The sequence below is a fragment of the Pristis pectinata genome, chromosome 29, assembly GCF_009764475.1.
Source record: "Pristis pectinata isolate sPriPec2 chromosome 29, sPriPec2.1.pri, whole genome shotgun sequence".
In the NCBI taxonomy this organism is placed as follows: domain Eukaryota; kingdom Metazoa; phylum Chordata; class Chondrichthyes; order Rhinopristiformes; family Pristidae; genus Pristis; species Pristis pectinata.
The window spans coordinates 16,906,229-17,050,407 of NC_067433.1; the positions used below are offsets into that span (position 1 = coordinate 16,906,229).

At 42.7% G+C, this 144,179-nt stretch overlaps 1 protein-coding gene across 1 annotated transcript; it reads right to left on the reverse strand.

Annotated features, from left to right (window-relative positions):
• Positions 1-31,815: 31,815 nt before the first annotated feature.
• golga7 (golgin A7) lies at positions 31,816-69,510 on the reverse strand. Its single transcript, XM_052041091.1, has 6 exons — positions 69,374-69,510; positions 57,578-57,703; positions 54,279-54,431; positions 51,994-52,095; positions 41,379-41,441; positions 31,816-35,763 (listed from the first exon to the last, which is right to left on the reverse strand). The coding sequence occupies exons 1-5, from the start codon at positions 69,380-69,382 to the stop codon at positions 41,394-41,396; spliced, it is 438 nt and encodes a 145-aa protein (XP_051897051.1). The 5' UTR covers positions 69,383-69,510; the 3' UTR covers positions 31,816-35,763; positions 41,379-41,393.
• Between the last annotated feature and the right edge of the window lie 74,669 nt (positions 69,511-144,179).

Below are 144,179 nucleotides of genomic sequence, written 5' to 3' on the forward strand. Positions count from 1 at the left end.
TTTCTGCAGAGTGAGGAACCTGGTAGCTGTGAAGAATTCCCTCATCTGCATTTCATTTTTTTAATTATTCAGTTTTATTTGGAGGTTTTGGTTCCTTTTATTTCAATGGAATGAAATTATAATTTAATGTAAGTTCACTTCAAGAAAGATAAATCTTTGTTCCAAACCATGTACACCAGCACCTTGAGGTCTGTATTCACGGTCCACATCTGCCCTCAAGTTGTCAACAATGGAACAGCATTTGGATTCCCAAGGCCGAGACCATTACTGTCGAGAACTGTCAATTTCCCAAAAGAGACAATTTGGGTAAAAATTAAAATAACTCCAGATGCCTATAAAAGGGCAAAGGAATAATGAGTGGGATTGTTTACATCCATCAGAGACTCCTCAGTTTATCATCCTGGGCAATTGTGCATATTTGTGAGTTGCAGAGGGGAGGTAACTCATGTCCCCTCACGTTCTTCATGAATGATGTATTGAGGGTGAAAATGACACCTTCCTTCACAAACAGACAAGTACTAACTTGTAAAGCTGCAATAATTTGGATATTTTGATGGGGTAATATTTCATAATCGACCTGCACAATTACCAGAAGCTTCAATGCTGATATATTTCTCATCCTGTCATTATTTTGCAGCTACTTATCTGTAATCACTGTCCTTTGTTTACTGATCCTGGTGCAGTGGGAAAAATTATTCTCATCTATGCCATGAAAGAGGAAGTTAATTCTCCCCTTTGCTTCCTGTGCTCTTATCAGAACAACCGGTCTTGTCTCGGGGTCATTCTTTGGAATCCCCTCTGCACACTTTCCAAAGCCTCCACACAACAACAGTGAAATAAAATGCCAGCATTTCTATTCAATAAATTTGTAACTGATTTTTCCTTAACACCACTTTCTTGTACTAACTCCTTCTCCCTTTAATTCATTAATATCACAAATCTGTCACATTCTTCCTGACACATTAAGTCCCTCCTCACATGTCGCATTCCCAATGCTACACAAACACCCACATCAGTTTTGCAATCGCACCAGCTGTGGCTCAATAATTTAAAATACCACTTTCCATTTTCCCAGAATAACCACATTGACAGTTAAATACATTAAGACAAGTGACTGAGTTGTCAGTGGGGGAGCACTTTGGGATCAGTAGCCATAGTTCTATTAGGTTTAAATTAGTTATGGAAATGGGCAGATCTGGTCCACAAGTCAAAGTTCTAAATCAGAACATGGCAAATCTTGATGGTATTAGACAGGAACTTTCAAAGTTGATTGGAATTGGATGTTTTCACGCAAACGAATGTCTGGCAAGTGGGTGGCCTTAAAAGTGAGATATCAACAGTTCAAGATCTGCATGTTCCTGGTCAAGTGAAGGGCAAGGCTGGCAGGAGTATGAAATTTGGATGAGGTGGGATATGGAGGGGTCTGTCAGGAAAAAGAAGGAAGCATGGGTCAGCTACGGGCAGCTTGGATCACGTGAATCCTTAAAGGGGTATAAAGGGTGCAGGAGTATACTCAAGCAGGAAATCAGAAAGGCAAAAATGGGGATCCAGATAGCTTTGGCAGAGAAAATCTATAGATATTTTAAGTATATTAAGGGGAACAAAGTAAGTACGGATAGAATAAGGCCCTTCAAAGACCAAAGTGGACAACTTTGTGTGGAGCCATAAACATGGTTGAGGTCCTCAATGTGTATTCTTCTTTGGTTGAGACAGTGGAGAAAGAAATGAAGAAGTCGGACCTTGAGATAGTTAATGTGGAGGTCTTGGGTATTGTCCACTTTACTGCATTGAGATGTCTGAAAGTGTCGGAAGTTAGATAAATCTCCAGGGCCTGATCAGGTATATCCAAGAAAACTGTGGAAGCGAGAGTAGAAATTGAGGGAACCCTGGCTGAGATATATGCATTACCCTTAGCGATAGTTGATGTGCCAATAGACTCGAAAGAGGCTAATGTTGTGTGTTCATGTTGAAAGGGTTGCAAAGAAAAACCTGGGAATTGTAGACTGGATTCTAAGGGATAGAATATACAAGCATTTGGTAAGAGTGGGGTAGATTAGGGATAGTCAGCGTAGCTTTGTGTGTGGAAGATCATGTCTCACGAGTTTGATCAAGTTTTTTGAAGAAGTAACCAAGAAGGTTGCTGAGGGCAGGGCAGTAGAGATTGTCGATATGGACTTCAGCAGGGCCTTCTATAAGGTTCCACATGGTAGGCTGCTATGTAATGTTCGATCGCAGGAGAACCAGGGAGAGTTTGTTCATTGGATATGGATTGGTTTGATGACAGAAAGCAGAGGGTGATGGTGGAAGGTTATTTTTCGGGCTGGAAGCTTGTAACCAGTGGTGTTCCAAAGGGCTTGGTGCTGGGCCCATTGCTATTTGTCATCCATATCAATGATTTGGATGAGAATGTACAAGGCATGGTAGTAAGTTTGCAGGTGCCACTGAAATAGGTGATGTCATTGACAGTGAAGGTGGTTATCAGGATTTCCAGATGGATCTTGATCAGCTGGGTAAGTGGGCCAAGGAATGGCAAATAGAGTTTAATTTGGATAAGTGAGAACTGTTGCATTTTGGGAAGACACATCAGTGTAAGAAATGACAGTGAATGGTTGGGCCCTGGGGAGTGTTATAGAACAGAGTGACCAAGGAGTACAACTACATGGTTGCCTGAAAGTTGAGTCATAGCTAGACAGGGTGGTGAAGAAGGCTTTTGGCAGACTGGCCTTCATCAGCCAGGGCACTGAGTATATAAGTTATGCAAGATGTTGTGGAGGCCACACTTGGAATATTTTTCTGAGTTTTGGTCACCCTGCTCCAGGAAAGATATCATTAAGCCCGAAAGAGTGAAGAGGAGCTTTACGAGGTTGTCGCTGGGACTCGAGGGACTGAGTTATGGAGAGAGGTTGAGCAGGTTGGGGCCTTTTTCATTGGAGCAGAGGAAAATGAAAGGTGATCTTGTAGAGGTGTATAAAATCAAGAGTGGCACAGATAGGGTGAATGCGCAAGTCTGTTTAAACTTTGAATATCTTAGCACGACCCTGAGAAAAGACAAGGTATCCCTGTTTAGTTTTATTTACAACAAATCATTGCTGTAAATGGACTGCATGTTGCTTTTGCTACATAAGAAGGATGTCTACACCACTTCAACAGCCATAAAACTTTGAGTTGTCCTGAGTTGTGTCAGATACTGTGTAAACACAAGACTTCATTGTGTTGTTGTACAGCTCTTCTAATCACAGATTCTGATTAACCTACTTCCATCATTTTGGCCACCGCCATAGACCACTGTTGGAATTCCCACTGGACTAATGTGTTTCGCTGTCTAGATAGCTATTCTGGGAAAATGGAGAGTGGTATTTTAAATTGTTGAGCACAGTGGTATGTGAATCAAACTGCTATACTACAATTGCCCAGTTGAGGGAACGTTCAGTCTGTCAGGACAGAGCACGGAAGCAGCTGATATCAAGCTTCAGATAAACAGAATTCTCCTTGTTGCAGACACATTAAATTGGATTAGAACTGCAATGATTGAAATGAAAAGAAATATAAACTCAGTCTTCTTCTGAATATGTACAAACATGTAGTGGAGATTATATTTTCATTTCTTCTTCTTTTCTGGATCGCGGCAGAGCATGCAAGACGAGCATTTATTCCTCAAACCTAAATGCACTTCAGTAGGTGGAGGTGAACCAGCTTCTTCAAACACTTTATCCTTTGGGTGAAGGTGCGCACACAAAGCTCTTACGTGAGGAGTTCCAGCGAAATTTAAGTACTAGCAAAAATCTTTGCAAATCAATTTGATGTGTGGCTCAGTGTAGGAAACTAAATTGTGCTGCTGTTCCCCTGCAGTTGCTGCGATTTCGCTTCTCGATATTAGAACTCATGGGTTTGGGAGGTGTGGTTGGACAGATAACTGTAACCACAGAGTGCTGGAGCAGGAAATGGATTGGCTGCCAATCAACTGAAATAATTTGACATGGTTGATGTTGCATTTCTTGATTAATGGGGAAACTTCACTCATTCAGGCAAGTGGAAAACATTCCATCCTGATGCTCACCTGCGCCACCTGGATCTTTCAAAGATTTTGCTGCATCACGAAATGAGATACCCACTGCAGGATACACAGCCTCTCATCTGCCCTTATCGTACTTATGTGGCTGGCGCAGTTGAGTTACTGCTCAGTGGAATCCACAGGATAGTGACGATGGTGCCCAGGGTAATCCTGTTGAATATCAGCAGGATGTACTCATACCCTTTCTTTCTGGAGACAGTCAATGCCTAGAATGTTGATGGTGCACATGTTAATTGCAACTCATCATGATTTCACCAAATGATGGCCGGACACCCTTTCATGCAGGAATAGGCTGCTTCATTTACTTAAGAATCGTAAATGTAATAGAACAATGAACAAATTGCAACTCGGAGGGAGAAAAGGAAGGAGGGCAGAAGGGAGGGAGAGAGGAAGGGAAGAAGGGAGGGAGCATCTACTTCAGTATTGTCTTTTGATCAGAGGATTAACCTTCAACAACCACAATCATCTTCCTTTGTGCAAAATATGACACCAAACATTGGATTGCTTTCCCTTTGATGCTCAGTGATTTCAGTTTTGTAAAACACCTTGATGCAATTTTTCATCAAAATGCTTCCTTGTTCTCAAGGGCAGTCACTCTCCATACAGCTCTGGAACTCAACTGTTGGCTGCATGTGGGACAAAGTCTGTGATAAGATCTGGAGCAGAATAATCTCGTATTGTGATTGTTGTCTGTGAAATGTCTCTGTATCCTTCTTATTTACACCGAATTTGTGTCCAGGATTTATTGCAATTTCCACCTTTTCATTTACATTGACAGGATGAGACTTGGCTGAACTAAAGTGCTTTGGCATCATGAAGTCTCCAACTACATCCAAGACCACTACTGAGGGTAACTCCATCGAGGACAGTACACTTAGTGAGTCACATTTTTCATTCTGCATCAGAAGAAAATGGGTTCAAAATGCACTGCAGAGATTACAACACCAATATTCGGGATGACATTTCAATGTGGGATTGAGGGAGTGTCGTGTGCTCCAGTTGGATTTTGGACATGATACTCAACAGGAGCTGGAGCTGACATTTAAAGTCCAGGGGTTCAGTGACTGCATGTTTCTTGTAGAGGCCTGAACAAAATGGAACAACTGAATTCTTCCATGGGATATTGCAAATATCATTCCATTAAGAAAAAGAAAATGTTTCAAATAAAGTCTCTGTTAATTTATTGTGAGAAAATGCTTTTTTTTTTACTAATTATTAATAATAATTAGTGTCATTGCTCCAGTCTGCCTTGTAGTTCAATGATTCCCAACCTGAGCTCTGTTGCTGCCTTGTCATAGAAATTAGTGTTTGGACAATGAAAGACAGAAAGCCTCACATATCATGAATACCATATTTAGAAACACAGAATTTCAGAGCAACTGGAGGACCAACATTCAGAGACTGTCACAGTACCAGAATAAGGTCCTGATGTTTAAGTTTATAAAGGATTTATTTCCCCTGGTCACTGCAGTACATATGCTGTGAGGAAGCTGTCTGGTCTGCTTCACACACTCACATTAGAAGGGTTCAATTTAGTGAAACCTCGAGGAGGTGCCCTTATTTTCACCAGAAGTTCCATGTATAAAACACTCAAATCAAATGTCTTGAAGTCCATGGTAAATACCCATGGTTTTCCTTGTCCAAAGTCTCTCCAGAACTTTCAAAACAAAAATAGCTAGATTTCTTTAGACATGGCAAACTTCGAAAATCCATGTTAATCAGACTCTTGGACAGTTCCTCGTCACTCTGCAAATTTCATTAACTTCCCCACAATTGTTGTTAAACTGTGATATCTCTGTTTCCCCACACTCCACCATTCCTTAAATAAATGAGTAATGTTTGAACTTTTCCCTTTCCAAGGTACCATTTCCAATATCAGAATCCATCAGCACAACAACTTACTCAACTGAACAATGTCATAACTGGAGCAGAAACCATCCAGGTACTGAAGAACACCTGACATCGGCTCATCTTATGTCACATTATTTTCTCCATTGCAATGAGTTAATTTTCTATTTTTTTGTTATTTCTTCAAAATAATTGGTGAAACTTTTTGATCTGTTCTGCCTCACCAGTGTCAATGTCTTGTATTAGCAGCAGACTGATTTCCATGTAATCTGCATTTGTTTCCCCCTCCTCAATACATCTATTATCAAAATCAATACAACTAATATTCGTGCATCTGGAGAACATTTCTACCAGAGTCTTGCATCATTTGCTCCTCCTTGTGTCAATCCACAGTTCCATACTGTTATTATTGTAATCCGAATCTCTTTGTATCATGTGTAGAATTACTATTGTTATGTTTATTAATTTGAAATTTAATAAAAAGATTGAAAGAGAAAGAACAAAGTTCCATGTTAATGTCACTTTTGTTTCGACTGATCGTGTTGTCGGATAATGTTTATTCTGCATCCTTTGAGTGATTCCTGCAGAAGTATCTTACTTCTAAGCTGCTGAAATGGAGCCCAGTGATATCTCTCAAATCCACTTGTGTTTGATGCTCCTCAGTTTCTTTGAATACAATCTTTTAAGACAACTTTTAAGAACTTGTCATATATTGTCGCATTGTTGTCTCCAGCACCCCAGAGGTAATGCTGTCCCTTAACTACACTCGCTTGCTGCGACCCCTATATAGACTCCATGGAAATTGACCATCAGTTTCCAGCTATTCACCACAATGCACAGCCAGAAGGTGGCGCACCATGTCTTTCAAATGTTTTGCACTGAGCTGCAAAGTGGATTATGTTGAGCACATTGAAAAAACTATTGATCATTTATCAATGACTTCTTTACATTTTATGGACTTCTATGTTTCCTATGATTGCTTCTGTTTGAACAGATTGTTTAGGGGTATGAGAACTGTATTGCTGAAGATTGATGGCCAGTTCATGGGGATCTTCTTGTCAATGGCAACACATGTGTCAGCTTGTTCTCACCCACTGTAAGGGAGCAGAATATGCATCAGAACCAAGGCGAGAGAGGTGCCTGTTACCTCCATGATGGTGGGTAGATGCTGTATTCATCCACATTATGTGCCATGCTGTGCCTGAGACTGAACCAATCCCAACGACCCATGGGAAGCAAGCTTTGCTTCAGTGCCCATGGATCCTACCAACCTGCACTAACTTTGTCCAGATGTTGGGGTTCAGTCCGGTTTATCCTCCAGCCTTGGTTGACATCTAGCGATGTGTAGTGAGGGCTCAGTGACGAGCTGCACTCAGGCCGCGCCCCAGAACACGCAGACGACATTTGACCGGAGGTAAAGTTTGATGAGCAGAGCTTCACCTCTAGTCAAACTCTGTAAGCGTTAGTTTCTCCAGCATTTAAATGACTCGGAAATTCAGCGCCACTGAAAAATGACTAAAATTGTTTTAAATTTTTTAAATAGATTTTGTAAAAGGTTTAACCACCAAGAAATAGAACACTTCAGCACTTGAAGAAATAACTAAAATCATTCAAACAAAGAAGTGAATAAACCTCTTTCCGTCCTGCTCTGCAAGCTGGAGTCCATTCAAATTAAAGAGGTGTCCAATTCTATGCCAGGCTTGGCTGACACAAGATCGGAAATGGGGTTTCCCTCCAGTAACAGCAGAGTGAGAGAGATACCGGCATCAGTCACTCAGGCAGCCCCAGATGTGCGGTGGATCTGTGCATGTCCAGGAATGCTTCCCTGGTAGCACCAGAATTCTGATGATTTTGCTGGCTGCAGTCAGTAGGATCCGGCCCAACAGCTCCCCAAAACTCCTCAAGCTTTGCACAAGAGCAAATGTCATTGGAGTTACATACAAGAGAGCTGCGTGTGCACAGACTTGGCTTCAGCAAGACACAGTGATCGCAGAAGGTGAGATACCTGTGAGAAGATGTTGAAAATTATCAGGGCTATTCATAAAGATAAGGATAAATTGTTCCCAGTCAGAGGTTCATAAACAGAGAACACAGATTTAAGGTGATTGCCAAAAGAAGCAGAGGGTGGATGAGACTTCTTTCACACACAGTAAATGTTACGATCTGGAATTCACTCTCTGAAAGGGCTGTGGATGGAGATATAATAATGACTCTCAAAAGGGAATTGTCCATATATTTCTAATGAAAGAATTTGAAGGGCTATGGGGGAAGGAGCAGGGTTATGGGATTAATTGGACAGCTCTATCAAAGAGCTGGCACAAGACCAAAGGGCTGAATGGATTTGTGCTGTGAGATTCAATGATTCCAAAATCTACTCAGTACAAAAGGAACGACTAAACATTTATTTCAGCTGCACTAATCATGCCATCTCTATGCAGCTAACGTCAGCCAAACTACCAATTCTTTTTTCCTTCTTAAATATTTTACTTGCACTGATTTTTTTTTATTCAATTAGAGTATCTGGGCATCACTGACAAGGCCTGCATTTATTGCCTCTCCCTCATTGCCTCTGAATTGAGCAGACAGTTATGAATGAAGCTTGCTGTTGGATCTGCAGTTGCAGAAAGGGTAAAGACAACAATTATTTCGCCCATTTAGGACATTAGGGAACCAGACGGATTTTACGACATCCCAGAGATTCATTGTTAGTGTTACTGAGATGAGAGTTTCATTTTGAAGTTTATTTAATTATTCAAATTCAAATTCCACAGTTTTCATGATGGGATTCAAGCTCCTCTCTCTGGATCAGTTGTCCAGGATTCTAGCTGCATGTCCAGTCACAGAACCCCTACAGTAACACATAAAATGACAATGTTTGCAGAGAGCTGAACCAACTACCATCTTCAAGATATACTCACAAAGAGTGGATTTGTGAGTGTCCAGCTCAGGTTAAATGGCATTGAAACAAGCCTTCACTTTCGGAATAAGCCAGCAAAGAAATATTTCAGTATTTTTTGAAGTAATGGGTTGAAGTGAATCACATTGGATGAGCGAATTGAAGATTTTTGATGTGGCAAAACAAGGAAATTGTATCATTTGGATAAATAGGTGGAGACCAAATATTTCTCATAGTCACCAACTGTTTCGCACATCAGTCCATCCCATTCCCACCATGCACACTTTCAGGTAACACCTGGTGTTATTTCCCCATTCCCTCAATTCAGTGAGCTCGCAGTTAGCGTCCAGCTGAAGCAAGAGGAACACAAATCATCTCTTTGAGTTGCTGGCTGTGGTGTAATTTCTGAGGATTTTTCTTCCCCTGATCATCATTGATTTAATGCAGGAGTCAATTTGCAGACAGTCATCCCTTCTTGAAGGCCACAGCAACCACACTTAATCAGGGAAGTGAGTTCAAACACACACATTACGGGGAAAAGTGCTGGGTAAAAGATCTTCAGCTCTATCTTCCATTCTTCCCAAGTTTATCCTCTGCTTCTGGTGCTGCTTCCAATGAAAATCCACAAGCAAGCCTGCGAGAATAGAAAGCCCCGCATTTCTATGTTATGCTTTTACCCTTGATTTTCTTCCCGGAATTCTTAGATTTCTTGGCAAATGTAAATCAGTTTTCCTCAGACTAAAATATTTCCGACTGCATGTTCTTCAACTTAAACTGATGCCTGACAGAAACTCTCATGGTCATACACCCAATAACTGTTGTATGAAATTTTATATCTGGCAGTGCACTACTTTAATATTAAAGGGATTTTGTTTCTCTTTCAAGTGCTGACTGCCCTGAAATATATTGCCATCAATCCTTTTAAACATTTTTGAAGTACACTCACTGTGAGCAAACTGCCAGCAGAATATTTACACAAGACACGGTTCCATAAGCAGCATGATGAATGACCAGTTAATTTGTTTCAGTGGTTGAATGCTGGCCAGGACACCAGAAGAGAACTCCTGCTCTTCTTATAGAATATGTCAGCTCTGGTTTCATCTGTAGCTTCACTTCGTGGAAAAACTTAACAATAGGTGGAGTATTTTAAATGACGAGAGATTGAAGAGTGTTGGTGTTCGTGGTATCTGGGTATCCTTGTACAAATATCAGAGAAAGTTAGCGTGCATGTGCAGCAAACAGTTAGCCCTTCATTGCAAGACTATTTGAGTACTGGAGTAAAAATGTTGTGCTCTATTATAATGGTCCTGGTGAGACCACATCTGGAATACTGTGCCCAGGTCTGGTCTCCCCAACTAAAGGATATACTTGTGATTGAGGGAATGCAATGAAGATTCACCAGATTGTTTCCAGTGATCGTGGGATTGTTGTACGAGTAGAACTGAAGCTCACTGAACTCTCACCCGCTTCAGTTTAGAAGAATGAGAAGTGATCTCATTGAAACACTGAAAATGCTTATGCAGAACTTGACAGGATAGATACAGAGAAGATATTTCCTATTTCTGGGATGCCAAGAACCAGGTTTACTCAATTGCGTGTTAAAGAACTCATGGAGCTAGTTGGGGGCAAAATATTGGGAAGTTACTTCTGGTGTCATGGTATGTATTAATGATTCATTAAAGGAACAATTGGTTATCATTTTCTTTGTGACTCTACTAAAAAAAATTATCATTATCCGGTTGTTGCTTCTGTGTGCAGGTTGTCTCCCACATAACAACAATTACGATACTTCATGATTACCTAATTAGCAGTAAAAGACTTTGGGAAAGGCAATGCATGAAGTGTCCCTTTAAAGGTACTATGAAATCTTCAACAAGCAACAAACAAGATGCTGAAGGGACTCAGCGGGTCAGGCAGCATCTGTGGAGGAAAATGGACTGCCTACATTTTGGCTCAAGACTGGAAATTCCTGCTTTAACATAATATCCAAGTTATACCTCTCGTTGCCATATCTTCATGCAGAGAGTGGTGATTATCTGGAATTCCCCAAGTGGGAGCATTGTGGAGGCTAAGTTATTGGGAGTATTTGAAGAGGAAGTATATAACATCTTGAACAATCAGGGAGTTCAGGGCAGTGGGATTTGGCACAAATATAGAGATCAGGTCTGTGACAGATTCGCCATAATCAAACTGAATGAAGGGACAGGCTTGAGGCGGCTTTGTCTTCTTCCTTTGTGTGCTCTTATGTGAATCTGAATCTTCATTGTTGCTTGGTGTAAATTCTGTAACTTCCAACGTACGTCACAGCTCCAGTGTGACTTCCGGTCTTTTCTGTGTGGAGTTTGCATGTTCTCCCTGTGACTGCGTGGGTTTCCCCTGGTTGCTCCGTTTTTCCCATGTTCCAAGTGTATATCAGTGGGTTAATTAGCTGCTTTAAACTTCCCCTAGTGTGTAGCTGCGGGGTAGAATCTGGGGAAAGTTCATGGTAATGTGTGGGGTGGGTAGTGAATAAAATGGAATAACGGAAGATGAACGGGTGCTTGGTGATCAGCACGGACATGGTGGACCGAAGGGCCTGATTCCATGCTTTGTAACTCTATGACTCTGCTGTCATCCAAGAGAACTGCTCACCACCACATTTAGAAGGGCAGCTTGAGGTGGTCATTGAATGTTGCCTTGACATTGATGTCTCCATGTCTCAAAGAATATCCAGGCCTGTGCAGTACCAGCAGAGCCAACGGCCACTATTGCATTTGATGCAGAAGCAACATGGAATCCAACTTTATTCAGATTGTTTTTTTTAATGAAATAACTTCAGGCGAAAATACAGGATGCTCCTGTCCTACTGCCAGAGCAAGTAATTCACCTTTTTTGGACAACCTCTTAAAAATCCCTCAGAACATTGCTTCAGCTGCATGGAGATGGAGATTTTGCAAAAGTGCTAGGTTTTCTATGTGATCAAATGCCAGTTTTTGAATAAGTCTGTGTGAGCTATCACATAATTTTTAGAAAGCTTTTCTGCTGATCTTTTGAAATGGTTTAATAATCAAGATGAGTAAATCTTGGAAAATTACTGTATCCCACTGTGAGATCAGTTCCAACTTCACTGGATGAAAGAAATGGATGTATGTTATCGTACCAGTCGTAGCATTAAGACATTGCAAAACATTTGTTCAGAGCAAGCTCCCACAAACAGCTGTGTGTTAATAAGGAGATACTCTGTTTCAGTGATGTTGGTTCAGGGATTGGGTCGGGACACAGGGAAAAATTCCCATCGACCTCTGTGATTTTATAACTGAAATTAGATGGCTAATGAAGCCTTAATTTAACAACTGATCTGAAAAACAGAAATGACATGGATGTGTCACCCTGGATCTTCTTTCTGAGTTGTGGGCAACAGTGTCATGGCCAAGATTTAATGACCAGCCCTAACTGTACTCAGTACCCTAGAACAACTGCAGAGTTTCTGCTGAAGGTGCTTTTGATAATTCTGTTCGGTAACAATTCCAGAATTTAGACCCAGCCACAATGAAGAATAGAGTCCCATGTCAGTACATACAACAACTTGAACACAATGCTATTGGTGCCTGCTACTTCTGTTATTCCAGGTGGGAGAGGTTGCAGGTTTTGAATGTGACATCAAACAAGCCTTGACCTGTTTCTGCTTGTAATTGGTACTGACCAAGAACATGACCTGCCAGTGGTAAAGTGAGTGGATGGCGAGAGTACCAATCAAGTGGACTGTTTCAGTCCTGTTTCTACAAGCCATTTGGTTGCTGTGGGAGCTGTGATTATCCAGGTATGGATATTTCCTGCTCAAATCTCTGCTGTGGAACCTGAATTCACAATTGTCTCAGATGGAAAGGTTGGACCAAAGGAACCACAGCTGAAGCAGATCTTCATCTATTTTCATCGTTAATCATGAACAATTGTTGTAGATAAAATATTACCTTTGCTTTCTCATATCTAAAGGGCAGCACAGGATATCCTTGATTTTCAAAGTTCTCCACTTACGATTCCAATGTCCTGCTGGCTTCCTCATTTGCTTTTTGCTCCATGTCTCATGATCTTAGACAATAACATGATTTATAAGAGGACTCTTGTGTCAGGATGACTTCATTGCATACAGACAATAACGGTGTTAAAGCTGCTAATCAGCATCAGGTTACAATAATACCTTGTCAAGACTTTCTCCACACTTGACATGACACTAATTATATGACTGCACTTTGTGTTAATTCAAGGACAACTAAAATATATATATCAGTTTTTATTGTTTCTCTGATCATTTAATTGTCATAATTTCTCCTCCTAAGCTTTATGTGTTGTCCTACAAATGGGCCTACTCTCTGAATGAAAAGGCCGACATTTACAAGCCCTGCTGTTGGATATGAGCATGTGATTCAGCATAAGCTCATACTGCAGTATAAAAGTAGTGCCCCACTGCCTGAGGTAGTACAAACCAATCGAGAAGTTAAGTTGATGTCTCAGCTTTTCTTGGTGAATGGAATTAAAATTCCTCAGTACTGTTCAAAGAAGGACGTCAAGCTTCCTCCCTCAATAATAGCACTCCAGGCCAGCATGGAGCAAATGACCTCCTTCTCTGGTGAAAAACTGTTATCATTTAATGAACATCATTAACAGATTATCTGATCAATATTTTGCTGTTTTTAAGACATTGCTCAATGCAGATTAATTATTGACTAATCAGAAATGAATGCAGTTCAAGGGTTGGAAGTGCTTCTGCACATCCTGAGGATGGTAACCTGGAACATTAACTCAATTTATTTCTCAACAAATCTGCTGAGTATCTCCAGCATTGTCTGTTTTTATTTACTCTTATCTCATCTCTGCATTCAGCTATGTGGTCCACGATTCCACTGAGGTTGTGATAACTTCTGAGGCCGAGTGCTCCTGGTAAAACCCAAACTGTGAGCAGGTTAGTGACACTGTTCACGAGTTCATGACACCTTTTCTCACTGTGATGACTGACTGATTGGGCAGTCATTAGTGGATTGGATTTGTCTTGCATTTTTATGACGGCACGTACCTGGGCCATTTCCCATGTCACCAGGTTGTAACTGCACTGGAACTGAGGCACAGCTGATTCCAGAGCAAAGGTTTATGATTCTACATCCAAGATGTGTCTAATCCCCTCACCTTTGATGTAACCAGCGCTGTCAACAATTCTTGATATCATATGTGAATTGTATTATATGGTGGCATCCACTCAGCAGTTTGGACTGAACAAAGTTGCAAATGCTTCACTCTTGTACTTTGGTACTTCTGCTTGCATCCGGCCATCATTAGGATGGGTTTGCTCTTGGAGCCTCCTCTTCCTCCTCCCGTTGGCTCGTTAAATATCCAGCACCATTCACAACCACATGTGACACAGCTGCAGTGTTTTAATCTGATCCATTGGGTGTACAATTGTTTAGCTCTGTCCATTGCAAGCTGTTCCTGCTGTTAAGTATACTTGCAGCCTTGACTAAGGATGCATGTCTGGCGCTTCTCCCAGCGTGCCCTTCTGTATTCCCCATTGGACCAGGGTTAATCTTCTGGCTTGACGGTACTACTGTGGACCGGAATTGGTCTGACAAGAGGTCATGGATTGCAGTGGACAACATACTGCTGCTGCTTGGGGTCAACAGTACTTCATGGATGCTCAGATTTCAGCTGCCAGATCTGTTCTGAACATATTCTATTTGGCACATTTTAATGTTACACAATGAGAGGGATGAAATCCTCCGTGTAAGAATAGGGGTTTTCAGTGTGTCGGGCAATCACAGTGGCTGCTTCTCAGTTCTTGTGGCTCCGGTTTGATCGTGACCTCTGGTGCTGCCTGTGTGGAGTTTGCATGTTCTCCCTGTGACTGTGTGGGTTTTATCCCACATCCCAAAGACATGAAGGGTGTTAGGCTTTAATGGAATGCATGAAGGATAAAGTAAAACAATAGGATTAGTATGAAAGTGTGTTTGATGGTTGGTGCAGACTCAGTGGCCTGAACAGGCAAATTCTGTGCTCTATGACTCTGCAACACAATGACTATAAGGACTTTATTCACACAAGGACTGTGTGATGATCAGTCCTATCACTGCTGCCAAGACGCTGATGTTGATGCTGATGCATCTCTGGCAGCCCACCTCCAGGAATTGTGATGGAAAAGACTGGCTCGTTGTCCATAGAGTATGACCATGCCAAGTTGACAGCTCTTCCAATTGGGAAATTGTTCCTCAGATTGCCAACTCTCTTCTCTCAGCTGAGGAATCAGTGAGCTCCATGTTAATAACTCTTGGAAGAAACACTGAAAGTAGAAAGGGCCCAGAATGTCTCCTGGGTGAGGGACCTCAATGTCCATCACAAGGAGTGTCTTGGAAGACCAGATGGCTCTGTTCCGAAAGATACACTCATACTTGGTCTGAGGCAGGTAATGAGTTAATGCTATTACCACATCCGAACTCAGGAACTTGGTTAATTTAATGCACTCTGTTCTGTTTTACACTTCTGTATTATAAGTTTGATGAAACTGTGGTTTGTTAGCCCCTTTCAGAGAATAGTTAATAGGGTACCACTTAACTGCTGCTGCTTTTAACAATCTGCTTGAGCAGATTCCAAGGACATCTTGAATAATCTTCTGATGTCAATTTGCGGCACACTGTTCAAGAAAGACATTGGCACTCATTGGCACAGTATGCTATGATATTGTCAGAGGACAATACTGAATTCAATTACAAAATCAGCAGAGGCACTCTTCTCTACTACCTCTACAGGTGATGCTTTTTTTGAAGAACATTCTTTGGTAACAGGAGAAAACAAATAAGGTGACACTGTTTCTTCTCCCTGTGACACCATAGGATCTCCAACAGACAGTGAAAGCAGTTGGTTATGAAGCAACACATTAAATGCTCAGGGTTTTGAAATGACCATCTGATGAGTCATAGAAGCAACAGTTTGAAGCGCCAGTACTTAAATCATATGGTTGGCATTTAGAAAACAGGGAGGAGGGCTCTGGGGGATTTGCCATCGAGGAACAATGATGCATGTAGCAGAAATAAATCACTTCAATCTGAATGAACTTCTGTGAAAGGGAACAAAATGATTAAATCCTGATTTGCGTCCTACGGCCTGGGAAGAGTCCACACTGGAGGACTCTCAGCCATGTGAAATGTGAATATTGCGTATGTTTGTGTGGAACTTTGATTTTGTTACTCTTGGCAAATGATAAATATTGATGGATCTATCTCCACACCTAACCTTTACATAAAGCAGGATAAAAAATGGAGCTTCAGAAAATTTCCCACATTTCTGTGGTGAGTGCATGTCATCTGTATTTTATTAGGGAAGGAAACTTCGGGAGAAAATCAAAACACTGGCATACTGGTAACTATTCAGAATATGTGACAGCAAGCAGCGATTTATTCATCTTTTGGACATGAGATGAAAGGTTTGGTCTCTGTCTTACTGTCGAAAAGCCTCGAACCAGTTGGATATGGAACACACATGATTATCACTGGAACATCTTAAATTGTACACACGCACACACATCTTTGTGGTGGTCTCAACGTTTAGTTCAGAGTTCTGCAGGAATTAAAGGCAACTGCTCTGCCCAAGATCACAAGAAGCTGCAGAGAGTTGTGGACATAGCCCAGTGCATCACGGACACCAGCCTCCCCTTCTTGGACTCTGTCTTTACCTCTCGTTGTCTCGGTGTAGCAGCTAGCATAATCAAAGACCCCACCCACCCGGGACATTCTCTCTTCTCTCCTCTTCCATCGGGTAGGAGATACAGGAGCCTGAGGGCACGTACCTCCAGACTTAAGGACAGCTTCTACCCCACTGTGATAAGACTATTGAACGGTTCCCTTATACAATGAGATAGACTATGACCTCACGATCTACCTTGTTGTGACCTTGCACCTTAATGCACTGCACTTTCTCTGTTGCCGTGACACTTTACTCTGTACTGTAATTGTTTTTACCTGAACTACATCAATGCACTCTGTATTAACTCAATGTAACTGCACTGTGTAATGAATTGACCTGTACGATCGGTTTGTAAGACAGGTTTTCTCCGAAGCTTGGTACAAGTGACAATAATAAACCAATACCAATACCAATAACTTTGTGCTGATCTAGGGACCCTGCTCAAGGCAGATAGGATCCTTCGAGTGGCCTTGGTTCCGTGGCTGCCAGGGTTAAATCTCAGCCTTCTTAATTTCTCGCCAGACTTCAGGGTTTGCCGTTGTGATGCTCAGCGGGACCTGTACAACCACTGCAGGTGGTCGGATATCATTTTTAGCTGAGAAACCAGGGTGACATGTCAAGCAGTGTGCAGGATAACACCAAGGTTGGAAGCAGATTAAGATGCATCGGGAATGAACGCCATCAAAGAAACAGCATGCTCTGCAGGAGGAGTGGACGACAGAAATGAGATGTACATCGATGAAGTCTGAAGAACAGAATAATTGTGAATATCATACTGATTCTAACAGTGTGATGGGAACAAGGAACAGTAAGATTCTGAGATTACTGGTAATTATTGTATGATGTATATTGTATGAAAGTAGAAAACAGAAACTGTCTAGGTCACTGAACCAACATTGCAGCCTCCCACCAACTTTGCCTTACTTTAAAACAAGAACAGTTGTAAGCGCAACTTGGGTCTCCAATGGTTAACTTATACTACAGTCCAATCACTGCACCTCATGCCCTTCAGCCTCCATGGTCAAACATAACTAGATTTCTGTCATGAAAATGCGCTCACTTGCAACAAAGAGTGATCTGTAGATGAAGCCATTAGTTATTTCTCCTCTCAACTTTTCTCCCATCTTCTTTGATGAATTTAAATATCCATCCCTTCGGCCTCTATAGTCCATGACTTTGGAGGTTAGTCCCTGCGCTTCCTCACCTAAATTCTCACCTACCTCCTCACATCCGTTGTTTCACACCTTATATCTAATTATCCTTAAGTCGGAAAGTAATGTGACAACCTGATTATTTGAACACATAATCATATTTCACTCAGTGAAATTGAAAACCACCCATCCTTCCCGCCAGCATTCATTCCCCAAGTTGACTATTCTGCAGCCTTCTTTCAAAGTCCATGATTTGCCGTCTTGTTCCATGATCTCTGAGCTGCGCGATGCAGCTCAATGCCGGGCAAGTACCTAAAATAAAGAAACACTGCGCCGTAACAGTTCTGTGGAACTTTTCTATATATATAAAAAAAAAATCAAATATAATGCGCAACGGTGAAAGCAAAGGTTAACAGCATGGTTGGTATATTCTGTATTTAGCAATCGCACAGGAATTAGTTGTCTGTTGCAGGATTATCTCTTATGGTTAAAATCTCAAAAGAAATTCTGTCCAAATGGCACAAGACTTAAACATAGGTTAACACTTGTCTCAGACACATCACAAAATGAATATAAGATTCCTGAACTGGGACTTTTAAACCTTTATAAGTCACCACAACATTTACCCAAGCAACTGATGGGTTAAACAAGTTCTTTTCAACCAATACAACACTCCACTTTTTAGCTTGTGTAATAAAAGTTCTTGGGATTAACACAATTAAAAAGAGAATGGAAAACGCTGGCAGAACCTTAAGTAAACCCAGAATAACAAATTATTAACTCAGTATAAAGGTCACAATACACAATCCTATCTACTTCATGGATTGGCCCACACTGCATATCAGATCAAGTGGGCCATTCTCATCCAGCCTATCAATCTTACAAGCTTCAGTTGTGCACTTGATACCCTGGAGAACAGTTGACTGAAGGCACATAACGTGCAATAACAGTTTGCTGGAAGGCAGGAAAGCATGTGCAGAGATTAGTTACTGATTCGGCAAGAAGCTAAACACACTGAAGATCTACTGCGGATGGTCAATGAATGTGCTCTGAATTTCTTAATGCACCATCTCCACAAACAAACCATTTGGAGCTCTTGAGTCATGTGCCCTTTGCCCCACCAACTCCGTGCCAACCAGCAAGCACCCATATCCTACACTAATCCCATTTTATTTCTTCCCACATTCTTATCCACTGCCCAATTTACAGTGGACAATTAACCTACCAACCCACACATCTTTGGTGGACTTGGTGGGGCAAAGGGCATAATTTGATGGCATGCGACTCTATGATTAAATGGTCTGTTAGTGGAGACAGTGCATTAAGGAATTCAGAGCACATTTATTGACCAGCTGCAGTAGCTCTGCAGTGTGTTCATCTTCTTGCTGAATCAGTAACTGAAATCTGAACATGTGGAGGGAAACCAGAGAACTCGGGGGAAATCTACGAGTTGACAGGGAGAATATGCAAGCTACACAGTCTACACCAAGGGTCAGGATCGAACTAGGATGACTGGAGATGTGAAGCTGTGCCTCTGTGTGAAACAGATTTCCAGAAGACTTCAGGACAGCTAATGGTTAGAAATGATAACCTTTTTAAGCACATCTTTTAGTCTTAAGGTTATTTTGAGATTGACTTTAAAATCTCAAAATAAAAAGTTGAATTTTTCATATGCACAAGTCCATGTGTGCACAGGTGCAATGAAAAACTTACTTGCTGCTGCATCACAGGCACATAGCATCAGATACACAACATTTACAAGAAAAACAAATTATACAGTAAAGAACACATTGAAAAAAATGATTGCAGTGCAAAGTGGTCAAAATGTTGCTATACTGAGGTAATGATTAGAGTTGTGCAGGTTGGTTCAAGAACTGAATGGTTGTAGGGAAGTAACTGTTCCTGAACCTGGTGGTGTGGGACCTTCAGGCTTCTGTCACTCCTACCCAATGGTAGCTGTGAGAAGATGGCATAACCTTCCTTGTGATTGCATCTATCTGATAGATCCAGGGCAGGTCATCCGATATGTTAACAGTCGGGAATTTAAATCTGCTGACCCTCTCCGCCATCGATCCACCAATGCAAACTGTCAAATGTTCACCCTTCTTCCCCTACCTGAAGTCAACAATCAGTTCTTTAGCTTTACTGACATCGAGAGAGAGGTTGTTGTTGCGGCACCACTCAACCAGGTGTCCCATCTCGCTCCTTTCAGAGCATTTACCATTTTTTCCACCAGGCATAAAGTATTGAGAGATCTGGTGGCAATCTGTTTCTGGAGGATATCATAATACAAGCAACTGCAAAATACCTTTGCAATTGTTAACATCTTCAATGATGTTTCTTGCTAATACTCTCTGACCAAAAATAACACAAAGCTAAAGGACAGATGACCCACATCTTGACAAAAGGTTTGAAGGAAATGCAAAAAAAAAACAAAGAGATTGCAGTGGCCACCTAATGGTTTCTAAATTGCAACACAACCCCGTCTTGGGGTAGAGTCCCAATTTGGCTTTGAGGTAACTCAGACACTTGGCTGAAGGAACAACTTTTTCGCAAAATTATAATATGTGTTCCAGGAAACTGATATGCTTGCCTTCACAATGGAACATTCCTGGAAATATGGTCCAAGTTAGTGTAGTGATGAACTTAGCCACAGGATTAGAATGTCATTCCAGATGTGGTTCCACAGAAGGTGACAAGCTAAAATTCTGTTTATGACTAAACCTTAATGAGGGAAATGGCATGCCAGATGTCTAGTGTGTTGCACACGCAAAATGAAGTAATTTTATACATCATTGCTCCCAATTATGCCTGTACACACAGATTGACTTACTTAAGTACTTTGATGAATTAAGTTGAAAGTATGAATTGTTCCAGTAAATTCGGTTGATGAATGAAGCACCTTCTAAAAACTTGGCTCTAATTTTGACTTGCTTCAGCAACATCATTATGTTCTGCCCTGAATTTAAGGAGAGCTGGAAATTTAAGAAAGGATAGGGCACTACACACTATTCAAAGCTCACTGCAGGTTGAAAACTTTTTTTCTGAAGCAAACAAAATGCTATTCAAGGGTTTACAAGAAGAAAAAGGGATTGTAATAGGAAAATTTGTAAACGGTTTGAGAGCTCAAGATGCATCATGGACACATGATGTGAACCAATTTGAAGATTACTTGACCTCAAATCAGTGATAAAATACAGAGAACATTTTTGGAAATAGACATTCTCCTCTGAATATAACTGCCTCTCCAAAATGAACTTAAAAATCTTGTGTCTGCCATTGGCCATTCTAGGGCTGAAATCAAGAATTACTTCACTCAAGAGTTCAGATTTTGGGAAATGGTCTATGGTAACTGCAATGCACTAGTTTCAAAGCTTTTGTCAGAACTATTTAGTCCTACAATCAGAGATCAGATTGCATTCAATGTTGTACACAGGTTTTCCCACACAATATAAAAACTTGCATCAAATTTTCTCTTAAGATAACGCAGACTGAATTTCTCAAATTTAAACTTCTCAGATTTTGTTCCTTCCAACTCGGTCTAAATACCAAGGTCACCTTCTGCTGGCACCAGAGCTTTTCTCCTCAATGGCTAGACTTTGCACCAGGATTCCAGTCGAGATCCATCAGCCACAGAAAAACTGAGCTAAATGCTTTCCCTGTTAGATAAAGGGACATAATTATGCTGCACTAAAGTAATTTAACTAAAGCCTCCCAAATAGAAATCTTTAAACTTCATTCAAAAACAGTAAGTCTGGAATTCAGCAATGCTCATGAAAATATCCCTGCAATGGATTGGACCATGAACACTCAGGATAAGATTTTATCCTTTTAAGAAAAAGTTTTATCTATTTAGGAAACAGGAGAAGGGGTTAAAATGGCCTCTGGAGCTCGTTCAATGAAATCATGGCCATTCTTTAGCATTTATCTGTCCAATCCCATATCCTGTGATTCTCTCAGAATCTAAGGATTGAGCATGTATGGGACAAGAGATCCTGCAGATGCTGGAATCTGGAGCAACACATAAAATGCTGGAGGAACTCAGCAGGCCAGGCAACATCTATGGAGGTAATTAAACAGGAGGTAATTTTGGGTCGAGGCCCTTCATCAGAACCGACCTCCAGAGGAGAACATTCCCAAAAATCCAAACTCCTAGACTAAAGTAATTCCTGATCTCAGCATGGAATGGACAACCCTTTGTCCTGACACAATGCCCCTAGTTCTACCAAGCTAATCAACCACTCAGTCTCCACATTTGCATGTCCCTTTTGGAGGTTAAATATCATCTCTCATTCTACGAAATTCCAGCAAATAAAGGCCCATTCCAATCAATCCTTCTTCCTAGGCCAGCCAATTCACTTTGAGAATCAATGTGGTAAAACTTCTGACAAATTTTATGATTAAGAGGGAAATCAGGTGCTCAAAGGGAGGGTATGAGATGGTTCTGACAGGTAATTTTAAGGAAAATCCCAAGAGGTTCTATAGCTACATAAAGAGTGAAAGGGTGGCTTGAGAGAGAGTAGGTCCCCTTAGAGGTCAGCAAGGCTGTCTAGGTCTCGAGCCGCAGGAGATGGGTGGGATTTTTAACAAATGTTTCTCCTTGGTGTTTACTGAGGAGAAAATCATGGCTGCTCAAGAGATAAGGAAACAAGTGAAGGTTTTTTGGAGGAAATTCATTATCAGGGAGGAGGTATTTGCAGCCTTATGGCACATTAAGGTGGATAAATCCCTAGGGACTGACCAAGTGCATAGTCAGACTTTGCGGGAGGCTAGAGAAGAAATTGCAGAGGCCATCTCAGAGACACTTGCTTCATTGCTAGTTACTGATGAAATTCCCGAAGACTGGAAGGTGGCTAATGTCGTTCCATTGTTTAAGAAAGGCAGCAAGGACAAGCCAGGGAACGACAAGCCAGTCAGCCTGACATCAGCAGTGGGGAAGTTACTGGAGGGAATTCTGAGGGAGAGGATCTAGTAGCATTTGGATAGACCAAATTTGATGAGGAGGAGTCAGCATGGCTTTGTGCATGAAAAGTCATGCTTGATGAACCTTTTAGTTTTTGTTTTAAAAAGAATTACCAAAAAAGATGAGAGTAGTGCAGGGAATGATGTCTGTTTGAACTTTAGCAAGGTTTTTGACAAGGTCCTGCATGGTAGGTCAGTCTGAAAGTTAGGTCCCATGGAATACAGGGAGAACTAGTTAGGTGGATTCAAAATTGGCACAGAGGTAGGCAGCAGAGGATGGTAGTTGAAGGTTGTTTCTCGGAATGAAGGCTGTGACCAGTGGTGTGCCGCAGGGGTCAGTGTTGGGACTCTTGTTATTCGTTATTCATATGAATGATTTGGATGTGAATGCACAAGATGTGTTCAGCAAGTTTGCAGATAACACAAAATTGGGATGTGTGGTCGATAGTGAAGGTTATCGTAGATTACATGGGGATCTCGATCAGTTAGGGAAGTGGGCCGAGGAGTGGTAAATGGATTTCAATACAGATAAATGTAAGGTGATGCATTTTGGAAAGTCAAACCAGAGTTGGACTTATACTATGAATGGTTGGGGACTAGGGAGTATTATGGAACAGAGGGACCTAGGAGTACAAGTGCATAGTTCATTGAAAGCGGTGTCGTGGGTAGACAGAGTGGTGAAAAAGGTGTTTTGCAATGCTGGCCTTCATCAGTCAGGGCATTATGACATTATGTTGCAGTTGTACAAGTTTTTGGCGAGGCCATACAGAGTACTGTGTAAAGTTGTTGTCACCCTGTTATAGGAAAAACATGACTAAACTGGAAAGCGTACTGAAAAGATTTCTGAAGATGTCGCCAGGCCTCGAGGAGCTGAGTTACATGGAAAGGTTGGCTAGCTAGGTCTTTATTCCTTGGAACATGGGAGAATTAGGGACAACCTTATAGAAATGTTTAAAATTATGAGATGCAGAGATAAGGTGGACGGTAACAGTCTTTTCCCCAGGGTAGGGAAGTCCAAAATTAGGTGGCAGAGATTCAGGGTGAGAAGTGAAAGATTTAAAAGGGACTCGAGGGGCAATTTTTTCCACACAGAGAGTGGTGAGTTTATGGAATGAGCTGCCAGAGTAAGTGGTTGAGGCAGGTACAATAGTATAATTTAAGAAGCAATTGGAATAGGTCCATGGAGGGGAAGGGTTTAGAAGGATATGGGCAGAACGCAGTAAATTGGGACTAGCTGGGTGGGCACTGTGATCAGCGTGGTCTCGTTGGACTCAAGGACCTGTATCTGTGCTTTATTGCTCTTTGACTCTAAATATCTTCCACCTGAATCATTAACACTGTCTCTCTCTCCACACGCTGCCCGACCTGCTGAGTGGTTCCAGCATTTTCTATTTTATTTCAGATTTCCAACATTTGTAGTCCTTTGATTTTCATTTATTGGTAATTCTTTGCCAGTTTGCCTCCAAATCCATCCTTCCTGGGATAACACAACCACTGGTATATACAGTATTTCAGATGTAGCTGTACTACCCACATGGTGATAAACTTCCTTACTTCTGCACTCCAGCTCCATGCAGTAGAGTTCAACAAGCCATTTTACTTCTTTATTGCATGCTATACCTGTGTAATTATTTTACTGTTCATATTCAAAGACACCCACATCTTCCAAAATACTGAATGCTATTTGTATCCAAAAAGGAGACAGCAGTTGCTGGAATCTGGAGCGACCGATGACTTTGGTGTTTTTGATCAGGAGCGAGAGCCCAGCGCACGGAAACAGCCGAGGAGTTCTGAGGAGATACGTGTATTTTTTTCTCTCTTTCTTCTAACAATTTCAGAGATAGTAGGGAGTAAGTGCGCAGGTGCGTGACATCAGTCGTTAGCGCACGCACAGTTTAAAAAGACTGCCATATCCAGCGGCAGCGTCAGAGCGGGCAGCGGAGTGATTTGGGCTTTGGCTTAAGGGGGTGAGGCAGGTGAGTAGCTGGTAAGTAAAGGTAAGGTTTACCTGTTATCTGTTCCAAATTTTTAAGTAGGGAAAAACTAGGTGGGGGGGGGGGGTGTGGGTGGAAAAATGAATTAGTTCAGATGGAGAACATGGTGGTGTGCTGCAGCTGCTTGATGTGGGAGCTCGTGGACCTTGCTGCGGTCCAAGACGGCCACATCTGCAGTAAGTGCTTGAGGCTGGAGGAACTTCGGCTCAAAATTGATGAGCTGGAATTGCAGCTTCAAACACTGCGGAGCATCAGAGAGGGGGAAGAGTTATGTAGATACTGTACATCAGGAGACCGTCACCCCCCTTAGAGCAGGTACTTCTGGAGTCCAGGAAGTAGAAGGGTGACTGTCAGAGGAGGGAAAAGGAAAAAGAAAAACAAATAGGCAGATAGTGGAGAGGACCCCAGAGGCCGTTCCCCTCAATAACAGGTTTTCCACTTTGGAAGCTGTTGTGGGGGGGTGGGGGGGGGGGGGGGGGGTGGAGATGTGAAATGACCTGCAGGGGCCTAGCAGCAGTAGCCAGGTCTCTGGCACTGGGACTGGTCCTGCAGCTCAGAAGGGAAGGGAGGAGAAGAGGAGGGCAATAGTGATAGGGGACTCGATAGTCAGGGAAACAGATAGGAGGTTCTGTGGTAGGGAGCATGAATCCCAGATGGTATGTTGCCTCCCAAGTGCCACGGTCTGGGATGTCTCTGATCGGGTCCACAGGATTCTTGAGTGGGAGGGAGAACAGCCAGAAGTCATGGTTCATGTTGGTACCAATGACATAGGTGGGAAGAAGGATGAAATGTGAGTTTAGGGAGCTAGGCAGAAGGCTGAAGAACAGGACCTCAAGGGTAGCAATCTTGGGATTGCTGCCAGTGCCATGTGATAGTGAAGGTAGGAATAGGAAGAGATGGCAAATAAATGTGTGGCTGAGAAGTTGGTGCAGGAAGGAGGGTTTTAGATTTTTGGATCATTGGGATCTCTTCTGGGGAAGGTGGGACCTGTACAGAGAGGACGGGTTACACCCGAACCCGAGAGGGGCCAATATCCTTGCAGCCAGGTTTGCTAGGGTGGTTCGGGAGGGTTTAAACTAGTTTGCAAGGGGGATGGGAACCAGAGGAGTAGGTCAGAGGAAGAAGGGGATGGGGAAAAGTCAGATCCAACAGGTAGAGAGGCTTTGAGGAAGGAGAAGCAGAGTACAGGCTACAAAAGTAGTAAGGCGGATGGGCTAAAGTGCATTTACTTAAATGCAAGAAGCATCAGGAATAAGGGAGATGAACTGAGAGCTTGGATAAGTACATGAGACTACAATATTGTGGCTATTACAGAGACATGGCTGACATCAGGGCAGGAATATTCCTGGTTTTCAGTGTTTTAATAGGGATGGGGGGGGGGGGGGGAAGAGAAGAGGAGGGGTGGTATTACTGGTCAGGGACACTATTACAGCGACAGAAAGGGTGGATAATGTAGAAGGATCCTCTCTAGAGTCAGTATGGGTGGAAGTTAGGAAGAAGAAAGGAGCAGTTACTCTACAGGGAGTATTCTATAGGCCCCCTGGTAGCAGTAGGGATACTGAGGAGCAGATTGGGAGGGAGATTTTGGAGAGATGCGAAAACAACAGGGTTATTATAGTGGGAAACTTCGACTTCCCAAATATTGATTGGCACCTGCTTAGTGCCAAAGGTTTAGATGGGCCGGAGTTTGTTAAGTGTGTACAGGATGGATTCCTGTCACAGTATGTTGACAGGCTGACTAGAAGGAATGCCATTAGATCTAGTTTTAGGTAATGAACCGGGTCAGGTGACAGATTTCTTGGTGGGTGAGCATTTGGGGGACAGTGACCACTGCTCCATAACCTTTAGAATTGTCATGGACAGGGATAGGAGCAAAGAGGATGGGAAGATATTTAATTGGGGAAAGGTGAATTATGGGGCTATAAGACGAGAACTTGAGAGTGTAAATTGGGGTGATATTTTTGAGGGGAAAATGTACTAGAGAGATGTGGTCGATGTTCAGGGATCTCTTGCAGGATGTTAGGGATAAATTTGTCCCCGTGAGGCCGAGAAGGAATGGCAGGGTGAAGGAACCATGGGTGATAAGGGAGGTGGAACAACTAGTTAGGAAGAAGGTGGCAGCATACATAAGTGTAAGCAGCAAGGATCAGACAGGACTCATGAGGAATATAGAGTAGCAAGGAAGGAACTTAAGAAGGGGCTGAGGACAGCGAGAGGGGGACATCAAAAGGCTTTGGCAAGCAGGGTTAAGGAGAATCCCAAGGCTTTTTACTCGTACGTGAAGAGCAGAAGGATGGCTAGAGTAAAGGTGAGTCCAATTAAAGACAAAGGTGGGAAGATGTGCCTGGAAGCTGTGGAAGTGGGTGAGGTTCTCAATGAATACTTCTCTTCAGTATTCACCAAGAAGAGGGATCTTGATGACGCTGAGGACAGTGTTGGTAAGGGTAATGTTCTAGAGTATGTAGATATCAAGAGAGAGGATATGTTGGAGCTGTTAGAAAATATTAGGACAGATAAGTGCCCAGGGCCTGACAGAATATTCCCCAGGTTGCTTTGTGAGGCGAGGGAGGAGATTGCTGAACTGTTGGCTAGGACCTTTGAGTCCTCGTCCACGGGGATGGTACCGGAGGATTGGAGGGTGGCAAATGTTGTCCCTTTATTCAAAAAAGGTAGTAGGGATAGTCCAGGGAATTACAGACCAGTGAGCCTTACTTCTGTGGTGGGCAAGCTGTTGGAAAGGATTCTTGGATAGGATTATGAGCATTTAGAGAATCATGGACTGATTAGGGACAGCCAGCATGGATTTGTGAAGGGAAGATCTTGCCTCACTAGCCTGCCAGGGTTCTTTGAGGTGGTGACCAGGAAGATTGATGAGGGTAGTGCAGTAGATGTGGTCTACATGGATTTTAGTAAGGCGTTTGACAAGGTTCCGCATGGTAGGCTTCTTCAGAAGGTCAAGAGGCCAAGGGATCCAGGGAAGCTTGGCCCTGTGGATTCAGAATTGGTTTGCTTGTAGAAAGCAGAGGGTTGTGGTGGAGGGAGTGCATTCGGATCAGAGGTCTGTGACTAGTGGTGTCCCACAGGGATTGGTTCTGGGACCTCTACTTTTTGTGATATTTATTAATGACTTCGATGAGGGGGTGGAAGGGTGGGTTAGCAAGTTTACAGATGACACAAAGATCGGTGGTGCCGTGGATAGTGTGGAGGGCTGGTTGAAGCTTACAGAGGGATATTGATAGGATGCAGAGCTGGGCTGACAAGTGGCAGATGGAGTTCAATCCAGAGAAGTGCGAGGCGGTACACTTTGGAAGGACAAACTCCAAGGCGGAGTACAAGGTAAATGGCAGGATTCTTGGCAGTGTAGAGGAGCACAGCGATCTGGGGGTTCATATCCACAGATCACTGAAAGTTGCGACACAGGTGGATAGGGTAGTTAAAAAAGCTTATGGGATGTTAGCTTTCATAAGTCCTGGGATCGAGTTTAAGAGCCACGAAGTAATGATGCAGCTTTACAAAACTCTGGTTAGACCACACTTAAGAGCACTGTGTCCAGTTCTGGTCACCTCATTATAGGAAGGATGTGGAGGCATTGGAAAGGGTGCAGAGGAGATTTACCTGGATGCTGCCTGGATTAGGGAGTATGGATTATGAGGAGAGACTAAAGGAGCTAGGGCTTTACTCATTGGAGAGGAGGAGGATGAGGGGAGACATGATAAAGGTATACAAAATATTAAGAGGAATAGATAGAGTGGACAGCCAGCGCCTTTCCCAGGGCACCAATACACAATACAAGAGTGCATGGCTTTAATGTAATGGGTGGGAAGTTCAAGGGAGATGTCAGAGGGAGGTTTCTCACCCAGAGCGCGGTTGGTGCATGGAATGCACTGCCTGGGGTGGTGCTGGAGGCTGATACGTTGGGCAAGTTCAAGGGATTGTTAGATAAGCATATTGGAGGAACTTAAGATAGAGGGATATATGGGAGGAAGGGGTTACATAGTCTTAGGAGTGGTTTGAAGGTCGGCACAATATGGTGGGCCGAAGGGCCTGTATTGTTCTATGGTTCTATAACCTGCTGAGGTCTCCCAACAGATTATAGGTTGCATGATAAGTTGCAGTGTGGTTACAACCTGTGGATATTTCTCTGCTTTCACCTGCATGCTACATATATCAGCAAACCTAAAGATAAGCGAGGCAGTCACATCATAGGCCAGAAGGCATTGATTTGCAAGCGTTAGCTTACACACAAGCTTTGACTGGCTCTGGAACCTACAACCTGGCTGTTCAAGCAACTGAACTGAACCTCTGCTAACTTTGTCACATTGATCTGATGATGCTAAACCAGGATTGGGAAAACTTGATTTCCATTGACAGCTTACAGAGGGCAAGCTCTTTCACAAGCACCTAGCACTTGCTTTTTTCAGATCACATACATTTTGTTCCTTTTGGGAGCGTGAAAATAACAACTTTAAGATGGGATGGCACTCACCAAGTTCTGGTCACTTTAAATATTGTCCATCTACAAAAGGCAAGAGGGTACTTAATGGATGGGTACTAATCAACTCTCATGCACTTAGAGAATGGAAACAAACACAATTAGTAAAATCCTTCTCCAAACCTTACCACCCTCTCCACATTCTCCTGCATGGACCCTTCCTTCTGCACAAATACAGGATTGTTCTATTCGTTCCAATTAATTTTACCTGAGTAGACAGGAGGGGACAAACATCTAAACAAAAGGGAAAAGTATTACAGATTTCAAGAGGTGGGCACCTCTGGGCGGCAATCACCAGGAAAGTCAAAAAAAACTAGAGGTTCCAGAAGTTTTGCTCTGTCTGTAAAGAATGACTTCAGAGGAATCCAAGTAAAAATTGAACAATGTTGCTGGAGAGGTGGTACAGAAGGGAGGGTTTTAGACTTCTGAGACTTTGGGACTATTTTGGGGGAAAGATAGGAGTTGGAAGGATTACACTTCAAAGTACTGAAACCAAAATCCTCCTGGGATTTGTCATTGTTTTTTTTAGAAAGAGCTTGGCAGAGAGGAAGAAGAACTGGGCATTAGAAGTATTGCAGGCAAAATAAACAGGCAGGGGAAACAAGGACAATAAATCAGGTCAGAGCATGAAAAATTATTATAAGGCCAAATATAAAGGCACTATGTCTAAACACACGGTAGTAAAACAAGGTGGTCCATTCATGTCATAGTTGCAAATGGAAAAGAACTAAGTGTTGTTACAGAAACCTAGCCAAACTTAAAAATCCAGAGTATTTGACATTTAAAGACAATCAAAAATTTAAAAAAAAGATGCAGTTCACTGCTCATTAGGCATAACATCTGTAGAGTATTTAGAAATGATCTTGGATGAACAGATTCTGGTCTAGAATTGGAACTAGTTTAGGTGGAGCTCGATAGCAGTGGGGGACAGGAAACATTGGTGAAAATGGTTTAAAATGCCTGTAATGTTGGACACAGTAGAAGTAAATTAGAGATAAAAGTACTTTAATCAGTTGAGGAAATAAAAATATATTAGTATATAGACAAATACTAGAGAAGTTAACGAGCCTGAAAACTGATAAATCTGAAGGACCTAATGATCTATATCTGTTTTGAAAGAGCTGCCTGAAAGAGTGCTGGTTGCTTTTGTTACCACCTGACAAAATTCCACACAATCTGAGGTTGTTCCTACAGATTAGAGGGGAGAAAACATAACCTTTCAATTTAAGAAAGATGTGGAAGTACTGACCAGTTTGCTCAACATCAGTAATGAGGAAGATACTGGTATTTGTAATTAAGAATATCACTTGGCCAGTACAGTGGTGCACCTGGTACAGCTGCTATCTCACAGTGGTAGAGACCAGGTTCAATCCCGACCTCAGATACCGCTGCATGGAACTTACAATCTCCATAACTGTGTGGGTTGGTAGGTTATTTGCCCAGTGTAAATTGTCCTTTGTTTAGGTGAGTGGTAGAATCTGGGTGGGAACATTGACAAAAACATCAGGAGAATAAAAATGAGATTAATGTAGAATTAGTGTAAATGGGCAATTGATAATTGGCAGACTGAGGGGCCTGGTGGGACCACAGCTGGACCATGATGTACAATTTGGGTCATCATTATCAAAAGCCTGGTTTTCACTGTAGAGGTTTCCCAGACAGGCTCCTGGGATGATGGCATGTTATTAAAAGGAATGATCGAGTAAGCCAGGCTTCTCTCAAGTTTAGAATGTGATGCGGCTTCACTGAGATGCACAAAATAATCAGAGGGCTCAACAGGGTAAAAGCAGGGCAGCACGGTAGCATAGCGGTTAGCGCGACACTATTACAGCGCCAGCGATCGGGGTTTGATTCCCGTCGTTGTAAGGAGTTTGTACATTCTCCCGTGTCAGCGTGGGTTTCCTCTGGGAGCTCCGGTTTCCTCCCACATTCCAAAGACATAAGGGTAGGTTAATTTGGGTTTAAGAAATGCGTGGCACAGACTCGTTGGGCTGGAAGGGCCTGTTACCATGCTGTAAATAAAAAAATTTTTTTTTTAAATATTTAAATTTAATTTAAAAATTTAAATTTAATTTCTCTTGGGTAAGGAGTTGAGAAGTAGTGGTCACGGAGTCAAACCAAAGGGTTAGGCCATTTTGGGTGGAAACATGTTTCCTCTCTAAGGATAGTGATTCTTTAGAATTTTCCACACAAGGCTCAGTCATTGATTGCGTTCAAGATCAATAGATTTCTAGATCATCTCAAATGACTCCTGGGAACCTCTGGCCTGTGACTACTCAAAGTGGAAATTAGAGCATTCAGGTTGATTGAGAATCTCAAGATCATACATCAGGACCACTCAGAAGCTAAGTGGTGGAAGGAGCACATTACTTCACAAACTATCCACTTCCACTCCCCTGCTCTGTCCGGTGTCTCTTGCCCTATCTATGCAGTCTGCAGTTCCCACATTGGCCTTATTAGCCACCTCAGAATCCACAAAATTCAGTCGAAGCAAGCCATTCTCAATCCTGACGGACTGCCTATGGAGAAGGACATGGAATAATTGGAGGATATACAGATCAGGTAGGAAAATAGTGTTTGAGGTAGAATATAAGCCATAATCTTATTGAATGAAACAGGCTCAATCAGCAAATGGCCTGCTCCTGTTTCTACTTATCTTCATATGTCACACACCATCGGGAACAGCAACTTCTGTGGAAGCGTTTTATTTTTAAAATCAGCAAAGATAGAAAACAGAAACTAATATATTCACAAGTGAATTTGTATCAAAGGACAGGTCTTTAAAAAAAAAACGTGCAACAAGCATACAGTAATAAAATAGAATCAAAAGCATCTTAAGAGATAGGCACACCATATAAACAATGTTATGAATTTTACAAGGTCTCAGAGGCTGCTGCACTAATTTCACCTGTCAGAATAATTGTCAAAAGACCTGAGCAGTGGTTTTCATTCACAAATCATTCTAAACTCTTAATTGGGGTGGTATTAATGATTGGTTTGTATTAACAGGTAGATTTTTTTTTGATGGAGGCATCCTTTTTTTGTTGCAAAAAAGAGAAAAGGACCCTTTATCTTGTCTTAGTACTACCACATCAACACTAACTCAGACCCACAAAAGTTATCCCCCTACTTCAAAACCAGTTTTTGTAACAACTCTAGAAATCTAGGCACATTGACTGGCAGGTCATGGGTATAAAAATAGACAATTTGCACACCCAACTTGGCTGTATAACTGAAATCAGGTCACAGTAAGTTTTAAAGCCAATTAAAAAAATACAGTTTTGAAGGAACAAGAACAGTACCAAGAATTAAGGGAGTTTTAAAATTAAACCCACTACTCAATTAGGAAAGAGAAATTGCTACCCCACACCTAGTTCGACCCAATATTCTCCATAATGTCAACTTATCAGATAGAATGAAACTACTTGCATAACTTAATGTCACTACATTGTTTGCACCCAACTTCACTGCAGAATGATTTGCAAGCCCTCTGGATATCTGTGTTCCTATCTGCCTTTACCTTTGATAAACTCTGCTCCTTGGGAGAAACTCATACTAGAAATCTGAAATTATTTATTCAGTGGGTTCCACGTCAGCACTGGCATGCACTGCATGTTTTATTGGAAGACCCAAGCATATCAGAGGTGCAATAAAAAAAAGTTCCACATTATTTGGTCTCACACATCTCAACTGTGCCATTTCATCCTTCCAGGAGATTTAGCAACAAAAATTAGCCTTATGCACATGGGTTTCCGAACATGCATCTTAGTTTAAAAACTGCCATCTCATACAGCACCATCTCAAAATGCTAAATGTGTCACATGATAATTATTCTCTCATTTTCAAATGACAAGGTATCAAGATTACTTCCGGGAACATATCAGATCACCAGAGGCTCCCAGTGTAAAGGAAGGTACAGCAGTCTGATGCACCTGCAAAAGAAACTCGCACCGTTTCTCCAGAGAGAGAGCATCTTCCCAGACCACCTCCATTCAGAGTCAGCTGCAAGACAAATACACCACACAGCTCAGACTCCCAGAGAATCCCTTTCCTTCCTGCAACAGGCACGTTAAAAAATTTTCAATTTGCCAAACCAAAACCCAGATTAGTACCATTTCTGACATCTTGGATACTGCCAACTTCAGTGACAAAATGTCAGGGTTGAGGGAAGTCATCGGTCACCTCACACCTAAAATTTCACTGGAATCAAAACCAAATTCATAACCTGGATTTAACCATTTTAAGACAGACCATTGTGGAAAAGTGAAGTTTTAATTCTTTAATCTTTTTAGAGGTTGTAACGTTTCTAGAAATAAAATGAATGTGGAAAACCATGCACGGCAAGAGTTAAACTGAACTGCAAAAATCTCCTGTTGATTTCTACTGACCCTGTCACTGGCCCCTCAGAGTGAGATTGCCCAATTAGTGCCAGTCATACTACAGGCAGTTTTGTGTTATGGACGTGTCCACTGGGAACTTACTTGACACCATCCCCCTACTCTCCACCTTACTCAGACTCCCCTTCACAGTTGTGAAGGGGCTCTCAGTCCACCAGTCTGAGCTGGATTGAAACCCAGGTTTGGGAAACTGAAAAGGTCAATGTTCTGCTCGTTCTACTCCACTGCACAACTCAAAATGCCTTCCCTTTTGCGTTCTGCAGGTCAGACAAGGTCAGATTTAGTGTCAGACATGATTGACACCCAATTGTCTTGGACTCTGTTCAAATTATTTTCCCGGGATCAAGGTCAGGCTTTGTGTTTTTTTTCTTCAGACTTTTCAAAAAGGCAAAAACAGTCTAAGCAACAGTGAACACAGTTAAAATGTTTGATATGTGATATTTTCTTCAAAAACTGTAAGACTAAAAAAAGGTTTACAAATATCAAAGGTATTTAGAAACTCTGCAGATTAGTGTCACAAATTACACTTCTATATTGCAAGTTACAAGAGGACCACAACTAAGCAAAAATTTACTTCAGCTAACTAACTGAGCCACAAGACTCCCCTAGGGAATAAGCTCAAGTAGCCAAAAGCTAAGTGGTGACAGAGCACTGGTAAGTTATTAACCACTAAGAGTACTCAATGCTCCTTCGAAGACCTTTAAAATGCACTAACGTAGTTGTGCAGATTAACTTTCTATTACAAGAATGCAGCCAATGGATGCCACAACCCATTTTGTTTTGGGCGTTTTCAGATTCTGGTTTCCAGTCTGTACATGGTAAATGTTTTCTGGGAGACAGGTCTGGGGGGAGGGGTTGCAGGGGGAGGTGAAGAGGAAGAAAAAGCAAATGGAAAAAGAATAGCAACAAGAGACCAGTTTAGCACCACTCTCCCCATATCGGTTTCAGTGTAAAAAATGTACAACGCAATGTTTCAGGTGAATAAATACAATTATAAAAGATTCTGCTTGCTACAGAAACATTCAACCTTTAATTACATGTGCAAAAACCTTAAAACACTTCTTTGTAAAACCATCCTTTCCTTTCATTGTATCTCTAATCAGCTATCCAACGAGGTAATAAAATGGCCTCTTGCAGTCATATCTACAGTAACTGGGGAGTGTCGGGGCTGGATATGCCAATAGTGAAACTTTTATTGAGAGGCTTCCCAGAAGTTAAAAAAGTCTGAGTCACCTGCATTTCGAACAAAAGCCACTCCTGAAGTCACATTCTCAGAGTACAACCACCAAAGAATTCATGGCAGAGATATCCCATGAAGGCTTCCACCAGCCATTAAAGCACTCCTAACCACATCATTTCCTATTTAAACCATTCCAACAAATCTCCCGGTTTTCTAGTCACCATTGCATTAGAAGCATTCTACCATATCCAGGTAGTCTGTCTTTATATCGTTCATGACCCTCATTTTTCCCCTCCCCTACTCTCCTTTCTTAAAGGATTTAATGTGCTTGACGACAGAATCACTGACAGGAGCTCAGTAGTAATTGCTGGCAGGAGATACAATGCCTGATTCACTCCCAAGCTTCTACACACAGATTGGACAGGAATTTTGCTGGACGTGGAGCAAGAACCCTAGTCAGTTTTAACCTCACAGTTTAGTATCACTGCATAAGTTTAGCAGTGCATCTGCTGCAATTAGTCATCGTATTGTGGGACTTCCTCATTAGATAGTACTGTCCTATACCTGGAAGCAAGCTTCCCACTAACCTAAATGGAAGCGGCTTCTCAGAAGCCAGCATAACCTACTGTTAGTTTTAACTGAGGTTTTGTAAGCTGTGAGTACTCTTAGGGTTAACAACATTACGTGCAAGCACACCAGCAAAGAACGTCTTCAATTAGCGTTACAGAAAATTCAGAGGCTTCAGAGAGCCAGGAGGTTACACCACCAGACAGCATCACCATCATACGAACACCTCATTTGTTTCTCTTTAGTATATCTGGAAGTTAATTTTAAATTTTTACTAAAAGATCAATGAAGAAAAGTATTAATCAATATAGCTATTTGCTTCCCCCCTCCCGCTATTGTGGTATATATCGAGGTTAAAGCACATCACAATCAACTTTCAGGTGGAACCAGGGTCCTCAAGAGTTTGTGGAATGGTAGCCCAGAGATGAGGTAGGGTAAATGCTCGGTGCAGTATTGATACCCAGGAGAAATGGTCCATAGCCTTCGCTGCCTTGGTCCCACTGGAAAAGAAAATACATGAAATAAATGAGCATTGTGCCTTCTCTATCCAGGTGCAAGCTAAAGCATCCTTGGTATTCATTAGAGTAAAAGACATACATTTCAGTAAATGCAACTGCTTTCTGTCTGTCAATATTAAGCAAGAACAACAAGGCTATGTCAATGCTGCTCTATAGACATTAGCCCAACCTCGTTGAACAGAAGCCCAAATGCCACGAATCTTATTTTTGGACCATGAGAGATGAAGTACAGCAATGCAGTGTGTTCCAGAGAGCACAAGACAGCAGATTCTGGAAATCTGACTCCAGGAGCATGAGCAGTTCAGATATTTCTGCTTACAAGTCCCCTTCCTTGTCTTTTCTCCCGTTTGTGGGTCTGGAAGTTTGGAGGGAATGGTTATTTTTCAGACTAGTAACCATCAGGACAACAACCCGTTACTTTCAGCAACTTGAGATGTGCACAAATCAATACAAAATATTTAAGTTTATCCATATAGCCCATGTCACTTAGTGATACAACTCAAAGGGAAAAGCTTAGATGTCCTTGTTTGATCACACCAGTGAGGCAATTCCACCCACATCATTGCAGTTAAGAACAGGCACAAAGATAAAAATGTTCCAGTAACATCCAAAATAAATTCGAGCCAAGGTCCAAGGTGAAAGACAACACCAATGACTCCCTGGCTCAGCTAGTCCCACAGTCACCATTATAAAGGTAAAATGCCACAAAACAGAAAGGAAAGCAAACCAAACTTCTTTTAATATGGTCGTTAAGATCTGAGGAAAACCCTAATTTAGACTGCTATGACTGCTCACAGCTGTGAACAAACTGTAGCCTATTGTATGCTTGAGGAGCTTTCTCGATGGGACAGGATTGATTTGGTGTTATCTCAGCACTTCACATCATATACATGATGCAGACTGTATGACTGTCCCAAAAGGCTCACAAACTAAGCCTACCTGCTTGCTTTCCATGGGAACTGCATACTCAAATGTGACAACTACAGGTTAGCTTTCATACTTTTTTATTCCAATCCTCAGTTTGGATACAACAGAAACTGCAATGTCAGCCCATTAAACAGAAAACATTACCCAAGAAGCAGAGAAGAGCCTTCAAAAAGCTTTGCATCCAAATAAAGTCAAACACCCAGTGCTATACTTGCAACAGCATCAGAACAATTTGTTTTTAAAATTTTTTAGTCTAAAATTCAACACAAATCAGAATATTCTCAAGGGGCTGTATGGCCAATTCTGAAGTTCCTCACACTAGCTGATCTATAGTTAGGAACAACTTCAATTCTCATAGGATGCACATGAACTGTTGCCATAAAAGGGATGTCAGGAACCAGAAGAGCAAGTTAAAGTCAAAGCTAATGACTAGCACAAGTTGATGTCTGGAACTTCTTTTGCAACCAAATAATAAATATATAAAATGGAGTTGCAGAAGGGGTAGGTTCACGTGGAGCTTACATACTGGTATAGGCCTGCTGAGCTGAGCTGATTAGCCTGTTACCATGCTGTAAATACCATGCAAACCAATGAAAACTGTACCCAGGTACCAGTTGGAGACACAATGGAGTCTTTCTGAATAGACGTTTTGTTCAAAAAAAGCTTTTGGAAACAAAATTACGTCAGGGGAGTGAACCTCAAGGTACAACTGAACAGAACTGCTAACACCAGTCACAAGGATACAAATCATGTCAGTTAAGGAACGGGCAAATTCATGCATATACATTTTTGAATCAATCTTGACATTTTAATTAGTGGGCTAAATTTGTTTAAAAATTCAAAATAGACAGCATAAACACAGGCATGGAAAAATGAGAAACAAAATAGTGGTGGTGGGAGTGAGTCACTGTAGCATATTGTATGAAATACTGAACAACCAGCTGCAACTGAAACCAAATCCAAAGGCAGCATGTAAAGAAATTAATGTCCTGCAGGTGTGGTAATTACTTGTAAATTGTATTTCCTGTCCATGTGTTGAAAGGCAAGAAAACAATTTGATATACCTTGACAAAAGTAACTTTTTAACTAAAAAGTATAGTTCTCATTTTTCCCTCCTTATACAAGCTCCCTGCACGCTACCAAAGGCACATTTATCACCACCTCCAAACTACAGCACACATTGGTTCTCAGTCTGAGTGTGCTACAGTGTGTGTACATGAGGAACAGAGAGAGACACACACAGACAGCGAGGCATGATCAGAGAGAAAAGCAATGAGATGGAGGAAGGCCTTCTCTGTCCTAAAAATAATCTTTCACCTCTATAGGATGATACTGAAGATGGCAAGAACTTTGCAATTGGTTTAAGAATGGAATGGTGATGTTATACATGCTGCTTATTTTATTAACTCTTTGTGATATGTGCAACTAATGTTAACCAATACCATACTAGTGGTTTTTAATGTGTTAAACAGCATAATTAGAACTGGTTTGCAAGTAATTTATCATATGATAGGAAGGACTTGTCACATGACAGGAAGTTGTTTGATCATGCGTATAAAAAGATTTTCCACTGACGGACGGAACTTCACCTTTGGACTCTGATTGTGAACAGTGCCTAGGGCTATATAAAGAAATATGCTGTTACATTTGCAGTTGCCAGGAGTCCAGAGCAGCAGCAGGAATGCAAGAGCACTTTTGCTTCAGAATTGTTTTTTTTCCCCCCTGGATCAACTAAGTGGACTTCCCTGTTGAGTCAAGGTCACAAGTGGTATTAAGGGTTAGTGACAGCTCTTACATTTGCTGTTGCAAGGGTAGGGCTACAAGAGTTGTGTTTACTTTAATAGGGCAAACCGTTTTCTCCTCGTTATAAATTGCTTAATAAAATAATTTAAGCATATTGACTGGATCAGAATTATATTGTATTAAACCAGCATCTTGAAGTAATATCAATTATCTGTACACTACTGATTGATGGGGTGAAACTCACTTGAATAATGATACAGTAGCAGCAAAATGCTCACAACAAACTGCTGCACAGTCAAAGTAATGATGAGTAGGAATCAAGTACGACAATGGAGAAATTGGCAGCTTAGGAACATCACTGGGAAGAGAAGGTGGTGATTGAGACTGAATAAAGGGAGAGCATGCTGAATTCACAGCAAATGCCCGAGTTAGGGATGGAGTCTAGCACTGGCATCACTCATCTTAAATCAACACCAGAGATCAAAAATAGAAGCAGAAAATACTAGATTCACTTAGTAATTGCAGCTTCTATGGAAGAGAAAGAGTTAATATTTCAGAAAATGACCTTCAGCAAAACTAGGAAAAATTAGAAAGCAAATCAAGTTGCAGAGATGAGCAGCAATAACGGCGCAGCAGTGGTGCCTCAGTGTTAGAAACCAGGTTCAATCCTGTCTTCAGGGACGATGTGAAGTGTGCATATTCTCCCTGTGAACGTGTGGGTTTCTTCTTGGTGCTCCAGTTCCCTCCCACATCCCAAAAGTCATGGCTGGCACGTTACTTGGCCATTGTAAGTCGCCCCTAGTGTGTAGGTGAGTGATAGAATCTGGGGGGAGTTGATAAGAATATGGGGAGAATAAAAGAATGGGATTAATGTAAGAGTGGTGTAAATGGGCCGGCATGCACTCAGTGGGCCAAAGGCCAATTTCTGTGTTGTATCATTACGACTGTGTGATTTGAAGAGGGAAGAGTGGAGAAAGTACCAGGGAATGTCTGTGATGGGGTGGAGCTTGAAAGATATTGAATGATCAAAAGATGATGGTTCTGACCGAGAGAAGATGGTGAAGATGTGCAAATCATAACAGATCTTTCTCGAGATGCAAATAAATGAAGTGAACAAGGACAGGACAGAGAAAGAAAAACAATGCTGGAACTGTGAGATACAACTGCAATGTCTTGTTGGAAATCTTAAAAGAAAAAACACCAGCAGCTCAGACATCTGTGGAAAGAAAAACTGAGTTAACAGTACTAGCTGATGACCTTTCACCAGAACCGGCCAACACTGACAAACTTGGAAGGATAGTTATAGATTACAGTGGAATAAGTGAAGGGCTGCAATGTGCTTAGTCAGAAGATGACATGCTGTTCCCTTGAGCTTATGACGAACTTCAATGGTACTGTGTACAAAGCCAATGACAGAGTGGGAGTGGTATGGTGAATTAAAGTCACAGGTAACTGGAAGCTCAGGGTCATCCTTGTAGACTGAACAGAGGGGAACTATGCAGCCTCTAAATTTCAGAAGTAACTGTTCTGTAAAACAAGCTGCAATTAGTGTCCCCAGTGTGGATGAGACCACATGGCGAGTACTGGCTGCAAATAAACTAAATTTGGAAGTAACAGTGAGTTGCTGCTTTAGTTGGAAGGAGTGTTTAGGTCCATGATAGGAAGAGAATGTGTAGAAGGGCAAGTACTGCATTCGAGTGAGAGGCTCTATGAGAAGGGCAGCGCCCATTAGAGATGGAAGAATGAGCAAGGGAGCAGTTCTTTCAGAATGCTGAAAGGGGTTTGGGGGGAGTGGGGGAAGAAACACTGTCTGCCGGTGGCATCACGCTGAAAAGGGACTGAAATTATGAAGGATGACACGTTGAATGTGGAGGCTTGTGAAATGGAAATGAGGACAATAGGAACCCTATTCTTCCCAAGGGCTGGAAAAGGAGGTTGCAACAGCAAAACGTGCAGGAAATAGCCAATTCTAATGAAGTGTCAACCTACAATATTAACTCAGTTTTCATCTCTCCACCGATGCTACCTGACCTGCTGGATATTGCCAGCATTCTCTTATTTCAGATCACCAGTTGCTGGTGTAATTCCTGTTGTGTTGCTGTTTTCTTCCCTATCTCTTTTCATCCCCAATTAACATTTCCTCCAGACAAATCATGTGATTCAGAGCTTTCATCACCTTCAGCCAGCACCATCATCTTGTTTCTCAGTCACTCTTGGTCTCTGCTCTTCATTCTCCACCTCATCCTCTTCAACAACACATTTCAAAATTTTCAGAACTAGGAAACGCTAGAAGTGTCAGTCACTTCTCTCCCCATTTGCTGCCCAACCTACTGAGCATTTCCAGCAATTTGGTTTATGTCTAAAAATCAGGATATGTGTATTCCAAATCCCTGCTCACACAAATTTTGTACTGGGTATATCTGCTGCTTTTGAAGTCAAAGTAAACACCTATTGCAACGTTAGCTTTTCAAATAAATTGCTTGCCTCCAATTCTGAACAGATTTCACACTGGTATAAAGCTGGTACGAGACTAGTACATAAGCACTTTTGAAAAATGCTGATTTTTGCTCATTTGTGCACTGCGGCTGCAAGTCATCTCCCAGCTATGTTCCTGTGTCCACAGGAAGTCTGCACGATGCCATAAGTTGTTCACTCTACTGCCTAGAGGCACATGGGAAGAGAATTTACTCTACATACTAACTAAAATAACTAAAATCATTCTTGGATGAAATCCTATTCATTCAATTGAAGCACAGCAACCTCAGTGCATCAAAATGCCCTTTCAGAATCATGTCGACAATGCATGGCATTACAAGACGCAATGATGATGATAACAAAAGCTGACGGTTCTTCCACACGTTTAATGAGAGCATTTGACTGTGCATTTCTGCTCAAGATGTGCTGTAACCAGTCCTGTAAATTCATACCTCACTCAATCCAGTTCATCTTCCACTACTAAAACTTCGATCTTCATAAATGGAGATCTCGATCTGCAAATGCCTGGGTTAAGGAAACAAATGGATACTAGAAGCATTGTTGACATATTCAATGTGATAGATTTCCTCTGAGGTCATTTGCAAACAACTAGTGTGTGAAACAGTACAATTGTACTGATACAGTCCCTGAAAACATTTCTTCATTTTGCATGAATTTTCTGTGAATAGGTAAACTGTGCCAATAACCCTGCCAGCATTCAAAAAGATAATAGCCAGGACAGTCCACAACTATACCTGCTTTACTCTCGGATCAAAACAAATACAGGGGAGGAATTAAATACAGTCACCATCGCTACAGAATTACTACAAGGCTAATTAATTGGGTAAAGCTGATGAGTCCTCTGGACCTGAAGGTTTATGTGGATGCAGCAGTTGGAATCATGGACCGCTTCCCAAATTGGGATCCACCTCTTGGCAAAGGAAGACATCGAAGGGAGTGGTGAATTTCACCAATGTACCAGTACAACCCCTGGTCGACTGAGGGAAAGGGTATTTGAAGATCAAGACCTCTGACATGGCACAAAACTCTCAGTCTACCAGGCAGCAGTGATCCCTGCCCTCCTTTCACTTCCTACATCTACACTACCTAAAAGCACTGGAAAAATACCACAAATGCCAAGTATAATCCTCCAATTCACTGGATGGATAAGCATACCAATGTCAGTGACATTTCCCAGACCAACATCCCCAGCACTGAGTTACTCTCAGTTGCTTATGATGGGCAGGCTAGGTCGATCACATGCCTGAAACTGAAGCACTCTATTCCAAGCAACAATATCTGCTGGAGGAACTCAGCAGGTCGAGCAGCATTTGTGGAAGGAAAGGAATTGTCAATGTTTCAGGTCAAACCCCTGCATCAGAAACATCAACAATTCCTTTCCTCTCACAAATGCTGCTCAACCTGCTGAGTTGCTCCAGCAGACTGCTTGTTGCTCCAGATTGCAGCATCTGCAGTCTCTTGTATCTACACTCTATTCCAAGCTGTGTCAAGGAAGGAGATTACTAGGCAGACAGAAAAGATTCAAGGATTTGCTCAGTTTCCTTGAAGGGTAACATTTCCACTGATTTCTAGGAACCTCTGGCCCACAACCAAAATGGGAAGCAGCATTCGGATAGTAATGAAAACCTTGAGGCCTGTGTCAGGAACACACAGAGGCCTTTGTGTAAGCAGCAGGAGAGCACCACTTCACAAACTACCTGTTTGCGTGCTTCATCAGCCAGTCCCTGCCTATTGCGGAAGAGTCTGCAGTCCCCACCTCATTAACTAATCACAGAAGTCACAAAACAGGGAGAGGGAGATAGAACAGCAGAGGGGGAGAAAGAAGAATCTTTCAAAAATCCTTGGACTCTGGAGAGGTACTGAAGGTTTGGAAAACTGGTGATACGAGACCCTGCTTCTAAAGGCGTAGGAAGCAAATAACAAGTAACAACAGCCTAATAGCTGCTGCTGGGACAACATTAGAGTAAATTAATGGTGAGGTAATAGCAGAACATATGGAAAGTTACAATCTCCTCAGAGTCAGCATAGCTTCATTAAGCTACAAATTTATTCAAGTTCTTTGAAGTACCAGCTAGAGTAGAGGGAGGGGAACCAGAAGATGTAATATATTTGGATTTTCAGAAAGGTGTTTGACAAGCTGCCAGACAAAAAGGTTACTTTGCAAGGCAGAATCTCATGGTATGAGAGGCAGTATATTACCATGGGTGGAGGAACACTAACTAGCAGGAAACAGCAAGTGGGGGCAAGGGAGTCATTGGCAATTTTTAACCAGTGGGGTGCCTCAGTGCTGGGACTGCAGCTGTTTACAATATATAGTAATGGTATAGAGGAAGGAAGTGAATGTACTGTAGCCAAATTTGCTGATAGTACAAACGTAGGGGAAGGCAGCAAGCTGCGAGGAGGATACAGACGGATTAGAGAGAGATATTAATCATTTAAGCAAGTGTGCAAAACGATGGAAACTGGAATGTAATGTGAGAAATGTGAAGTTCTTTTTTCCGATGTGAACAATGAAAGCACATTATGTAAATAGAGAATGACTGCAGAAAGCTGCAGCACAAAGATTTGGGGGCTCCTCGTACAAGAAATTAAATGCCAGCACATTGGTGCAGAATGTAAGTGGGCAAGCTAATGGAATGTTAGCTTTAATTTCTGGGAGGGTGGGAGGTGAAAAGAGGGGGTATAAAGGGAAGTCTTACAACAACCATACAAGGCACTGGGAAGATTTCATTGAGAGTACTGTGTAAAATTCTGGTCCCCTTTATTATTCAAGGTAGAATATATCATTTGAGGCAGTCCACAGAAGACTCACCAGGATGATCCCAGGTATGGACAGAATGCCTCACGAAGAAAGATTAAACAAATTCGGTCTGCACTCAATAGAGTTTAAAAAGAAAGCTGAGAGGCTATGTAACTGAAACCAACAAGATCCTTCGGGGTAAGCACCAGGAGGCTGTTCCCCTCATGGGAATCTCAGAGTGCAATGGCACCCATTTAAGACCGAGATAAGGAAGAATTTCTTCTCTCAAAGGCTTGAGACTCTGTAGAATTTCTTGGCTCAGAAGGTTGTGGAGGCAGATTCCTTGAATACATTCAAAGCTGAGACTGACTTTAAAAATTAAAATCAGTAAGAGAATCAAGGGTTATGGGAAGAGGCCAAGAAAATAGACTTGAGGGAATCTGTACTAATCTTACTCTCTGGCAGACAAGACTCGAGGTGACAAATGGTTTATTATTTCTTTTAACACTCAAGGCAAATGCACCACTTAGGTCATTTAGAAATGAAAGTGGACAGATCCCACATTAAATGCCCACTATGGTGAGTGTTCAGCTCAGGTTAGGCAGTTACATTACAACCTGGGCCTCGCAAGGATAAGACCTCTGATCAAAGGATAAAGACTTAAGATGCTTGCAGAGAAAGTGCACACCTGTGGTCATCAGGTAAGAAAAACTCAATGCATTGTGAAGACAGCAGAATTATCCATTGGTACACACAACAAAAAGTGGTGAATAAAATATCAAAGGGCTGCAGATGCCAGAGGAACAACATCCCTACTCAGTCAGCAAGTCGAGAGAAAGGATAATATTAAAGGATGCCACATTTACAATTGTAAGAGTGATACAATGTGCTCTGTCTAGTCCTCTTCTGACCCAGAAACATTCACAGAATTATTCCTTCTATCAGCAAATGTTCAAATACTGATGGACAACATCTACCTGGAAAACAAGTCACATTGCCAAGGAAATCATGGTTGATCCAATCAGGCCTTGCTTATGCTGGGAAAGAGCTTTTCATTTTGCTCCAAATCCAACCAGGTCAGATCTAATTCCAAAATATCTTTCCCCCATTTGCATGGTTAAAACTGGCAGCTGTGGACAAGTCTGTAAACCATTTAGTTAGTCAGAAGTAATTGATTAACTATCATGCCCTTCATTACACAGAAAAGAAGCCAATAAATTCACTATTGTGTAGCATTAAAGGAGTGCAATGTGCAGCAAAAATGAAAAATTAACAAGTGTGATTAATTTGGAAGTGTTTTTCCCTTCTGTCTTTAACTTTCAATAATCATCAGCCAAAGGGGGCAGAAGTTGGTGGCAGCCAAAATCTCTGAAGCAGCAAAGTCACGAAATTCAACTGCGGCATCTACTGCAACTGAAGCATCAAGCAAGGCAAGCAATTAAAAGTGTATAATCTCTACCCATGCCATATAAATAGGAAACTAGAACAGATTTTTTCTTGGATGAGAGTACAAAGACCAGGTGAGTGGCAGAGTGATGCAAAATTGAGTTCAGGATGGGAAACCGTGTGATCATTTACTCTGAATGGCAAGAAACAGACTAGCAGCACAGTGACACAGCTAGAGCCACTGCCTCACAACTCCAGTGACCCAGGTTCAATCCCAATTTCCAGTACTCTCTGCGTAGAGTCTGCACTTTTCCCTGGGACATGAGAATAAAATGTGATTAAACTAAATGGGTCCTTGACATTCAGTGCAAACTTGGTGAGCAGAAGGGCCTGATTCTGTGCTATGTAACAATATGACAGAGCATTTCAGCAATTTTTATTTCCATCCCACAAAAGCATGTTATTGAACCTATAAAACTAGGCCACAAAGTACACCGTGGAAATAAAAAGCCCAGTATTAAAGTCTCCAATCTAGGAAAGAACTTGTGTGATATGCAGAACCTATACCCACCTTGGGATCTGAGCCAAGTCTGAAGAGCACAGGGATATTCCAATATAGCCAGGGCAAAAGGATTCTAAATCCTGCTTTAGGTCCATTACATCTGTGTCACATACATCCTCTCCAATCATAAACCAACAACTCTAGATCACCATTTTGGAGTCTAAATTCAGACCTATTAAGACTGCAGAATTCTAAAGACTCCTCGGATACCCAGTGGCGAGATCATCCTTTCAACCTACTTTGATTATATAGACTGGTTTGGCAATCACCAGCAGATCACAGGCCCTGCCTGCATTAGTCATCAGATGACCAGATTATGGAAGATGACAGTCAATACATCAGCAGGAAAATTACTAACATCACTATTACAAAAGTGAAGCTGCAACAGGGCATTTCAAAAATATTAATAGATTTGAGAAAGCCAATATAGAATTGTGAAAAGGAAACCTGATTTGATAAGTAATTAAACACAAGTTACAAAGCAGGTGCAGCAAGCAATTAGGAAGGCAAATTGTATGTTGGCTTTATTACAAGAGGATTTGAGTACAAGAGTAATGACATCCTATGGAAGTCATGCAATGCCCTGGTGAGATTGCACACAGGGTACAGCTTCAGTTTCCATATACAAGTGAGAGAGATTAGACAGGGTAGTTGCAGGGATGAGGCTTGCTTTGGCTAGGGGTACGAGAACCAGGGATCACAGTCACAAAATAAGGGATTGGTCATTGAGGCCTGAGATGAAGAGAAATTTTTGAACATCAAGGGATTTAAGAGATATGGTGTTTGTACAGGCAAGTTTTACTGAGATAAAAGATCAGTCATGACACTAGGAAGAAGCACAAAGGGCCAAATGGTCTACTTCCTGTTCGTTCACTTAAAGATTCCCAACCAATCTGGGGAAAAGGTGTGCCTTTATGCATTAAACTAGTTTTGATGTCAGAATGCTCCAATGTACTTTAAGAGCAATAAATCAGTTCTGAATTAAGTTATTGTTTGGAAACACTGCAACTAACTTGCACACAGCAAGCTCCCAAAAACCTCACTTGATAACGATCAATACCTCGAGGTTTCAGCAGGGATAAATGCTGGCAGGATGCCGAGAATTATTTGACTCTTCTTTGAAATAGTGTGTCAGGATCTCATCTCTAACTGAAGGAAAAGACAGAGTCTTGGTCTTTCTCATTCAGACCAATGGTAGTATTGTAATTCTTTGAAACCCTAGTCCCTAAAGGTAGGACCCAAACTCTCAAACTCCTGATGGAAGTGTACCAACTGAGCCACAATCCTCAAGAAAGATAATCAATGTAAAAGATGCAATAGTTTTCACTATCTGTGACAGCTGTTCATAATTCAGGGAAATTGGGTCCTGGATGACTGAGGAGCAGTGATATTCCTCTTTTATATTTAGTGTACTTATCGCCAGCATCAATAAGATGTCAGTAACAATAAAACCAGCCTTCTGTGCTCAGAGGCTCTTTTCCCATAAGTTTTTTTGCTAGTCTTCCTCATATCCTTCCTGCATGCCTTGCTGTACACACCTATAACTCAAACCATACTATGTGAAAGAGCAGAGACCGTGAAATTGCTGTGGTATTTTTGTTAAATATTAAATAAATACAATGTGTTGAACACATCCCAAGCATCAATTGGTCTGTGACAACATCTGTGTCACATACACACATACACTCTCAAGACCTATTCATATAGTAACAACACAAGGCCACCATTTTGGAGTCTAAAACATAAGATGATCCAATTGCTTCAGTCACTTTCCTAACCGTGTCTAATTTAGGCTGAAGAAAATAAAAATGAATCCCCGTAGTTATAGGCACATTGCCATAGGTAATTGGCATATCTCGCCAAGACCAGCAAAGGTTTGCAGAAATAACTAACCATACTAAATTCAGCAAGTCAATTCCACTGGCAATATTTAGAACCATTTGCAAAAATCTGCCATTTATTAAAATAATTAATTTTAACCTCTGGGGGCAAGTGCACGTATTGTGCATTCCTGAACCACAGATCAGAAAAGTTCCACTGCTCTGCTTAGTTAGCTGATTGTATCTGGGGCTTCAGGGCACAAGCCTTAGGCCAGGAGAGTTAAAAAGAAACTGCTACTTAGTTCCAGGACTGCTACCTGGTGACTTCTGCCAGAAAGTCAATGCCTAAGGACATTGTTGGAGGCCAGAAACGGGCTTGGCAGTGCTGCATATCGTAGTTCAAAACCACTTATTCACAAAAGCGGTTATGTGGCCGAGGTCCTGTAGCCCTTCTGGTGAATGCAAAAATGTAAAAAAAAGAGTTTAAGTCACCATTTTCAGATGAAGGAGAGAAAGTGAGAACCATGCAAAGTAGTGTTTACTTAGATAGGGAGGCAAAAAGTGCAAGGATTGTTTACACCCAAGAATTGTAGCTCAAGAAATCTACGAGCAACGCCATTGATCCTACACTCCAGCATTCTACTCCCACATCCTTGTACTTCACTACCCCCTCTCCTTCATGAGGCCCCGTTTCAAAACTCATTTAACAGTCCCTCTCATATACCACTAATTTCTCCCTGATTCTTGTTGTGGCTCATCCTTGCCCCATATTGAAATGAAGAGATCGTTAGTAAAAGCAAGTAACTGGGCCAATCAATATTTTTGCAACATTATTAAATTATACATTGTAAATTAAATTCTGCAACATTCCCAGGATAAGTAAATTTATATATAGAAGTATAAATAAATGAAACCATACAACTTAAAAGACAGCCTTCAGATGGAGGCTTAATGAAATGATGCTGCTGATGCCAAAGGAAGCTGTAGCTCTCTGAGACAACTATACTCAAGGGAGGGAGGAAGTGGTAATGGAAAGGGCAGATTTGGAACAGAGTATTCAAAATTTAGCACTGAGGGCAGTCTTTACAGTGAAAATGTTCATGCTGTGTGCTTTAATTAAGTGACACAAATGAGAATGTGCTCTGGTAAAATGTGACTTTGCTTTCATTAAAATCTCAATTACCATAAAAGAGGGTAATTGAATCTGAGCAATTCTCTCTAGATTTTGTTCTTCGTCGTAGTTGCCTTTCACTGAATTTTAAAACATTTTTCTATACACAAGTGATTGTACAGTTGTTCCCTCGTTCTGGAGGTCATGAACTTATTCCACATTGTTTGGTCTGACAGTAGCAAACCCATCCCATCATAATTTCATAATCTGTAGCCTAAGGCTGCAAAGGATCCAAAGATACATCTCCATTCGTGAAAGATCAAAAGCCACTCTTAATTAACAGCCTCTAACAATAATGACAAGCCCTTCAGAGAAGTGATCCATTTCCAAATCAATTATCCACCACAGATTTTTCAGTTTATCAACTGATGGCGAACAAGTTAACATGGATGTTACACCAACTGAGACCTCCAATATTTCACATCAGCAATGATGTGTAGATTAGATTGCGGGCCTATCAACAGAAGTGGTAGATTCAAGAAAAGAAAATTTAAATAAATGGAGTAATTTCAGACACCACTGCTTTAGATTTTACTTGCAAGAGCAGGGCAAGATTGAACTCCAGGTGCCACTCAGTTGACTTCAAATAGGGAGATACCCCAGCCACCCAGGTAACTTAAAATCAGAAAAGGACCTTCCCATTTTATATTCCCCACTTGTGCATGAATCGCAAGAGGTTGGTTTGCAGGTGCAAAGGGTTATCAAGGCGGCAAATGGGATGCTGGCCTTCATTGCTAGAGGGATTGAACTTAAGAGCAGGGAGGTTATGCTGCAACTGTACAGGGTACTGGTGAGGCTTCACCTGGAGTATTGCGTGCAGTCCTGGTATCCTTACTTGAGGAAAAATACACTGGTTTTGGAGGCAGTGCAGAGGAGGTTCACCAGGTTGATTCTGGAAATGAGGGGGTTAGCCTATGAGGAGAGCTTGAGTCGTCTGAGACTATAATCACTAGAATTCAGAAGAATGAGAGGGGAACTTATAGAAACATAAAATTATGGAAGGGATAGATACGATAGAGGCAGGAAGGTTGTTTCCACTAGTAGGTGAGACTAGAACTAGGGGTCATAGCCTCAAGATTTGGGGGAGTAGATTTAGGACAGATGAGGAGAAACTGCTTTTCCCAGAGAGTAGTGAATCTGTGGAATTCTCTGCCCAGGGAAGCAGTGGAGGCTACCTCATTAAATATATTTAAGACACAGTGAGATAGATTTTTTGCATAGTAGGGGAATTAAAGGTTATGGGAAAAAGGCAGGTAGGTGGATCTGAGTCCACAGATCAGTTATGATCTTATTGAATAGTGGAGCAGGCTCGATGGGCCAGATCGCCTCCTCCTGCTCCTATTTCCTATGTTCTTATGTTCATGCTTCTGACCAAATGCACAGCAGTTTCACTGCTCAAGTAAACAAATAGGACAAGTGCACAAATAGAATTTCTGACCACCTATCAAACCAAAGTTACTCATGAAACAAGCATGTGGGCTCACAGCAAGTTTTGGCTCATAAAGGGTCACGGTATTCAAGCACATTGAAAGGAATTTGATAATTTGTTTAAAGGTTGCCAAGAAAGTAATCTACTTTGATTCTCCAATTAAAGTTACCCAAGACTTCCAGAAACCAAAACTTAAGCAGTCTGAGAGTTTCACACGCAATTCCTTCAGCATAAGCCAAGTTTTTAGAGCAGAGCTTTATCACTACACTGAACTGTCCAGATACACCAAAGGAAGCAGATTCAATCGGGATCTGTACACTATTCTTTGGTATTGGGAAAACAAATAGAAAGGGATCCCAGTTTATAGCAAAAGACAAGTCTCACCATGTCCAAAACTTCAAACGTTGTTCTGTGTTTAATGAAGCAAAAGAAAAACTATTTTCTTAAAGTACTTAACAAGAACATAAACAGAGTACTTCTACACAAGGGATTTGGGATATCACAAAATGACAGAGTCCAAACCCAAATATTTCCACTCTTCTTCACTGAAGATGTGATATCTTTAGCATCCTTTCAAATTACATCTTACTCTAACTCGTTCAGAATGTAGCTACTTGCATCAACCCTGCACTAAGTTCATCCTGTAATGAATTCATGAAACACTTGTCCTTCAGTGTCTCCTCCATTTACATTTTCAAATTAATCATTCTCGTCTAATTGCTCAGAAGGGCTGTTCTATTCATGGCTTCCCTCCAACAATGAAAAATTTTCCATATTATCATCAGTCTTCCACTTTTGCCAAATGTGAATTCAACTATCCCTTCCTTCTACTCAGATGCTCACAGCAAAACCTTAAGCTACCACACTTTAAACATTGTTCTAGATTCCTCCACTTCACCTCTTCCTACCTGGACAACCAATCTATTTAACTGTTTTAACCGTGACAATTAATGAATTTCTCACTCCATGCTCACCTTGCTTTGATCCCTTGTGAAGTGCCTCATTGAGTTTATCACCTCCAGTTGTTTCCAAATCATTTTACTCAAGAAGCAGGAAGTTATATTAAAAACCCCTGTATCTTACTGCCAAGAAAGAATTCCATAATATCCAAAATGCAGCTCAAAAGAAAATTGTTTAGGACTTCTGCATTTGGTAGAAAGTCCTTTTTAAAAAAAAATACACTTGGAGCAGGTGTGTCCACCAAGCCGACTCCCCCTTCGCTATTATATGATCACTTAGCTAAACTCCATTTTTCCATCCTATTCCCACATTCCACAATTCCTTCAGTGCACAAATTTCTATCGATATTGGTCTTGAACTTACTGAATGACCAAGCACCTTCAGCCTTCTGACATACAAACCACGAGATTCACACCCCATTGATTGAAGGGATTTCTAATACTCTCCCTTCTAAGGCCATGCTTCTAATCTGTCCAGCCAAGTGAAACCACCTCACATTATATCAAGCCCTCCAAGAATACTACATGTTCCAATAAGAGGAAAAGGGATTTTTTGGCAATAAAAATGAGAATGTCAAGAATCTAGCAAGGATGCCGAACTGCCCTCTCAGATACAGTAGAATGCGATGCAGCAGAGCCTTGGTTGGAGAGACTGGGGCTAATAAATTTATGTTTCACTGCCAGTATTTCATTAGATTTTCAACTTGCCAGTTTCCTCTTTAAAAACAGAGACTTATGGCATTATTTAAGGGGATTCTAGAGTTATTAAAAAAAAATCTCAGTTTCATGCAAAAGAGGGAGTGCTTTTGTCAAAGTTTAATCAGAGTAGGAAATGCAATTATTTCTCTGCTTAATACTGCTGGAGGCAGCATTGGAACAACATTACAAAACTGCCCAGCTATGTGGCTATATAAACAGCATTCAAAGAGACCGATGTTTTAATAAATAGCAGAAGCAATCCAATAAAACTAAAGGATACAACTCTCAACCCTCTTTCAATTGGATCGACTATGACAAGACCTCGTGGTGCATAGATCTTCTCATTCTGTTCCTGGATGTATTTAGCGATCTTTTTCAACACCTGCAAACAAAGAATGCAGCAATAATGCACAAAATTACTTAAAATTCTAGACATAATCCATATTACTAATAATACCAAAAGGTTTACACAAAACAAAGGATATGGATATAATTTTGCATCCACCTTCATTTAAGTACACAAGCCTAAAAAGGTAAAGTCTCTCGCTAAGTCTTAAAGACTGGGAGAAGGACATGGGATCAGGTTATCAGCCCATCTTTTGATGTGGAGTGGCATAATATTAAGTAGAAAGTCAAAGTTAAATTTAAATTCAGCTAACTGAAGTTGTATTTCAAGAATTTTTTCTTCCCCTTCAAAAACATATTAATGGACTGCACACATTACATCTCAATTTTAATCTGGCTCAATGCATCTGGGAGGAAAGGATTATTTCAGGATGGTGGTTGATGGTGGGAGGTGTGGCAGAGGGGCGCTGGTTTCTTTATGCACAAGCATAAAGCAGGCCCTCGCCAAACTGAAACATGCATTATCTGCTCATCAATGTCTGGGTGACTGACGGCAACAATGAATGACAGAAAAGCAGCCAAGCTGGAGTCTTGAGTCACTTCAGTCCTACATTCCCCAAAACCCTCGATGAGCCAGAGCTGAAATGGTAGAAGCTGGATCATTTTCCACAATCAATAATATGTGACAGATATCCTCACTGGGAAGATTGTGTGACCAGTACTCTTTGCCTTGCTTATAAAAGGAGCCCTTCATAGTTTAATTAAGTCCCGCATACTTCAAGTCACAAGAAACCCACAAAACGACCAAATCAGTGCACAGTCAGATCTGATTCAGGTTGGTCAGTTTCTGTAATCTGAATCCAAGTTTTAGTAACAATCTGTGAAAGGTTGACAATTTGCATATATTTCATTAGATTTCTTTTTATTTAAAAAAAAACTTTTTCCATTCACCTCCCATCTTGAAGATGTCAGAAATATTTCAATTAGGTAATTTCAGCTAAATAAATTTATATTCCCTAAAATGATTTTCATTCAAAATTCATCATAACAAGGAAGCTTACAACAAGCAAGCTGGTGCACAAAGCAGATTTACAGCAAGTGTGAGGTTTCACCTCCCTCAAAATAACCGAGCATATTTGAAAACCATCCAAAATGAGGTGGAATAAAAACAATAAATGTTGCAAATGCTCAGTGCATCAGGCAGCATCTGTGATACAAAGTGTTAATAATGTTTCAGGTTAGATCATGAAATGGCTTTATTCAGATCAAGGACCAAAGTTATGGGTCACTAAACAGCTCTGCATACAGCTAGAGCATTTCACCAACTCATTTCATTCTTGTTAGTCCATTCAATAAAAAAATTCAACACAACCAACAATGCAGTATATGCCGTGACTTTGCCAATGGGCTCCGCACACACTGATTAAACACAAATGAAAGTGCAGATTTGGGAAATTGGGTGGGTGGGGGAGAAAACAAAAAGATGTGAATTTGAAGAGGCAAGTTGACATTTATGATCCATGTTCAAGTATTAACCTGTCCATTTCCTACTCAATGCCAATGAACACGGTATGCTGGTGAAATTTTCTATTTTTATTCCACATGCACTCATTCAAGAATCAAGTAATATGTTTAATAACAGATTAGCAAATAATAATAATAATAATATAGAATAACCTGCAAAAAATGTTACATTTTGGACTAGATTAACTAGACCGCTGAAAATAGCTCTGCTCCAATCAACTTATTAGAAATTATAACAATGTACATTCTTAAAATATCCAGGGAAATTATATTAACTCCATCTATAATCTATATCTTGATCATCAAGGACAACTCATATGCAAGCAGATTTGCTAGATGCAGTTTTGAATGGAAAAGCAAACCATTGAAAAATATTAAATTAAATTGATACTCCACTATTTCTCAAGTGTCTTACTGCCAGAATATTACCTGCATAATGATAACCACTGCTAAATAAAATGTGATCAGATTCAAACCACAAATCATTAAACCCCTTCTACCAACCAAGCATTCTATGGATCAGTAAAATTTTTAAAAGCATTTACAACAGGTTTCGAATGCTTGAGTGGTGAATAGGTCAGGGTCATAACTATCCTATTGCCGCTCGAATTGCTGGAGTAGCACAGTGTAGTAATTGACTTGCAGTAGTCCTATCCATTGACATAACTTGATAGGCACAGTGAAAACTTAACTCACCTTTTCATAATGAGTTTCCATGCACAAGAAGATGGTGTATGCAGTCAAGCATGCCAAGCAGCCCTCTAAGTAGGACTGTCCCCCCACCTTCTCAGCCTCCGCATAAAGATTGTTTAGTACTCTGATAGTTTCTTCAAATTGCTGTCTGTCAATCTGTGGAAAGTACATTACTCACACAGGAAAGGAATTCAGAAAAGGCACCTTTTATCCCAAACAAACTGATTATTGTTCCCCGAGAATTGAATAAACCAACATTCACGTTTAAACTTACCTCCCAAGAACAAATGGAAAGAAATACCCTGGAGTTCTGATGCAAAAAGAAAATTAGAACCTGCTATGTCACCAGATTGCCACCCTAGAAGCTTGGGGATGAGAAAAAGATCTCTTGCTAGCTCACCAGTTTACAGTTACCAATGCCTTGGCAAATGCACCCATACAGAACTACTGCAGCTGTGACCAGGGAGCCAGAAAGCCATGGCAGTACCAGTGACACACAACTCAAGGGCTGCAAGTGGATAGAACTCTTAACTGGAAGTTCTTTCTGATTTAACAATCATTGTTCAGACTGCAGGACAGAGAGATTAATAAAGCAGTTCATCATGCCATGTTGTCAAAGCAAGTTCCTGCTGAGTGCTGTGAACTTAAAGCCAAGGATTATTGTGCTATGAGAACCAGTTCCAATATGAATATGAGGCAGTGTACTGTTACTCTGAATGAGCCAAATTACCCAGATAATGTACAAAAGTGAGGAGTCTTCTTAACAAACTATTTGCTCCAATTTTCCCATCATTCATTCTACTCGCTGCAGGGAAACCATAGAGAGAATGCCTGAAACCACAGCTCTCAGACGGGGAACTAAAGCAGCATGATGCCTGCATTGAACAGAAAAACTGAGGGTGCTACAGATGTTGGTGAATCTAATATTTACCACTGAACTAAACACGGTAAGTTTGCTTTCTTCACATCAGTGGAAAGCAAGTGGTCATGGCGAGATGCAAGTTGACTCCTTTGGGGAGATTTGAAAGCTGAAGTCGACCATCACCGCTACTGGGTGAGACTGTCAACTCAGCACTAAACCAAAACAATGCAACTAAACGTATGCTGTTACCATTGATTGTAACAACATGTAGACTTTAAGCCAAAAGTAAGAGAGTCTGAAGTTTAAAAAAACCCTACATATTAGATTTTAATACCTACAACATCTATACATTGTATTGTGTACATTTGACCATCTACCTCTCTAATGATAACTTTTAAATTAACAATATAGAGGAGGGAGTGAGAAAACAAGGAACTACCAACCTGAGGCACTGCCTGCAGAATGACAAGCAGCTCCCAGAAGCAAGCATTAGCTATACTTGTCTGAGGAATTTGCCCGTCTATTACTGGGACCTTTTCATAGTCTGGACCAAGGTCACCCTTTAGTTCGGGTGTACCCCTCAATCTCAGCCAGCGGAGGGAGTTGCTGACTGTCAGGTAGTTGGACGTGGAGAAGGTAGCCATGAGCCATTAAGACTCATTGCAATCCCATCACAGTGGCTATATAGGGGGCTCAAGAGCAGGGGGCAAACCTGGCCAAGTCAATCCCCACTTGGCCAGATTGCTCATCGGACCCAGGAGCAGAAATCCTCCTCAGGAGCCAGTCCTACATAATATCAGCTGCCTCTCAGAAATGTCCTCACAGAAGGGCATCCTGTATGACCTGCTCCTGCTACCACCCATTTCCTCACCCTGGTCAGGTGCCTGGACACACCATGGTGGGCTGTCAGAAATCCTCTATGCAGGAATCCACCATCTTTACAATGCATATGTGGAGTGGAGAGCGCTGCTCAGAGTAGTCTCATGTAACAGGTTTTTAAGCCGGTACATGGGCTCCCTGACCACCTGCCATTACCAAGTTCTCGACAAGTCTATGAACCGTGTATATTTGGAATGTGTTAAGTTGCAGCCCATGTTTGAGTATTTGAAGCAGCTGCTCCTAAAATTCTGGTTAAATTTCAGCCCCAGGCTCTTTAGCTTTGGTCACCTGTGCACATAGCAGCATCAGCTGGGGTACCTCCAAGTTGTGGCCTAGCCAAGGTAGCCATTCATAACCATCAAGGGAATCATTTAAGCCGATGGAAAGTATGGACATAAATAGGTCTTTCTTAGGTTGGCAATCTGTGACTAGCGAGGGACCACAGCAATCAGTGCTTGGGTTACAGCTATTAAAGATCTACAGTAACTTGACTGAGAAAAACAGATGATGCAAAGCGAGGTGGGAATGCGAGGAGGAGGGTGTAGAGACTTCAAGGACACAGACAAGCTTATTGAGTGGACAACTAACATGGCAGAAGTAACATAATGTGGTGCAGAAAACATAAAAGCAGAATTTTGCTTTAAAATAACAAGAGATTGGGTAATGCTGATATTGATAAGGAACGAGGCTTCCCTGCAGATGAATCACTCAATGCCAAAATGCGGGTGAAACCTGTGGGTAGGAAAACAAATGGAATGTTGGCCTTTACGATGAAAGAATGTGCATACGGATGGCTTATGGCAATTGCATATGGCCTTGGTATACTGCGTAGAGAATTGGTCTTCTTACCCAAGGTCAGGCAGCATTGGTAGAAAAAGAAATGGAATCAGCATTTCAGGTCAAAGACTCTCCATAAGACTGGAAGAACAAGAAACTATCAAGATGCAAGAAGGGGGAGGAAAAGGTGATTAGGACAAAGGAAATCGCCCTATCCATCCCTCCCCACACTTGAAACAGACTTGTTTTCTCTCCTCCCTGGTTCTTACGAAGCGTTTTCAACTTCAAAACGTTAATTCTGTTTCTCTTTCCATAGGTGTTGCCTGACCTACTAAGTGTTCCCAGTGTTCCTTTTTTCATTTCTGGATTCCAAGCATGCTGTTTTTTGACTTTCTGAAAAAGACTTGCTACAGAAGGACAGAACAAGTAAATTGGTGTTGAGGGAGATCAGCCATTACCTTGACGAATGGCAAAGCAGGTCCTACTCTTATATCATTATGATGAAATAAATGAATGTAACACAATGAGGGAATATTTATTACCAAGCAAGTTAGATTAAAGTGATATTTAGGAAAAAAATTGCTTTCATAAGCAACATCTGTAGTAAGTTAGTAGGAAACACAAGTACACAAAGTAAAAGGAATCCTCGAGATAAACAAGACTTCAGGAAAAACACAGATATAAAATATTAACAGGTTGATGAGTGGGATTTGATGTGGCCAAAGGCTGCTACATTCTGCTAAAAATTCTTGTATCCTCATACACTCTCGTAGTTCCATCTTACCCTGGATTCCAGTTCACAAGGGAATTTAGTTTGAAACTGGCACACTGTCCCACTGGAGTAATCCCTTTGAATGAAGACTTTGGATGCCAATGCTGTGTTCTGCCTCAGGTCCTGCAAGCAGTGAGTCTACAAAATAGCAAACATGAAATTAAAAGTTAACAAAAAACTAAAATGCCTAAACATTAGAACATTTAACAGACATCGCACTTTTCAAATAAAATGGCTGAAGAGAAGGGGGAAAATGCACTGAAAAGCCAGGAACTTTCACTGGTTCAAACACCAAGTGACAGATAAATCATATTGTGTGAAAGGAGTCAAAAAAACATTTTTAGATGCTTCAAGACTACAGAGTAGAACAACAGAAGTTGGTCAGGGATGCACTGTAAGAGTTTATTAGCAGATGAGCTGAGGCAAGAGCAGAGTCGAGCAATGTTACAGTGGAGGAACAGGCCTGTCCTCCAAAACTCACTTTAGTCAGATACAGCCCCACAATGCGAACGGATTGGTTTGGATTTTGACATATGGCAAGGAGAGGGATGGAACTGGTAGCAATCTTCAGAACATTGACGATTCTGCTTTCCTCATAATGAGTGAGATACAAGTAGCTTGATAATTTAGTCAAGGGTGTCAAGATTGGAGCTGCATACCATGAAGGTATGTACGGAAAATGACACCGAGCTTTTGCATAAATTTTGCCGAGTGCAGCTTTTGGATGAAGAACAAAAGGTGGCCCAGGATAGGTTCTTTGGTGACATCAGAAGACTGCAGTCATGACAGAATTAATTACAGGCAGTTCTCCAGCAATGACTGAATTAAACCAGAGGAGTGTGGTCCCACACAGCAGGGCAGTGGTGGAGGACAGAGAAGGAAGAAATGGTGAACAATGTCAAAGAGTGGAAGATAAATAATAAGTATGTGTCATACAATCACATAGGAATGTCATTAGTTACTTTAATAAGAATCACTTCAGTATTGTGGCAGGGCAGAAACCTGTTTGAAGTGACAAATTCTGGGAAAGAGGACATAAATTTAGGAACTATAGAATATTCAAGGACTCACGAGATTTGAAACAGCACAGGTTTTCTTGTTTGAGCAAAAGGGGTGAAAGTCAATTTGAAAGAGAGGAGGACAGCACTCAGTAAGAAAAATGGTATCAGGGCCAGGAAGGGAAGATGGTGTTCAGTGGTTCACCGGATACTGGATCAGGTGGAGCTTGAAATGGGCATGGGAGGAGATGGGAGAAAAATTAAAAATTGTTCAGGAAAAGTACCGAAAGCTTGATCTGCTCGGCTGAGGAAAATTCAAGGAGTAGCTGATTGAATGGTCTAATTTAAGTCAATGAGATACATATATATGTTTCCGAGTGAGAAGTCAGAGGAGCTGATGCACTGTAATTCTGGTTTAAGTACATCCACATCAATCCAGATAACGTATGAATTTTATACAAAAGGTTGCAAATCTCATCACTTTTCAGTTTGCTCCAGAAAATCAAAACATACATGAACCCACTGCATCAACCAGATCATGAGGCACCATGAATACTTATCGTTCCTTTACTAAATGATAGCGTAAACATTTACAATCAAAATAAATTGTGAAGTAGTAGAAACACTTTTGAACCTAAACCCTCACGTGCAATGTTATGAACCATCTAAGGACGTAAAGGTAACTTAAAGATGTGCATGATCATCATGAGAAACCTCACTCTTGAAAATTGGGACCTGTAGATCTGTATTATTTGCTCTTTTTTGGGCCACTTCACTATGGAGGTAGCAAAAGCTACAGGAAGGATGGCTTTTGTGCTATAATCAGCTTTAACACCCAAAGCCACTACAATTTTACATGGTCTGACCCAATTACAACTACATCAGAGAAGGTGGTTACCGAAATCTAATTAGAATATTAGCTGACATGAAGTTTGAAAATACTGAAAAAAAAACAGCAGTTCACAGGACATGAAACCTTTGTTAAAATCCTTTCCAAATGACTGCGCCTGTTCAATGTTTAAGCCAATTCAGGTAAAGTAAATGAATGGGAAGCACAAAACATTTATTGAAGTATTTATCAGTGGCCAAGTTTTCGGAAATTGAGTTAGCATTTCATGGAAGTGAAATCAGAAAGTGACGCTGGAGAATACACTTTTCTTTAAAGCAATATACCACCGACTACCTATACTCAAGGACTATCATCCAACCAGAAGGGGTGACAGAGTGCAGCAGTTAGTAAAGCTGCTGCCTCAGCTCCAGCAACCAAGGTTCAGTCTGTGTGGAGTTTGCACATTCTCCCCATGACCACGTGGGTTTCCTCCTGCATCCCAAAAATGTGCGGGTTGGTAGGTAATTTAGCCACTAAAGTGCCTTTTAGTGCGAGTGAGGGGCAGAACCTGGGAGAAGGAAGTTGATGAAAATGTGGGGAGAGTGGGTTAGGGCAGGATTAGTACTAAACAAATGCCTGATGGTCGGCACCGACTTGGTGGATTGAAGAGCCTGTTTCCATGCTGCCTCTATCACTCTTCAGAATCAATATCCTTGGGCAAGCAGTACAATATAATGCATTCCTTTATATGCTGTATTGTTTTGCAATAGGAAACTTAGTATACAGTCTCAGAGGATTTGTTGGTTATTCTCAAATGGAAAACCAGTTTCAAAGCAGTGCCTGATTATAAACACGTTGGAAATATTGACGTCTGTGAATAAAGGAGGCAATCTATAAGTGATCAGGACATTTTCCCATGATGTGTGACAAGTGAGATATTAATCAAATTCCCAGATCACATAAATAAGTCTTAGTGCTTCAGCATGTCTACATTCTTCAAAAATCTCAGTGTGATGTCAGATTCAAATACTATACTGAAAAACATTGCAGATTCAGCGCCATCTTCTTCAATACCTCTTTCGTTACAACCACCTCCATAAAGAGAAAAACAAAGTGGTGGCATTTTGATTTGTATTCAAGATGGACTTAACTGCTGACACTTGGGACTGAATCCCAACTTCCAAAACAGGCTTCCTGCTGTCAGGTTAAGTTGAAACATCCAACATTGCCAGTCTGCTCACTTGTGTTTTTAACAGAGGCAGACTGAGGGAAGGTGACAGATCCACTCGTAGGAAGTAGTTTGACATTCAAGTATAATGAGATTGGTTGCTTCCATTTTTACGGTTATTGTATTTTAACTCAAGCCAGCCAAGTTTCCCAGGGCTCAATGCTGGCAGGTATAACATTACGGGAACAATGCTGAAAAATCATTTCTGATGTTATGCACACATTTTAATAGGCTGCACAATTCTGATGCCAAAACAACAGGCCAGAGCAGTGCTATTTCTTTCCCAGCCCTGCATAGATCTAAAACATGCTGAGGAGCAATTGTACATGCCTTCAGTTAGCAAGCAGGCTGAGAGTCCACGGTGGAGGTGAAGGGTGAACTGTAGACAATACGATCTACCCTTGCACAAGTCATTCTGATCAAGAATCCCATCACCAGCTTACCTTCAACTCTCTTTGTACTGTCTTGTGCCAGTTGAACACATAACCAAAAGATAAGAATCAACTCTTCATCCAAGTTTGTATGGCTCCACTGTACAACTTTGTTGCCTCTTTCAATATCTCCAGTGCTGAAACCACTATAGATTTTTTTTTAAAAAGCAAACATGATAATTGGTTCCACTCAGCATTTTCCGTCTCTCCACCAAATCAAAGTGCTCATCATCAATGAAGTGATGATGGAGTGATATGCAAATTACATTGAGGTGCATTACCCTTTATTCTGTGGCATGCACTCCAGTGGGAGGAATTAAGGCATTTCCTCAACCAGAAGACAGAACCAAAGGAAAAATTCTTTCAATAGAGAGCTTCCCCAATCATCTATTGTTTAAGGGAATCAATGAGACTGGGGGAGAAAAGAACTTTCAACATGCCAAACTCAAAGACCACCATAAAATATTTGAAACTAGCAATTCAAAAAGTAGTAACTATGCATTATTTTCCTCTGACAAAGGTCTTTTAAATTTGTTTTATGCCATCTTCAGCAGTTCATAGATGCCTTATGCAGAACTTGCACGTTTTGGTCTCAACATATTCTTTACCCCTAATCAACAGAAAGTCGATATGCTCAATTTCCTCCTCCAACTACCATCAAAATCTATTTCCAATGTTCTGATAAATCTGACAAGTTTCACTGACAGAAGCGAGTTTACTTTCAGGAACAACAACTTTGGTCTCTGTTCAACTTGACAAATAACAGGCTGGCTTCTCTTGTATACTCCATTATCCCCTTCACACAACTGCTTCATCATTGACAGTTTCCAGTTCCTCATCCTGGAAGGACAGGGCTGCTGCACATGAAAAGGTGGTCAGTAATGTCACTGGTCGTCCATCATATCAATCGTGTACAGTGTGGCATGAAAGCATGTTATTTTGAATAAGTCCTGTTTAGCTTAATCCATTAAGTTACACACAGATCATACACAGGTGGAATACTGTGTCAGTCGCTCATGGAGTGCTTGAGACAAGAAATACCCATTTCCATTTCTGGGGTGTTATGTGCAACAACCAGAAAATAATTGGGTCGAACAATCAGACATGTTCAACTTTTTGCCATTAGCTGACTTGACTGGGAACCATTCCTCCAGAACCATCTACTAGACAGATCAATTCTGTGACAGGAATTCCTCTTTCAAGTAAAAGATTGTGGATTCAAAATCCATTGCAGTTCTTCATCACAATCTAGATGGATACTTCAGAACAACCTTTAAAATTCTACATTTATCCAACATTTCTCCCTCATCCAATTCTAAAAGCAGATCAGTTGTCTTTTTAAATGCTTGAGAGACTGTGCAAGTTGACCAAAGTCTTTTCCAGAAAAACCATAACTACACCAGAGTCACACAACACAGCAATAAGACCTTTGGTTCACCATGTCCATGCTAATTGTAAAGCATCCATTTTACACCAGTTCTGTACTATTCTATATTATTCTCCCCATATTACCATCAATTCTCCCCAAATTCTACCATTCACCTACACACTGGGGGCAATTTACATGGGCCAATTAACCTACCAACCCACACATCTTTGGGACGTGGGAGGAAACTGGGGCACGCAGAGGAAACTCAAGCGGTCACATGGAAAATGTACAAACTTCATACAGCCACCACCACAGGTTAGGACTAAATCAGGGTTGCTGGAGCTGTAAGGCAATGGCTCTACTAGCTGCACCACTGTGCTGCCATAAATTAACTGACTGTAAAGTAATTAACTGACTGTGAAGTGCTTTGGGTTATCCCTCTTTCTCCATGCCAAAAAGGTACCATACATTTCCAATAAAGTATGACCCAGCTGCATGGCTGTTAAATTACACACAAGTGGTAAACATGAGAAAACAGAAATTACCCCAAAGACATATTTTCATCACTAACAAAAAGATTTAATTTTAACAAGTGGTTACAAGCCTTCGTGCCAGTCAGATAACAGCACTGAATTCAACAGCAAAACGAGCAGCTTGAGAGTATTTACGAAACAACAGTCTAACTCACTCTCTTCAACTTGATGTTCTGTACTCGACTAGCTGCGGAGTGCAAAGAAAGTAAAGCAGCTGTGGGCAAACTGGAAAGATGATAAAAAGGCAAACATAATGACAGCACATCCATTGGACTGCTCTGGATTTGACAGTCAGTCAAGATGGCATAAGACAGAAGTTTCAACACAAATGATTTCAAATCATTGTGACATTAAAATACGTTGATCTGTTTATTCAAAATAATTATGATGGAATTTGAGGAACAAAATGACTGGGTATGATAATTTGAAGCTCTACCAGATTTTATTAGGTTAAGAAAGATGCAACAGAGCACGAATGTGTACTCAACTATTATCTGAAGCTGCCCCATGTAATAGTCAAGCAAGTTTGACATAGTTGTACTGAGAATGATACCCTACAAGTAATATCCCAGACTCCAACAGCAAAATTCTGTCCCGCTGGCAGAGAAGCTGGGAGGAAATAACCCTTGGAGAACATGAAAGTACTTCACAAAAGCATTTGATGTTAAGCCACACAAGATATTAGGAAGCAATTAAGATGATACAGCAGGGGCATATGGAACTAGTTGGAGGGTCGTCATCTGAAAATGTATTTGATAAAGTATTTAACAACCCTGCAGTTCGTGATGCCAACTGAACCACTTTCACTCCAGCCTGTAACTCAATCTCCCACAAACAAAAATCGACTGATTACCACAAATGATCGAGTATTCATGAGTAGGGTGGTAGCAAAGCATAAATTACCAGAAAAATAATCCAAAGATCTGAGTTCAAATCCTACAACAGCTGCTGTGCAATTTAGAAAAACAATGACTATACATTAACGATGACCATGAAAAACAATAGATTGTTGAAATAAAAACATCTGGCTCACTCATTTCCCATTCTTATTCAATCTGGCCGACACATGACTCAGACCCATCCCATGTGGTTGACTCTAAAATCTCCTTGGAAGAGAGCTTGTGCAGGCCACTCAGTTGTATCATTTCTGCTACATTCAAGCCCAAGAAATAAAATTGAACAGATCACAGTTCTGTCAACTAGGCACTCCCAGCACAACTGACCTTGCAAAGTCTTCTTCACAAACTTATAGGGGATTAGTTTCTAAATCGGGACAGCTGTCCCACCAAGAAGGCAAACAAGAGGAGGCACAAGAGACTGCAGATGCTGAATCTGGAAGAAAAAAATGCTGGAAGGACTGAGCAAGTCAAGCAGCATCTGAGGAGGAAAAGGAACTGTCGATGTTTTGGGTTGAGATCCAGCTTAACTGAGACTGAAGAGAGAAGATAGCTGGTACTAATGGTGGGGGGAGGGTGGGAAGACAGGTGAACAGGATGGTCGATAGACCGAGGAAAGCTGAGGGATGATGATGAGCAGAAGGAGCCAGGTAGGCAGAGGGGAAGCAGTGGACACAAGGTGCCCAGTTTGCAGAGAACCTGCAGTCTGTTTGCAATGCCCATCCCGAGCTCCTGGTTACGTGCCACTTCAAACCCAGAGAGACGAGAGACTGCAGATGCTGGAGATCTGGAGCAACACACACAAAATACTGGAGGAACTTTACCGGTCAGGCAGCAGCATCCATGGATGGAAATGAACAGCCAACGATTCAGGCCAAGACCCTTCATCTCCCAGTCCTGATGAAGGGTCTCTATCCAAAACAATGACTGTTCATTTCCGTCCACAGATGCTGCCTGATCTGCTGAGTCCCTCCAGCATTTTGCCTGTTGCTCCATTTCAAACCCCATTCCAATTCCTACACTGACCCGTCCATCCTCAGCCTTCTCCGCTGCCAGGGTGAGACTCAATGCAAACTCGAGTAACACCAGCTCACATTCCCCTGGGTAGTCTACAACCCAATGATACGAACGTGGAATTTTTCAATTTCAGGTAACCCTGGTATCCAATATTTCCCACCCACCCCCCCAAACAACACCCCCCATCTGATCCATATCAGGTCCTCCCATTTTTGCTCCTTTTCCCATACGTCCCCATCACCCATTTTCATCCACTGCCCATCCTGATTCCATCCACCTACTACCCACACACTTCACCCACCAGATCCTCTCCCCCATCTGTCCTTCACCTATCCCAAAATGGTTCCCATTATCACTTTCCTTACTTGTCAGAGTCCAGCACTGGTAGCACTCATTTCCCCACATCACCGTCCAGTCTGTCTCCACCTTCATCATCCCCTCTCTCTACCCACCCCCACTCTATCGGTTTTTTTTTGCCTTTTCTGTTTCCACTATTTACCCACCTGCCTCGGTCATCATCCTTTACCTATCACCTACTGGTCCGTCTCATTTCCTCTCGCACCATCTTCCCTCCCCACTCAGTCCCGATGCAGGGTCTTGACCCGAGACATCCACAGTTCTTTCTTTCCCTCTCTCCCGCCCCACAGATGTTGCTCGACCTGCAGAGATCCTCCAGCAGTTTGTTCTTAGCTCTAGTCAAGCAATAATTTCAGAGTCCTATAGACAATCATTCTTAGCTCTGTCTCACTGACAGGACAGGCCATCAGTGGTCATGGTGGTACAGACAAGAGGGAAGACCCCTGGGAGTCCTCAAAATTGACTCCAAACTACACAAAGTCTCATTGCATCAGGTCATGCGTGATTAAAAAAAACCTTCTCAGTGCCCTCTATGTTGACAACACTTAGAAAAAGCACTGAAAGTAGCAAGGATACAGAATTTACTACAGATTGGACACTTTAATGGCTGTCACCAGGGGTGATGGTCACCATAGATGAGCTGGCCAAGTTCTGAAGCACACAGCACGGTCTGCTGTAGATAGTCAGTGAGGGACAAATCTACTTGATCTCACCAATATACCCATGACAAGTGCATGTGTCCATGATAACATGAGAAGTGAGCACTGCCAAGTCTTTGAGACAAAGTTTCATTTTCACACAGACACATCCTCCATAGTGATATATGGCTCTACAAATGTGGTAAACGAAAAAGAGATGGACCCAAAACAGATCTAGCAGCTCAAAACCATGGAGCATCAGCTGCAGCAGAAATGTACAATACATCAACCTGTAGCCTCAGGGCCCTCATCCTATCTTTGCTATCAAGCCAGTGGATTAACCCCAGTTCCATGAGGAATCCACAACGACATACTGGGAGTAGCAACCAGGTACACAGAAACAATTAGGTGCCAGTCTAGTGACACTGCAAAACAGAATGATATCTGTGCTAAGCAGCATTTAATAGACAATCTCACAATCAATGGATCAGAGCTCCAATCCTGCCATATTAAGTCATGAATTGTGGTGGACAATTAAAAGTTAACAAAGGGAGGAAGCTCAAAGAGCATTCCCATCCTCAACAACAGTGGGGTCCAACATGTGGTTGCCACAGACATGGCTCACGTTTTTGCAGAGTCAGAAGTGCTGGATAAATGATGTTGTCTTCTTCCTACAGTCACCACCACTGCAGACCCAGTCTCCAGCCAATTTGCTGCACTCCTAATGAAATCAAGAAAGCAATGGATACAACAAACACCACAGGACCAGACAACATTTCAGTTGTGGTACATAACACCTACACTCCAGAACTAGCAACACCTGCAGCCAAACTGTTTCAGTTCAGTTACAATACTGACATCTACCCATAGAACACTGCAGCATAGTACAGGGCCTTCGGCCCATAATGTTGTGCCGACATTTTATCCTGCTCTAAGATCTATCTAACCCTTCCCTCCCACATAGCCCCCAATTTTTCCTATCATTCGTGTGTCTATCTAAGAGTCTCTTAAATGTCCCTAATGTATCTGCCCCCACCTCTGCCAGCAGTGTGTTCCACACACCCACCACTCACTGTGTAAGAAAACTTACCCCTGACATCCCCCTTATACCTTCCTCCAATCACTTTAAGATTACGTCCCCTCGTGTTAGCCATCGTCGCCCTGGGAAAAGTCTCTGACTGTCCACTCAATCTATGCCTTTTTTCATCTTGTACACCTCTATCAAGTCACCTCTCATCCTCCTCTCAGCCTATCCTCGTAAGACATGGTCTCCAATCCAGACAACATCCTGGTAAATCTCCTCTGCATCGTCTCTAAAGCTTCCTCATTCTTTCTATAATGAGGTGACCAGAACTGAACACAATATTCAAAGTGTGGTCAAACCAGAGTTCTATAGAGGTGCAACATCACCTCATGGCTCTTGAACTCAATACCCCGACTAATGAAGGCCAACACTCCATATGCCTTCTTAACAACCCTATCGACCTATGTGGCAACCTTGAGGGATCTATGGACGTGGACCCCAAGATCTCTCTGTTCCTCCACACTGCTAAGAGTCCTGCCACTAACCTTGTAATCTGCCTTCGAATTCAATCTCCCGAAGTGTATCACTTCACACTTATCCAGGTTGAACTCCATCTGCCGCTTCTCATCCCTGACAAAATTGTCAGGTTTTCCCTGCTCACAAAAAGCAGGACAAACCAATCTGGGTAATTACTGCCCTATCAGCTGACTTGCAAAAGTCAGCAAAGCAATGGAAAATTGTTGACAGTGCTCACAAGCTGCATTTACTTGCTCACCAATGTCCAGTACGGGTTTTGCCAAGACCAGACCTCATCAGAGCCTTGGTACAATACAAGGAGAGAAACCCACCAGTTGAACTGGAACATTCAAGAAACTGGCTCACCACCACTTTTCCAAGGGCAATAACTTCTGCCTATGCTAGTGACACCCAGGTCCCCAAAAAAAAGTTGAAAGGAACTACAAATTTGCTGGTTACCATAACCTCAAAGAAATTCTAATAATCATTCAACAGAATCACCTTAACCACTGATTTTTTCTCTTGCACCCCCTCAGAAAGTAAATTTCTAAATATAGAAACAGGGAAAGGTCAGTACCACAAACCACAGACACCCAAATCTCAGCCTTATCAGTAATTGTGGCATCAGAAGACAAGGGTATTGTTTGGTTCAATGGGGCGGGCACATAATTATTAGCCAACAAGACTACAATCTCATGTCATTATGATATTCAAAATGTACACTCTAATTATCAGTGGCAAGCTGACACTTTTCAAAAAAGTTGTGCAACATCAGGATCGGTTGCTCAAGGCAGAAGCCAAGAGCATTCTTATTTTGAGCTGCAGATTCTAATATCAAGTACAGAATCCTTCAATGTAAACAAAAGGCAAGACACATCTGCCAACACACTATACATTTAAAAGGGACACAAAATATAGACAATGATTAAATCATTACAGCGTAGGAAACCAATATATTAAGTCCAAGCCAACTCCCTGCAGCATGATCCGTCCCATCCAATCTCTTCCTCCACAGGCCTGAACTTACTATTGCCTTAAGTGCATACCTAATACCCTTTTGAAAGCTTGATATAAAGCTACTCATCAACCTTCACTCCTGACTCCAACACCACCAAACTCACCTATCAATAACTGGAAAACCAATGCGATTACTGATTTGAACAAGAAAACGATCAGAACCTCCTACACTACTGATTCCTTCCGACTGACAAAGTAACAGGCGTTAGGTAATGTCAGGGATTGCACAACCCTTGCCTTTTGGGTGAAAAGGGATGAAGTTCTTCACTGGCTATTCATGGCCTATACTGTGATAATTTGTTGAACACAAACCCAACTAACTCATGATCTCTCCTTGTCACTGAACCCCTGAGACAACGGCAGCAGCAGTGGAATCTGGGATGGGGGGGGGGGAAGGAAGGAGAGGGGGGGGAAGGAAGGAGAGGGGGGGGAAGGAAGGAGAGGGGGGGGGAAGGAAGGAGAGGGGGGGGGAAGGAAGGAGAGGGGGGGGAAGGAAGGAGAGGGGGGGGGAAGGAAGGAGGGGGGGGGGGAAGGAAGGAGGGGGGGGGAGGAAGGGGGGGGAGGAAGGAAGGAGGGGGGGAAGGGAGGAGGGGGGAAGGAGGAGGGGGGGAAGGAGGAGGGGGGGGAGGAAGGGGGAAGAGGGGGGAGGAGGGGGAAGGGGGAAGGAGGAATGAGGGGGAGGGGGTGGGGTGGAGGAGGAATGAGGGGGAGGGGGTGGGGGTGGAGGAGGAATGAGGGGGAGGGGGAGCCCCGGAGCTACCATCAACCCCGGGGGTTTCCCCCAAGCTCGGTCCTCCCCGTCACCTCCACCTGCACCCACAGCAGGCACCGAACCGCTGGATTCCCTTCTACTCCAGCCCCGCATCCTCTCATCGAGCGTCCCGACACCCACAAACCCCGCAGGAACCCCCGCTGCCCCGCACCGACCCCTTCAGCGCCGCTTCCCTCCCCTCACCTCCGCCATCTTGAACCGCAGCCTGCTTCCGGGTTGGTGCGTCCCACGGACACAATTCCGCCCAGCCGGCAGGCAACGAACCAAAGGGCCACCCTACAACCCAACCCCAGCTGTCTGCCTCAACCTACACCCTACCCACCAGCACTGTTTCAGATTTTTAAATATATTTCCTGTTTGCACTTAGACGATGAGTTTGCATTATTCAGATTAAAATTTATTGTTTATATATTTTGATATCGAGAATCTCTCCCCAGGATAACTTACTAAAATTATAGATTTGTTAATAGTTTAATGCAGATTATAGCAATTATTCTGTAGTGTCAATATTTATATCAAAACAGAAAATTATGTTTTCATTTGTTTTTCAATGCATAGTTCATGAGAAATAAAATTATTAACAATATAAAGTTAAGGAAAAACATAGGACAGAACTGTACCCTGAATTTTCTCTGCAGTTACATCTCACTCACTTCGGCCTTTCAGCATAATTTTTTTTTCTCATGTATTTGTCAAGTTTCCTTCTGAAAATATTTAAGCAATTTTCCATTGGGTTTAACATTTTAGCATTAAGAATTTCCTTCTCAGATTCCTTTATTAGTTTTATATAATTATTCTTTATTTGCATCTCCTCTACAACATCTAACCTGCACTTTTATCCCTTTTGTCACTTAATATATCCTGCCTTCTATTTTATCACAGATCTATCCTAAGATTTACTCACCCCCCACTTCCCATTTTCTATATATCTCATATTGCATTTATCTCTAATTATTCCCCATTCCAGTGGGAAAAAAAATCATCAACTGAAACATTCACTCTGTGTCTATCTCAACACATCTTGCTTGACTTATTCAGCAATTCCAGCATTTTGGTTTATGCTACCTAATTAGTTTCCTTGCTTTTCATTTTAGTGGGAAAAATTACACTTGAACTCCTTTACTTTCCTAATAGAGATTTCCCACTGTTTTACTGTCTTTTTAGGATTCAGGATTTTCTCAATTTTAACAATTCCACTTGGAAGGTGGCAGCTGGGATGGATAGGGATCCAGGGTGAGCTATCAAATTGGATACAAAATTGGCTCAGTGGAAGTAGACAGAGGGTGGTAGTGGAGGGTTGTTATTCATCTTGGAGATCTGTGACTCATGGTGCGCCAGCGGGATTCGTGCTAGGTCCACTGCTGTTTGTCATCTATATAACCATTTGGATGGCAATGTTGTTAACATTGTTAGTAGGTTTGCAGATGACACCAAAATTGTTGGTGTAGTGGATAGTGAAGAAGGTTATCTAAGATTGCGACGGGGTATAGATGAACTGGGGAAGTGGGCCAAGAAATGGCAGATAGAACTTAACTCAGACAAATAGGAGGTGTTGCATTTCGGAAGTTAAACCAGGGCAGGACTTACATAAGAAATGGTAGGGTGCTCGAGAGTGTTGTAGAACAGAGAGACCTTGGGGTACAGGTACATAGTTCCCTGAATGTGGTGACACAGATAGACAGAGTGGTGAAGAAAGCATTTAGCATGGTTGCCTTCATCAGTCAAGGCACTGAGTACAGGAGTTAGGACATCATGTAGCAACTGTACAAGTCATTGGTGGGGCCACACTTGGAGTATTATGCATAGATCTGATCACCAGCTATAGAAAGGATGTCATTAAGATGGAAATGTTGTGGAAAAGATTCATGAGGATGTTGCTGGGATTGGAGGACTTGAGTTGTCATGAGAGACTGGTTATAAGGAGATGCATCTACTCATTAATTGGGGGCAGTTAGAGGGAGACAACACAGACAAAGAAGCATAATGTGTTGCTGATAGCAGAGCTGTAGTTCATGCTCAGCAGGACAGGCTGTGCTAATGGACAGAGAAAAACTGTTACAATGAAGCCCAACTCAAACTTGAGGGATAACACTTCATTTTACATCTAGGCCGTTTTTTAGATTTACAGACCCGATGTCATATTCTCCAACTTCGGATAATTTGCTTTCTCTGTCTGTATCAGAACTGGCCACTTCTGCTATACGCCATCCACCTGTAATTTTGACTCAGTTTTTCTCTTCCACAACCATGTCTGCAACTTAAAATTACCATTTTTATCTCTCCCGCCCCATGCTGATGAAGGGCCTTTGATTTGAAACATTGACTGTGTTTCTCTTTTCTCAGATGCTGCCTGATTTGTTGAGTATTTCTAGCATTTTCTGTTTTAATTTCAGATTTCCAGGATCTGCAGGTTTTTTTTATTTTCACTTACTGACAAACTAAGATATCAGATATAAGATATAAGATAACTAAGAAGAATATGTTAATTTGAATGAAACCAAATTAAGAAAAGAAAGATAAGGCTAGATAGAGACCGAGAAAGACAGAAATAATAAAATAGATGGAGGGGAGGGGTGGATAATATATGTTTTAATCTTTCAGGTTTTAAAGTACCTAACAATAATTAGATTGTTATGGATAGAGACTCCACACTTGTAAAATTAGACCTTCCAGTGCCAGCTGTGAGTGGCCCAGTGGTGCAGACAGTAGAACCGCTGCCTCACAGCACCAGAGACCTGAGTTTAATCCTGATCTTGGTGCTGTCTGTATGGAGTTTGTAATTTCTCCCTGCGACAGCTTGGGCTTCCCAAAGATGTGCAGTTTAGTTGGTTAATTAGCCACAGTAAATTGCCCCTAGTGTGCAGGTGAGTGGTAGAATCTTGGGGGGGGTGATGTCGATGAGAATGTGAGTAGTATAAGAGATGGGATTAATGTAGGACTAGTATTAATGGGTGGTTGATGGTCAGTGCAGACTTTGTGGGCCGAAGGGCCTGTTGCTGTGCCGGTAGTGTTGCTGTGACATGGTAGTGTAGCGGTTAGCGTAACGCTATTACAGTGCCAGTGACCCGGGTTCAATTCTGGCCACTGTCTATAAGGGGTTTGTACGTTCTTCCCATGTCTGCGTGGGTTTCCTCTGGGTGCTCCGGTTTCCTCCCACATTCCAAAGATGTACGGGTTAGGAGTTGGGGTCATGTTATGTTGGCGCCAGAAGCGTGGCAACACTTGTGGGCTGCCCCAGAACAGTCTATGCAAAAGATGCATTTCACTGTGTGTTTTGATGTACACGTGACTAATAAAGATACCTTCTCTTCTCCTTCTCTTTCTCTTTCTCTTTCTCTTCTCTGTCTCTTTCTGGTAGTTAGTCTCTCTAGATTTGTCAGGCTGTTGCAAGCTCACTCACACTTGAATGCACCAGTCTTAACCAGTTTTGGCACATTTTAGCCAGCTGACAACCGGTGTGACACCATGTATTTGAATGGTGAATCACTTAGCAAGTTTCCTGAAACATGTGGAGAAAGTGAACGAATTGGACAACAACTTCCAAATTTACATTTTTAAATGCGTATATGCACCAGGACCTGCAGTCTGATTTATTCCACGACAACAATGAGTACTGAATTGTGGAATCCTGCTCATTGTGCTTTATTCATCACGAAACCTTGTGTAGCATTGCTACAGTCGTAGAATTTTACAAAGAAAAAGCAGACTTTTTCATCTCCTTGAGAGGTCCATTCTATTAGATCCAAATTCCACCTCTTCCCCATCAACTTGTTTTGCCCATTTTTGCTTTCAGTTTTTATTTGAAGGAATATCAATGTAAATGTAAAGTTTGAAGATATAACAGTCAGCAAGGATATTGTACTTATACATATATGGCATAAGCATCATGCACAGCACGTTTCTTCCTGTTAGATTTAGAACACACCCTTTTGTTCAAAGCTCCTTTATTCTGGAACTGTTACTGTACCAGGGTAAAGTCAGGTAAAACAAAACTCTTAACATTTAGGTGGACCATCTTGAATGAAAGAAAAAGGGGTTAGAATGTTGCAGCTCACAAGCATCAGGTCTGGAAGTTTACTAGCATAGGTACCAACCACCTGGTGTGGAAGTGGTTGTGCAAGCAACTGTCTTAAGGTCATCGTTACTAAGGTTCATTGTTGTTGTTGCAAGTTCCAGATAATTAACTTCCACAGCTGCCACACTGGGATTTGAATCTTTGGAATTTTCTACCCAGGAGGCCTGTGCTTAATGTGTTCAAAATAGAGAAGAATGGATCTTTGGACATGAAAGAAAACAAGGAGTGTGGGGTTAGTGCAGGAAAGTAGTACTGAGGTAGAAGATTACCCGTGATTTTATTGAATGTTGGCACAAGCATAAGGGCCCAAACGGCCTACTTCTGTTTCTGCTTGGAGACACAAGAGACTGCAGATGCTGGAAATCTGGAACAACACACAAAGGAGCTGGAGGAACCCTGGAGTCCTGATGAAGGGTCTCAACCAGAAACGTCGACTGTCCATTTCCCTCCATAGATGCTGCCTGATCCGTTGAGTTCCTTCAGCTCCTTTGCGTGTTGCTTCTGTTTCTATTTTGTTTGTTCCTGTGTAAGTTGTATGGACAGAGATCTGAGTGATTTCGTCATCCATATTGTACATGCATGAATGGTGCAAGCAGCACATGTAGTGAGTTCCTTGATGGTTGATTTAAAATAAACACCTTTGTTTAATCCCTCTGTGTCCTGTAGCAGGTATTGTGAGTAGAACTTAATAGAGCTCCTGCGGTATCAAAGGTTCACTGCAGGATACATTACAATACACATTGATTGTTGGAGAAGGGCAATTGTTGGCAATTTAAGATTAGCACAGAAAACAAAATGTTTTCCTTTCGTGGCATGATATTTTGGTGATTGGCATTAAGATATACAAATGAGACAACAGTGGGAAGTTAAAAGTACATTTTCACGTGGCTTTTGAATGCACTCCTGAGAATGTCATTCACTTTTGCAGCAAACAAAAATTTAAATTATGTCATGTAAAATATCAAGAAAATTAAAAAGCCAAGATGAAAATTTGTAAACATTTGAATTAATATGATATAATTGTGTCATACTTATGTAAAAGGACCTTAGCATATAGTAGCTATTGCAGATATCTTCATTGTTATAATTCAGTGAAATCCTTCATAGCATTAGCTGTTCATTGCAATGATCAATTTATAATTAGCTACAAAGTTGTTCTTTGCAGACTGTGAGTTCAAATGCTTGAAATAAGCATACTGAGGTCATGTTAGAATTTGATGTTGGTGAGAGAGGTTGCCTACCCATTACCTCCATGTTAATTTGAAAACGTTACTCACCGAAGGCAAATAGGCCATAATTGGTATCAGCATGAAATGACTTCCGTTCTTCCTGTTTTTCTATTATTTCAACACTTTGAAGTGTGATTCGTGCTGTTAATTATACATGCGTATGCGCCTGTGTGTGTGTGTGTGCATGTGTGTGTGCTTGTGTGTGTGTGTGTGTGTGTGTGTGTGTGTGTCTGTGTCTGAGTGTGTGTATGTGTGTGTGTTTGCACGTAAAGATTTTATCTATGCTGGATTGACTGATTATATGGTGAAAATAATTACTTTATAGTTGGGTTGTAAAATGCCTCAATAGTCTTTCATTGTGAGGAATAACCCAAGGGTAAAGACACCTGTATTGACAGCATGTCGCACTCTCAAAAGGTCTGGCTTCATATTAATGCTGGGGCCAGACTGATCACTGCATTCCGAGAATCATTGCACCCTGCGATATGACAGGGCAACAGAGGTCCTGATAAATATCCATCACTCAGTTAGGAAAACAGTGTTTTGAATCACATAGGCTGAAAAAAACCTCTTGTTTCAAATATTGTGCTTCTAAATATCCTGGGTATGCCCATGACAATAAACTTGAACTTAAAACCTAAAACTTAAAACTTTATTTATACAGCACGATAACAGGCCCTTCTGGCCCAACGAGAACTTAAGTGAGAATGCTCGTTCTACAGGAATCACTGAATTTTAAAAATTTCACTTGCAAAATGTCTGAGAGAATATTACTACAAGAGAGGTAAAGAGAAATGACAAAACACCAGTGCAGGGTAGTGAAATGGATAATGATAACCAGATCCTGTCAGGAAGGGACAGAACACATCAACATAGGCATATGCCTCCAGTTAGAGTCAGAACAGAGAGGTGGTGCAAAGCCAAAATTGAAGTCATATTATATATTCATAACAAAGTAGATGAATTGATGTCACGAATAGAAATAAATATATCTGATCTATTAATCATTACAAAGATATGCTTGCAAAGGACAATGGTTGAAAATTAAGCACTTAGGAATATTTAACTTTTGGCAAAGTGGTAAAGGAGAAGAGACAGCACCAATAATAAAGGATGCAATGAAGGCAGGAGAGATAAAGCCAACAAGGAGAAAGAAAATCAAGAATTAGAATCTCTTTGGCTGGAACTAATGCTCAGCAAAACATTGGTGGGAATTGTATATGGACACTAAACAGTAGAAAGGCCTGTTTCTGTGCTGTTTAACTTTATGACTCTATGAGCAGTAGTAATGTAGGCAAAGTAAAATCAAGAAATTAGGACATTGGAAATGCACGTAAAATAGATAAATCACTAATCATGGGGGACTTTAATCCACATCGAGAATGCATTAGTCAAATGAATGGTATTAGTGCGGAGGACAAATTCATAGAGTTAGTTTTCAAGAGTTATTCAAGAGATATTTTTCTAGAATGACATGTTTAGGAATCAACACGGGGACAGTCCATTTTAATGCATAAGCTAATATTATGTAATGAGAAAGAGTGAAATAATAACCTTGTTGTTAAGGATGAGTGATCATAATATGATAACGTTATGAATAAAGGAAAAATTGAAGCTGCCTTATCTGAACAAGGTGGCACAAAATTGAAAGTGATTTAGTTCGATCTGAAATCAGTGTCTTAAATCTATGTAAAACAAACTATGAAAGGTATGAGATGTGAATTGACTATGGCAAGTTGAGAATTGACATTAAAAAATATGTCAGCAAATAAAGCAATGGCTAAATAACACACAAGATGCTGGAGGAACTCAACGAGTCAGGCAGCATCTATGGAAGGAAATGGACAATTGACGTTTCAGGTTGAGACCCTTCATTCGAACTGAAAGGTAAAGGGGACATAGCCAATATAAAAAGGTGGAGGGAAGGGATGGAGCAAGAACTAGCAAGCGATAGGTGGATCCAGGTGAGGTGGAGTGATAGGCAGATGAAGGAAGGGAGAACAGAATTAGCACCAGAACTGGAGGGGGGGTGGTGGTGGGGGGTGGGGTTGGTGGTGATAGGTAGAAGAGGCAAAGGACTGAAGATGAAGGAACCTGATAGGAGATGGAGCATGAAATCAAGTGACGGAGGTGGGGGAGGAGGGGAGGGGGCAGGTGGGAACAGTGAGGGAGGGGATCCAGTGGGAGGAGTGTGTGGGTGATGGGCAGATGGAGTCGCTGGAGGGAGGGTAAGAAACAGGGTGATGGGGGCTGGAATGAATGTCAGAAGAACTGGCTAGATCAGGAGGAGAGAGAAAAGGGACAGAGGGGAAGCAATTTACCAGACACTGGAGAATTTAATGTTCATGTCTTTGGGTAGTAGAATACCCAGGTGGAATACAGGAAATAATGGCTAATATAGCTGACATCAAATATATATGCTTTTATGGCAAAAAAAAATCACCACAGATGGCCAGCAAGAATTAAAAATAGTATTAGATCTAAGGAAAAGGTTGATTTGATAAGGTTGCCAAAAACACGGTAACGTAGCGGTTAGCGCGACGCTATTACAGCGTCAGCGATCGGGGTTCGATTCCCGTCGCTGTCTGTAAGGAGTTTGTACGTTCTCCCCGTGTCTGCGTGGGTTTCCTCTGGGTGCTCCGGTTTCCTCCCACATTGCAAAGACGTACGGGTAGGTTAATTCGGGTTTAAAATGGGCGGCGCGGACTCGTTGGGCCGGAAGGGCCTGTTACCACGCTGTAAATAAAACTTAAAAAATTTTTAAAAATTAAAAGACCAGTAAACTTTAAGACTGGAGAAATATCCAATTCATAAAATGTGGGCCAAAAATTGATAACGGAAAGTAGAATATGAAAGTAATCTAATAAAAAAACTTAGTAACAGATCGCAAAAGTTTCTATGGACAAGTACAGTAAAACTCTAATTCTGGCATGCTTAGTAATAATAATACTCCAACAGACTTTTAATACGTTTATTTTTTAAGATGTTACAAAGTGGAATCAAAATTTTGCAGTGAACCTCTTACATTTTAAAGAAGCTTGCGAAATAGCAACAGATGTGTTTCAAGGGACCATGGGAAACAGAACCAAGTGAGTTAAAGGAACTGAGGCATCAGTGAGTAAGAAGGGTGGCAGGGTCCGAGCTGATGAGCAGAAAGGTTGTGGGAACTGGGACCCTGGTGAGTGGAAGGGAATGCAGGGAATGGGGCCCCAGTGAGGGGCAGGGAAATGCTAGAATTGGGACTCCACTGAGTTGAAAAGGAACAGGAGAATCTGCATCCAGTGAGCCAGATGCTGAACCATTGGGATTTCTGAATGGTCAGATAATGAGTTGTTGGAATTTTATTGTAAGAAGAAATTATAAGCAAAAGTTAACGTGGGTCCCTAACAGATTGAAGACATTATATTGGGGAATAAGTTAAAGGCAGAAATATTAAACAAATATTTTGTGCCTTTCTTCTTGGAAGATCTCCCAGAAATCATGGAGAAAAAAAAAGTCAAGAATAAACGAGGAGCTAAATTTCTTTGTGAAGGAACACTTGATGGTGGAGCAGAGCTGAATGGCCTTCTCCTGCTTCTACTTCTTATGTTATTACATAAAGGGACCAAGATCCCGAGGAAGTGGATAGCTCAAGGGCTAACGACAGAATTTAGTTCAATTATTACCTGAAACTCCATACCCGCTTGCTATTAATTTATTTTCCCTAAATAATAGGGTCTATTATAGTTACTGGAGACTCCTTATTGTGCTTTACATATTTCAGAGACGGTGGAAGCCAAGAGTTGTTGGCAGGTCATTAACGACCACAGATAAATCTCAACAGGCAGGGTACAAAAGGTGCGAGGCAGACCCAAGAAACACATAGGACAGCAAATCCCACACTTACCCTCCTAATGTTCTTTATAGTCCAGCTTCCTGAGCTGAATTTCGCTGAAGCAACAAAATGTATTAGGTTTGAGTCTGTTCGGAAGTCAAAAAAATAAGTCTTTATTCAGAATCCAGCCACCGGACCCAAGCCCAAAGGGACCCAACTATATGTGCTGGATTTAGGTTGAATATAAGAAAACATCCTTGTATTGGTCTCGGTTTTAGATTGGCTATTAATCTATTACTTTTAATTTTATACATGAGTATGATTTGGTAGTACAACCGCAGTCCCAGAGCCCCATAGCTCTCCCGCACATCCTTAAATCCCAAAGCCCCACATCCAAACTGCTACCTGTTGCTTGCATTCTCCTTTGGATGGTAAAGAAGTTCAGATAGCATGGAAGTCGCTTTATTTATTGAGTGAGTTCATTTGTTGTGTGGAAAGATCAGCCCTGAAGGAGTAATTGGTCTCTTTATCAGAGGGCCAGGACAGTTATGGTAAGAACATAAGAAAGGAGAGGAGGAGTAGGCCACAAGGCCACTCAAGCCTCCTCCACTATTTGACCAAGATCACAGATGGTCCTTTATCTCAACTCCCATTTCCCTCCTGATTCCAAAATCCTTGGATTGTTCAAGGTTCCAAAAATCCATAAATGTCAGGCTTGAATATGCTGAGGATCCACAGCCCTCTCTGGTGGAGAATCCCAAAGATTCAGCCCCTTTTACTGACAGTGCATCACCCACTCCCACCCTTGCGAATTCCAGACTGACCAGCCGCATCCTGTCAAACCCCTTCAGAACCTTCAGTGACATCGCCTCTCTTTCTTTTAAACTCTATGGAATACTATGCAGCCTGTCAGGTGGGTGGACTACTTCCTTTTAAACTATGTGCTTCCATGACTACACTTCAGAAGTACTTCATTGGTTCTAAAGCCCTTTGAGATATTCTCTGTTAAAGGTGTTATGTAAATGCAAGTAATTCTTTCTTTCTAAATGCAAAAGGCAAAGCAGCATATGTTAATAATCAAAGGCATTGGTTTAAAGCTTTTGTGCAAAATTTAAAAAAATGATGGAACGATCTCCAAAAATTGGTAATAATCCCTGGAAATATGTAATAAAAACTCAAAATGACTTATTCAGTCATCATGAATTAGTACTTCTTATAATACATTGCATGTGACCAAACACAATGCCCCAGTTATACAGCTGCATGTCCTCCAGAACTGCTTTTAACTCCCAATGGGAACAGATGGTAATCGTGCATGAGAGCCTTTGCCAAAGGCCTGGCAGATATTATCTCATCTCCCAGCAGATAAATAATAACAGATAGTTCATTTGTGTTTTTAAAAAGATAACTTACTCCGATGCCATACAAGATAGCCAGGTTGACGAAGAGGTCTGTACTCCAATATCACAGTGCTGTCAGTATTTCAAAGAAGACAGGTTAAGGTGCCCAAGCTGTAGAATCTGAGGCCTTGAAATATAGGGATAAAGTTCAGATGTTTCTTAACCACTACTTTACACTGTTAGACCTTCAAGAAGATTTGCAATGGGCTGGTTCTCTGCCTCAGAGAAATAAGTTAAAGCCAAAAGTAATTGCAAATTGATGGGAAGGTGTTTGTGCTCTTGCTCTGCCTCATACAAAAAGCTAAAAAGGAGAAGCATGTGTTGCCCATTCTTCCCCTGGCTTGAGCTGACCCATAGCTATTTTAAATTGAAGATGGCATGTATGTAGACACCAAACCTCTTCAAGCTCCCTGTCCAAGGGAGCTGTTAAGGCATAATTCCTGAGTATAATCAATGCAGAGATCATTAGATTTCAGGAATAAGATATCCTTATTAGTCACATGTACATCAAAAATTGGTGTAATGCATCTTCTGAGTAGAGTGTTCTGTGGGCAGCCCGCACGTGCCGGGGTTAGTCGAGGAAAGTGGTGCTGAGGTAAAGGATCAGCAATGAACTAACTGAATGGCAGAGTGGTGTGAAGGGCCTGGTGACCTACTCCTGCTTGTATTTCTATGTTCTTATGTCAAGTTACTTTAAAGCTGCGCTGCAAAACATTTGGGCGGTGGGCAGATCCGGACCTTTCAAATGTTTCATCCAGTTCATAGTCATAGAGTCATACAGCATGGAAACAGGACCTTTGACCCTGGCCCTTTTCCTCTCTTTCCTTACCTTTGAGCCATCCCCCGGTGGATCTGCTCTCTCCTCTCCCGCACCTGTCTATCACTATCTCTTCCCTGCATCCACCTGTCACCACCTTGTGCCCACCCCACCTCCCCTCTTTTGTCCACATATCACTGCTCTGCTTTTCCCTCCTATACATTGGGCTTGCCCTTTTCCTATCTTCAGTCCTGAAGAAGGGTCCTGACCCGAAACGTTGACTGCCCACTTTTCTCCAGGGATGCTGCCTTGCCTGCTGAGTTCCTCCAGCTTCACAGTGTTTTTCACCTGCTGCCCAAATTGTCCATGCTGACCAAATTACCTTCCTGAGCTAGTCCCATCTCCTGCATTTGGCCCATATCCCTCTAAACCTTTGCTATCCATGAAGCTGTCCAAATATCTTTGAAGCATTGTAATTGTACCCACCTCTACAGCTTCCTCTGGCAGCTCATTCCTTTTACCTACCATCCTCTGTGTGAGAAGTTTCCCTTCAGGGCCCTTTTAACTCTTTCCCCTCTCACCTTAAATCAATGCCATCTAGTTTTAGACTCCCCTGTCCTGGGAAAAAGACTATGACCATTTACACTATCAACACCCCTCATGATTTTATACACCTCTTTTAAGTCATCCCTCAATCCTGACCTGTCCTGGTCAAATCACGTAGATGCCACGGCCAAGAAAGCGCTCCAATGCCTCTACTTCCTCAGGAAGCTAAAGAAATTTGGTATGTCCCCTTTGACACTCACCAACTTTTATCGATGCACCATAGAAAGCATCCTATCTGGATGCATCATGGCTTGGTACAGCAACTGCTCTGCCCAGGACTGCAAGAAATTGCAGAGAGTTGTGGACGTAGCCCAGCACGTCATGGAAAGCAGCCTCCCCTCCTTGGACTCTGTCTTTACCTCTCGTTATCTTGGTGAAACAGCCAGCATCATCAAAGACCCCACCCACCCGGGACATTCTCTCTTCTCTCCTCTTCCATCAGGTAGAAGATACAGGAGACTGAGGGCACGTACCACCAGGCTTAAGGACAGCTACTATCTCACTGTGATAAGACTATTGAACCGTTCCCTTATACAATGAGATGGATACTGATCTCACGATCTACCTTGTTGTGACCTCGCACCTTATTGCACTGCACTTTCTCTGTAGCTGTGACACTTTACTCTGTACTGTTATTGTTTTTACCTGTCCTACCTCAATACACTCTGCACTAACTCAATGTAACTGCACTGTGTAATGAATTTACCTGTACGATTGGTATGCAAGACAAGTTTTTCAGTGTACCTCGGTACAAGTGACAATAATAAACCAATACCAATACCTATCTCCTATGCTCCAGGGAAAAAAGCCCCAGCCTGTCCAGCCTCTTCTTATCACTCAAGTGCTCCAATCCCAGTAACATCCTCGTGAATCTTATCTGCAGCCTTTCCAGCTTGATGACACTATTTCTATAACTGGGCAACCAGAACTGCACACATTAATCCAAGTGTGGTCTCACCCCAGCTCCTGCTCCGTGCTCTGACTGAGGAATGCAAGTGTGCCAAATGCTTTCTTCACCACTCTGTCTGTCTGTCTGGCCTCTTTCAGGGAACTACATACCTGTACCCTTAGGTCTCTCTATTCTACAGCACTACTCAGGGTCCTACCATTTACTGAGTAAATCCTGTCCTGGTTTAAGTGACCGAAATGCAACATCTTGCACTTGTCAAAGAGAGAAAAACCACCCCACTTGCTACCTCCTGAACTGTGCTTATGTGGAGCAAATTTCCAAAGCTGATACATAATCCATGAGGTCCTGCGCAGAACAGGGCCTTCCTACTGAAAATGGCAAGCCCAACCCCAGAAGTACTTTGAACACAAACTAAGCTACACCCAGGTTTCCTGACTGTCAAGAATGTCAAATTGTTTTGTATCTTTTTGCAGAGTGTTGCCGACACAGCTCAGCACATCATGGAAACCAGCCTCTCCTCCACGGACTCTGTCTACACCTTACTGCCTTGGTAAAGCAGCCAACATAATCAAAGACCCCATCCACCCTGGACATTCTCTCTTCTCCTCCCTTCCCATCGGGCAGCAGATACTAAAGCCTGAAAGCACGTACCACCAGGCTCAAGGACAGCTCTTGTCCCACTTTCATAAAACTATTGAATGGTTCCCTAGGACGATAAGATGGACTTTTGACCTCACATTCCACCTTGTTATGGTCTTGCACCTTATTGTCTTCCTGCACTGCACTTTCTCTGTAAGTGTAACATTTTATTCTGCATTCTTCTATTGTTTTTCCGTGTACTACCTCAATGCACTGATGTGATGAAATGATCTGTATGGATGGCAAATAAAACAGTTTTTCATTGTACCTCAGTACATGTGACAATAATAAACCAATTTACCAACATATGTTTATCAATGACTCTGATATTTACCAAGATATGCATAAAAATTAAACACTAAGATACAGATATATTTAAATTACTTAATTCAAAGACGTGTAAACTAGCTGGAAGTTACCTCTCCCCCTTGCAGCTGTTTCTCTCCATTGAGGTGAATGAATTCACTCATTTGTCATATTTCCCAGTGCAATTACAGGGAAAGAGCTGGTGATTGGCTGCATTCATCATTCCTTGCATTCCCTAGATATAATGCAGACTGCTAGTCTGAACCTCCCACCAAAGGTCAGGTATCACTGTTTTTAAACATTTCAGAGTCATAGAACACAGCAACAGGCTCTTCAGCTCATCTCATCCATGTCCACCATCAGTCACCTACCTATACTCATCCAAATAATCAGCACCTAGGCCATAGCCTATAATAGAATTCAAGTAATGGAAACCAGAGGCAGTATGTTCCAGATTCCAACCACATTTATGGTGAAAAAAATTCTTCCCCAGATCCCTTCTAAACTTCTGGATGCATCACGGCTTGGTACAGTAACTGCTCTGCCTAGGACCGCAAGAAACTGCAGAAAGTTGTTGACACAGCCCAGCGTGTCATGGAAACCAGCTTCCCCTCCTTGGACTCTGCCTTGGCAAAGCAGCCAGCATAATCAAAGGCCCCACCCACCCGGGTCATTCTCTCTTCTCTCCTCTTCCATCGGGTAGAAGATACAGGAGCCTGAGGGCACGTACCACCAGGCTTAAGGACAGCTTCTATCCCACCATGATAACAGTTCCTTTGTACGATGAGAAGGACTCTGACCTCATGATCTACCTTGTTGTGACCGTGCACCTTACTGAACTGCACTTTCTCTGTACCTGTGACACTTTATTCTGTACCGTTGTTGTTTTTACCTGTACTACGTCAATGCACTCGTACTAACTCAATGTAACTCCCACTGTGTAATGAATTGACCTGTATGATCGGTATGCAAGACAAGTTTTTCACTGTACCTCAGTGCAAGTGACAATAATAACCAATACCAATACCAATACCCTTTGGTTCTAGACACCCTGATCATGGGGAACGTCTTTTACCATCAACTCATCTATGCCTTTCATATTTTTGTAAGCATCCATCGTCTCCTCTCAGCCTCCGTGCTCTGAGCAAACAAACCCAGGTCTCTTCATTACCGAAACTTTCCTCCCAGGCAACATCCTGGTGAATCTCCTCTGCACCTTGGTGTTATGAGCAGAACTGCGCACAATACACCAGCTGGGCCTAACCAATGTTTTTATAAAGGTAGGAATAGGGAGCTGGACCCTGAATATGGGAAATGAATCCCTGAAACCGTTCTCCCCTCTGGATCAAACCCTGCAGCTTTGTCACTGCACTGCAGAACACGGTGACATGGCCTAAAAATGAGGCCTAGCAGTGGATCCCAGGTCACCATTTAATGCTTCTAAGCCATTTAACACATTCATGCCTGATGCAGAAACTACAAGCTCAGCTGTCCTTGGAATGCTTTTGTAAAAGAAAATATTTTGCATATTTAAGCATAAGCTTTTGAAGGATTTGTAAATGGGAGCAGTTGAACATGCACACACAAAATAAAGAGCTCATTGACTGATATTTGTCAGACTGAGCAAGACCCAACTGATAGCTGCACTTGCTGCAGCTGTCAAAGAAGCATTGATGACTACAAATAGCATCATAATTCATTGTGAAAACTTTTCCATCACATTTATTTTTTTAATTATTATTCTCCTCTCCAAAGAATTACCCTGTTTTTACCAACACTGCAAATGTCTTACTGTTGTACGATTCAGAGGAGCAGTCCACACAGTAGAAAAAAAAGCACAGGCTGACCCATGCCCCCACTGTCTATTCACCAAGTGACTAAAGGCTTGACTGACCCTAGTGGTCAGGGCACAGCAGTTCCCACGACATCCATGGGGCTGCTGCAGGAGAGCATGTGTTGCACTTTATACACTTCTTTGTGTGTGTGTGTGTGTGTGTGATTTTTGAGTGTATGTTGTCTTTCTATGTATGTGTGTATATGTGTGTGCTTAGTCTTTCTGTGTCTGCATTTGCACTTACATATTTACATACATTGAAATTACTTCACTTCTCGATTTTCCCCAGTAATGTTGCATCTAGTTATGTAACTCCATTACCCAGGTCTGTGCACTTAAAACTGCTTACTTCTGCATGCAGCAAAAAAAACTGAAGAAACAAAAGTAAAAAAGCAGTAACAGCAGAACTCTGTCAATGCCCCTACAACAACTTACATTGTACCTTTAGCATCGCAAAAATTCCCAAGGTAGTTCACAGGATCATCATCAAAAAGTGATACGTCAGTGGGTATTGGGGCAGAGCACACAAAGGGTTCAGAAAATCAAATTGCATCTCCATCTTAACTCAGCATGACTGTGTAGAACTACTGACCATGAGTGGGCAGCCCACTTTACATCTCATGTGTATTTTCATTGACTTAAAACAAAAATTATATCAAGCCTTTGGCAACATCAGTTCAGCCTAAAGCACTAAAAATAAAGTCCTTTTGAAATCTTGTTGATGTTAGAAATGCAGTAGCCAATTTGTAGGCAGCAATGTCCCACAAACTGTAGTGTCATAATCATTTGGCAGGGACAGGATATGGTAACCAGATAATTTGCTTTGTAGAATTTGGTTAAGGGATAATGACCAGGATTCAAGAACTCTCTATATCTTCCTTGAAATGGTGTATGGAGCTCGTCCATCTGCCTGGAGATTGAGTCTTTGTGTATCAGCTTACCCAAAAGATGACAACTCCATCAGTGCAGCACTCCCTTATTGATGACCTGAAGTATCGGTTATAATTATGGTACCATTAAGAGATATGGAGATATCAGAGGGAGGTTTTTCACCCAGAGAGTGGTTGGTGCATGGAATGAGCTGCCTGGGGTGGTGGTGGAGGCTGATACATTGGTCAAGTTCAAGAGATTGTTAGATAAGCATATGGAGGAATTTAAAATTGGGGTATATGTGGGAGGAAGTGGTTAGATAGTCTTAGGTGTGGTTTAAAGGTCGGCACAACATGGTGGGCCAAAGGGCCTGTATTGTGCTGTATTGTTCTATGGTTCTATGGTACCTCAAATTTCCTTAAGATGTGGAAGGAAGCCATTCAGCCCATTGTCTTTGTATGAGTGTCAGAACATTTCCATCAATCCCATTTCCTATTTACTTCCCTTTAACCTATTTTCTCTCACAATCACATCAACCCCACCCCCCCCCCCCCAAATCTCCTATCACTCACCAGCACTAGGGGAAATTTGCAGTAGCCAATTAACCTATCAGCCAGCACCTCTTAGTGTGTGGGAGGAAATTGGAGAACCTGAGGGAAAGCTACGCAGTTAGAGGGAGAATGTGTAGACTCCACACAGACAACACCAGTGGTCTGAATCAAACCTGGGTCACTGGAACTGTGATGCGGCAGCACTGACCTGTGCTCCCTTACCACCTTCAGACCTTTGGAGTAGGAAAAAGTCTTCAGGCAGGATGCAACCCACCAAGCCACAGATAAGAACTGCCAAGGGAAATTATATTTGGTACTCTTTGCTGAATTTGACCAGAATTTAAATATCTCCCAACATATTTGGTTCTAAATGTTAGAAGTTAAAAGTACTAGAGTGTTTCAAATTAACATTTATTTTCATACACCTCTGAAACATTCCTTATTATTTGATATTCACCTCCCCCACTTTCAAATGGGCTCCGTCATAACTTCTTGCAGGTTTTTGTTTAATTGTAATTTAGTGAAAATAGTTTGACCCTTGTCAGGCATTTACCAGTGATTTATTTTGATAATAAACATATCATCAGCACCAACTAATTAACTTCCTGACTCTGTTAGTTCAGTCGGTGCCAAGGGCTGAAAGTGGGGTCGGGGTCAACCTTCATGGAAAGTATATCAATGGGAGTAAACAATTTAGAGAAACATTGTACCATTGATGTGTTGGAAGGACTGTGAAATTAGAGGAACTTCGATTCATCTAAAACAACTTTGTTCCAATATTCAAATAATTTCCAAAGACAGGAGTGTGCCTTCCTCCATTTCTGCACACTATGGTCAAGCTGTGAGTCAACAATGCAAAAAGACACCTCCTTTTGTTTTAAAACATCTCAGTGTAATTAGCATTAAGGTTTCCAATGATTCAGGTCAGCAGGATTCACAGATCAGCCAGATACCTCCAGAAATTAGATATTAATCAAGGGAGCATTTTCTCAAAGCATTGTTGGTGAAAAATGCTGAATCAAATTTATTATGTCAGCAACTTTATGTTAGGTTCTGGAGATTCCATAATGTGGAATGAGCAACAAACATTGGTGCACCAGTGATGCCCACAACGCAAATAATTATTAAAGTCATCAAGGAGAAAGTTTTCAGATGACTTCGAAGTCGGTAACCAGACTTAAGGTGACTGGGAAAAGAACCAAAGATCACGCAAGGAGACGATTTTTTTTTGATACAATAATATGATTTAGAATGCACTCTCTAAATGGGGAATGGGTGTAGATTCATTAGTAACCCTCAAAATGCATCAGGAAAGATAATTGGAGACACAAGCAACTGCAGATGCTGGGGGAACTCAGCAGGTCAGACTGTATCTGTGGAGGGAAATGGACAGTCAGCGCCAGAGACCCAGGTTCAAATCTGGCCACTGTCTGTAAGGAGTTTGTACATTCTCCCCATGTCTGTGTGGGTTTCCTCCGGGTGCTCCGGTTTCCTCCCACATTCCAAAGACGTACAGGTTAGGAAGTTATGGGCATGCTATGTTGGCGCCGGAAGCGTGGTGACACTTGCGGGCTGGCCCCCAAAATCACTATGCAAAAGATGTGTTTCGCTGTGTGTTTCAACGTACATGTGACTAATAAAGATCTTATCTTATCTTATCTTATCTTATCTTATCTTATCTTATCTTATCTGGACTGGCTAAATGAAAAAAATGACTGAATCAGTTAAAAAATTGATTTAATCCTTTAAACAAAATACAGGTTACTGGGGAAGAGCAGGGAATGGGGTTATCAGGATTGTTAACTGTATGATGGGCTTCCTTCCCTGCTCTATCATACCACGGCACAATGGCACCATCGTCAGTTACTGCAGGTGCAATGGTCCAAGTAGCAAATAAAGAATCAACCGAGTAACACATGAACAAGAAGTATCACCTGCTATTTAACCATGGGAGACATTACAGTCAAGTTTTTATTTAATCTTCAGATATTCAGCTGCAGTCATAGAATATAGCAGATAGAACACAGAACAGAGAACAGTACAGCAAAGGAACAGACCCCTCAGCCCAAGATGTTTCTGCGAGCTAATTTAGTGAATTACACCTTAATCCCTTCTGACTGCACATGGTCCTTATTGCTCCATATCCTGCATATTCATGTGCTTACCTAAGACCCTCTTAAATGTCTCCATTGTATCTGCCTCCACCACCACCCCTGGCAGTGCATTCCAGGTACCCACCACTCTCTGTGTAAAAACTTGTCCCACACATCTTCTTTGAACTTTGCCTCTCTCACCTAAAGTGCGTGCCTTCTAGTATTAGACATTTCTCATTACGGTCACTGACAGCAATCAGGAGCAGGAACTCATGTTGATTTTTTTCTCCTTAACCCAGGGGCATTGAAGTGACTTGCAACACCAATTGATAGGGCACAAAATGCTTTCTTTAAAGGTGAAGGAACGCTCCACACAATTAAAGACTTCCTGTTTCGTGCCTCTAGCTCTCTGCAATTTAACATTAGTTTCATCCCTAACTTTTCCCAGCCCTGATGAAAGATCATTGACCTAAAACATAAACTGTTTCTCTCTCAATGGATGCTGCCTGACCTGGCAAAGGATTACAGCATTTTCCGTTTTTAATTTCAGATTTGGAATATTTCGGAAAACAAAAGAAAATTACAGTAAGAAGAGGAAGGCCATTTGGATTATGGCGTGAACTCTCCCTGCAGGTACCTGTATGAGCAACTCCAGAAAGGGGAGTTCTCATAAACAACTGCAGATTATCACTGAGCAAACAGATTGTGATTGTTAAACCTTTGTGTGGGCATCAATTGGATACATCTGACAACTGCCATTGGCAAAGAAAATGAAAACACAATAAATCTGTCTCTGGCTTACGGGACATCAAAAACAACCGCGTAGTATCTGGTGGAGGTAGTGATCTAACCTTGGGGTTTTGATAGCTGTAATAAATCTCCTCTCTGGCAGTTTTGTATTATCACCTGGATACCATGATGAGATCAGTGCTTTGTAATTGCATCCATTGTCATTGTTGTTTCTTGTGCTATGTATAGGAGTAGCTCCATCTGCAGCATAAGGCAAATGTGGTCTGGCTGTTGCCTTTAAAGGGCTATTATGTTGTCCTTGGGGGTGCTTACAGCAAGGTTTTCTGATACCTGATGTCCCACAGGCACCAGGAAGCTCCATGTCAACCTGGCAAATTTGCGCAGGGTTTGGTTCATCAGAACAGCTTTGCATGGGAGCAAAATAACATAAAGAAGCCAGTCAGTCCCTCAAACCTGTTCCAATATTCAATGACATCAACTCCATCCACCTGCCTTGTTTCATTTCTTATTATGCCCCAGGCAAGTTCATCCGCACTCCAATTAATCTTTACATTCAAAACTCTTTCCTAACTTCTTTAATGACTGTAAACTCTGATCAATTCCTTTAAAAATTCTGAAATCCTTAACTGAATCACTTATTTCCCCCCTCCAGGAGAGAGCAGCTGATTTATGTAACCTTCTCATAATTTAGCCCCTGGTGCCTTGAACCCAGGAAGACATTTCTTCAGGATGGTGGTCTGAGGCAAGCCTTCGAAATGTAATAAAGGGACTTTGAGGGCCTCTGGCCGTAATTCCATTATAAAAGCAACATTAGAAGTGGAAGCAATTTTCCTGAGGAAGGCTGGATCTGCACCCTAGGAAGAGGCAGGAGTTTGGGAGAGAAGATTGGAAAAGTGAAAATAAACACTGCCAAGTTTCAAGGAGTATTCACTTTATTTTGTAAAGTGTAGCGGTTGCTACCGCGAAATAAAACAAGACGCTAGTCGAAGGATTGTCAAACAAGAACTGGTTTATTTTCCCGCCTTGCGCAGGTCTTTTAAGGGAGACATTTCCCGCCCAACGCAACCGGCAATGACGTAAGTGCTACGTCATCAAGTCTTTCCCGCGCGCGGGTTCTCCCCGTCGCTCGGGGAAGACGAGGCCTGCCACCATCTTGGGCCTCATCACTCCGACGCCGCGCGACCCGACTGCCGAGCCAGTTCGCCTGACCGGACGGTGAGTTGCTACACAACCCCCACCCCCCCGCCCAGAACCGGCGATACAGTCCCCAAGGTCCGCGGGCTGTGCTAGCCGCTGCTTAGGGGGTCGGCCTCTGCGTCACGGCGTTGAAACCTTGACTGGTTGTTGCAGATCTAAATGGGCCGGTTTGAGGTGGTCCATCGTGAAAACCTGTTCCCTGCCCCCAATATCCAAAATAAAGGTGGATCCATTATTCCTGATGACTCGGAACGGTCCCTTATATGGTCGTTGCGACGGTACCCGAGGTGTGCCCCTCCGAACGAAAACAAACTTACAGTCTCGTAGTTCTTTGGGCTGGCAGGATGGGGCTTGACCGTGCCGCGAGGTGGGAATCGGGGCCAAGTTGCTGAGCTTCTCGCGCATTCTTTGTAGGACTGCTGGGGGTTGTTCCCCTTGGTCTCGAAGGGCAGGTATGAAATCCCCTGGGACAACTAGGGGCGCCCAGTACACAAGTTCAGCTGACGAAGCGCGAAGGTCTTCTTTGGGGGCAGTGCGTATGCCGAGCAGGACCCAAGGCAGCTCGTCAACCCAGTTAGGACCCTTCAGGCGGGCCATCAAGGCTGATTTCAGATGGCGGTGAAAACGTTCCACCAACCCGTTTGATTGAGGATGGTAGGCCGTGGTGGTGTGCAGCTGCGTCCCTAGCAGGTTCGCTAATGCAGACCAGAGACTGGAAGTGAATTGGGTGCCTCTGTCTGAAGTGATGTGGGCCGGAACACCAAAACGTGAGACCCAAGTTGTGAGCAGCGCCCAGGCGCAGGAATCAGTTGTGATGTCAGTCAGGGGGGTTGCCTCTGGCCACCTCATGAACCGGTCCATGATGGTAAGGAGGTACCGCGCTCCTCTTGAAACCGGCAGAGGGCCCATGAGGTCAACGTGTACGTGGTCGAACCTCCTACGGGTAGGCTGGTACTGCTGTGGCGGGACTTTCGTGTGTCGTTGGATTTTCGATGTCTGGCAGTGCAGACAAGTCCTGGCCCACTCACTGACCTGCTTGCGCAGGCCATGCCAGACAAATTTGCTGGCGACCAGTAGGACAGTTGATCTGATGGACAGGTGCGCCAACCCATGTACCAAGTCGAAAATGTGTCTCCGCCAGGCTGCAGGGACTATAGGGCGGGGCTGACCTGTCACGATGTCGCAAAGTAGAGTCTGCTGACCTGGACCAACCAAGAAATCTCGGAGCTGCAGGCCCAAAACTGCAGTTCTGTAGCTGGGCAGCTCATCGTCAGCTTGCTGTGCGTCAGCTAAGGCCGTGTAGTCGACACCCAAGGACAGGTTGTGGATGGTCGGTCTGGAAAGTGCATCAGCAACGACATTATCCTTTCCGGAGACACGATGGATACCCGTTGTGAATTCGGAAATGTAGGATAAATGTCTCTGCTGATGAGCTGACCAGGGATCGGAGACTTTGGAGGAGGCAAAGGACAAAGGCTTATGATCGGTGAAAGTGGTGAAAGGCCTGCCTTCTAGAAAGTACCGGAAATGCCGGACCGCCAGATACAGCGCTAGAAGTTCCCAATCAAAAGCGCTGTATTTCAGTTCGGGTGGTCTGAGGTGCTTGCTGAAAAATGCCAAGGGTTGCCAATAGCCTTCGATTAGCTGTTCCAGTGCCCCACCCACCGTGGTGTTGGACGCTTCCACCGTGAGGGCGGTTGGGATGTCTGTCCTAGGGTGTACAAGCATCGTGGCGTCTGCCAGGGCGTCCTTGGCCTTAACGAAGGCAGCCGCAGCCTCGTCATTCCAGGTGATGTCCTTGCCCTTACCAGCCATCAATGAGAACAGAGGGCGCATGATACGGGCCGCTGCAGGGATGAACCGATGGTAAAAGTTGACCATCCCAAGGAATTCCTGTAGGCCTTTGAACGTGTTGGGGCGGGCAAAATGGTGGATAGCGTCTACCTTGGCGGGTAGGGGTGTTGCCCCATCGCTGGTGATTTTGTGGCCGAGGAAATCGATAAAATCTGAATTGGCACTTGGACGGGTTGATCGTGAGGCCGAAATCGCGGAGACGGGAATACAGCTGGCGGAGGTGGGAAAGGTGTTCTTGGCGGTTACGGCTGGTGATCCGTATGTCATCTAAGTAAATGAACACGAAGTCCAGGTCTCGGCCTACCGCGTCCATCAGCCGCTGGAAGGTCTGCGCTGCGTTCTTAAGGCCGAACGGCATTTGAAAGAATTCGAACAGGCCGAATGGGGTGATAATCGCAGTTTTGGGGACGTCATCTGGATGGACCGGGATTTGGTGGTATCCCCGAACGAGGTCCACTTTGGAAAAGATGTGGGCCCTGTGTAAGTTCGCTGCGAAGTCCTGGATGTGAGGGATGGGATAGCGGTCCGGGGTGGTGGCGTCATTCAGCCTGCGGTAGTCGCCGCAGGGCCTCCACCCTCTGGTGGCTTTGGGGACCATGTGCAGGGGAGAAGCCCAGGGCCTGTCTGACCTGCGAACAATCCCCAGCTCCTCCATGTGACGGAACTCTTCCTTTGCCAGGCGGAGCTTGTCTGGAGGTAGTCGTCGTGCTCAGGCATGAAGGGGTGGCCCTGTAGTAATGATGTGGTGTTGTATCCCGTGTTTGGGCCTAGAATTTGTAAACCGAGGTGCCAAGATTGATGGGAATTCCGCTAGGAGCTTGGTGAAATCGTCGCCAGAAAGGGAAATGGAGTCCAGGCGCAGGGCTGGTAGGCTGACTTCTCCTGGGGGATAGGTCTGGAAAGTGCTAGAGTGGACTAACCGCTTCCCTCGCAGGTCGACTAACAGGTTATGGGCCCGAAGGAAATCAGCTCCTAGGAGTGGTCGGACGATGGTGGCAAGGGTAAAGGTCCAGGTAAAACGGCTGCCGCCAAATTGTAATTGAAGTGTACGGGTACCGAAAGACCGTATCGTTGTACCATTGGTGGCATTGAGTACAGGACCTGGTGGCCTGTTATGAGTGTTGCAGCCGGTCAGGGTCAAAATACTGACCTCTGCTCCAGTATCAACAAGGAAACGCCGTCCAGATTTCTTGTCCTGAACGAATAGGAGGATCTGTCGGCGGCCAGCCGCCGTAGCCATCAGCTACGGCTGGCCTTGGCGTTTCCCTGAAACTTGCAGGGTGGGCGGCATCGATGGGCCTCCGCGCCCCACCTCTGATGGTAGAAACACAGCTGGTCGCCCGTGTCGTCGTCTGAGTTCCTGGGGTGTGGCTGCTCGGTTGCTGGGACTGGACGAGGCGGGCGTTGGGCTCGCGGCCTGGTGATTTGGCCGACGGACGAACCGCTCTCGCGTTTGGCCTTCCACAGGACATCTGCCCGGGCGGCTACCTCACAGGGGTTGCTGAAGTCAGCGTCAGCTAACAGCAGGTGGATGTCATCGGGGAGATGTTCGAGGAAGGCCTGTTCGAACATCAGGCATGGCTTGTGTCCCTCGGGCAATGCCAGCATCTCATTCATTAGGGCGGATGAGGCTCTGTCCCCCAGGCCATCCAGATGAAGCAGGCGGGTGGTGCGCTCCTGACGGGAGAGGCTGAAGGTCCCAATCAGAAGGTCTTTGAAAGCCGGGTACTTATCTTCGTCCAGAGGCGACTGGATGAAGTCTCCGACCTGGGGGCTGTCTCTTGGTCCAGAGAGCTAACCACATGGTAGTACTTCGTGGTGTCGGAGGTGATCTGCCGAAGGTGGAATTGCGCTTCGGCCTGGTCAAACCAGATGCTGGGACGAAGTGTCCAAAAGGTGGGCAGCTTGAGGGCCACTGCGTTGGCTGCTGCGTTGTCGTCCATTGCGTGGGTCCAAAATCCGTTTGGACCATCGGGCTCACCAATGTAGCGGTTGCTACCGCGAAATAAAACAAGACGCTAGTCGAAGGATTGTCAAACAGGAACTGATTTATTTTCCCGCCTTGCGCGGGCCTTTTAAGGGAGACAGTTCCCTCCCAATGCAACCAGCAATGATGTAAGTGCTACGTCATCAAGTCTTCCCCGCGCGCAGGTTCTCCCCGTCGCTCGGGGAAGATGAGGCCCGCCGCCATCTTGGGCCTCGTCGCTCCGACGCCGCACGACCCGACTGCCGAGCCGGTTCGCCTGACCGGACGGTGAGTCGCTACAAAAGTATTTTAAATAATTAGATTAGTTACTTTTTTTTAATGTCCCAAAAACAACAGCACAAACAGAGAGCAGACTATCAAAAGGCTGAACTGGTATTCTATTAAGGAGGGAATTCTGAAAGAAAAAATTGATTTGAATATACCGATCAGAAGGTTTTGACTCTAGCATTCCTGATCTTATGGAGATCCTAAAGGAAGGTTTTCAGAGCAGGTCCTGCCCATTAACAGATGGCCTATCAGCTGGGGCTCATTTGGCAGCACTCTCGCCTCTGAGTCAATATTCATACCATTGAGACGAAAGCTACCCAAGTGGAATACGAGATGTTGTTCTTCCAACTTGTGCTTGGCCTCTCCATAGCAATGGACAAGGCCAAAAGGTGTGCAGATGCAAGGCACCTGGCCATCTGAGTTAACGTCTGCATCCCCTCCCTTGGTTGAGTTTCTCCATTTCCATCTTGTGGACTGGAACCTCAGAGATCCCAGGACAACTGATGTCCGAGCCAATATTCACCCATTATCCAATAGCTTCTATCTATGGGGTCTTGCAGTGTGAAGATTATTTTCTGTTGGGTGCCTCCAAAAAAGGACTGAAATTAATTGAGGATGAAGACTCTGGAGTATCCTCAGGGCATATTGGTTGATACATGATCACCAAGTCATAGGAGGTTAAGTGGGATAAGCATATATAGGTACAAAGGGTAGCATGGACATTGTGGGCTGAAGGGCCTGATTCTGTGCTGTACAACTCTATATGAGCTAAGTGCAAATTCCTTTGGATTTGCACAGTTTCGCACTAGAGTCACTGGATAGTATTCAGGGGTGGGAGCCTTGGCTGTATTGGTATTGGTATTGGTTTGTTATTGTCACTTGTACCAAGGTGTAGTGAAAAACTTGTCTTGCATACCGTTCATACAGATCAATTCATTACACAGTGCATTGAGGTAGTACAGGGTAAAAACAATAACAGAATACAGAGTAAAGTGTCACAGCTACAGGGAAGTGCATTGTAGGTAGACAATAAGGTGCAAGGTCAAACAAGGTAGATTGTGAAGACAAGAGTCCATCTTATCGTATAAGGGAACTGTTCAATAGTCTTATCACTGTGGGATAGAAGCTGTCCTTGAGCCTGGTGGTGCATGCCCTCGGGCTCCTGTATTTTCTGCTTGATGGGAGAGGAGAGAAGGGAGAATGACCCGGGTGGGTAGGGTCTTTGATTATACTAGCTGCTTCACCAAGGCAGCAAGAGGTACAGACAGAGACCATGGAGGGGAGGTTGGTTTCTGTGATGTACTGGGCTGTTCTCCTCTCTTGACTCAGGAAGCTTAAATCCTACTTGAGCACCAACCAATGCAAAACTAGCCACCAGAAAGTAGGGACTGAACCAAAGCCTTGTCCAGCATTCCTTCACTGAGATCACTGTATGTCTGTTGTGATCAGAATGTCTAACAGCAATGCAAAATGCAAATTGCAAAATTTGACAATAGAATTAGATATAAAGTTAATACATTATCTCTTGCTTTTCAATGACAATGGACCCAGTTGATTAAAATGCAGAGCTGTTACTTACAGCTGGCTATTTATTGACCTGTATTTCATTTCCACTTCATGAGCACAGTTAGATATTAAATAACTGCAAAGAACAAATTAACTTTGATGTCCTGAAACCATTGGTTTCCAAACCACTTTTATTTAAACATTAAATATTGTGTGGAGGATTTACCAAAGTGCCAGATCTGAGGTCGGGGTTTGAGAAAAACTGCTTGGCAAGCCAGCCTTTCTTTTTACCATAGCTGGTAGCACGCCACAGAACTGAGGAGAAATGAAAATAACATTGAGTCATGCATTTCTGATATTGGACCTCAGTTTTTATCTATTCTTGAGGTGGACAACATGGCTGGCTCTTTTGAGATCTAAAATGGAAAAAAAAATGATCTGCATTTCAATGGCACCTTTCACATTCCTTTCAGCGCATCCAAAAATGCATTGCAGCTGATGAAGCATTCTTGATCTGTAGTCACTGCTATGGTTTAGGAAATGCAGCAACCGATTTGTGCACAGCAAGATCCCAAAAACAGCAATGTGATTTTAACCAGATAATGTGATGTTGATTGAGAGATAAATGTAGGCCGGGACATTTGGGTAAGACTCCATTTTTCTTCATTGAAATTGTGTTATCGGACCTTTACGTTCACCTGAGAGAGAGGCTGGTGCTTGATTTAACATGCCAGACAAAAGATGGCATCTCTGACAGTCTGTAGTGTCTCAGCAGCTCACAGAAGTGACAGCTGAGATTTAAGTGCTGGCTCTAGAATGGGATTGAGGTTCTACATAAACATTGGAATGAGTCCTTCAGTGAGTCAGTAGCTCAGTCCTCCTTGTGACCTTTGGTACTATTTCCACCCTACAGGCTTACACAGGACGTATGGCAAATAACAGTTGGTCCAAGTAACTCCCTCCTCCCATCAACTGCTCAGTTACTGCAGGCAGCCACTGCGGCAGTGTAGAAAGAGGATGGGAATAATATCACTAGCCTCTTCAACTGAAATGGTACACAGTATGAGGAGATGTGCAGAATTATATGCTCCCTGTACCAAATCTTTCAGCTAGCAGCCACACTAACTGCAAGGATCAGGAGATATAAGATGAAGATGATTGGCAAAAGAACCAAAAGTGAACGTGAGAAAATCTTTATTTATCTAGTGAGTGGATAAAATCCAGAAGGCACTTTGGGAGAAGATAGTGGGGACAGATTCATTCATGTCATTCAAAACAGGTTTGGAAGAAAGAAGTGGGTTGAAAAAAAAATGCTGTGTTTTGAAGAGAGGGCAGCTGGATTATTCTTTCCTGAGTCAGCTTAGATTTGATAGGCAGGAAGGCCTCCTTTCATGTGATAAGTGTCTGTGATTCTACCACATATTTCCTCTGCTCACTAAGAAATTTGGCATGTCCCTGATGACTCTTACCAATCTTTACAGATGCACCATAAAAAGCATCCTATCCGGATACACCACAGTTTGGTATGGCGACTGCTCTGCCCAAGACGACAATAAATGGCAGAGAGTTGTAAACGCAGCCCAGTCCATCACACAAACCGGCCTCCCCTCTAGTGACTCCATCTTCACTTCCTGCTGCCTTGGGAAAGCAGCCGACATAATCAGAGATCCCTCCCACCCTGGTCATTCCTTCTTCTCCCCTCTCCCATTGAGCAGAAGGTACAAAAGCCTGAAAGCACGTACCACCAGACTCAAGGACAGCTTCTATCCCACAGCTATCAGACTCTTCAGACTCTTGAACGGACCTCTCACACACGGAAGATGAACTTTTGATCTCCCAATCTACCTTGTTGGGGCCCTTGCACTTCATTTGTTCACCTGCGCTACACTTTCTCTGTAGCTGCAACACTATTCTGCATTCTGTTTTTCTTTTTACTACCTCGGTGTACTTATGTATGGCATGATCTGCCTGGATGGCACTCAAACAAGTTTTTCACTGTATCTCGGTACATGTGACAGTAATAAACCAATACCAATATATATTCTCAGTTCTTTTAAGAAGAGGTTGTACAGGAAGGTTGTAATTTAATTCAATGGAAATCAAAATACAGAAGGAAATGTTAATCTTTTCACAAAAGCACCCACAAGGTATGAACAAAGCTGCAGCTCCATCTCAACATATTTCTCCAAAAGCAAAGGATTGACATGTATCCATGAAATGAATAATCAGTCAATAATCAGTCCTTATTCTCCATGCAAACAGGAACAATCACTTCAACTATTTGCTTACAAGCAACGTTCACAAGCAAGATTACTCCACCTTGAGCCATACAAACCTGTGGTTAGACCAAAATTTGATTTGAAAGAACAAAGCTCCATTGATGTGGTATCTTATTGCAATCCAAAGTCCTTTACCCACAATAGGTTGCATTTGGATTACATTGAGAATACATTATCTGGAGGCTCACTGGCATCCAGCCAGCACCTCAGTTCACATTTTTCTTTGCGCCAATCACACACGAAGCATGCTGAAATGAACCTCTGCGTTGAATGAAATATAGTGGCCCTGAAATAAATTTAGCCAAACTCTAGGATCAATTCTAACTTTCACCTTAAGCGCAAGTTTGTTCAAACCCATGAATACATTTTACAGCAAAGGTCAATAGTGATCATGGAGACACGAGAATGCAGACACTGGAATCTGAATCAACAATCTGCTGGAGGAACTCAGAGGGTTGAGCAGCATCCGTGGGAGGAAAGGAATTGTCGACGTTTTGGGTCAAAACCCAGCTAAGAGTGGAGGTAGCCAGTATAAAGAGGAAAGGGGGAGTTGTGAGTGAAGGATGATGGGCAGATCGAGCCAGGTAGAGGTGGGGGAGGTGTGGAGTTGGGAGAGAGAGGCAGGTGGATGATAGATGGAGGCAGACAAAGAAAAAGCGGAAAATGGAGCCAGGAAGGGGGGGAGGGGAGCGTGAAGATGAGACAGCTGGGAGGGGGACAAGCAGGAACACAAAGGCTACCGTTGCTGGGGTCTGATAAGTAAGGAAGCTGATCATGGGAAGCATTAGGGGAGAGGTGAAAGGCAGACGGAACCAGGACCAGATGCGGGAGGGAGGGAGATCCGGTGGGTGAAATATGCGGGTAGTAGGTGGATGAAACCAGGAGGGGTAGGGGGACTAAAATGGGTGAAGAGGGGGTTGGTGGGGAGGTGTGGGAAAGGGGACAAAAATAGGGGGGCCAGAGGAGGATTGGAAGGGGAGGAGGAACTGAAGAATGATCACCTGGTGAAGTGATCGATGGGGATGACTGTTGTGGTGTGTGTAACCTTCACCTTGGTGAGGTGGTGGTGTGACATGATCTTGGAGACAGCCACAAACTTTGCGAGAGTTAAATTCTGAAAGTACCTACGTGACCAAGGGCTTGAGCTGGCAGCTGTGGGGAGATGCCTGAAGATAAAAGTACTTCAATTCATTGTAATGTATGTGACATCACTATGTATTTGGTCCTATGTGTTTGACTGAGTGCATGTCTGTGGTCTGAGGAGAGCTTCAATAAAACCAATCACACCTCTTAGAGCTCTCAGCATTTATAAGATATATTTATCAGTCACATGTACATCGAAACACACAGTGAAATATATCTTTTTTGTGTAGAGTGTTCTGGGGGCAGCCCGCAAGTGTTGCCATGTTTCTGGCGGCAACATAGCATGCCCACAACTTCCTAACCTGTACGTCTTTGAAATGTGGGAGGAAACCGGAGCATCCGGAGGAAACCCATGCAGACACAGGGAGAACGCACAAACTCCTTACAGACAGCAGCCCGAATTGAACCCGGGTCTCTGGCGCTGTAAAAGCGTTATGCTAACCGCTACACTACCGTGCTTCCCATGTGTTTCTCTGCACAGGTTGGATGTTACTCCTCTATAATGGTGGGAATATATATTCATGATCCCAGAGAAGCTGGAAAAACTCCATAGGTCAGGTAGCATCTGCAGAAAGAAAAACCGTTAATGTTTCCTGTCTGCAATCCTTTGTCCGAACCATGGTTCCCTTTGCTGATGAATTACTACAGAATAGAGCTGTGTAAATGTTTCAGCTGATATTATCTCCACTTGCTCGTTATCCCTTCAGCAATGACCAGTGATGAGCTGACATTAGCAGCCTTGAAACCCAATTTATAATTCGGAGTGACAGGGCTATCAATTGAATCTCACCCCTCACATTACATTCAGGCTGCTGACTCTCAGTGGGACTGCTGATTTTTCCTCAGAACCATTGTGAAAACAGTAATTTCTATGCCTATTTAGCAGGACATCATTTTGTTCCTTGATAACTGTGATTTGAGAAAGGTTTGTGTTCTTGTTCTTCTGGTAACTTTGTGTTTGCTGTAATTTTCTCTGTAAGTTTGCTGTAAATAAAGCCTTATTTTAAATCAAGAACCTGTGGAAACAATGTCAGATAAACCCTGGAATCCAACGGCTTCCTGAACTTAATCTTGAGTCTTTTCAAACTTTTACTGGCACTCTAATTCACAGTTACAAAAACATTAGATTACTGAAACCAAATCCAGCAGCTCTTGGGCCAACTATAGGTCTTATGAACAAAGGGACTGTAAACAAAAAATTCAGCTTAATTTTAACTTATTTTGTAATTCTCAACAGTTCATTGAAAATGTAAGATTCCACTGGAAAAATGGTTCATCTGCAGCTAACAATAAAAGTTGAGGATGTTAGTATATTGGAAGAGAAGATTTATCAAATTGCAAAGAACGGCAGAGGATTGGGAGAGTTTTAGAAATCAACAAAGAATGACCAACAATGTTACAGCTGTACAAGACCTTGGTGAGACTGCACTTGGAATATTATGTGCAGTTCTGCACATTAAGCTAGAAAGGGGGCAAAAAAGATTCACAAGGATATTACCGGGACTGGAGGGCTTGAGTTATAAGGAGAGGCTCAATAGGCTGGGACATTTTTCCCTGGAGTGTAGGAGGCTGAGGGGTGACATTACAGAGTTCTGTAAAATCATGAGGGCCAGAGATAAAGTAAATGTTCACAGTCTTTTCCCCAAGATAGGGGAGTCTAAAACTAAAGGGAGTAAAGATTTAAGGTGAGAGGAGAAAGATCTAAAAGGGATCTGAGAGGCAGCTTTTTTCACACAGAGGATGGTGGGTATATGGATTGAGCAGCCATAGGAAGCTGTAGAGGTGGGTACAATTACAGTGTTTAAAGGACATTTATACAGGTACATGGATAGGAAAGGTTTAGAGGGATATGGGCCAAACACGAGAGATAGGTCTAGCTCAGTTGACAACTTGGTTAGCATGAATGAGTTGGGCCAAAGGGCCTGTTTCTGTGCTGTATAACTCTATAACTCTATGGTAAAGAGGGCAAAATAGAATACACGCATAAAGTAGCATGAAATATAAAAATAGATTGTGAAAGCTTCTATAAGTATGTAAAAGAGAAGAGAGTAACAAAAGTAAATGTTGGTTGCTTAGAGGCTCAGATTGGGCAATAAGGAAACAGCATGAACATTAACAAAATATTTTGTGTCTTTCTATATAGCAGAAGACACTAAAAGCATCTAGAAAATAGCAGAGTTCAAAAGCACGCTACCCAAACATCAGTCGTTGGGAAAATGCTGGAATCCATTATTAGGGAAATGATTACAGAGCACTTTAGAAAGCATAACGTGATTAGACAAAGTCAAAATGATTTTGTGAAAGGGATATCATGTTTAACTAATGTAATAGTGTTCTCTGAGGATATAAGTTTTAGCTTGGATGAAAGACAGTCACGGGTTGCTGTGTATTTAGATTTTCAAAAGCTATTTGATAAAATATGACTGTGTCAGAGAAGGACATGAGATGAGGATAAATTATTACTGTGCCCAAAGAATTGATTAACAGACAGAAACCAAAGGTTAGAAATAAAAGGGTCATTTCAGGTTGACAAGTTGTTACAAAGACGGCACTTCAAAGACCAATGATTGTGCCTCAGCTATTTACAATTAACATTAATGAATGAGATGAACGGACCAAAGGTAATGTATCCAAACATGCTGTTGGGTGGGAAAGGTAAACTGTGCAGCTGGTGCTAAGTGCCTTAAAGGACGTGGGCAGGTTAACTGGTCAAAAAAATAGCAGATGAGGTATAGTGGGGAGAGACTTGCAGTTAGCCACTTCTTTCGATAGAAAAGAGAAACAGAGCATTACTCATGAGGGAAGAGCATGAGTCCAGATGAAGCGTCTCGACCCGAAACATTGATTGTCCATTTCCCTCCACAGATACTGCCCGATCCATTGAGTTCCTCCAGCATTTGTTGCTCTGGATTCCAGCATCTGCAGTCTCACATGTCTCCATTTTGCTGCTCCACTGCAAAGTCTCTTCAAAGCATGCCCACCTCGAAGAAGTTTTCCTCTTCTCTTTGACAGAATTTCTGGGAGGCCCTCTCTCACTGCCCGCCCTCTGTGACTTCTGCTGCTCACCTGTTTATCGACCACACTCTCACCCATTCTCACTAACACAGCCATGTGTCCTTCCTCGGAACTTGTCTCCACTGCCAGTCCAGATGAAGGGTCTTGACCTGAAACATTGACCATCCATTTCCCTCCACAGATACTGCCTGACCCGCTGAGTTCTTCCAGTGGGTAGAAGATACAGGAGCCTGAGGGCACGTACTATCAGACTTAAGGACAGCTTCTACCCCACTGTGATAAGACTATTGAACGGTTCCCTTATACAATGAGATGGACTCTGACCTCATGATCTACCTTGCTGTGACCTTGCACCTTATTGCACTGCACTCTCTCAGTAGCTGTGACACTTTACTCTGTACTGTTATTGTTTTTACCTGTACTACCTCAATGCACTCTGTACTAACTCAATGTAACTGCACTGTGTAATGAATTGACCTGTACGATCGGTATGCAAGACAAGTTTTTCACTGTACCTCGGTACAAGTGACAATAATAAACCAATACCAATACCATTTTGTTTGTCGCAAGAGAATGTTAACCATTGGTGTTCAAGAGTTCTGGGTGCTCTTGCACAAAAAAACCCCACAGAAAATTAACATACAAGTACAACAATTAATTTGGAAGGAAAATGGAATATTGGTCTTTTTATGACAAGGATGATGAGAATGAAAATCAAAGTGGAGTTTATTGTCATATGCACAAGTCCATGTGTGCACAGGTGCAATGAAAACCTTAATTGCAGCAGCATCACAGGCACATAGCATCATGTAAGCAGCATTCACAAGAAAAACATAAATTAAACATAAACTATACACAATTTTTACAAGGAAGAATACAAGTAGAACAAAATAAAAACAAAGTACATTTTAATGCAAAGTGATCAAAGTGGTCATAGTGTTGCTAAACTCTAGTGATTAGGGTTGTGCAGGTTGGTTCAAAAACTGAATGGTTGAAGAGAAGTAGCTGTTCCTGAACCTGATGGTGTGGGAGGGATATGCCCACAATATATTGGGCAGAGTCCACTCATCTCTGCAGCTTTTTATGTTCCTGCACATTCGAATTGCCATACCAGACCATGATGTAACCAGTCAGAAAAGTTGGGAAACCTTGCCACAACTGTATAGGTTTTTGGTGGAATCACACTTGGGGTACTGTATACAGTTTTTGGTCCCCTGATTCAATGAAGGATGTAGTGTAGTGAAGTTCAAGAGATTGATTCCTGGCATGAGGGAGTTGATTGTGAGGAATGATTTGCTCATTGAGTGAATGTGAGGTGATCTAATTTAAAGGAAAAACAGAGGCTTGACAGGTTATGTGTTGAGAGGATACTTTCCTTGGTATAGGATTCTAGAAACGGGGGTATAGTCACGGAATAAAGGGTCCATACTTAGAATGGAAATGAGGAGGAATTTCTTCTCTCAAGAGTATTGTGAGTATTTGGAATGCTCTGCCCTGAGACAGCTATGGAGGATGCCATTGGACTTTTCAGCTATAGTAGGGTTTGGGAATCAGTCATGAAGATCAAGACCCAAGATCAGATCAGCCTTGATCTTCCTGAATGGTAGAGCAGCCTCGAGCAGCTGAATGTCCTACTCTTGTCCTTATCTCCACTTATCAGTCTACATAAGGAGGTATCAAGGCAGGTAAGCTTGCAGGAGTAAAAGAAGAAAGGAAAGACAGGTAGAGATACAGATTAAGAACCCAGAACTGAGGGCCTTAGCAGCTGAAATGTGGAAAAAGAAAACTGAAGGTAAAAGTGACCAAAAGATACCTGGTAGTTTCAGTAATTCCCAAGTTATAAATCAAAAGTTGAACATGTAGCCTGCTACATGGTTAACAGAAGGGATATCACCACAGGGCAATTATTAACTTACATATACGATTATAATATTTGTTTTAACATTACACTATTCTGGGATCAATCAAGGGATTTGCTGTTATTTTTATATGGTTCTAATATTTTGCTTGGATTCAGCTACACTTTCACATTTAGTACATAATTACAGCACATATTTTTAAGGTTCCCGGATTCTTTCTGGAACACACATCATATATTAAGGAAATGGCACACTGTTATAAAATTATTCCCAGAGATTTTTACAGCGCTGCAGTCTTTTAATATGGAAATGTTTAACCTTGTTGTTTTGAGGATGCAACATTTTGTGCAAATTCCAGAGTGTAGTACGTAATTTTTCTTTTTGGATTTCTGATTTACCGTCAAAAACACTGGGTTAAATTCTGACTCAGGCTGGGGTCTATAGAATAGGCAGCAGCTGATTGAGCTCCCATTAGATGGACCTTGAACAATTGTTCGTCCTTTGAGATGAACAGAAAGGGGAAGTCTGTGGCATGCATAACAGGTGATTGGTTTGTCACTGTCCTTGTGTGTTTCTCCCCTTGAATTTGGATGTAACCCTCACCCCAACTCTTAATGGGTTCCAAAAGTGCCAGGAAACCTCTAACCTTCCTTATTGTTATTCTTCCTGTTCTGACAAGTGGTCGGCCCAGTTGAGATCAATCCCACTTGCACCCTTCCTCCACACAAAATAGTGAGAGTTGGGCACTTCTTTCACTGTAGCCCAGAGCAGAAGGACTATCTGCAGCATCAGACCCAATGTTGTGAACACAACCTGCAAAGGTAGCACGGAAAAAAAGAACCTTTGACTTTTCATGCCTTCAGCCATTATATCAGTAGAAACATTGAGTCAATTTTATTTGAATTCCATAATAAGCCAGCCTTAGTGAGTTGTTTGGAAGCATTGAGTAGGCTCTTGTTACGTCTTGCACAATGGCCCATCTAGTAAACCGTTCAGTCTTGGCTAGTGTTAACTTTCTGGAGTGTTGTTGGGCTGTATCTGATCAGTAAAGAGACAAGTATTTCATTAGACTTTGAAATACTTGGATACAAGGGAGGTTTGAGGGAAAATGCTTTTGGTCAGGGAGTAGTTGTGATCTGGAATCACGAACCTATAGGGGTGGTAGAGTGAGTATCAATCAGTGCCTTTAAAATGAAGTTGGATGGGCACAAGGTAGAAGAATCTGCAAGGTCATGAGGAAAGATCAGGGAGATGGGAATATCACACACAAAATGCAAGAGGAAGTGACAGGATTGCTTTAATTAGTCTCAATGGACCGAATGGTGGTCTCCTGCCACAGCAGTTCTGTGCTTTCATGATCTTATTTGTTGTATACAGAGAAGTGACTTTGAGAAATCCAGGAGTCACTCATCAAAGAATACCCAGCTTCTGCCTGCTTTTAGTGAAAATTATTTCACAAAGTTTCTGGTCATTGATGAACATCATCCAAATATTGATGATGGGGGACTTAGCAACACAGCACCATTGAAAGGTTAAGGGAAGTAGTTGGGTTTTCAGAATCGGAGTCAGATTTATTATCACTGACATATGTCATGAAATTTGTTATTTTGTGGCAGCAAGACAGAAAGACATAAAATTACTCTAAGTTACAAAAATAAATAAATAGTGCAAAAGAGGAATAATGAGATAGTGTTCATGGGTTCATGGACTGTTCAGAGGGGAAGAAGTTGTTCCTGAAACATTGAATGTGGGTCTTCGGGCTCCTGCATCTCCTCCCCAATGGTAGTAAGATGAAGAGGGCATGTCCCGGGTGGTGAGGGTCCTTAATGATGGATGCCGCCTTCTTGAGTCACCACCTCTTGAAGATGTCCTCAATGGCGGGGAGGGTTGTGCCCGTGATGGAGCTGGCTGAGTCTGCAACCCTCTGCAGCCTCTTTCGATTCTGTGCATTGGAGGCTCCATACCAGTCAGTGATACAACTAGTCAGAATACTCTCCACTGTACATCTGTAGAAATTTGCAAGAGTCTTTGGTGTCATATGAAACCTCCTCAAACTCCTAATGAAGTAGAACCACTGGCGGGCCTTCTTCGTGATTGCATCAATGTGTCGGGCCCAAGGTAGATCCTCTGAGATGGTGATGCCCAGGAACTTGAAGCTGCTCACCCTTTCCACCGCTGACCTGTCAACGAGGGCTGGTGTGTGTTCTCCCAACTTTCCCTTTCTGAAGCCCTCAGTCAATTCCTTGGTCTTGCTGACATTGCGTCTGAGGTTGTTGTTGCAACACCACTTAACCAGCTGACCTATCTCACTACTGTATGCCTACTCATCACCATCTGAGATTATGTCAACAACAGTGGTGTCATCAGCGAATTTATAGACGGCGTTTGAGCTGTGCCTAGCCACACAGTCATGAGTGTAGAGAGATAGAGCAGTAGGCTGACCACACATCCTTGAGGTGTGCCTGTGTTGATCGTCAGCAAGGAGGAGATGTTACTACCGATCCGCACTGACTGTTGTCTCCCAATAAGGAAGTCAAGGATCCAGTTGCAGAGCAAGGTACAGAGGCCCAGATTTTGAAGCTTGTTGATTAGTACTGCAGGGATGATGGTGTTGAACACCGAGCTGAAATTGATAAACAGCAGCCTGATGTATGTTTTGGCTTTGCCTTGATCACGGTGATTATATGCTGGTCATGTAAGAGACACGAATATTAATTTGTCAATCCAAACTTGGGTGTTATCCACATTGTGCTCTAGACTAGAATGAGCTATTTCATTATTGGAAGTGAATGGAATGAAACCACTAAAAGATCAGGAGATATTCCCACTCCTGATGATATGGTGTGCAGCAGTGCTATCTGCCCTGTGACATTGTGCAAGGATGCTCTAAAGGATTTTCTACTTGTCAGCAGCATTCCCCAAAACACACAAGTTATACAAGGTACCCAACATTGGGTGAATTTGCTCAGTATTCTTCAATAAAGAAATTAACTCTCATTGGTGAAGTCACAAATTTCATGCAAATTTTATTGGGAGAAAGTCACAAGTGGAAATTTAATTACCAGAAAGAGAAATTTTGCACCTTTCTCTGAAAAAAAATCGCACAGCCAAGGAAGGGAATAGACTGAATATAGAAGTGAGTCACATTTTTGGATCCACCTATTGAATAAAATCCAAAGGCTCGCTATATTTGTCTTGTTAAACCCTTTTTATCCTTACAAAAAATCTTCCAACTAGGTTTAGAATCCATTGCTACCTTTGGATATAAAAGTTAAGCTGTTATGTTCTCCTTCTCTGGGTCTGCTTTCACACCAGTTGCTTGGACGGTGTGTGATATTCTTCTTTTTGACCAAAAGAAAACATGAGAATGTCTGTCTTTATAATTACTGACCCACCGATGAAGTTGCAGGAATGTGCTGCTTTGAAACGTGATTTCTAAGACGGTGATTTTGTTCACAGGTTTTTAATTACAAAGGAAATCAGGCATTCTCTCCATTATTCATTAAAGAATTTAACCCCTGTTGTCAATCCAACCAGCAGTCGGAATTCCTATGCTTTTTGTCCCATTTTCACTTCATTGGGCAACTTGCTAAGTCCAATTCCTCTGTGCCCTGTTTCAACAAAGTTTATTTTAAATGGGCTAACGACTTCATTAAAAAAGCACAGACAGGAATTTGATGCAAGCATGCTAAGTAAAGCAGAAGAATTTCAATCCCTATGGGGGAGGTGTCAAAAGGATCCTGTCACTCAAAGTCCAGTGGCCCGTGAACTGTAATTGTGTTCAGTGTCAAGAATTTAATACTCTTCTGTTTTGCTGAGTCTAAAATCTACACATCCCTCCCCCAATCCAACTTCAAACCATAGGTCCCTCAAGTCAATAGTGCTAATTTAACATTGTACCTCATTCCTGAATTTGGTTTTTATTGACTTCAATGGAAATTATATTTGGGAGAGTTTTATAATGGGTGGCCAGGGGGACAATGCTGTTTCTACTAACAAGAAGCAGCAAAATGCTCCCCAAATATCTGAAAATTTTAGGCAGGCTGAAGAAGGCAAAGCAGGACTAATCAGCAGGTTCTGGATACTATGGGTTTAGAAATGAAGGGGAACTTGCCTTCAGTTAACTGTGTTAAATCAGGGCTGCAATATTGCTCTGGTGACATCAGTTCAAAAACCCACCACGGAATTTTAAATTCAATCAATTCAATAAATCTGGAAATAAGAAAAATTTCTGGGTTGACATTAAAATAAATTGACTTTACTAATGTCCTTTAAGGAAGAATGGTTTCTGTCTGATACGTGACCCACAGCAATGTGATTGAATCTTAGCTGCCCTCTAAAGTGGGTCATCACCAATGCATCTCCACCACTTGTGACACAGGGGTGCAGTTAGTAGAGCTGCTACCTCCCAGCTCCTGTGGTCCGGCGCTGTCGATGTAGAGTTTACACATTTTCCCTGCGACCTGGTGCTCCAGTTTCCTCCCACATCACAGAAGTGTGCAGGTTGGTAGGTTAATTGGTGTCTGCAGATTTCCCCCAGTGTGTACGTGAATTGTAGAATCTGGGTACAGCCGGTGAGAATGTGGGGAGAAAAAAATGGGATTAATGTGGGATTAGAGTAAATGGGCAGTTGATGGTTGGCAGGGACTTGATGGCCCAAAGGGCCTGTTTCCATGCTGTATCTCTTTATATCTCAATGGCCTTCCAAAGGCACTTAGAGTCGAGCAATCTGCCAGCAATGCCCACCTCTTTTGTAAGAGTAACAAACAAAATAGGTGCTTTAGCACATCCTTAGGAAATCCTAAAGTGCTTTAATACCAAATTAATTACGTTTGAAACCTGTTGTGCAGTCAATCAACACAAAAGGTAAAACAAACAATGCATAAGATAAAAGTCCAATCAAGCTCTTTGTGATTGGTGTGACTGAGGAAGCTTTCTCTGGTCAAGCATCTGCTCTTCTTTGAACAGTGTCACTCTGTTTACACCCACCTGAGATCAGATTTGAAATCTGAGGTCCCATTTGAGAGGTGTCACCCCTGACAACAACCCCTGCTGATCTGTACGTGATGGGTCAGCACAGATTATGCACACAAAACATCAATGTCTCCTGAACCCTATCAAAACAATTTCTGCAGTTGTCCCTTAGGCAGAATTTAATTGATTTTCCTTCCATTTAATCAATAACTGCGATCCCAGAGAGTTACTGAACTGGTATCAGAAGCCAAGATGAATGAAGAGCAAAAGAACCACAGGTGCTGTAAGTCTGAAATAAAAACCTCAAAACAGGGAGACCACTGTCACTACAGATCAGCGATAACATCTCCTCCTCGCTGACTATCTACACAGATGCACCTCAAGGATGCGTGCTTTGCCCACTTCTCTACTTTCTTTTCAGTCATGACTGTGGCTAAGCACAGCTCAAACATCATCTCAAACAAGGGTACATGCCTTTATGACTGGATGGCTCTGACATCCAGCATCATGAAGTGCTTCGAAAGGCTGGACATGGCACGCATTAAAACCAGCCTCCTGGAAAACCTTGACCCACTTCAATTCACCTACCACTGAAACAGATCTACAGTGGATGCCATCTCACTGGCCTTACATTCATCTCTGGAGCATCTGAACAGTAAAGATACCTACGTTAGACTATTGTATATATACTACAGCTCTGCATTCAATACTATAATTCCAAGCAAACTCAGCACCAAACTCTGAGACCTGGGACTCAACACCTTCCCCTGCAACTGGATCCTCAACTTTCTGACCAACAGTCTACAATTAGTGAGGATAGGCAGCAACACCTCCATAGAACCATAGAACCATAGACCCATACAGCACAAAACAGGCCCTTCGGCCCACCATGTTGTGCCGTCCATCAAACCACCCTCACACTACTTAACCCCTTCCTCCCACATATCCCCCCATCCCACACTCCTCCATAAGCCTATCCAACAAGCTCTTGAACCTGTCCAATGCATCTGCCTCCACCACCACCCCAGGCAATGCATTCCATGCACCAACCACTCTCTGGGTGAAAAACCTCCCTCTGACATCTCCCCTGAACCTCCCACCCGTAACCTTAAAGCCATGCCCTCTCGTCTTGAGCACTGGTGCCCTGGGAGGGAGGCGCTGACTGTCTACTCTGTCTATTCCTCTCAGTATTTTATATACCTCTATCATGTCTCCTCTCATCCTCCTCCTTTCCAGTGAATAAAGCCCTAGCACGTTAAGCCTCTCCTCATATTCAATACTCTCTAATCCAGGCAGCATCCTGGTAAATCTCCTCTGCACCCTCTCCAACGCCTCCATATCCTTCCTATAATGAGGCGACCAGAACTGAACACAGTACTCTAAGTGTGGCCTAACTAGAGTCTTGTAAAGCTGCATCATCACCTCGCGGCTCTTAAACTCAATCCCGTGATTTATGAAAGCCAACATCCCATTGGCCTTCTTAACTGCTCTTTCCACCTGTGAGGCAACTTTCAATGAACTGTGAATATGAACCCCCCAGATCCCTCTGCTCCTCCACACTGCCAAGTACCTTGTCATTCACCCAGTACTCTGCCCTGGAGTTTGTCCTTCCAAAGTGTACCACCTCACACTTCTCCGGATTGAACTCCATCTGCCACTTGTCAGCCCAGCTCTGCATTCTATCAATATCCCTCTGTAAGCTCCGACAGCCCTCCACACTATCCACAACACCGTCTACCTTAGTGTCGCCTGCAAACTTACTAACCCAGCCCTCCACCCCCTCATCTAAGTCATCTATAAATATCACAAAAAGTAGAGGTCCCAGAACCAATCCCTGCGGGACACCACTAGTCAATGCCTTCCAATCCGAGGGCACTCCTTCCACCACAACCCTCTGCTTTCTACATGCAAGCAAATTCCTAATCCACACAGCCAAGCTTCCTTGAATCCCTTGGCCTCTGACCTTCTGAAGAAGCCTACCATGAGGAACCTTATCAAACGCCTTACTAAAATCCATGTAAACCACATCCACCACTCTGCCCTCATCAATCTTCCTGGTCACCTCCTCAAAGAACTCTATCAGGCTTGTGAGGCAAGATCTTCCCTTCATAAAGCCATGCTGGTGTTCATAAATCCTATCCCTTAGAATCCTTTCTAACAGCTTACCCACCACAGATGTGAGGCTCACTGGTCTATAATTCCCTGGCCTATCCCTATTACCTTTTTTGAACAAGGGGACAACATTCGCAACCCTCCAATCCTCTGGCACCATCGCCGTGGACAACGAGGACTCAAAGATCCTTACCAGCGGTTCAACAATCTCCTCCCTAGCCTCTCGAAGCAGCCTGGGGAAAATCCTGTAAGGCCCCGGAGATTTATCTGTCTTAATATTATTTAACAACTTCAACACATCCTCTCTCTTGATATCTACAACCTTGAGAACATTACCCCTACCAGCACTCCCTTCCGCACCATCAAGACCCCTCTCCCTGGTGAATACCGAAGAGAAGTACTCATTCAGAACTTCTCCTACTTCCGCCGCCTCCAGGCAAATTCTCCCACCTTTGTCCTTAATTGGACCTACCTTTACCCTAGCCATCCTCCTACCCTTCACGTACTTGAAAAAGGCCTTGGGATTTTCCTTAACCCTACTAGCCAAAGCCCTTTCATGTCCCCTTCTAGCTCTCCTCAGCCCTTTCTTAAGTTCCTTCCTCGCTACCCTATATTCCTCACGGGCCCTGTCTGAACCTTGCTGCTTATACTTCACGTATGCTACCTTCTTCTCCCTAACAAGTCGTTCCACCTCTCTCGTCACCCACTGTTCCTTCACCCTGCCATTCCTTCTCTGCCTCACCGGGACATATTTATCCCTAACATCCTGAATAAAATCCCTGAACATTGACCACATCTCCATGGTACATTTTCCTTCAAAAACGACATCCCAATTTACACTCCCAGGTTCTCTCCTTATAGCCTCATAGTTCACCCTTCCCCAATTGAAAAACCTCTTGTCCTCTCTGCACCTGTCCCTGTCCATGACAATTTTAAAGGTTATGGAGCAATGGTCACTGTCCCCCAAATGCTCACCCACCAACAGATCCTTCACCTGTCCTGGTTCATTTCCTAAAACTAGATCTAACATGGCATTCCCTCTAGTCGGCCTGTCGACATACTGCGTCAGGAATCCCTCCTGGACACATTTAACAAATTCCGTCCCATCTAAACCTTTGGCACTAAGCAGATTCCAGTCTATATTTGGGAAGTTGAAGTCTCCCATTAGAACAACCCTGTTATTTTTGCTTCTCTCCAAACACTGCCTGCCAATCTGCTCCTCTATATCTCTACCGCTACCGGGGGGCCTATAGAATACTCCTAGTAGAGTAACTGCTCCTTTCTTGTTCCTTAATTCCACCCATACGGACTCTAGAGATGATCCTTCTACAACATCCATCTTTTCCACAGCCGTAACAGTGTCCCTGACCAGTATCGCCACCCCTCCTCCTCTTCTCCCCCCTTCCCTATCCCTCTTAAAACACCAAAAACCAGGAATATTCAATATCCGCTCCTCTCCTGACGTCAGCCACATCTCAGTAATAGCCACGATATCATAGTCCCCCATACTTATCCAAGCCGTCAGTTCATCCCCCTTATTCCTAACACTTCTTGCATTTAAGTAAACACATTTCAGTCCATCTACCTTACTACTTTTATAGCCTGTATTCTGCTTCTCCTTCCCCAAAGCCTCTCTACCTGTTTGATCTAACTTTTCCCCATTCCCTTCTTCCTCTGACCTACTCCTCCAGTTCCCTTCCTCCTCACAAACTAGTTTAAACCCTCCCGAACCACCCTAGCAAATCTTGCCACAAGGATATTGGCCCCCTTCTGGTTCGGGTGTAACCCGTCCTCTCTGTACAGGTCCCACCTTCCCGAGAAGAGATCCCAATGATCCAGAAATCTAAAACCCTCCCTCCTGCACCAGCTTTTCAGCCACACATTTATCTGCCACCTCCTCCTATTCCTGCCTTCACTATCACGTGGCACTGGCAGCAATCCTGAGATTGCTACCCTTGAGGTCCTGTTCCTTAATTTTCTGCCTAGCGCCCTGAACTCTTTCTTCAGGACCTCATCCCCCTTCCTAACTATGTCGTTGGTGCCAATATGGACCACAACTTCTGGCTGCTCTCCCTCCCGCTCAAGAATCCTGTGGACCCGATCAGTGACATCCCGGACCCTGGCACCCGGGAGGCAACATACCATCCGGGATTCATGCTCGCTGCCATAGAACCTCCTATCTGTTTCCCTGACTATCGAGTCCCCTACCACTACTGCACGTCTCTTTCCCACACTTCCCTTCTGAGCAGCAGTACCAGTCCCAGTGCCAGAGACCTGGTAACTGCAGCTAGGCCCCTGCAGGTCATCCCCCTCAACAGGTCATCCCAGCTCCAACACCTCCACCACAAGGCTGCATCCTCAGCCCTCCAATACCAATACGAATCTATACATTCACCAATGACACCACTGTTGTTGGTAGAATCTCAGATGGCCATGAGGAGGGGTACAGGAATGAGATGGATCGGCTGGTTGAGTTGTATCGCAACAACAACCTTGCACAACATCAGCAAGACCAAGGAATTGATTGTGGACTTCAGGAAGAGGAAGTCGGGAGAACGCACACCAGTCCTCATTGACGTGTCAGCGGTGGAAAGGGTGAGCAGCTTCAGGTTCTTGGGTGTCAATATCTCAGAGGATCTATCTTGGGCCCAACACATTGATGCAATCATGAAGAAGGCACGCCAGTGGCTCTACTTTGTTAGGAATTTGAGGGAATTGGGTTTGTCACCAAAGACCCTTACAAATTTCTTTAGATGTACGGTGGAGAGCATCCTGACTGGTTGCATCACAGCCTGGTAGGGAGGCTCCAATGCACAGGTTTGCAAGATGCTGCAGAGGGTTGTAGACTAAGCCAGCTCCATCTCTGACATAACCCTCCCTGCCATCGAGGACATCTTCAAGTGGTGGTTCCTCAAGAAGGTGGCATCTATCATTCAGAACCCTCACCATCCAGGACATGCCCTCTTCTCATTACTACCATCAGGGAAGGGGTATAGGAGCCTGAAGACCCACACTCAATGATCCAGAAACAGCTTCTTCCCCTCCACCATCAGATTTCTGAACTGTCCATGAACCCATGAACACTGCCTCATTACTCCTTTTTTTTGCTCTATTTATTTACTTTTGTAATTTATAGATTTTTTTTGTCTTTGCACTGTACTGCTGCCACAAAACAACAAATTTCACGTCACGTGTCAGCGTTGATAAATCTGATTCTGATTGTGATTGTGATTCTGATTCTGAAATGCTGGAAACACTCAGCAGGTCAGGCAGCATCTACGGAGAGAGAAATAGAGTTATCGATTCAAGTCAAAGACACTTTATCAGAACCAAAGAGGATATTTGCTGTCATTACGTTGCATAATCTTTGTGTGACTTCATACTCACCAATGTGATTCTGATGAGGGCTCCCAGGCCTCAAACTTTCACTGCTTCTCTTTCCACAGATGCTGCCCAACCTGCTGAGATTTTCTAGCATTTCCTGTTTTTCTTTAATCACTAAATGTGATTGATTTCTATCTGCCGTCTCAAATGGGCTAGGGGCAATTAAGGATGTGCAGTAAAAGCTGAAAGTGCCTCTTCATCTTGTCAATGAATAAATTAAAAGAGTGTGCAATGTTCCTGGCAGATTGTACATTGTGTAGCGACTCACTGCACTGGCATCGAACTATGTTCAGCTATTAAAGGTGCACCGCGCCCCAGTCGGCATTAGACCTTCGATTTCGAAACCAGCGACTCTGTGTCTTGATTTGGTAGTGTGTAGCTAGCCGCTACAATTGCACACATATGTCCTACACCCTGCAACTCAGATTAACTGAGGCTTTAATGTCTCAGTGAACTGAAGGACACTGGACTGAAATACAGCTTCCAAAGTACTATTGTAAGAGAAAAGTACAGCATTCTAGCCTGGCCTCAGCTCACACGGATGGGAACGAAGCCACTTTTACTGAAAATCTCACAATCTGTGATTGTTAGATGATAATCAGTCTCCATAGGGAGTGAGTTTTGAGATTGCTCTCTGGCCCAGTGGATGAGTTTTACTGCCATAATTTTTACTTAAATAGGCTATGAGCATTCCACTCTGAGTATAATTTAAGTGACCTGACAGACTCACGGCACAAGATACCTCCCTGCATTTTTTCCGGGAATACCTTTAGGGGAAAATAAAAATGAGTTGCATCAAGTGGATACAAATTCATAAAACCCTTGTGACTTCAGCATCTGCATGTTATTTGGCTGGGTCTGCTGATTAGAACATTAAATCCAACAAGAACTTCAACATATGTCCCCTATTTACAGCAGGTCCTCACACATACAAGTTATGTTATTATGCATGAGGATCTAAGTTGTTTTAATCAAGCAAAAAAGAAACTAGATGACAGAACTCTCTAATTTCTTATTTGTACTCTCATCAATGTCACCAATGAGACAACAGCACTGGTAGAACTAATTAGAATCGAGGCATGTACCAGTTCCACAACACTGCTATCATGCTGCTTGAAGACTGATTCAATGCAGATTCCATATTTTATACTTCTCTATCCATAATTCCAATCTTGACTGAGTCCTTCATGAATAAATGGCCAAGAGACTCTACTGAGCTCCCTGACAGGCTGCTGGTTTAAGGATTCTGTGTGCAATTTGCAGAGTAGGGCAGGCAAAAGCCAGTGTACTTTGTCACAGCCAATTGAGACTAAATGAACAATCTAATTTTGTGCATTGTGCCTAACTTTTCATTTGGCAATTTTTTCCTCTTGTTCACTTCACCCAAACCTCATCTGCCTTTGCCCTTCACAGGGGCTAAGACACACATACTGGGCATCTGTTCACCAAATGAGTGAAGTTGACTGGATTATGAGCTGTTCCAACAATACTGTGCAAATTATTCAAATCTAAATAACTGCGAATACTGAACCTTTCTTGTACTGCTTCTCATTCAGTTTTGGCAAATGCAATTATTGTGTCCTCTCCAAATTTTACTTCTTAATCAGTTGCACTGGAAAAACATCCAGTCATTATCACATTGCTGTTTATGTAATCAAATCGTGTGCAAATTGGCTGGCAGTGACTTCACTTCTTAAGTATTTCATTGGAGGATTATACTGTTACAATGTTTTACCTTGCGGCACAGGTGACCATTTGACGAGGTGGAATAGAAGAAATTCAGAATGTTTCATAGCCTGGTTGATAGAACATGATCTCTTCTGGTCAGTGTTATTTCCTTAGCCCTCTGAAAACAAATGTATTCAAGTAATTGTTCAGCCATTGAATGCAGTTGAATCCACTTGCCTACCAAGGATACGATATGTTTAAAATATTTAATGCTACAGTTGTCTCCTCCCCAATGACTGCGTCCTTAGACCAAAAAGCAGCAATGGGTCAGTGCCTCCAACAAACTTAGTTTTGGGACAGGCAGGATTTTAAACACCTTGGGCCCTACCTGAGGGAGTGGTGACTCTCGCAACATTTAAGAAGTATCTAGGCAGACACTTATAGCATTCTATGGACCAAGTGCTTGTAAATGGGATTAGTCTAAATAGGTGATTTATGGTCGGCATGGACATGGTGGGCTCAAGGGCCTGTTTCTGTGCTGTACAATTCTATGTTGATCTGTATTTAATCATGTGTCAGTGTTGCTGAAATGGTGAAGAGTTGTATTAAGGTATTGAAAATAAAGATGCAAACTTAGGAATCAAGTTTTTACCTTCCAAATAGTTTAATTGCCCAGTGAATTGTCTTTAGGGTGTAGGTGAGTAGCAGATTCTGGGGATAGTTGATAAAAATGTGGCGAAATAAAAAATGGGATTAATGTAAGGCTAATGTGTCAAGAGCTTTTCCAAACATCCACCTCTTGGTCGCTTTGCTGTCTGTGATATGAGACAGACGGTGGCTGTTGGTGTGATCAAGTCACTTATTAAGAAAGAAACTTCTGGCAAAGCCACCAAGGCTGTCAGTAAACAACTAAAGAAGTGAACATCAACACTGGCTACCAAGATTCAGCAGACCTTGAGTCTGACACCAAACAGTTTAATTGCCCAGTGAATTGTCTCTAGGGTGTAGGTCAGTCATAGAATCTGGGAATAGTTGATAAAAATGTGGCAAAATAAAAAATGGGATTAATGTAGGGTTAATGTAAATGGGTGGCTGATGGTCAGCACAGACTCAGTGGGCCGAAGGGCCTGTTTCCCTCTGTATCTCTCTATGACTCCATGATTTCCAACAGCAAGTCTGAAACAGATGGATTGAACTGACATGAAGGAAGATTTCACAAAGGTTGGATGGTGTTGTTGATTAAAATATTGTCTTGTTGCCTCTTGGGGCACAGATCTGGACCAGACTACCATGGGATGGAATGCTTTGTTCTCCACCAGCTCTTGGGACCTCAGCTGCGATGACGAAATGCAGCCCGGAGCGTGCAGGAATGCATGTCCACCTTTCATACTGCTCATAATTCTACATGGATGGGAAGTCTCACTCAGGGCAACAAGGTAGACTGAGCGAAAATGTCACACAGGTGTACTGGTGGGTTCAGTTTTGAGGTTGTACATGAACAGATAAAAGTACAACCTGTTCCAACTTCAGCAAACCATCAGCAATAGATGCAGCTCTAGATAGGTCGCTTAGATAAAGTGAATGCACACAGTCTTTTTCCCTGAGAAAAGGAATCAAAAACTAGAGGGCATAGGTTTAAGGTGAGAGGGGAAAGATTTAAAAGAGACCTGAGGGGCAACTGCTTCAAACAGAGGGTGGTATGTATATGGAACGACTTGCCAGAGAAAGTGTTTGAGGCAGGTACAATAACAACATTTAAAAGACATTTGGACAGGTACATGGATTGGTAAGATTTAGAGGATATAGGCTACATGCAGGTAAATTGGATTAGTTTAGACGGGCTGCTTGGTTGGCATGGACGTATTGGGTTGAAGGGCCTGGCTCCATGCTGTAGAACTCTATTACTCTGTGACACTTTGACTCTAAACATCAGGGAGAGAGGGATTTCCACCTTCACTGATGGGGAAAAGTAGATATTTCATTCTGCATCCATTACAGGCTACACTTTACTCAAGGGTGCTTAATGCTGAAGGCACGGGCAGAAAACGATGGGAAATCTTCCAGTCACTTTCATTCGCCATCTCACCAATGCTCAAAATCCCCGAAGTAAGTAAAAGCTTTAGAACAACAAACAGGGCAGTCTCCTGTACTCATGTTCACCTCACAGCTCCTCTCACAGGCTGGCAATAATGCCAACTCAATGATTCTTGATGGAAGCAGACTCCAAGACACATCTGTAATCACTTTCTCTTGGCAGCTGCTTGCTCCACTCAGTACATAACAATACCTTGGACTGTGATTATTTGTTGTTGCTTGGCTAACACTCCTATCACATTATTTCAGGCTGCCAGCTCTGGAACTGACAATCTTACATCACTTCAATTCTTCTTCAACCAACGTTTTGACAGCAAAGTGCTCAGCAAAACATTGTTTGGAGACATCGGGTGCCCTGACCTGGCAAGACAAATCAGTATTGTAGTGTATGACATCACCGCATGATGTACATGTAATGTTGTTCACATGTGCGCAATTTGAGAATAATCTACCTGGAATTCCCTGCGTTTCCTGCACATTACTCTCTATGTATCAAAAACAAGGGGGCATAGGTTTAAGGTGAGAAGGAGTTTTAAAGGGGGATTGGAGATGTAATTTGTTTTTACACAGAAAGTGGTTGATACCTGGAACATGCTGCCAGAGGAGGTGGTACAATCAGATACAATCACAGGCTTAAGAGGCATTTGGACAGGCACTTGAATAGACAAGGCATAAAGGATATGGAGCTAATGCCAGCAAATAGGGTCATCGAGTCATAGGGTCATACAGCGCGTAAACAGGCCCTTTGGTCCAACTTGTCCATGCTGACCAATTTGCCTACCTGAGCAAGTCCCATTTGCCTGAATTTGGTCCATATCCTTCTAAACCTTTCCTATCCATGTACCTGTCCAAATGTCTTTTCAACATTATAATTGTACCCGCCTCTACCACTTCCTCTGGCAGTTCTTTCCACCACCCCCTGTGTGAAAAACTTACCCCTTTAAATTTCTCCCCTCACGCTTTAAATCTATGCACTTTAGTTTGAGGCTCCCCTGTCCCTGGAAAAAAGACTAGAACCATTCACCTTATCTATGCCCCTCATGATTTTATATAAAGTCATATGAAGTCATCCCTCAGCCTCCAAGGAAAAAAGCCCCAGCCTATCCAGTCTCTCCTTATGACTCAAGCGCTCCAGTCCCTATAACATCCTTGTGAATCTTCTCTGCATCCTTTCCAACTTAATGACATCCTTCCTATAGCTGGGTGACCAGAACTGCACACAATACTCCAAGTGTGGTCTCAACAATGCTTTGTATCATTGTAACATGATGTCCCATTTCTTGTACTCAATGCCCTGACTGATGAAGGCAAACATGTCAAACGCCTTCTTTACCACCCTGTTGACCTGTGACGTCACTCTTCGGTATGTCTACTCTCGTGCCCTACCATTTACTTTGTAAGTCCTGCCCAGGTTTAACTTTCCAAAATGCAACATCACGGAAACCAGCCTCCCCTCCATGAACTCTGTCTACACTCCTCGCTGCCTTGGTAAAGCAGCCAGCATAATCAAACACCCCACCCTCCCCCAAAATATTCTCTCTTCTCCCCCACTCTCCCACATCAGGCAGAAGATACAAAAGCTGAAAATATGTACCATAAGGCTCAAGGACAGTTTCTATCCCGCTGTTATACGACTATTGAACAGTCCCCTAGTACGATAAAATGGACTCTTGACCTCACAATCTACCTCGTTATGGCCTTGTACTTTATTGTCTACCTGTACTGCACTTTCTCTGTAACTGTAACACTTTATGCTGCTTTCTGTTATTGTTTTCCCTTGTACTCTCAATGTACTGTCACGAAATGATCAGTATGGATGGCATGCAAAACAAAGTTTTTCACTGTACCTCAGTACATGTGACAACAATAATCCAATTTACCAATTTACCAATTTGCCTGAGTTAATTTCCAGCTGCCATTCATTAACCCACTTTCCCATTGACTTAGATCCTGTTGTAATCTTAAATAAGTTTATTCACTGTCCACCATACTACCAATTTTGGTGTCATCTGCAAACTTACTAAAAATTCCATCTTCATTCTCCAACTCAATAATATAAATGAGAAACAACAGTGGCCTCAGCACCAATCCCTGTGGCACACCACTGGTCACAGGCCTCCAATCTGAAAAATAATCCTCTACTACCTCCCTCTGACTTCTTCCACCGAGCCAATTTTGTATCCAATTGGCTAGCTCACCATGCATGCCATGTGATCTAATCTTCCAGACCAGCCTACCACGCGGGACCTTGTCAAAAGCCTTGCTAAAGTCCATGTAGACAACATCTGTTTTGCTGTCCTGCCCTCATCAATCCTCTTGGTCTCCTTTTAAGAAAACTCAATGAAATTCATGAGGCACGATTTCCCATGCAAAAACCATGCTGACCATCTCTAATCAGTCCTTGCCTTTCCAAATGCAGGTAGATCCTGTCTTTTAGAATCCCCTCCAGTAAATTTCCTACCACTGATCTTTGGCTCATTGGTCTGTAGTTCCCTGGCTTATTCTTCCTAAATAAAACTACCACATTAGCCATCCTCATCCGTGGCTAATGATGATAAAAATATCTCTGCCAGGCCCCAGCAATTTCTTTCCTGTCTTCCCACACTACCCTAGGATACACTTGGTCAGGCGCTGGGGATTTATCCACCTTTATATGCATTAAGACCTCCAGCTCTTCCTCTTTCTTAATGTGGATATGTTTCAAGACATCACTACTCTCTTCCTTGAATTCCCTAGCTTTCATTGTCTTCTTCACAGTAAATAGAGACGAAAAGTATTCATTTCAGACCTCACCTATTTTCTGTGGCTCCAAACATATTCAACCATGTTGATCCTTAAGGGATGTCTATTCTCTCCCTAGTTACCCTTTTGCTCTTCATATACTTAGAGAATCTCTAAGGATTCTCCGTTGCCTTATCTGCGAAAGCTATCTCATGTTCTCTTTTTGCCCTTCTAATTTCCCTCTTAAGTGCACTCCTACATTCCTTATACTCATTAAGGGATTTGCTTGATCCCAACAGCCTACACCTGGCATATGTCTCCTTCTTTATTCCCACCAAAGCCTCATGAAGCAGGGTTCTCTAATCGTGCCAGCCTTGCCCTTCACTCTAACAGAAACGTGTCATCCCTGAACTCTTTGTATCTCAATTTTAAAAACCTCCCACTTGCCAGATGTCCCTTTGCTTGCAAACAGCCTCTCCCAATCAACCTTGGCAAGTTCCTCTCCAGCGCCATCAAAACTCATTTTGCCCCAATTTAAGACTTTAACTTGTGGACCAGTCCTATCTTTTTCCGTAAATATTTTAAAACTAATAGTTATAGTCACTGGTCCCAAAGTGCTCCTCCTCTGACACTTCAGCCACTTGTCCTGCCTCATCTCTCAATAGGAGGTCCAGTGTTGCCCCCTCTCCAGTAGGGCAATCTACATATTGCCTGAGAGAACTTTCCCGAACGCACTGAACAAATTCCGCCCATCCAAACCTTAGCACTATGGAAGTCCCAGTCAATATGAGGGAAATTAAAATCACCTACTATTCCAGCCCTACTATTTTTATAGCCGTCTGCAATTTCCTTACATATTTGCTCCTTGAATTCCCACTGATTATTGGCGGTCCTATTGTACAATCCCATCAAAGTGATCACCCGTTTCTGATTGGAGACACAAGAGATGACAGATGCTGGAATCTGGAGCAACACACAAAACACTGGAGGAATTCAATGAATCAGCAGCATCTATGATATGTTTATCACCGATGCTGCCTGACCCGCTGAGTTTCTCCAGTGGTTTATGTGTTGACCCACTTCTGATTTCAGCTTTCCATCCATATTGCCTCACCTGACAATCTCCCAGGAATATTCTCTCTAAGTACTGCTGTGATGTTCTCCTTAATCAAAAATACAACTCCGTCTCCTCTCTTACCTCCACCTCTATCATGCCTGTAGCATCTATACCCCGGAACATTGAGCTGCCAGTCCTGCCCATCCCTCAACCATGTTTCTGTAATAGTTATAATATCCTAGTGCCGTCTACCTATCCACGCCCTAAGTTTATCTGCCTTACCTGTCAGGTTTCCTGTATTAAAAAAAATGAAGTTTATATATCAGACCATCTTTGTTCCCTGTCCTACCCCTGCCTGTCCTGCATACTGAACTCACTCACTTTAACTTGTATATTTGCCTCAGCATTCCCAATCAACAAATGGGATAGTGTCGATGGCCAAAAAGGTCGGCATGGGCATGATGGGCTGAAGGGCCCGTTTCTGTGTTGTATGACTCTCTGACTCTTTTACCCCACTAGAGATTACCTTATAATGATGACGAGGAAGGGGTGGAAAAGAATTTACGCTGTCTGAAGTAATGATATTGTCAAATATATTGAGTAAAGGCAGAGTGAGATTGAAAACTCAAAATCACTCAGCATACTCAATGAGCAAAGTTGGTGCAATGGGATCCAAATATAGACTTGAACACCAGAGAGGTGAAGAGGGGTGCAGGCACATTGTATCCTCTAACTGTTACAGTGGGAAACATGCAAGATATTTGACTCTATGACTCTATGACTTGCTCAAACCCAGTCCAGCTATATCTGGAACCTTGGCATTGATGGTAACGTGCCTTTGGTTCTTACTTAGCTGGAGAGGTTCTTCAGATCAAGCAATGTTGCTGAAATTGAGGGTGAGGTGATAGATTGCTTGCACAAAAAAAATCCAGGAATATATGAAAGTAATTCCCCTGATTGGTTCTGAAGGAGAGACGTATACAATATTGAAACTGCTGAACCGCAGGTAAAGTTTAAACAGTCTATGTGCCACTAGCAGTGATAATGGATTCTGACCAAGAGGCATTCAGTCATAAGTCCCCAGCTGAGAGTGAAGCACCACTGGCTCCTCAGGCATACACACACACCAAATGTCCAAACCTTTGGTTCCTTTCATATCGAGCAGGATTACTATTAGTAGCCTAAGGTCCTTACTTTTATTGGGCTTCAGAGGTCCACTTGGATAATTTGTACAGAGAACACAGAATGAATGGCTTCAGTCTGTATGATTCTATAAGTTCCACACTCCTGCTTCTCTCCCTGGATGAAAACATAGCAGTCATCCTGATGTCATGAAAAGTGATATACAAATGTAAAACTTTCTTACTATCTATATTAGGCTGCAAAGAGTTATTTTTCACCACTTCTGAAGTTCCCCAGGCTGATTTCTCTCTGGAAAAGGACATTCAACACCAATCCCTATTTATATGGGTGAGCCTCAGTACTCATCCCATCACCTCACACATATGTCTGCGACTGTACGAGTCCTTCACTTCTAGCCAGTGGTTTTTCCTCCATTGAAATGATTGTGATAAATTATGAGCTGGGGAGCAAAATATCTCAGCCACAATTAACTTTTGTGTTATCCTTGGCTTGGCATGTCTGTATTACCTCAATCAGGTCACCACTAAATCTCTGCCTCTACACTGAGTGCAAACTCATGGCAAGAAATCAATCAATGCTCACAAGACAGGGATCACTCTTGTTGCCCTAACCATATGCATTTAAGAATTTGTCTGCTGCTGCCAAATCATATATATGTTCAGCATGTGCCTGGCGGAAATACTGAAGAGGAGGAATTTTCAGAAGCTCCTTTATGTTACACATACCATGGGAGTAGGTTTTATTCCATGGAATTTCAGAATGTTTGCAATGGAGACAAAGAAACGAGAGAAATATGAATTTATATCATGATTTTCATGAGCTAAGGATCTCACAGCATATTTTACAGCCAATGCTGTATATTTTGATGCATACAAGTGATGTGGGAAATGTGGCAGGTAATTCAGGCACAGCAAGCTGCCAGAAACAGAATGTGATAATGACCAGATCATCTGTTTTAGTGATGTTGAGTAAGGGATAAAGATTCACAGGTGCATGGGGGATACTCTTCTTCAATATAATGCTGTTGGTTCTTTCACATCCACATGAGACACCAGCAGGATTTTAGTTTAATATCTCTTCCAGAAGGTACCACCTCTAACAGCCTGATGTTGCCACAGTTCAACCCTAGACTTCTGTGTTATTGTAGGGAGATACAGCATGGAAACAGGCCCTTCAGCCCACTGAGTCCACACCAACCATCAACCTCCCATTGACACTAATCCTACATTAATCCCACTTTTTATTCTCCTCACAATCCCATCAATCCCACCCCACTGATTCTCCACTCACCTACACACTGTGGGCAATCTACAACAGCCAACTAACCTACAAAGCTTTGGCATGTAGGAGGAAACCAGAGCACCTGAAAGAGAGTCACAGAGAGAACTCGTAAACTCCATATAGATAGCACCCAAGGTCTCTGGTGCCATGAGGCAGTAGTTCCACTTATTGCTTCACTGTGCTGCGCTTTTGAATTCATGTTTCACTTCTCTGGATGCAAATCCACAACCTTTTAAATCAGAGGTGGAGAATGAGACCAACTGAAACACGGTTGACAGGTTAAAATACAAGGTTCCCCATATTGAAAAATTATAGTGCTGAAAATGAACTGAATTCTCTTCCGCAATGCTTGAATGTGCTCTTTCAATCGTAATTTATTTTATTTAATGTTTGTAATTTATACTTGATGAAATCTGGAAGGAACTTTTTTTTCAGGAAAAGCTGAGCAACAGCAATGCAAAGGATGACAGTGGTAGGGGAGCTTCCATGAGGCAGTGACTGTTGTCCTTCCACCCAGCTAATAACTTGAGGCTTATCACAGGGTCTTGTCATGTTCTTCAAAAGCCCAGTAGGTGACCATTGTCAAACCTATTGGCAAATAGGTCCTTTTTGGTATACTGGCTGATGGCACAGCTGGATAGGTTACCTTGCCAGAGCAGTCCAGCCATCACTTCTGCAATGGACATGTTGAGTACTTCGAGTTAGATTTGGCTGCATTTACATGGGCTAAAGACCCTCCTCGATCTAACCATTTGACGCTACTCCAGCTTCCAGTGCAAAAATACCTGCCTGAAGCCAAAGTGATCAAATAGCAATAGAAGTGTGGCAGGAGAGGCCATCGAATGCCACACTTCAGAAGGAATCCATTCAGCCCATGGTGCATGTGCTGGTTCTGTGAGGGAATTGTCCAATTACAATCATAGAGAGATACAGCCATGGAAACAGGCCCTTCAGCCCATCGAGTCCATGCTGACCATCAAACAACCTTTACATTAACCCTACATCAGTTCCACTTTTTATTCTCCCTACATTCTCGTCCACCAGATTCTACATACTGGGAACAATTCACAGTGGCAAGCTAACCTACCAACCCACACAGCTCTGGGATGTGGGAAGAAACTGGAGCACCCAGGAGAAACCCACACAGTCACAGGGAGAACGTGCAAACTCCACAGGGACAGGATTGAACCTGGATTACTGGCGCTGTGAGGGAGTAGCTGCACCATCGTGCTGCCCTAATTCCTCTGCTCTTTATCCACCAAATCCTTTGCAAATACATGTCAAATTCTTCTTCTAGGATTAGTGCTGACTGAGTGCTGCCACCACCCTTTGAGAAAAGGTGTTGACATCTCCACAAATAACTGCATGAAAAGAAAATCTCCTCAACTACTCCCTTCCTCATTGGTGCTACATCAAGCTTAGGGTTACCTTGTGATGTAAGGAGTTGTGCTCAGTTATTACTCCAAGGAAACCTTCCATTTCCTGTAATTTCAAACAGGACGTGGCTGGGCTAGACGTAATACACTGCTGAATTAATGGCTGGGCTGGAGGGGGGGAGGGGAGCTGTGAGGGCAACACTATCATCAAGCAGCGTCTATTTGAGAGATTGACAGTGGCCCCAGACCCAGAGCAAGTTGTCTGCCATGTTGGAAAGTGCCTGTAACCAAATTTAAGAAAGAAGAAAATGAAGCAATTAATTAAGATTCCTTGGCCTAGGAATTTCTTGTGTCAGGTGAAGCAGGTTTATTGTGAAATGGATGAGCTGGCAAAAAAATGTCAAGGTTCGACTCCTGAAAAATTCTTCTGAGCTTGAGGTGCAAAATATTGGGCACAATAGAACTGGCCCTGCAATATTTAAAGCACCCAAAGTGATTTCCTCTTCTCCATCCATCCTTAAAGGAGTTTGTGACTGGTTTCTGGGGCAGAGGAGGGCAGAATCATAATCCATCAAGATGGTCAGGATTGGCATCTATCACTGGGGTGCCTTGTTGTGGGGCGCAAGGAAGAGTCGCCTCAAGGGGTGCATTTTTATTTAAGGTGCACTGGCCTGGTTGCCAGTGCTAGGCTCCACAGGATCAGTCAGGTCCCCACTAAGTTATGATAAAGCAGGGATGACAAGTCTTGTGAAGCTGTCTCTGCATTCTGTCCAGAGGCCACGTAGAGGGGAATGAAACTATGGTAGTGGTTCCCAGATATACGATGCATGTGTATATCCAGGCTCCTTTTCAAATCCTTTTGTAGTGGACAGGAGGAAATCTGTGGACTTCACAATCCAAACAGCAACTAATCATTTCTTTCAGAAACTCAGTAACGTAGTAATTATATTTTTAGGCCTCTGAAAGCAAAATACTCAAAGCAAATTCAGTTCCCACTTTTGTAGATGATATAACGGTTCACTGTTCATTAGAAACAAACACTGGTCACAAGATCAAAACTTCAATTTATTGCAACAAAGCTTTCCGCAGCACCACGATCACCATCACCTTCTCAAACACAACAAAGATGCACAGTAGATGTTGGATTTGCCAGTGACACCCACATCTTTAAATGAACAGGAAAAGGAGTTTCATTTTCTTCAATGATTTAGAATGTCATACTGCAATATACAGTCATTTTTAGATCTAAACCAACAAATATACAGTTCCTCAATTTCATTTGCTTGGTCTGGAAATCTTGACTTATAATTCTGTTAGGCACTGCATAGAATGAACGGTGCAGTGTATGTAATGAAGCCCAACCAACAGCTAATGCCCAGCTGCAAGACATGGCAGCAATATTAGATTGTTGTTGCACTTGCCCACAGAGCCAGCTTCTGATCTTCCAACCAATCTGTCTTACTACAGGCCACCACAGCAGGAGCATGCTAAAGGACCATAGGTGGGGGCACGCACACCTCGCAATAATCAGCTGATAAAAGCAGGACCACAAGAACACGAAAATAGGAGCAGGAGTAGGCCACTCGGCCTTTCAACCCTGCCCCGCCCTACATCCATGCTGGCCTCAACTCCTCCTGCACCAGTTCTCCATAACTCTTAATTCCTCAATCTTCCAAATATTTATCTCGCTCCCACCTTAAATATATAAATGATCCAGCCTCCCCCACCATCGGGGGCAGGGAATTGCAGAGATTCCCCACCCTCTGAGAGAAGAAATTTCCACACACCTCAGTTTTAAATGACCGGCCTTTTATTTTGTAGCTATGTTCCCTTGTATGTGACTCCCCCACCAGTGAGAACATCCCAATATCCACCCTGTCAAGCCCCCTTAGGATCTCATATGTTTGAATAAGTTCATCCCTCATCTTTTAAACTCTGAAGAATACAAACCCAAACTGTCCAGCCTCTCTTGATAGGACAACCAACTCATCCTAAGAATTATCCTGGTGACTTTCCTTTGGACTGCCTCCAATGCTACCTTCTTTAGGTAAGGGAACCAGAATGGGGCTTGGTACTCCAGATATGTCCTCACAAACACCCTGTACAACTATAACAAAACCTCCTTGTTCTTAAACCCCAACCCTGTTGCAATAAAGGTCAACATGCCATTCATCTTCTTAACTACTTGTAGGACCTACCTGCTAACCTTTTGTAATACCTAGAACACCTCGATCCCTCCGAACTTCACATTCCCTTCTTAATTACATGTATATATGCTCCTCCAAAAGCTAGCTCCTGCCCTCGCATCACAGAAACAAAGAGTGCAGAGTGCTTGCCTTGTAAACTGGCAACGATATGTGATGATTGTATTTTTGCCGCATGTTATTAGTGTTCCACCGGGACAGATACATGCAAAAAGCTGAAGGCAAATACAGAACGATCCTGCCTGTGGGATTTCTGAGATGTTTGCCAGGGATCAGATCTCAAAATGTGAACCAGGCTTGGTTACAGAGGGCCAATATTCAAACGAGCTACTGTAGATGTTGGCTGACATCAGCTAAAGGCTTCAGCATGAGCATTGTGTTCAAGTCACACACGCTCTTGGCTTGATGTAAAGACCAGCAATGGGTGGGGTTGGGACGGATCGCTCCCCCATCCCAAAAGACGCCTGACCTCCATGGAAGAGCCGCTGGTGATGAGGAAGGAAACTCACCTGATTTTACGTACATTAGATTAGTTTATTGTCATATACACCAGGGTGCAATGACATTCCTTGTACGCATGAAGGTCACGGAGTAAACAGTATATATGGGAATAATAAATACATCAATAAATGTAACAATGAGTGCAAAACAGCAGAATGGTGAAAAGTTTGTATTGCAATCGGTAATGCAAAAAGAAATGCTAAAGTGACAATAATGGAATAACCGAGAGAGTTAAAGAGTCCGAGAACATGGCAGCACTCCCGGGAAGGGGATGTGAAAGTGGTGATTCGTTCAGAAGTCCGATAGCCGTGGGGAAGCAGCTGTTCTTGACTTAACATCCTAATGTTGGCAGCCAGATTTAAAGGGTTGTTCACATCTTATACTGAGATGTCTCACTCATGGACTTGGAAGACCAGTGCTTTTTAACTGAAGTGTGTCTTCCACAGTGCGGTAAGTTCTCTTGGTGATACAATCATAACTGGCAATGGATCAGAATCACAAAATGCTACAGTATGGTACAGAACAAGGCTACTTGGCCCATTGTACCCATGTTGGTCTTGAAATAGTCAGGATGGGACAGGTCTTGCACTTTTACACTAACCAGCATAGTCAGGAATGAAATTGCACAGGGACTATGATACAAGTTTACCTGGCATTTACAAGTCTTAAAATCAGTAAGAGACTTGTTGGGTAGGATTTATTGGAGCGAATGCAGTAAGAAAAACAAAGAAAATGAACAACAGAACAAGGAACTGAATGGTCTTCTCCTGCACAGTACAGGAACATGCAAGATTTTCTAAACTGGCTGCTGTGTTGTGGGAGGGTGTGGACGGTGGCAGGGAGAGGGGAAGCAGGGTTTGAAATAAGCTCCTTCTCAGCCGCTGATTGCCTATTTAAAAGGCTAGATTTGGAATATTGTGAGCAATACAGGAATTTAGTGGAAGATGGTTTGGTTTCGATCCTTGCAGGTCGTGGATTGTTTTTATTTCAATGTTTGGGGTGTGTATCTGAAGCAGTTTTAGTATGACGACAAAGCCTCTCTGCATGGAACATCAGTGGCCAGCAGGATCTTATGGAAGAGCACATGGCAAGGAGCCAACACCACTAAAAGATATGGGGCAAAACCTCACGTGCAAGTGTAGCTTGTGTGCAGCACAGCTGCGCAGCTCATAGAGATGCTGCCTCACAACGTCAGAGACCCGGGTTCAATCCTGACCTCCAGTGCTGTCTGTGTGGAGTGTGCACATTCTCCTTCTGATCACATGGATTTCCTCCAGGTGTGCTCCGGTTTCCTCCTATGTCCCAAAGATGACCGAGTGGGTAGTTTAATTGGCCACTGCAAATTGCCCCCTCTATGTGGGTGAGTGGTAGAATCTGGGAAAAGTTGATGGATAGTGGAGAGAATGGAATTAAATGGGTGGTTGATGGTCAGCATGGACTCAGTGAGCTGAAGGGCCTGTTTCCGTGCTGTATCTCTCCATGACTCTATGACTAAGTAAACAGCCTGCTGGGGCACAAGGACAGAGTCTTTATGGATTCCATCTGGATTGGGAATGTTGCAAAGTTTACAAGGCTTTAAAAAGAACAATTTTCCTGTGCTTGCTTATTTAAGATTCCTGCCATGTATTTTTAACAAAAGAATAATATTTTGAGTAATAGAAATATGCAAGAAGGGGGAGACGAAAGTAATAGGATTAACTGTAGGTGGAGTTACTGTATGAGAATCAATACCAGCTGGGTAACTGCCTTCCAACAATGAAGACCTTAGCAGTTAGTCAGACCATATTGCAGGCTTCCTCATGTTCTTACTCTTCATGTATTGCAACAGTTTCTACATTTTGTTGGAGCCAGATTCAGTGGGGGTGTGGGTGTACACCTGAAAATGCTGCAGAGATATGGAGAAGGGAGAATGGACACTTTGCTTGACGAGTTAGAACAGGCAAAATGGGCTGAATGGTGTCTCGGTGTCTTGTACAGTAATGACTCCCTCTACACTGCCTGCCCCGTATTATCTGTTCACGTAGCGGGAGGGGTTCTGGCAGAGAAGTATGAGTGCCACAACGTAGCCAAGTGCGAGAAAAGGTGAATGCATATCCGACGTTAATTACTCAACCAACACCAGGAAAAACAGATTCGGGATTTTGCTGTTTATGGACTTAAATCTTATGTTTATCCACATAACCACAACTAAACAAGAGAGATGGAAACAGGTCACATGGCACATTGAATCTGCATTGACTATTTCAAAGCATATTTCACTTCATTCCTGCTTTCCCCATATCCTTCCAATCCTTTCCTCTTTCAATTATTTATTTGATTCCATTTCAATGTTTAATATTGATTCCATGCTGTGCATAATATTCCAAAAATACTCATTTAAGAGGTGTGTTGCATTGATCTGGGGATGTACTGAAATGAATGCAATGTCTTTCCCACTATAAATGTTTTGTTCTGCATTGATAAAGAAGTAAAAACTGCAGTGTTTTAATGTACTCCCTGCTAGATAATGGCAACTAGCCAGTGTTCAGTGTAAAAGGAATGGAGAAAGGCAAAATACAGCTGTGATGATAATGAACAACAGCAATAAATAGTTATAAACATTTAATGCATTGAGAAATTGCATTCAGAAAGTATTTCTCAAAAGCAACAAAGCATTGCTGTCAAAGTACAGCTCCACACTGGAACTTCAGACTTTGAGGATGCTTAAAGTGACATATTTTAAAATTCATTGCAAACTAAAAAGCACGGCAAGTGATCGTGTGTGGGTACAGAACAGCAAGTGCCCCATGTCACCAGCATCTCTTTGCTGGTGATTGTACGACTCAGAGGAGCCCAATTAATTTATTTTTAATGAACTTCCCAAACAGTGACCTGCTCACACAGGCCTTCTTCGCCCCCGACTGTTCGAATCCATTAAAATGTTGTTAAAGTGAGGGGTGCCCTTAATCACTCCCAACTATTCCCCGTCAAATGCTATGACAAGTCCTTTCAGCCAATCATGTTTTAGCTGCTCATTCAGGTACACTGGTATGGTTAATTATTTTCATGCTGTTGACCTGTTAAGATGGTGGCAACCAACTGCGGTTGAACAGTGACAAAATGGAAGAATGTGAATAACACTCTTCATGATTACAACAGCCTTAATATGGTGCTTTGGAAATAATTTGATATAAGCTAGCTCTGTGCATTAATGTAACAGGGGCTTTGCAGTAAATGGGGAGAAGCTATAGTTATAGGCTATTCAGGGAACTAAGCATGAAGTACATTAAGGTGGGATTGTTACTGGACAAAATCACCAACTGCATAACAACCTTCCCAATGTGGAGCCTGTGCAGGGGACTGAGCAGTCCTCCATGTCTCTTACTCCCTTGATGAAGAGAGGCACTGCCATTGTGTTGTTGGTCAACAGGGACCGGGAAAGTGTCCTGTTCAATCTCACCTTTGGCAGTGGAAGGGGCTCGGCAACTGGCCTGGTTATCCTGAGAGGGAGGAATCCTCCTGACTTCCTGTTCCTAATTAGCATTCGCACAGAATACAAACCAGGCTTGGCGTGGTGTTCCATTCATTTGGCAGGGCAGTGAAGTGATTGTGTTACAGTTGGCTGCTACTTGGATCATTATCGCACAGCAAGCACGTGCCCTTCAAGGCAGCTTGATTTGCGGGCACTGCTTTCCTCGCCATGGTATTAGAGAGGAGACTGATGAGCTCCTAGGGTGCTGACATGATGCAAGAAAGTAGCCCTGCTGTGCAAAGCACGACTGAGTCCGTTGATTTCCAATAACTTCAACATTTGGGACAGGCGAAGCTGAAGGGGTCTTATAGATGTGGTCTGGTTTTGATTTTCAGTAAATAACAAATCAAACCCACCTCTCTTGGTTGTGCAGTTGGTTGAAACTGTAATTGTACACTGATGCTTAACCTATTCATTACTGAGTCTGTCTCATAGAAAGACTTGCAATTTTGTCATGCCTTGTCATATCTTGTAGACATTGTGAAACATTCTGTAGTCATTGACTTAGTTTTGAAATGCGTCGACAGTTTAAAGCAAGCAAACACATCTGTGCTCCTTAAGGTTCCACCAACAGCGGAGAGAGGCAATTTGTCCTGGGTAGTGTTGCAGGAGGGAGAAGGACAGACAAAGCACCAAGGGAACCTCTTGCTCCTTTGGTTTTGGGTGAATGATTTCGGTCTTCTTGACTCCACGGCTCTGCCTGAAAACTTCGACCGATTGATCGTCCTTTATGCTGACGTCAGTTCTAATTGTGCCATTGATTGGTTTGAAAGCTTAGCTTGAATAGTGTACAGCCACATCACAGTTAAATTGTTGGATATGTATCCACAGGTTAGGGTGGTGTGTATATGGAACGAGCTGCCATAGTCAGTGGTTGAGGCAGGTACAGTCACAACACTTAAAAGGCATATGGACAGGTACATGGATAGGGAAGGTTTAGCAGGATAGAGACCAAACGTGGGTGAATGGGACTAGCTTAGATAGGCATTTTGTTTGGCATGGACAAGTTGGACCGAAGGGCCAGTTTATGTGCTGTATTATGCCATGACTCAATGACTGTAAGGTCTAGACTGTGGATCTAGATACATTTGTTTGAATGGGGGTTTAAATAACATCTGGAATTAAAAAGCAGGAGTCTGTAATGATCTGTAAAAACAACAAATTGTTATAAAACAAAACCCAGCATGGTTCGCCAATGTTTTTGGGGAAGGAAATATGCCATCATTCTCTGGTCAGGCCAATATGTATAAGTCTCTTACCTGCCATATAAATTAACAGAGTGGTACCATTAGCTTCCGGAATGGCCTAGTGAGCCGCACAGTTCAGGCTGGAGTTGGGGTTGGAAAATGAACGCTGGCTTTGCCAGCAACATCTGTATTATTGAATGAACAAATCAAAAAAGTCACAACCAAGCTTATTCACTATTTCAAGTACTTCCGGTTCCCTCTACCAAATAAATGACCTCAGTTGGAGTCTGAAACATCCAAAACATCATAGGAAAACAATGTTTAAAATTAGACTGAGTTTCTACACTGAGATTCCTTTGGGGCAATAAATGATAATATTATGAGTGATGAAGGGGATTTTGACAAATGTGGCCAATGACAGCAAATTGGCATAGAATCTGCAAAATTGTTAAATCATAGGAAAAAGTTCAGCTATTTCTTGGAATCTGTTCCAAATCAAACTTCTGGGCCCTCACATTCATCTCAAAAACTCTAAGGGTGGCAAACATCATTCCCTCTGAATCTGCTTTCTGCACGTTTAATTATGTGTTGATGTTGATTGGGCCAAGGCCCACTGTTCAGACTGCACGTGTGACTGGTGTTATTCTGGAGCTGCTCAAGCAGGAGGCTGACTACACTGAATGAACCAGAAAGGCTACAGCGCCAACAACCGCAATCCCACCTGACACTCCCACACTCCCAACTGCTGACTTCGTATTGACAAAATTATTGCTCCCTTAATAAATTAAAGTAAGAGAATCCCAGTACAGATGTCACATAAAAGATTAAGTGTTTACAAGCTGTTGTGCTCAGGCATGAGATATGTTAGAGGCAACCTTTTGTTAGTTACACTTTTATGATGAAGATGAAGGTTGGTTAATGGTCAACATGGATTTGTTGGACAATAGGGCCTGTTTCAGTCCTGTATGACTATGATTCGATGACTACAACTATGTAGAATTAACCACAGAACCATTCGTCTATCTTCCACAGAAGGTTTCCTCCGTCTTATTTCATGTAACCTCAACCATCAAACATACATGACCCTGTTAAATCCTGGTGAATGCCACAGCTCCCAGGCAGAGCAGGGTCAACTGGACCAAAAGCAAACTCCTGCAGATGCTGCCAATCTGAGAGAAAAAATAAACAGAAAAGGCTGGAAATACTAACAGGTCAGGCAGCATCTGCGGTGAGAGAGAAAAATAAGGTGACAGTTTCAGAAACGCCATTGACCTGCTGAGTGTTTCCAGCATTTTCTGCTTTTTCTTATTTTGGGATTGACTTCGGGATGGCACGGTGGAGCAACTTGTGGAGTCTTGCTGTGTCGGACAGCCAGGTTCAATCCCGACTTCTGGTGCTGTTTGTGTGGAGTTTGTGCATTCTCCCCGCGACCATGTGGGTTTCCTCTAGCTGCTCCGGTTTCCTCCCACATCCCAAAGATGTGCCAGCTGGTGGGTTAATTGGCTGCTGTAAATTGCCCCCTAGTTGTACGTGAGTGGTTGAATCTGGGAAGAATAAGGAAAATGGGACTAATGTAGGCTTAGTGTAAATAGGTGGTTGATGGTTAGCATAGACTCAGTGGGCCAAAGGGCCTGTTTCCATGCTATATCTCTCTATGACTCCACGAACTGTGTTCAATCAATGCAGTGCATTTGATCACAAGTGCTACCATTCCTTTTCCCTGTTGGGTTGTACCAGCTTGTTATGGCCTGTCTCTGCGCTGCTATCAGGGCAGATGAATCTTAAGTTCCACCAGAGAAGAGATTTTGTTGATAGGAAAAAAAATGTTCAAACAGTCCGCCCAGCAAAAGACCAATCAGATTTCACAAGAGAAAAATAAAAGTGAGAGAAATTGCTCTTGTATTGAGATTACTGAATGGGTGATAGCAGCCTCTGCCCAAGTTTCCTCACCCATAAAGGATTTTGGATAGAGAGTAGAGTCAGTCTGTTAGCTCCCATAACTCGGGCCTGAAGCTGATTACATCCCCATAGTATCAAGGGGTATCAACAGCTGTTAACAGAGACTGAGAGAGTGCTGGCATGGATTCCTCCATCCATATTTGATGGAGAAGTGTCCAGGGATGAGCATCCTTTGTGATTAAAACTTCCCAATAACTCAGTCTGAACTGCTAGATGCTTTCCCCGTTGTAAATTAGAAGCCTTGATGTCAGCTTTATCCACATCAGATGCCCAGTAGGCTCGAAAGCCCTGAGATTCAATGCAGTGACTGTTCAGTTAACTTCATCCTTCCAATATCATACCTCTGTAATTATCAGAGCACTGAGCTTCACACAGATAGCTTTCAATGGTATTTTCTACTGAGTCGCAGCAATTAGCTCTAAGAGAAATGGGGAGAGAAGGGGGTGGGGTAATGGAATTGGCAGAGGAGGGAAAAGCAAGAAGGCAAGCAAATAAAAAATAAACCCAGCAGGGTGGAAGATTTTTATATGTTTAAAGTTGTGGAAACAGTCACGGGAAGAGTAATAATTATTTACAGAGAGGCTTGAGCTTTTTGTATTCGAGGAAAGACAAATTCTCACATGGAACGTGTCCACACATATCTTGTTTATTATCAGGAGTAGTCAAACATTGCAGCCAATTTTGCGTTTTAATAAGCAGATGAAGAAACATCACTGAAGGATATCCACCAAGACTGTGCTTTCTTAGCCCCAGGGTGCTGTCAGATGGCTGTTGGGAATGACCATATGTTCAAAGTCATTATTCATTGTCTGAATTAGCGCTCTGTGTTTGTGCTTGACCCACTGTTTATTTTAACGTTGTTTATTCATTTAGATTCCTGAAGTCTGTCAGAGCTTGTTTCCCAAACCAAACATTACTTCTTTTTTTTTAAATTATCATTCATTAGAATTTTCTGGAGGTTGGGAAAGGTTAATGACTTCAGGCTGCAGGGGAAAGCACTTCACTAATGTCCAGTTTCCCACAGCTCAGCAAAAGGACTTCATCATCTGAGGCGTTTTAACTAGTCCCAGTTTAGCTTTAGATTTTATGGAAGTTTTAAGGAGCTCTTAAATTTCTGGTTCTACTGCATCAAATTCCAGGAGACCAATGCACAGCAGGCAGCAGTTGGCCAATCAGCCCTTTCTGTCTATCCTACCCTTAAATTCAACTTCGGTTCATTTAGACTTCTTTCTTTGGCATTAAAACATAAAAACATCTCTATAACCTGAAAAAAACTCACAATTTCAATCCTTAAAGTCAGAGACATAGAGTTATACAGCACAGAAATGGGTCTTTCAGCACGACTCGTTCATGCTGACCAAGATCTCCATCAGAACTGGTCCCATTTGCCTGTGTTTGGCCCATATCCCTCTGGGCCTTTTCTATCCATGTGTCTGTGCAAATGTCTTTTAAACATTGTAATTGTACCTGTTTTTACCACTTCCTCTGGCAGCTCATTCCATATACACACCAACTTCTGTGTGAAAAAGTTGCCCCTCAGGTCCCTTTCGAGTTTCTGTGCGAAAAAGTTGCCCCTCAGGTCCCCTTTCACCTTGAATCTATGCCCTCTAGTTTTAGACTCCCCTACCCCAGGAAAAAGTATCTACCTCTATAAGGTCACCTCTCAGCCTCCTATGCTCCAAGGGAAGAAGTCCCAGCCTATCAAGCCTCTCTTTATAGCTCAAGCCCTCCAGCCCTGATAACATCCTTGTGTATCTTTTCTGCACCTTTTCCAGCTTAATGACATCCTTCCTCACCAACAACTTGTACCGTTGTAGTTCCAGTTGATGCAGGAAACACAGCCTCTTAGGACGGAGAGAGAGAAAGAGAGAGACAGATTTGCAAACTTTAGTGAAGAATTGCTTCCTGACCTCATTCCTACACCACATGGCAGTAAATTCTGGCTGTCCCAAGAGCGCTACTTAAAGATTGTTGCAATGCATATTGTGCAAAGTATGATCCCACAAATGGCTGTGTAATAGTGATAAGATGGCTTGGTTTTAGATGTTGACAGAGGAATATATATTGATCAAGGCATCAGAGAAATCTACCCTGTTCCTCTACAAAACAGAGACATGGATTCTCTCTAGTTCATTCACAAAGAGAGACAGATCTTCAGGTTAACATCTCATCCAAAACAAAGTGCCTACAGCAGTTGCAGCACACCTCACTGAAAGCATCATCCTGGATATTGGGGACTGATCCTGAGCCTACAAACATCTGGGAATGCCATCCACAAAACTTCAGCTAACAGCTTAAGAGGTACATAGCAACAGATAGACCACAGCCATTGGACTGAGCTTAGAACATCCTCACTTGGATGTGCAGTCAGAAGACCTCTGGGTGGGGCACAGTGGCACAGGTAGTAGAGACACAGCTTCACAACTTCAGTGACCCAGGTTCAATCCTGATGATTGTCCAGCATCAGTTGGTGTCTGTTTCAGGCAGCCTGTCAACAGCCCATGGATCGCAGAATCTCAGCGTACTCAGGGTGAACATCCACAAGGATCCTTGCAGACTTTTCTTGGTAAATGCACTGTCCGCAAAAAGGTGGACGATCATCTCATCTGTGCCTCAGCTGTCTCAAGGGCAGCGCGCATTGGGAATGAGACACCGACTAGGCAGGAACGGATCAGATGGCGACAGCCCCTCTCACTGCCAGACAAGTGAGGTCTTGACGCATGTTGGTGAGTTCTGGTAATGAGGCATTCTGCCAACTGGTTTTGACAGCCTGCTCAGGAAGCCATCCCACAGGATCCATTGTGTCCTTCTCCTGCAGTGCCTGCAGATGTTCCCTGCCACTGCCTGATAGACTTGTGGCCAAAGGTGTTTTTCTGCAGAAACCTCTCTACAAAGGATAGGTAGTGAGACAATGTCCAACTGAATGGAACATTATGCAGTAATGAGGCCAGACCCATCCTTTGCAACACCAGGGACAGTTCGAACCTTTTCAGGAACAGCTTCTTCCCTTCCACCATCAGATTTCTGAATGGTCCATGAACCCATGAACACTATCTCATTATTCCTCTTTTGCACTATTTATTTATTTTGTAACTTATTGTAATTTTTATGTCTTATGTCTTGCACTGTACTGCTGCCACAAAACAACTAATTTCACGTCATATGTCAGTGATGATAAACCTTATTCTGATTCTGATTGTGTACCTCAGTTCTACACAGAGCTTGATGCAGCCACAGACAAAGGTGACCATCAGAATGAGGGAGTTATACAGATTAATATCAAGTGCTGCTGAAAGACCACCAGCTTGTTCAAAGCTGAACTTGGGCTACCTGAAACATGCTGGTCTTGTCTGGTGTAAGGAGATGTATGCAAGCGAATGCAGCCAATTGGCAAATCCAAGGTGTAGGAGTACATGCTGAAGCTAGGTGAGCCATCACAAAGGCTCTGTGGGGAAGGACCACAGACTAGAGTCCTACCACCACTGGACGCTGAGGGGTTGGGCCCTGTGTAGCAGCCTCTCAAACACTTTGCAGGTGCATTGGTTAAGGAGGAAACATAAGTGGCATTGATCCATTGTAAGAGAACATATTGAATTGATGGTATGATGAATGTAGAGAAAGATATATACCAACTGTATTTACTGTATATGTTATCTTGAATAAAGTATATTTTTGAAATATTAAAAAAAGTCCTGACATTGGATGCTGTCTGTGTGGAGTTTGCATGTTCTCCTTGCATGGGTTTCCGCCAAGTACTCTGGTTTCCTCCTACAACCGTAAGATGTGCAGGTTGATGGGTTAATTGGCCAGTGTAAGTTGCTCCTAGAGTGTAAGCAAGTGGTAGATCTGGGGGGAGTTGAGGGGAACGTGGGCAGAATGCAAACATGGGATTGGTGTAAATTAGTACAAGTGGGTGCTTGATGGTCAGTATAGACTCGATGGAGCAAAGAGCATTCCCATGCTGTGACTCTATAACTCTCTGACAATAAAATCATAATCATGTGGAAGCTGTAACTGTGAGGTCATGGAGAGTGAGCCCCTCATACAACTGAACAAGATATAGACAGAGATGTCGTCGTAGGAATCTGCAGAGATCTGTCACCACCTAACATGACAAACTCTTCCTTCTGAGGCACTGGTCCAATGGCAGGTCAGGGAAACCATACCTACACCCTATTGGGTGAGGACTTCACCACAGACATCCTGCCTCTCACTCAATCCACAGCACTGTGCTTAATGGGCTTCACTTTACAAACCACCCAAAGTGCTCCAAATCTATAACAGTGACTAAAACGAATGTCACTGACTGCAACATGTCATAGAGCCATGGAGAGAGAAACAGGGCCTTTGGCTCATCAAATCCATCCCATCCATTTATACTAACCCCATTTTATTCTCTCCATTTTTCCTTCAACTCCATCTTAATTCCATCAACCACCTACACAAGGGGAAATATATAGTGGCCTATTAAGATAAGACATGATAAGATATCTTTATTCATCACATGTACATCAAAACACACAGTGAAATGCATCTTTTGCGTAGAAATGTTCTGAGTGCAGCCCACAAGTGTCGCCAAGCTTCCAGCGCCAACATAGCATGCCCACAGCTCCTAACCTGTGCATCTTTGGAATGTGGGAGAAAACTGGAGCACCCAGAGGAAACCCACGCAGACACAGGGAGAACATTCAAATTCCTTACAGACAGCGATGGGAATTGAACCCGGGTTGCTGGCACTGTAATAGCGTTACGCTAACCATTAACCAACCAATCTACAAGTCTTTCAAGATGTGGGAGGAAACCAGAACCTCTGGGGGAAACCCAGGAGGTTTATTAAAGAATATGCAAACTCCACATGGACAGCACTGGAGGTCAGGATTGAACCTGAGTCACTGGAGCTGTGAGGTAGCAGCTCTACCCACTGAATAATTGGAGTTTTGAGAATGTGAGAAATGCCACAGTGTGAAGCAACTGAGGTTGTTCTCCTTGTAACAAAGGAGATTTAATGATGGCGTACAAGGGTTAAGGGACGAAGAGACACAGGCAAAGCCATATGAATGAGTACAGGTATGCACAGGGGAAATGAAAAGCTTATTCGCAGCAGCATCACAAGCACATAGCATCAGAAAAGCAGCATTCAGAAGAAAGTCAAAAATTAAACATAAATTATACACAATTTTTACAAGAACAAACACAATTAGAACAAAAAACACAAAGTCAATTTTAGTTCAAGGTGATCAAAGTGGTCATAGGTTTGCTATACTGTAGTGATTAGGGTTCTGTCGGTTGGTTCACAGAAGTAAAATATGCAAAAAATACACAGGTGTTATGAGGAAAATGTATTTTATTCAGGGAGTAGTTATGAACTGAAGCTCACTGTGTGTAAAGTTGGTCAGAACAGAATCAACCAAAGATTTTAGAAGAGATTTGGATCAGGTCTTGAGAGAGAATAACATGCAGGACTATGGGACCAATGGAATTTCTCTACCAAGAGCTGGCGTTGACTTGATGGGCCAAATTGCCTCATTCTATATCATAACAATTCTATAATTCCAACCATTTCACACTATGTACCGCTACCAGACTTAACACACACTGACCTGCAGAAAATCTATGAATATTAAACGTTTATTCACTTTGCCTTTCTTATCTCCACCACCCAATAGTACAACAGATGCTGGACATCTGAAAGAGGAATTGCTGTAACACTCTTCGGGTCAGAGCAGCACCTTTGGAGGGAAAGAAGGAAAAGAATTGATTCCTTATGCCATAGTGCTTTGCCTCCAAGAACTGTTGTAGTGCATCTCTATTAAAACACAAGGTTTGTGGCAACCAATTTGGAACAGTAAGCTCCCTGAAAGAATAAGGAGGTAATGAACTACGACAATACTGATAGAAGGATAAAGTTTGGCCTGGATCCCAAGATAACTGCCATGTTCTTCTTGAAAATAGAATCGTATGATCTTTCAGTAACCCGTTCTTTCTTTCTTTCTGTCTGGACAGAGCTAGTCATTTCTACTTGTCATCATTTTGGCTTATTTTTCTTTTTCTATTAGTATAGTCTGGCCTACTGGGAATGTCCCTTAGCCTCACTATGGAGAACATGCTTCATCAACAAAGAAGCGTAATATCTTTCAATTCTACTCAAACCGTTCCCATTAATCCATTTGGTCTCCCTCTATCAGAGGTATTCCCCTTGTTCTACCCATCCCTCCCCCACCTTCTCTGCTATTGATAACTAACTTGAGTTTCACTCTTTCCCTGATGAAACATTAACTGTTTCTCTTTCCATAGATGTTGCCTGAGCTGCTGAAAGTGTTTCCAGAAGCCTCTGTTTTTGTTACATGTGATCCTTTATGGTCTCAAGAGGGAAGAGACAGGTCTTGACACCTCATTCAAAGTACAACATCTCCAAAAGTGCAGCACACCCTCATTGCATAGAACATAGAACAGTACAGCACAGGAACAGGCCCTTTGGCCCACAATATCTGTGCCGATCATAATGTCAAATTAAACTAAATCTATCTGCCCACACATGATCCATATCTCTCCATTCCCAGCATGTTTGTGTCTGTCTAAATGCCTCTTAAATGCCTCTATAATGTCTGCTTCCACCACCATCCCTGGCAGCATGTTCCAGGCACCTGCTGCTATCTATGTAAAAAACACACCCTGCACATCTCCTTTAAACTTTCCCCCTCTCATCTTGAAGCTATGATTGTTAGTATTTGACATTTCTACTCTTGGAAAATAAACGCTCTGAAGATCGACCCTGTCTATGCTTCTCATAATGTTATCAGCTTATATCAGATCCCCCCTCAGCCGCCAACACTCCAGAGAAACAATCCAGGTTTGTCCAACCTCTCCTTATGGCTAAACCTCTCTGTTCCAGGCAGAAACCCCGCCAATCTCTTCTGCACCCTATGCAAAGCCTCCACATCCTTCCTGTAATGGGGCAACCAGAACTGCATGAAGTAAGTAAAATCAGCCACCATTTGACTGTGTTAACCAGTGGACCAAATTGGCTGTTTGAAGTGCAGTTGCTCTTCCACTGCCTTTGCCTGAAGCCACAGGAACCTTCTCTCTCTCATATTTTCCATGCATCCCTTCATGCTCCACAGCTATACCTCCTCTGGACCCACCTTTCATTCCTCTAATTCCACTCATTGTCATCTCCTTTGGCCTTCGTCCATTATCCCTGGTGCCACCTGGTCACTGGGTACATGTACACACCGTCTCTGCTCTTTCACTTTCCGTGCCTGCTGTTCTCTGACTGAGAGTTTTCAACACTTCTTTGGTCTTAGAGTCATACAGCACGGGAACAGGCCCTTCGGCCCGAATGATTCATGCCAGCCAAGCTTCCCCTTCCAAGCTAGTCCCATTTGCCAGCAACCTTCTAAACTTTTCCTATCCACATACCTGTCCAACTGTCCTTTCAAAGTTGATATTGTACCTGCCTCAACCACTTCCTCTGGCAGCTGATTCCACATAGATAACACCCATTTTGTAAAAACATTGCCCCTCATGTTCTTCTTAAATCTTTCCCCTCTCACCTTAAACCTATGCCCTCTAGTTCTTGATTCCTTAACTCTGGGAAAAAGACTGAGTGCATTCGCCTTATCTATGCTCCTCATGATTGTATACACCTCTGTGAGATGACCTCTCTGTCTCGTATGTTCTGAGGAATAAAGTCCTAGCTTATCCAACCTCTTCCTATAACTCAGTCCCTCAAGTCCTGGAAACATCTTTGTAAATCCTTTCTGCACTGTTTCTGGTTTAATAACATCTTTCCTATAGCCGGGCGATCAAAACTGAACACAATACTTGAAGTCCGGCCTCACCAGTGTCCTGTACAACTGCACCATGACCTCCCAACTTTTATACTTAATGCCCTGGCTCATGAAGGCCAGCGTGCCAAAAGCCTTCTTCACCTCCCTGTCTACCTGTGACTCCACTTTCAGTGAACCATGTACTTGTACTCCAAGGTTCCTCTGTTCTACAACACTCCCTAGGGCCCTGCCATTCACTATGAAAGTCCTACCTGGATTCAACTTTCCAAAATGCAACACCTCACGCTTATCCAAATTAAACTCCATTTGCCATTCCTCAGCCCACTTACTCGGCTGATCAAGATCCCCCTGTAATTTTTGATAATCTTCTTCGTTGTCCACTATACCGCCTATTTTAGTGTCATCTGCAAACTTTCTAACCATGCCCTGAACATTCTTATCTAAATCATTGATATAGATGACAAACAACAACGGGCCCAGCACCGAGCCCTGAGGCACACAACTGGTCACGGGCCTCCAGTCCAAGAAACAACCTTCCACCATCACCCTCTGCTTTCTACCATCAAGTCAATTGTGTATCCAGTTAGTCAGCTCTCCCTGGATTCTATACGATCTAATCTTCCAGAGCAGCCTACCTTATGGAACCTTATCAAAGGCCTTACTGAATTTCATACAAACCATGCCTACCACCCTGCCCTTTTCAACCTTCTTGGTCATATCGTTGAAAACTCAATGAAGTTCATAAGACATGATCTCCCATGCACAAAGCCATGCTGACTACCCCCAATCGACCTCTATCTTCCTAGATGTACATATATCTTATCCTTCAGAATCCCCTCCAGTAACTTACCTACCACAGATGTTAGACTTAACGGCCTATAGTTCCCAGGTTTTTCTTTGTAGCCCTTCTTGGATAAAAAAGCAACATACATTACCCTTCAGTCTACCGACACCTCACCCATGGCTAATGATGATGCAACTATCTCAGCCAGGGGTCCCGCAATTTCTTCTCTAGCCCTGGATTCACCTGGTCAGGCCCTTGAGATTTGTCTACCTTCATACCTTTTAAGACATCCAGCACCTCCT

Excerpts from the sequence above, each read along its gene's own strand:
- golga7 (XM_052041091.1), bottom strand. Across the intron at positions 54,432-57,577 it reads CTTGTGAACTGGAATCCAGG|ATTGACAGACAGCAATTTGA; the intron begins GTAAGATGGAAC and ends TACTTTCCACAG. Across the intron at positions 41,442-51,993 it reads TTGAAAGAGGGTTGAGAGTT|ATCGAGATCTCCATTTATGA; the intron begins GTATCCTTTAGT and ends AGGCATTTGCAG.